Raw genomic sequence first — 144,179 nt, forward strand, 5'->3', positions numbered from 1 at the left:
CTTCCTAAAAACTGCATGATTAAATAGGATCCTTTCAATGAAAATGATCATTTCAGTCTCTAAACCATGTTCTATTTTAGAAACAAATATACATCTTCCTTATTTGTCAGATAACTTGAATGCTTTATGTACCCTTTATTAAAATCTTTTCTCTCCCAGATATTAGTTGTTTATAACAGGGTGAACCAGTCATTTTCTTCATGGTTCATTCCGTTTGTATAATTGAAATTATACATATAAATTATGAATTATACATAATAGTATAATCAAATTAATTTCCATTAAATCAGTAAATTTCCATTAACTCTCAGTACTTTTCACAATGGGCAGAGAAAAACAGCATTGGGAATAAAGGACTTGAAAAGATATATGCATGCATTTACAATTTGTTCCCAATAATTTGTTGCTTAGCTATGGGTAATAGGCACCATATTTGGAGAGAGAAAAAATAAAATCACAAACCATAAGGCAAACCATCAATATAATGACCAAGAATATACCTTTGCCACTGTTGAAATATAATATTGCAAGTACCCAATTTCTTTACATACCAAGTCAAACCAGAGTTCATGACACAATTGTGCATAACAGGGACTAAGGACAAACGTAATGATAGAGCCTATTAAGAGATAACTACTTTTTTAAAATAAATCAAATAATATTGGATCTTCATTGCACAAATATTCACTGAACTAACATAAATTTGTAGCCTGAAAAATTTGCAGCCAATATTACCAACCAGTTGTTTGCAAACTGTTGAATTATACCATTGTCATACAGCAAACATTAGAGTCAACTACTTTCAATTACTACGATGACATTTTTTCAGAGGGATGATATTAGGGAAAAAAATCTTTTATAACAATCTATGGTTGAGCTGCTGCTGGGCTAAGATTCATGGACATATAAATAATCTGATAGTTGTGATTACTTCACTTTTGTTTTAGGGCCCTTTGGTTTCTGGTAACAGGAATATATCTTAAACTTGCTTAGTCCAAAGAAGAATTTATAGGCTCATGTAACCAAATGGAGGAAGGGCAAAGAGAGGGTTTGTCTCAGAAGCACGTGGAACCAGGAAATCAAATATCATCAAGCCCACGTTCTTGAATGTCTTTTCTCTGTTTGTGCATCAACTTCATTCTCTTGGTTTAGTTTCTCCATGAGGATGGAAGCCTTGTTGCCTGTAAATCTGGGTACACATTTACATGGCTTGTTGATGAGATTTCAAGAAAACAGCTTTAACCTGTAGCTCAAATTTGAAAAATCTAGGGGAAGGCATTTCGGAGGCTCAGTCTGGGTCATGTGCCAATCCCAGACCCAGTCATTGTGGATACTGTGACAGGTCCGGATTGAGTCAAGTGCTCTTCCTTATTCAGTCACCAAAGTCAAGGAGACAGGATCAAGTAAGAGAATGACTACTCCCAACCAAATCACACGACTGTATTTTGGCTTTATGTGTGAGTGTGAGGGGAAGGTAGGGAAAAGGAAAATGATTACTCCAGAGGAAGGGGGTGAGTAATTATGGATATTATCAATGAGAAGATTTCTGGGAGCCAGCAAGCCACCCTATTTATGTCCAGCAAAACGACTGGTAAAATCAACATCTATATAATCCAATTCAAAACGTTTCTTTCCAAGCTGCTCATCCACCTGATTTCTGTTAAGAGATCCCCATATTCTCAGTATCTAAGGGCTGACTTTTCCCCCAGAAAGAAGTAATGCCACCTTTCTCTCCCTTTTAACACTATTCCCCTCCCTTGTTGGTGGGTCTAAACAGCCTGCTCACTGTCTCCTCACCTGCTGTGTTTCATGAAGTCTTAGTAGGGCATTTCAGGAAGAAAGCTCATCCTTACAAGTGAGAGAAGATCCTAGTTCCTTCTTATTCAACCAATCACATTGGAGTTGCAAAAAGGAAGGTCAATCCAAAGAGAAAAAGGGAAAAGATCAAGGGAAAGAGCCATTCTTTTAAGGTTTTGCACCTCCAATTGCTACCCATCCCCACTGACCCCTCCACCATCCCTCTACCCTGTTGTTTGTCTTTGACCACAGCGAGAGGCTCCCTCTGGAAGGGGTACCTTAGGGAGGGAGCGCTGCACTCTTTTCTCCAATTAGTTACATTGTGATATTAACACATTTACAATCCTGTAGAGTGGGTACAGTTCAATGGTGGGGAAAAGGGGGAAGGAAAACCTCAGAGAGAAACACAGCAAAATATCAGTGCTCTGGAAGAACTACAGTGGGAAAGAGAGGCTTGGGTAAGAGCAACAAGTAGGCAGCTAGACCTGTACCTCTCCCAATATTCTCTCTTCCTGTTCTCACCGTTCTTTTTAATCCAGGGTATAGAAAAATTTACATGTGGTTGATGCTGGGGTGAGGTAGGAGTGGTGCACAGGTATGACAACTCATCCCAGAGGTTTCTGAGCCTGAATCCAAAAACATCAGTAACTGGCTTAAATTTGCTTTGCAGAGCAGAGATCTAAAGAGATGAGGTCACACGAATGGGAGGGAAAACACACACATGGTGTGACTTCTTCACTAATTTAGGCAACCTGTCTGCTGGAAAATGACCTAGCAAGCCAAGATTTTCTCCAAGGACCAGGCTGACCAGAGATGCCTTTTAGTCCACAGGGAGTTATACTGTTATTCTTGCAGAGTTTGAGAAGGCTTATCAGGAGCTAGGCACACATAGCCTTATTCCTTGCCTGCTCCTCCCCAATTTTCTCAGGGGAACACTTCTGAGTATTAGAGATGAGGGAGAAATGACATATTCTCCTTTTCTCTCTCCACACGTAGATGTCACAATTTAGCTACAGGGGGTCTTCTGGGATTCTTTCTCTCTCAATGATCAACACGGGGCCAAAGTGAGCACTTTAACCTCAAACACTGGTCTCATTTGAATCTGCTAGAAAAAAATCTAAGAGTTAAACATTGCCCTATCAGAATATTTTGAATCTTCACTCAAAATTGATACTCCCATCCCGGTTCCACGGCAATCATTTTAAGTCGGTTGTCATCAATAAATAATATCCATTTCACTGAGATAACTACTAAAGTAACAGTTCCTTAAGATCATAAAATATATAGTTAGTATTCAAATTTCACCAACTGTCTCATAATTTTTTCCTTTTATTTTTAAGTTGGTTTGTTTGAATTGGGATCAAACAAGGAAGATAAACTGCCTTTGATTATTATGCATTTTCAGTCTCTTTAAAATTTATATATATATTTTCTTTGTCTTGCTATTAATGTGTGTGAAAAAATAGGTATTTTTATAGACTAGCTATAGTCTCGTTAGAATTTTCCACATTTAGATTAATGTGGATACATTTGCCTGTTCCTTATATTTCCTATAAAAGTCAGATCTAGAGGCCTGACTAGATAGAGGCTAGGTTTGATTTGGGGGAGCAAGAAGACTTGATAGGTGGTGGTGCATCCTTCAAAACTGAGTTATCTGAGGAAGCCCAGGATGTCTCCAGCTGTCTTTTTGCAATGTTAAGAATGATCAGTGGGTTCAGTGTTGTCAGTCTGATCCATCCACTATAAAATTCTGCATCAGATTTTCACCTACTCACTTTAGCAGCTATTAATGATTACTGCTAGATCCATTACCCAATTATCAAAATCAGTGATCTTTTTTAAATAACTGAGAATATTCCATAACAGAATATATGCTTTTTCATTTGATCTGAACTGTTTGTTTCTTTCATTAATGTACTTTATTAAATTAAATAACACTTAACATGAAACTTGACCTTTTTTTCCTTTTAGTAACTTGAGATAGTTTTGGAACCTTATGAAAGACATTCAAGGTGCTGTGCTCTTTCACAAGAAAAGCTAAAATGTTGTTTTTGGAGCTGTTTTTGTCATGTGTGAGTGTATTTTTGTCATTATTGTCAAGCATAATTTTAACCTTACACAAATGATCTGTTGATCTGAAATATCATGGGAAAACTTTGACCTAGAACATTTTCAAAGAGGTTAGTCACTGGACACACAAGAAAGCTAAGGACACTTGGCAAGGTGGTTGTATTACGTGGTTTAAATCTCTACACAAGTACATAGCTTTCTTCTTCCTCAGATCTTTCAATTTTAAATTTGGTTTCTCAATTTCCTGTAAACTAAATTTCAAGAACCTTAACTGACATTCAAGGCCTTCCTTTATCTGGCCTCCATTCTCCCACTTCATTGGTTTCATAGACCGCCATTTTGTTGCATTCTCTCCTCCAGCCAAACCAGAAGACTGACTATTCACCTTAGACCTCTTATCTGCCCACGGGTAAAGTGCTTGCCCTTTGACAACAAAGAGGCTCTATCTCTTAAGGCATTCATTTCTTTCTTATAGATTCACATATACGCATACTCTTTCATTAGGTTTGTAGTGGACAGCGACTCTTTCTTGGCTAACACCTTGTGTTCCTACTTTTTAAAAGAAATTAGCAGCCTAATTTCCTTTTGAGGAAATACCTCCCCCACATGGCATTGTTAATCCTGGTGTCCTACACCAAGCTATATATAGCTCCAGGTCCCAAGCTAGATGGATTAAAAGACACTTTCTCCCTAAAATTTTTATCGTAAAGCAAAGTAACTAAAAGATTGGCAATGGTCAGAAATGACTAATTGGCAGCCAGGGGAGTTTCTTGAGAATTAACAGCTAATATTTACTGAGTGCTTGATAAAGAACCCTATGTATTGTGTATAGAATCCTATTTGCAAATGCGGCAGGGCTAGGTCTTAGTATTTATTTTGTTGTTTTCAGGGTATTTCCCACGCTTTCTTCTTTCTCGCTTATACTCAATTAGTGGTTTCTCTACTCCCAGTTCATATTCACTCAGAAACAAAGATTCAAAAAACCCTTAGCCCTGAAGTGCCAGATGAGTACTTAGAGGCATCCTTGTAGGGCTGTTTTCTGTGCCCTCAAAAGGACAAATACAACTGGAACTGGAAAAAGAGAGAGAGGGAATGTAGAATAGGAAGTCAAACTGGAGAGGGAGATGGTCAGACAGGGGGAGGACAAGAACTTTCAGAGGTTCAGGGAGCACTGGGAAAGGTTTTCTGATATTTCACCTATTGATAACCTGCCATTCAACAGTCCAGGACACTTATGGGTCCTCCTGAAGAAAGGGGTAAGGGAACTTGGATGCCTTATATAAAGACAAGAGCATAAACAAGCAAACAAACAAACATTTACCTTACTGTAACCACAATCACATTGGAACTGAACAAAATCAATGGGGAATTCCTCTATAAATGAGGCAGTGGTAGAACCAAAGTTAATTTCATTTCTTCCTTTCCAGTTAGCTATACCTATCACATTTCTTTTAAACTGCACTGGCTTTGACTTTCGGAATGATGTTAAGTGAAAATGTAATAACAGTATAATAACAGCCAACTATGTCATGTTTCTAACTTCTAATATTTCTCCATTAAATGCAATATTGGCTATTAGTCTAAGATACCCATTTTCATGTTGAGAAATTATCCTTTTATTCATAGATTTTTAAGTGCTTTGCTCAGAAATAGATAGATTAATGAATGTCTTGGTTTTTTATTGGGATGAAAAATATATTTTATTGGTCTTACTGGAGAGATACATTTAATCAAATTCAGTTTCTAAAATTTAATTAACCACGGTAATGCTAGACAACTTTAAAAAATATAGAGAATTTAATTTGCAGTATTGACATTTTCACATCTACGTTTATAAATGATTTGGCCCCTCCCACTCCTCATAGTTATTGTTAGGTTTAGTATCAAGATAATCCAAGCTTCAGAAAAATATGGCAGCATGATATAGTCATTAACAACACAAGCCATCTAAGTTCACATCCCAGCTTCACTGCTTAATGGCTGTGTGACCTTCAACAAGTCACCTGACCGACAAAGATTCGGATGATAGAACAGAATGTAAATTCTATAAACCTTCTTAGGGTAGAAATGGCATCAGTGACAAACATTGAGAAGAGGAGGAAAAGAAAAGCTAAGTTTGCTCCTTCATATTTTTATAGCCTGGGTTAAAATATGCAATTTAAAGCAGATAAATATATCCATCTGCTTATTCTTAGATTTATTAATATAAAGATAAACTCTAAGACAGATAATACTACAAACTAATATTCAGCAGTAAGAGAAAGGATGCTAAGAGGAAAAAGAAATATGTTAATTTAATCATTACCCAGAATATACTGTCTAAAGCAGAGATTTACAAATATAGACCATTGGCTAAATAAAGCATACCACCTATTTATGTAGATAAAGTTTATAGAAATACACCTATTCCCACTTGTTTACGTATTGTCTATGGCTGCTTTTGTGCTACAACACCAGAGTCAAGTAGCTGCCAGAGAACCTATGGGCTGTAAAGCCTAGAATATTTACTGTCTTGTTTGTTACATAAAATGTTTGCTGATCTTGTTCTAAAGCAATACAGTATTAAGTATAGTGTATAAAATTACAATTATAAAGATAGACTCTATTAGAAAACACAAATATTTCATATAATAAAAGAATCACTGGCATACACAGAAGTTGTCTAAAAAGAATGACAATGTGACTGACACTTGCCTTCTTATTAGAAACGAAGTCAGAAAACAATGAGATATTTTCATTACTAGTAATGGAAGAAAATAATTATTAGCCAAGACCAGTTACCCTACTTGACTGTCATTTGAGAAGGAGACTAAAATAAAGACATTATTCTGAGAGACAAAAACTAAGAGGGCTTACCACTAACAGATCATCACTATGCAATGTTGAAAAATATGTACTTAAGAAAGTAGGAAAATGATACCAGAAAGAAGGTTGAAGACACAGAAACTGGTAAACATGTGAGTAAATCCATGTAAACATTGATTGTATAAAGCAATAATGATAATGCATAATTTGAAGGTAAAATTAAAAGACTGAAATAAAATATTTGGTACAAATGCATGTAAGTTAAAAAAGCGATCAAAAAATTACAAAGTCTGTGTATTGTTTGGTAGACTGGTAGAGTTACTGAGAGTAATTTAGATTTTTGTGGGGGGAGGTGAGGAAGATTGGTCCTGAGCTAACAAGTGTTGCCAATCTTCCTCTTTTTGCTTGAGGAAGACTGTCCCTGAGCTAACATCTGTGGTAATCTTCCTCTATTTTGTATACGGGATGCCACCACAGCATGGCTTGATGAGTGGTGTGTAGGTCTGTGCCCGGGATCCAAACCCACAAAACCCAGGCTGCCAAAGTGGACTCCATGAACTTAAACCACTATGCCACTGGGCCAGCCCCAAGATTAATTTAGATTTTAAGAGAATATTCACTTTAAAATTTAAAGGTTAATTACCAAAAGAAGTTCCAAAATAGCAGAAAAGGAAAATGGGGAAAACGTTTTAAACGCAATTGAAAAAAGGTGGAAAAGAAAACCAGTAGCCTAGAAGTCACAATGTATCAGAATGTATGGGATATGGCTAAAAGAGAGCAGAAAGAAAAAACTGTGTATCTTACTTGGGCAAACCATTAACTAACTAATCCAGAAAGAAAGTATGAAACACAAATACACAAAATAAGACAAAAAGTGAACTAACCTAAACTGGCAGAGATAATTTTAAAAATCAAGAGATTATATTATTTAGCTTTGTAAATAAAACATATCATGGATAAAATGGTTACTTTTTAAGAAAAATACAAATTGAGTTCAGGTGAAAACAGATAATTTAGTATAAAACATATAATTTAGTATAAAAAAATAGAGAAAGTTGTCAAAATGCATCAGGCAGAAATGTTTTTTCAGAGTTATTAGACTAAATCTTTAAAGAACAAAGGAGAAATATCACATAGTCATTTTCATAAATGCTTAAAAGGCATTTGATAAAACTTAGAATCCATTCTTGATTTTTAAAAAAAATATACCTCAGTAAGAGGAATAGATCTTAACATAAAACATATCTATCTAAATCTGAAAGTCACCTTCATACCTAAGGGGAATACTAGAAGCATTCCCACTAACGTCAGGAACAGACAAGGAGATCTACTTTCAGGGCTGTTATTTTACATTGTACTGGAGGTACCAGCCATTCCCATTAGGTAAGAGAAATAGAGTTACAAAAATTGGGAGCAAGCTAAATGATTATTATCTTAAGATGATATAATTTTGAACCTGGAAAAATGCAAGAAAAACAACAGAGTAAGTATTAAAAGCAGTGAGAATTTTGTGAAGTGGCTGAGAAAATCGTCAGTGGAAGTTCATGGCCTTCACATACGCCAACAATAAGCAGTTAGAGGGTTAAAGATCAGACATCACTTATAACATGAACAAAATCAACTATTCTGTTTGGGAAAAAAATCAAACAAAGTCAAAAGACAAATGATAAAATGGAAAACCTTTGCAAATTATGGTAGGCAAAGGGCTTATTTCTGTAACATATGAAGAACTCCTACAAACCAAAAACAAAAAGAGTAAGAGCCCCAAATAAACATGGTCAAAAAACAGGTCACAGAAATGAAAATACAAATGGTTGTGCTGATTGCTCTCACTTTAAATTAAAGACACTAAATTTCAAATGGGCTCCTAATGCTGCCCAGTAATCATACAGTTTCTTATTCCAATTAATCTCATACATTTCCTAGAGGATTAATTCATACCTTCTCCACTATAATCAAACATTGCCTTCTCTCCCATTCTCATTCTTCACTGGTACCACCCAAGTCTAAGCCATCCTATCTCTCACCTGGATTCTTCTATTAGCTTCCTAACTAGTAGCTGCAGTTATTCAACTATATGAGTCATTGATATGATTATTTATTAAAAAAATAACATTTATTCAATTATTTATAGAATATGTATTCAGAAAGCAAATATTTGAGCACCTCCTGTATACTAAGCACTGTTCAAATTTGGGACATGGTAGAGAAGAAGACAAAGTCTTTGCACTCACAAAGCTTATCTTCCAGATGGGGAAACTGACAACTATATAAACATATATGTCAGGTGATGGAATCATAGTAGAAAAGTCAAGCAAAGAGGGAGGAATAACCAGTTGATGTTTTCTAAGAAGATCAGAGAAACTCTCCTTAGTAAGATGACATGTGAGCAGAGATTTTCAAAACTGAGGGAGGGAGCCTTGCAGTTATTAAAGTGGAGAACACAAATTCGAGCAGTAAAGAAAATAAATTCTAGGCATTAATAATGCAAATTATAGAGCTTACAACTCTTTAAAGATTTGATAGGGCCTGAAACTCTCTCCTTTATCACAGGTGGTGCCCATGATAAAAAGATAAATCAGAGCTAGTTCACACCTATTTCAAACATGAGCTAAACTGGTGGTTGTTGGTATATGTGAAGACCATGAACTTCTGTCCATGACAGAGGAAGCTAAGCTAAACACTGAATATTCATACCATGTTTAGTTTGAAAACAAACACAAATAACCCTCTTCCCTTCATTGACCCTCTAAGTTTTGGCTGACTTTACTGAAAAACATCCTTTTAATTTTATCCTGAAAACAACATGGAGAATGATTTTCTTCCAAAACAAGTTTTCCCTTGAAGAGAAACACATGTTCAAAGTACAAACAACATTCCAGTATCCGACTTAAGGCTACTTAGTTTTTACATGATGATATCATACTTAGGCTACTGAATGTGTTCCTGTACATATAATTTCTTCTACAATTCTGTAATTTAGGTCAGTCATGGAAGCAGACCCATCATTTCATGCAACTAGAAAACAACAAAGAGAACATGTTTCAAATACAAATACCTGCCAGGTTACAAATAATATCTAAGAGTAATCAAAATTAATATCCCAAGATAATATTTAAAAATAAAATTTACATGCTGAATTAGAAAATTTGTTTGTAAAGAAAATACATAAGAATAGCCAAGTAAATTTTAAGAAAAAAAAGACATGAATAAACCAGCTTACTGGGTATCTAAATAAAATACAAAGCTATAATAATTTAAAATGTAATATTGCATCAGAGAAATTGATAAGCGGAAAAGAGACAGAGCCTAGGAACATTCCTGTGATTATATGGTGACATTTCAAATCATTAGAAAAAGGATGACCCAATGACTCAAAAATAGCAGTAGAGCAATATTCATTTTGGAAAAAATAGAATAATTAGATCCCAACCACATATCACAAATGTATTAGAATAGTCCTAGCTGCAGTAACAGATAAACACCCTAAATCTCAGTGACTTAACCAAATACTCATTTTTCGCTTATGTAAATTCAGTAAGTGGTTGGGTAGAGTTCGAGGTTCTGCTTCATGAAATCATGCAGATATCCTGGCTGATAGAAACTTCACCATCTTCGAAACCTATCTTGCAAGGTTGCCCAGGGTATTAATATCTAGCTGGAAAACAAGGGCAAAAATGTGGAAGACTGCCTGTAAGTTTTGTGGGGCAGGTGAAAATCAGACAATCATTTTTAGCCATATTCCATTGGCCATTATTTGCCAAATTCAAGGATGCTGGAAAATGTAATTTAGCCAGATACCTAAAGAAAAGAAGAAATAGATTTAGTGAACAGTTAGCCAGTTTTTAACACAATATGTCCTTCTGTTTACCAAGTATCCCACCACACCTAGAGCATACTCCCTCCTTGCCCAGGTGAGATAATCCAAATTCCATCCAGTTATTGCAACCAGCTCGAAGTCCAAGCTCTGAATGATGCATGGTTCTTTCCATCAGTTCTGAATGTGGTTTCTAGAGGTTCAGTGACACTTGCACTAATAACACAAGTTATGGAAATCTCTCTACTGTCACCAGGCCCAACAGACTATGGTGAAGCAAAGACAGGAGATTTGTAATAAAAATTGCCAACTGGTAAAGGGAAGATGGGAGACACACAGAGGTTTATAGTAGTTATGATGTCCTTCTGGCAGGCATTTGAGGTCCCTCTGATTTGGCAGTGGGGATATTTCCTTGACTTCAGTTTTGCTATCTGGAATGAACTGCTTATTCAGTGTTCTTCATAGCTGTGGATCTACCCTTTTGAAGGTTCTCTTTTGTCCATTATCACATTTGAAATAAATGATAGGGATTGTGTCCTTCTTGGGGTCCTTTACAGTTTTTGCAACCCATCTCTTCCCTGAGCAAGTTTCAGAACCCCAACTTTAATGACAGAACATTTCAAGAATGCTGAAGTCCAGCCTTGCAATTTCTTTGGCATTACAAATAAGCAGACTCTTGTTTTTGAAGGAAAGGTATTTACTCAGTTACATATGCTAGTAGCATCTCCAAAATTCTTTCCTAAATATAAGTCTGAAGCCTGCTTTATTTTGTCCCTCCTTTGCCCCTATGCCTTAAAGTTATCATATTTAGGAGGAAATGCCTCATCTTTACCCAAGTCTGTGCTGGAGCCAGAAGCTTAGTGGATCTTTGCACATAATCTCTCATCATTTGGAACTAGAAGATGTGGCTTTTCCATCCTTTTACTTTTTATTTTTTTTCTGCTTGCAAACTAACAAATTATTGCCACATCCCATCTCTTTTTTTCTATCACTTTTATAAATGGAGACAGTAACAATCAACACTCACTACCAACATTCCATTTTCCAACCTCTTTCCCTAGAGCTATATGATCAGTAAGGCTGTGGTCCACCCTCTAAGAACTGCAAATGGCCATTTAAAAAATTGTTTTGTCACTGCATAATATAAATTTCCAGTTTTCTAGCCCTGGATATTAGTTTTCATCTTGATTGTCTGCTGGACCAATGCCAAGTATTTTGGATTTTTGTTACAATAGCTCCTTCTTCTAGCACCAATTTCTGCATCAAAGTAATGAGACCTCTTCTATGAAAAAAATCTTAAATTCTCATTGGTTTAACACAATAGACGTTTGTTTGTTGATAAAACTTTAAGTCCAGTTAGCTTAAGTGGAGAAAAGGGTGGATGACTATGGTTCTCAAAGTTATTTAGGTTCCCAGGCTAATGGTTGTTCCTTCAGTTTAAAAAGGGGGTATTCTAATGTCTCCCTGGGAATTGACATCCAGCTGAGGGACAAAAGAAGAGTGGAGGATAGAACAGAATTTTATGGGCCAAACCTGGAAGTGGTTTACATAATTTTCGCCCATATTCCACTAAGCAATTTTTAACTCACATGACCCCAACCTGACTATGAGGTTGAGAAATGTAGATTAAGCTGTGTACTAATTGGTTTGATTAAGCAATTTGCCAATCTCTGCCAGAATACACAGGGGTAAGTTCCAGATAGATTAAAGGCTAAAGGTAAACCTAAACCTATAACGGTACTAGAGGAGACTATAGTAGAATTATTTAGAGATGTCAAGAAATCTACAGGGTATGGGAGTTCCATGGGTCTACATTGGGCACTCAGGAGAAAGACGTAGGACAGAGCAGAGATAAGAGAAAACTTTCCTTGATGGCGCAGGCCTGAAAGAGGAGAGACTACTGATGCAGGGAAGACACAAATACCCACCAGGATCTTTCTTCTTTACTGAGAAAAAAATGCCTTAAGCCAGCGCAAGGTCACTAAACACTGTCAACCAAAGCACAGGTGAAAACTCACTGTGACTTAAGGGAAGGTAAAAGGAAAAAAACACTTTGCATCCTTGGGAAGGGTCAGGAAGTTATCCTGTGCCCAGACTATTATACAGATCTCCTAACTTGGGGAGGGACAAGAAACTCTCCTAAACGAAATTCAGTAAGGGTACAAAAAAGTTTAGCTGCTACAAGCAAGAGCAGCAGGATCACCGAGAAAGCCACAATCCCAAGATACAGCCATAGTCCTGTAAGTATGAAAACCACAGAAAGCATGTTAAACATCAAGAGTTCAAAGAATTCTTTCCATGAGTTCTTTTTTGAGGAATCTACTAGAAAACGAACTTCATCAAAACAAAAGATGACTGGGATAACTTTAGCAATTTAGCTTTAATATACTTAATTGCAAATCTAAGATTAAAATTAAGGTGGATGGGCTGGCCCTGTGGCCGAGAGCTTAAGTTCATGTGCTCCACGTTGGCAGACCAGGTTTCATTGGTTCGGATCCTGGGTGTGGACATGGCTTCGCTCATCAGGCCATGCTGAAGCAATGTCCTACATAGCACAACCAGAGGCACTCACCACTAGAATCTACAACTATGTACTGGAGGGCTCTGGGGAGAAGAAGAAGAAGAAGAAGAAGAAGAAGAAGAAGAAGAAGAAAAGAAGATTGGCAATCTTCTTCTCCAATCTTCTCCACCTGCTCAGGTGCCAATCTTTAAAAAAAAAATTAAGGTGGAGACAAGGGTAGAAGAATAATACGTTGTATAACAATGCTCTATGTTATGTGTTGCGTTCCAATAAAGTAAAATAAAGCAACTAAAAATGGGAGGAGAAAGGAGGTGGAACGAGGAAAGTAGTATAAATTAATTAACTGTGATTTAGGCAACAAATAAAAGTTAAGGGATGCCATTAAAAATGGACAATATAGATGTGAATAAAAAAATAAGGGACTAAGGGCATTAAAATATGTACAAGCACAAAGATAGTCACTAGAACAGAAATATTAACCTTCCTAAATATCAAACTTAGGAATATCTTTTAAAAAAAGAAAGCACAGCAAACACATTATGAAGAGAAACAGAAAATATAAAAGATATAATAATTACAGCACAAGGTAATCTGACAGAATTGAAAGAAAAACGATTCATCTTATCAAGAAATCTTGAAGGACTTAATTTGCCTATTAAATGGAAGATTTTCATCTTGGCTCATAAAGACCCAACAATATGCTATATTCAAGAGAAACACCTAAAACAGAATGGTTCATAAAGGCTAAAAATTAATGAGATAGTCAAAGGTATTCCAGGCAAATGGAGACACTAAGAAAGCAGACACAGCAACACTGATATCAGATAAAATAGAAAGCAAACAATAGTAGGGAAATATTTTCTAACTGACTCCAAAGCCATACGCAAAAAGAAAATAAAAGGAAATAAAAAGAACAACTGATACATCAGATTACATACAATAAGCGGCAAACAACATGATAAAAAAGTAAACAACATAAATAAAATCAAAAGACAATGACAAATTGGGAAAAAATATTTGCAATACATATAAAAGATAGAGGGCTAGTATCCTTAATACATAAGTAAATCTTAAAAATTAGGGGAAAAAGACAAAAACAAAAAACAACTTATCAATGGAAAAGTGGACAAGATGAAAAAAATTCACAAAATTTGACATAAAAATAGTCCTTAAAAATCAAAAAAAGTACTCAACTATATCCACAAGAGAAATGCATAATAAAACTACATTGAGGTAACATTTCTCACCTATCATTTTGGCAAAACTCAAAATGTAAAACACCATATTCTATTGGAGAGGTTGTGGGGAAATAGGCCTCTCTCATACACTGCAGGTGAAAATACAAATTATTACAACCTTCATGAAGGAAAATTTGGCAGTTTTTAACAAAACTACACATGCATTTACCTTCTGACGTAACATTGCTACCTCTAGGAATTGACCCCAAAGACATTCCTCCAACAATATAAACATACATACTGTTGGTTCCTATTTTCTTTGCAACATTGTTTGTAGCTGGAAAATAACCTATATGCCCATACACAGATAAATGGTTGAATAAATTGATAGATTTACCCAATGGGGTACTATAAAGGTTTTTTGTTTGTTTTGTTTTAAATGAGGAAGATCTTTACGGACAAATTTTCAGTGACTTCCAGGATAGGTATATATATTTTTTTCTCTAATTTATTTTTATTGTAGTCATAATAGCTTATAACATAGTGAGCTTTCAGTTGTACATTATTGTTTGTCATACACCGTATATATTTTTAAATGAAAAAAACAATGTTCATAAAAGCATCTAGGGAATGCTAATTTTTATGGAAGAAAGAAAATGAGATAAGAAAATATACATATATTTGTTCTGTGCAAATATAAGTACAGGAAGGAGAAACCAGGGACTAGTGAGATTATCTGTTGCAGATGGATGGGAATGAGGTGAAAAAAAAGAAACATTGGAAGGGAGGAGTAGCCATTTCTCAGAGTGTACCATTTTGTGCAGCTCTGACTTATGGAACAATGTTAATGTTTCACATGCATAAAGAAAAAGAAAGAAATAAAATTAGCAAGGATGGAGGAAAAAATCCTTAAAATAAAATACCATCAGAAACATATGAACTAAACTGCATTTCAAATGAAGTACTACATGGACAAGAGAGAAAAAAGCACTAACTTGGGTAACCTTTTTTTTTGTGAGGAAGATTGGCCCTTAGCTAACATCCATTACCAATCTTCCTCTTTTTGCTTGAGGAAGATTGTCCCTGAGCTAACATCTGTGCTAACCTTTTTTCTATTTTGTATATGGGATGCCACCACAGCATGGTTTGATGAGTGGTGTGTAGGCCCATGCCCGGGATTCAAACCCGCATATCCCAGGCTGCCAAAGTGGAGTATGCAAACCTAACCACCAAAGCATTGGGCTGGCCTCTAACTCAGGTAAATTTTTATTATTATTTTTAAAATTGAGATAGAATTCACACACAATAATACTCTTTTAAAGTACATAAGTGGATTTTTGTATATTCACAGTTGTGGAACCAACACCGTCATCCAATTCTAGAATACATTCATGAATCCAAAAAGAAATGCCATACTCATTAGCAGTCATTCACTAATACTACCTCTCCCAGTCCCTAGCAATTACTAATGTACTTTTGGTCTCTACAGATTTATCTATTCTGGATATTTCATATGAGTGGGACGATATTTTGTGTTTGGCTTCTTTCTTAGCATGATGTTGTCAAAGTTTATCCATGTTATAGTGTGTTTCGATGCTTCATTCCTTTTTATGATTGAATAATATTCCATTGCATGTATATACCACTTCTGTTTATCTGGTCATTAGTTGATATTTGGGTTGTTTCCTCTTTTTAGCTATTACGTATAATGCTATTATGGGCATTCATGTTCAAGTTTTTGTTGAAACACGTTTGCAATTGTCTTGGGGTATACAGATATGATGGGACATGTGGGGTCATATGAGACTCCCATTATGCCTGTTGGTGCACTTGATGGTACCCACAAATCTTTGAGGATCTGTTAATTTTCCTTCATTCTTTTTTTCCTGTTCCTCAGAGTGGATAATCTCAATTGACGTATCTTTAGGTTCACCAAATCTTTCTTCTGCTTGCTTGAATCTGATGTTGAGCCCTTCTGTTGAAATTTTTGTTTCAGTTATTGTACTTTTCAACTCCTAAATTTCTTTTGGTTTCCTCTTTATAATTTCTATCTCATTATTGATATTCTCTATTTGGTGAGACAGTGTTCTCAGACTTTTAGTTCTTTAGGTGTGGTTTCCTTTGGTTCTTTGAACATATTTAAAATATCCTATTTAATGTCTTTGTCAAATAAATCCAAAACCTGGGCCTCCTTGGGAGAGTTTCTATTGATTGCTTTTTTCTTTCTGTCTATGGGTCATAATTTTTCTGTGTATGCTGTATGTTTTGTTGAAAAGTAGACATTTAAAATAATATAATGTTGCAACTCTGGAAATCAAATATTCAGTTTTTCCCAGGGCTTGTTCTTGCTATTTTTGTTGTTGTTGTTTAGTGACTTTTTCAAACTATTTTTGTGAAGCCTTTATTTTTTGTTGTGTATCGCCTTTAAAATCTTTGCTTCATTAGCTTAGTGGTGCACTAATAACTGGACAGGTATTTCATTAAATACCTGAAATAAATATTTCTCTGATTTCACTGATAGGCTATGTGTGTGTGTTGGAGTACACCTTCAACACTTAGTCAGGAAGTTGACAACTCCACCTTAGCCTTCACTTCCTGCTTGTGCAGTCTCAGGATCAGCCAGAGTTGAGTTTAGGGCCTTCTCAGCTCTTTCCTGAACATGTGCCCCTATGCATGTGTGTGACTTCCTCAATCCCCCAAAATACGCCAGAACTTATCAAAGTCCCTAAGGATATTGAATTCTCCAAATTTCCTTTCAAGTTTTTTGATTAACTTCTTGTTTGTCCCAACTGTTATTCATTGCCTCAGGCAGCCATGACGTTAAACAATTACCTCTAATTGTTCTCAAAAAGTGATCTCAGGAAAATGGCTTTTCACACCAGGCAAACTCTTAGTTAAGTCAAATAAAGACAGACCTGCAAGAGGGGTCCTTCCAGTGAACTACCAAACTGGTCAAATAATTACAATTCTCAAGGAAGGTGTCTTTGAAGAAGCTCCAATCCTGTTTGGCTTTCTCCAGTGGCTGTCAAGTTGCTGGTTTTCATAGTGATTGTGGGCTGGATCTGGAGAATGGCGGATCTGGAGAATGGCGGATAATAGGGCAAGTTAAAATGTCACAAAGGTAACTGTTCTTATCAAGATTCAGCCATTTTTCTTGGATAATACTCCCTAGATTGTTGTAAGCCTTTGGTTAATTCCATAGTTCTGAAAAAGGTGATTCTGACAATATGGACACTTTTCTCTTGGTCTTTTCTGGTGAGGATTTCTGGATGTCCTTACTCCATCATTTTTGCTGACATTATCCAAGGTAACTTTCAAACTTAGTTTTAAGACCATAATGTCCTCAAACTAAAAAAAAAAAAAAAAGACCTCCAAGGATATATTGAAGTTTGGTTCTGTTTTACAGAGGCAGCAGTAAGCAATTCTGAAACTAACTTCTGTGTATTCTAGGGTTGAGAAAATAAGTAAATATACCGTGAATAATGGGAACCATCTTTCTCACTGTTAGAGAAAGGACTTAGATGTCGGAAGGACAGAGAAGACAGCTTGAGGAGGCTCCCACTAGTCAAATTAAGGATAATTTGAATATCAAAATAAACAAGAGACTTGTATTTATGACCATTATAGAATAACAGGGACTAGCTTTGCTCTTCTACATTAAACAACTAGAAAACTGGATAAGATACATGAAGCAATGTTTTCAGACAATGAACAAAAAGCAGTACAGGACAGTAACATCTGAGAAAAAAACAAAGGAGTTGAGTGCTACAAGTGCACCAGTTCACTGCCTGAGGAATTTATGAACTATAATGCAGGGGGAAGGAACCCCAAAATAGCCCAGTGGCCTTATTGAAGAGACAGAGTTCAGAATGTAGATAGGTTAATGTGACTAGAATTTGTGAAGCAAAATACCGGAGGACAGAGGTAGACAGAATAGAATGTGCTCTGGAAATCTAGAGGAGGGTTCCCTCAAGTCTGTGGTAATAGACTGACCTGTGCAATGCATATAAAGAATCTCACAAGGCCAGGGGGAAAAAAGTCACTAGAAAGGAGTTAATGGAACAACCCCAAGAGCTTACACAGGCCCAGGTATAGTTTGTGTTCTCATCAGACACAACAGAAAAATTTCCTAGTAGACAAAGCATTAGGTAGAGTTCTTAGAAGGCTAATCCCTCAGTAGTGGGGCCAAATGGGCCCTAGACCAAGGTTCCTCAACCTTAGCACTGTTGACATTTTAGACTTGATAATTCTTTGTTGCATATACTATAGAAGGTTTAGCAGCATCCTTGATCTATATACACTAGATGTAGCATCCCTCTCCCCAGTTGTGACACCCAAAATACCTCCAGACTTTGCCAAATGTCTCCTAGGGGTAAAAACTGCCCCAAGCTGAGAACCACTGAAGACAAGATCATTACAACAACCATTAATGTTCCATATGTTCAAGGAATTAGAGAAAAATATGAATATGATGAAGAGACAAAGTATTACAACAAAAACAATAAAAATGTTTTGGAGGCTTATGTGTAGAAGCAAAATGTATACAAACAATAATAGAAAGGCTGGGAGGAAGGAAATTGAAGTGTACTGTAGTCAGGTACTTACACCATATGTAAAGTGGTATACTACTACTTGAGGTTAGACTTTGATAAATTAAAAATGTGTATTATAAAACTTATAAGCCAATAATAGACAAAATGAAGTAATAAAAAATACTCAATTAATAAAAAATACAAAATAAAAGAGCAATCCATGAGATCATCCCGAAACAAACTTAAAAACTAAATAAATAGGAAAGAAAGGGAAACTCTTCCTCATTATAAAAAGCCAGCTAATAAATGCAGAAACAAGAAGAAATTTTTTTAAAAAGTCACCAGTTACAACTATTATCACAGTAATTGTTTCAGAGAAGCATCATGAATGAATGTTAAAACTAGTGCATGGGGATGGGTTAAGTTTACGTGCTTCACTTCGGCGGCCCAGGATTTCACTGGTTCAGGTCCTGGGGGTGGACATGGCACCACTCATCAAGCCACGTTGAGGCAGCACCCCACATAGCACAACCAGAAGGACCTACAACTAGAATATACAACTTTGTACTGGGGGGCTTTAGGGAGAAGAAGAAGAAAGAAGATTGGCAACAGGTGTTAGTTCAGGTGCCAATCTTTAAAAAAAAAACAAACAAACCAGTACATGAAAGTTTCAGAACAAGATATTTACATAATCCCAAAGTATCTCTCCACAAGATAATGATTAATTACAAAGAGAAAAACAGTAACTTTCCAGTGGAGAAACTTCATAGCTACCACTTAAAACAAGTAAGCAAAGTTAACATTGCCAGTAATGGGCCATATCAACATCATTTGCCTCCTGATAGTATGCACTGGGATGAATACAACATCCCTTCTGTGACATTCCTACCAAAAGTGCGTAACTTGAATTTAGTAATGGGAACATTAGACAAACCCAGATAAAGGGACAATGCAAAATAAACTGGCCTGTACTTCTGAAAAATATCAGTGTCATAAAATACTCAGACAGACTCAGGAAATTTCCCAACTAAAGGAACATGACAATTGAATATAAGGTAACAACTGAATGCTGCTGAATATTCTGTTGCTGTAAAACGACATTAGGACAACTGAAAAAATCTGAATATTTGATAACTGGATTGTGGTAATACAAGAGAATAGCGAATTACTTTATTTTAAATGAGAGAATATAAACAGGGGAGAGGAGAAAGAAGAAAGAAATGGGGAGAGAAAAGGGTGAGAGGAAGAGAGCAAATGGAGAGGGGGAGGAGAAAGAGGGACAAAGAGAAGAAAAGGAAGAAGAGGAGGAGAAAGACAATGAGGAGGGGAAGGGAGGGAGGATTAAAGCAAAGGATAAAGTAAATGGAGTAAAATGTTAATATTTGGGGAATTTGGGTGAAGGGTATTGTGTACTAAAGATCTTGGCCTTGTCCAAAGCCCTTGGCTTTTTAGAGGCAATCTATGTCATACCTGAAAAAAGTGTCTTTGTTTAGGGTAGGAGCTGGCTACACTAACAAAGACCAACCATGTGATTTAAAATGGGAGGTTTGAGTCATGTGGTACCATCCATCTGGTGCAATCATGCAGGCAATCCAACAATCATGCTTACATATTGAAGTCACAATAAAAATTCTGGACACTAAAGTTTGAGTGAGCTTGTTAGATTGGCAATACTCTGTGCATACTCATGCCAGGATAGTAACGTGTCCTGAGGACAACAGAAGCTTTGCGTTTAGAACCCTCATAGACTTTGCCCCATGCATCTCTTCCTTTGGCTGGTCGTAATTTGTACCCTTTCCCCAGAATAAACTATAACTGTGAATATAATAGGTTTCAGTGAGTTCTGGGAGTTTTTCTAGCATATTTTTGAACCTGACGGTATCTGGGGAACCCTCCTCCCTTTCCCTCCCCCCTTTCCCTTCCTCCAAACCTGCAGTTACTGTCAGACGTCTTCACTTTTCTTGTAATAATTTTTCATAATTAAAATTAATATAAGTTAATTTCAATTTGACATAACTGAAATTATATCAATAAAAATTTAAAAGAAAAAAGAGGTAGAAAAAACAAATTTGTACTCAACACAGAAAAAATAATTTTCTTTCTGCATAATCTCTTGAATTTCATTGCTCTAGTTATCTAAATTCTTAAGCTCTTGTAAAAGAAATGATTCTCCAGAGCTTGTGAGTTCCTTCTAACCAGAGGTGTTCCCTGCCATTAACAGCACCAATGCATAGAAAACACGGAATTTAGTTAGAATGATTTAGTTAACTAACAACCTTTAATTTCTCACGGAATAGCGAAAAGTGAAACACGTGAAAGGGTTTTAAAATCTTGTTTTCCTTTTGAATAACAGTACTAAGTATAAGGTAGTCCTTTCCTCAGCGAGTCATCTCATAACCTCTCTGCTCAGCTCTCAGTGGAATTGCTCTTTCAATCATACCTCCTTCAGAATTGGTTCTTATAAATTCCAAACTATCATTCCTCAAAAAACCTTTCCATAAGAACATGTGGCCAAATAAAGAGATGTTACACATTCTTGATTTAACAGAAATATTTACACGCAGTGAAATACAGAACGAATTTTTGGTTGTGTTGCTATATTTAAAACAGCATGTTGTCTAAATAACTGAAGTATATTTCAGAAATCCAAAACTGTCCTGGGAAACTAAAACAGTCAAAAAGTACAAGATCACAAATAATTAAAACTATAATAAAAATTAATATTTATTTGTATAATTTACTACTTGTATACCCATAATAAAAGTTAGAATTTTTGTTTTGCTAACAAGAATGACAGCAAATGTGATCTATTTTAAACAGCTATAATTTCCTCATATTTTTCCATTATTATTTTAAATATACCTTGGCATTTATTTTCAAGGCAAAGAAATATAGACATAAACCAGTGAAACACACTTCATGATAAGCACAAATAAGAAAATCTGAGATAGCTGTAATTCCAAAATTCTTTTAGAGATAAAGAGAATAGCCTGGCCATATTATTAAAAATCAATTTAAGAATGTACTTGATTTATGGAAGGCTTATACAAGCATAACTTGAACACACTTAAAAAGCAAAATAAAGACGAAAACAAACTTGTTTCTATGACCCTTCCAAAGAGACTTATTCAAATACAAGTTTAAATAATGAGCTGGTTAAAAAAAAATAAAGAAAATAATTTTTAGATGGAAAAGTTCACAAAAATGGTACTAATCAATCATCAAATGTAATTTTTTTCCCCTGAAACACAGCAATTTTAGATTGCTGTTCTTTCCGCCTCCTGCTTGCTTCCCATGAAGGATGAAGAGGCAGCTGTGACTGTTGTTTTGTATTTTGAAGTCCTCTTTGTGTACTCTTATTAAACTGATTCTTGATCTGAGGCTCATGTTGCTGAAAACCTGGGAGGAGAAAGAAAAAAAACAAACTATATACCTAAATAGCATACAAGGGAAATACACTTCATCTTCTGAAATCAGTATTTAAGAAAGAAATTTAGTCTTACTTAAATAGAATACCTCACAATTTAAAATTTACGTCCAACAGGGAACAGTGTGAAGTTGAAATGTACGTGAGACGGCAATTATGGGACACATGCTTTCTAATCCTTGTAAACAGATGTTTTATTGTGTGCCTCCTAATATATGCTACGCTGTCTTACTTACATTGACATTAAGAAAGGCAAAACAACCCAGACAACATGGAAGGGCAAAAAAAAAAAACGCATCTTGTATTTTCAAAGGAATATCATTAGCTGATGACATCTATGAGTGGAGCAGACGTAGCCAGAAAATTCACGTTTTACCAAGACATTGGATCTGACAATGTGGATGGGACAGATTTATTTTTAAAGAGCTATTAACTGATTCCATTCCTTTTTGTTATTGATTGCAAGGTAAATTACTTGTAATGTGTAAGTTGTGATTACAAGGTAAATTACTAAATCTATTCAAATATAAGACAAAGTGCTTTTTAATCATACAGTTACCCACCAGATAGGAGGGTGGCAACTTGCATTTTAGTCCCTACCAGCCTCTTACAGCACGAGGAACCTCAATTGCCTTATTGTGAACAAACTACTATTTGGGGGTGGCATACTAGTCTGAAAAGACATGAATCAATGCATATTTACAGAATTAGAAAGAACAAGGGAGGCAAAAAATTTAATATAGATTTATTAATCAGTCCTAGGGGTGGATAATTTCTCTACTGCAAGTTAGACATCATAGTCAAAAGCCTTTTAAAGATCTCCTTAAAAACCAAATATCATAATGTTAAACAAACAAGTGCACGCAGTTTGGGATAACATTTCCAAAACATCACTGTACACAGATTCAAAATGTCCTGTATTTTGTACAAATCACATGTGCCCTACAAAGCTGTTATAATACTCAGCATGGCTCTAGTAATGAAGGATGAGGAGTTTAAACGGTAAGTGAAACTGTTTCATGAAAATTGAGATTTAAATAAGGCTGTATTTCTAAATGAACATGTTTTATATAATTAAGCAAAGTAAACTTGTATCATCAATAAATTGATAAATGAAATATTATAAATATATAAGCTGAGCAAAACCAAACAAAAACCTTTTTACTTGGGTCTCCTCACTGGGTAAATGTGGGAATGTCTTAAGTTTACAGTTATCCTATGTTTATGAATATATGGTAAATGAGGCAGATGGTCACGTGTTTGCCAAATCTAGTTTTCTTTTACTGCTAGGTGCAGAATCAGAATGTATTTCTCATCTTGCTACTGTTAGATGAGGCCATGTAACTGAGTTACAGAAAATGGAATGTGAAAAAAAGGTGTGACCATACAAACCTCACATTCAGTCCTCTAGTCTCTCTCTTTCCTAACGAGCAAAGAGAAACAGACCTCCTAGAGGCATAAGATGGAAGGGGACTGCAAGGAGCAGACATACTGTGATGAATGAGAAATACATCACCGAATTTTGGCAGTTATTTGTTACAGCAGATAGTCTACTATGAATAATACTGAAATGGTACTCTGAAGGCCATTAAATTTGGCATTGGCGGGGCCGGCCGAGTGGTTAAGTTCGCACATTTCGCTTCAGTGGCCCAGGGTTTCGCCAGTTCAGATCCTGGGCGCAGACTTGGCACTGCTCATCAGGCCACGCTGAGGTGGTGTCCCACATGCCACAAACAGAAGGATCCGCAACTAAAAACATACGACTATGTACCAGGGGGCTTTGGGGAGAAAAAGGAAAAATAAAAAATCTTTAAAAAAAAAAAATTTTGGCATTGGCTTAGCAGTTTAGCGGCAGGTGGTAAGGAAATGAATATCTGAGGCTGAAAAGTGAGCAATCCTATGTGCTACAGAAACAGGTCAAACTGCTTCCAGTGAAAACTTGGGAAGCAGGCTGCACACCTCTGGAGTGTGCAGCATCAGGTTAAGTGATTGGAAAGAATAAAAAGATTAGTGTACTGATAGGTCTTTGGCAATGTACTACAAAAAAGAGAAGAGTTCAGGGAAAAATCGGCCAGCGCATGGGCAGAAGCTAAAGGGAAGAGAGAGTCCAGATATTTGGGAACCTAAGACTTAGAAAGCCTTTGGATTCCAAACAGTAAGAGATAAGACTGAGACAGATTTTAAGCAGTAAAGGCCCACAGAATTCAGCCCTGGAGCAGAGGGAAGAGTAAAGGTATGGCGTTCTCAACCAAACCCGAGAGTTTCAATGCAGCAGACACTGAATGACAGTGGGGGTGGGAAAAAAACCCATGTAAGGGCTTCTTACATAAAATAAACATAAATAAGACAATTGTGAGAACCAGCTCTAGGAAAGACGTTTTGGTGTGGTAACAAGCTCATGGATGAACTGAGTGAAAACAAAGAGGTCAGAAATCCACTAAGCTTTGGAGGGAATTATATTGTGAAGGGAATCACAAGACTGGGCTGGAAAAAAACCTCTGACTGTTAAGACTTTAAACCATCCTCAGGACCATATAGGTTTATCAGTCACTTGGGGCAATCCCCAAGGAGATCGTACTAAATGTATGCTTCAGATGTGGCCAAGGAACAAAGACCCCCCCCCAGAGGACAGTCAGGGACCACGGAGAAGAACAATGGGTAAGGAAGTTCCTTTCAGATCCTTCACAATTTTCGCTCAGACATGTTGTGTGCCTCCTATTTTCCCCTTAACTGACTGAGAGTTTTTACTGTGGGTACCTCGTCCCCGCTCTGCCACTAAATACTCGGTATGAGTTGGAGGCAGGCAGTTTGTCTTTTTAGTGCATAAGCCCAAACTCTTGAGTAATCACATTCATCAGATCTGATGGAAAGCACTGCATCGCCACTCTGTGATCCTGGGCTTTCAGCTGGATGCAGTGACTGGATGCGACTTTGGGTTGGCTTCCTTGGGAAGGAGGTAAGTGTGTTCTATGTGTGGGAGGAAAAGTGAAATAGGCATCTGGTGACCGACAGGATGGTCAGTGGCAGACGGTTATGTGTTCAAGAAATTCCACTTTCTTTTTCCTTCTAGCCACAGTTAGGCTGCATTTCTTAGCTCTTCTGTGGCTAGATAACATCATGTAATTGAATTCTGGCTAATGAAATGTGAGAAGAACTGATTCCTGCTACTTTCAGGCCTGGCTCACGAAAACCTCTTGCAAAATTCTCCATGTACTCTATTTCCTTCTGTTGGTCAAATGGAGAATACTTGGGAACTGGAGGAAGGAGCCAAAAGATGGTAGGAGCCCGATCCTTGAAGGACTGTGAAACATAGGCCCTCGGCCGATTCACAGTGAACTGTGATATGAGTCAGAAATACATTTTTATTATTTTAAGTCAGTGAGAGTATGGGATTATATAAAGAGGTGAGCCTACCCAAATATATTAAACTTAATTTGTTACAAATTAATCTGAAAATACTTTTACTACTAACCCAGAAAGTAACATACTTGTTTTGTTACTTAATGTTTAACGGCATGGCATTGACTAAGATAAAACTTACATAATTTACTTAAAGAATGTGTTGATTTAGTTCAAGATAAATTAAATAGACCCAGTATTTCCTGATAAGTTTTGTCTATATCTTTCCCACTGGCAGGACATACGGGAAAAAAAAATTATACTGATAAAAGCTGCTCTGTTTCCATTTCCTCAGTACATAATTCATTCATGCTATTAAGCAACCAGAATTTTTCATCCTTCCACTTTGGCAAAGCATTACTCAACTGCATATGGAGATCAAGCAGTCAGTAATACGTACCTGGGGTTTTGATTTTCGGAGCCTGTTCTCTATAATTCCTAAAATAAAAACACCATTAGGACTTTTAAAAGATAAATCATCTAACCTTAAGAACGTAGTATAATAAAACTCACTCAAAAGATTATCATACTCCCTCATCCCACCAGCAATCAATAAAAAAATTATGAAAATCCCAGGTTTTAGCTAAATCAAAGGTTTGTTAGACTCCAATACAGAAGCATGTAGGAATTTTCCTCTCACCATCCTTATAGGACTTCTGGTCATAAAATATCCTATCTTGATTCCCTTGTACCTACTCTTGAGAACTATCTAGACAAAGAATTTCAAAAGTCTTCTCACAGCTGTAATGAGTCACATACAACTAAAGTTAAGATTTATATTTTGTGGGAGAAGGAAGGGATAGTGGTGTTATTTTCAAGAGACAAAAATTGTAGCCTTTTGAGGCAGGTTTAGGAGATATAAGTAATAATTTAATTATTTTCGAGGTTGAAAGATGGTTGTGTGTCTTTTCTATGCTCTGACTTCTTTGAAAAATTTCAACATCACATTTCTCAAATCTATTAAAAATTATCCCCGACCTATACATTACAGAAAAGTAATTTACTGAAGAAAATAGCTGTTAATGAAATTAGCTAACCACGATCTTTACCCTAAAATGTGAAGATATCCCCTTCCAGATTAGAATTACAAATGAAATTAAATTTATCGATTTATAGCAGAACAGCTGTGAAAAGTGGTGGTCCACAGCAGGGAATGAGACAGCAGCATCATCAAATATAAAGCAGTGTGGAGAAACTCAGTATTAGGGCAAGCAGCCTTATAGACTGCAACAAAAAGAATACAATGTTTACAATAACGGCCCTGGGTCATCAAGGAAAAAAACCACTATATTCTTTTCAGAAAGTTCTCTTTAAAGAGTGAGGTGTGTGAGACATTTCTAAAAGCTTTTCATCAAAAGCTAACTCAAAGTTTCAAAACTTTGATAACTGAAGGGATAAAGTTAAATTAGCTAGACAAATTATTTGGCTATAACATCTCATTTTCTGACACTGGATAAATGTGGCACTACTATACGAGTATTTGTATATATTATCTCAATGTAAATTTGAAGAGGGCCAAGTCTAAACACAGGATGTATTATATAAACTAGAGTTATGTATAGGAGATAGTATGCCATTGTTAGGATGTGTAGATATTTTGAATCTCTAAAAAAAGTAAGAACTAATAACTACTTCAGAATAGAAAAATACTCTTACCTTCTAGAGCTTTTAGATCCAGATAAAGAATGGAAAAACACTGATTCAAACTTTCTGGCTTCTGTACTTGGCTTGTTTTTGTCATTTCTTATATCTTGATGAGTTTCAAGTCTATCTTCTTCAGGTAACAATTTTGGGGGGTTTTTTTGTTCCTTAACCGAAGAATGACAACCACTTTCCTTCTTTCTTGTCCGTCTGACTTTCCCAATGAAGAAGTCATCACCACTATCACTATCCTCAGACATGGAAGATTGTTTGTAAAACCTTTCTTCTGTGCTATCATCAAAATACTCTTTCTCTTCTTCATGTAAATCTTCTCCATCACTGTCACTACCAAGTGAGCTATCAAACTCTTTCTTTTTTTCGGTTTGACTTAACGTGTTCATTTTGGGGTCAGCAGATGTCTTCTGGGGTTCAGAGGGAACGACAGAATCCTTTTCAGAAGGTTTTGATGGGGAACTTGGAATATCCACTACTTTGGGTCCATGTTTCATCTTGACTATTTTTTCTTTTGAATTATTTATTGGTTTCTTTGCCAATATTTTGGCTTCTTTCTCTTTTTGCTCACTGATAATAGTTCCTTTATGCTGTAACTTACTGGCATCATCACTTGAACACAAAGTGTCCTTGGAATGATTTTCTTCTGAAACATTCTTTGATGACTTAACTTCAGCAATATTTTGTCTTGCATCTTTAAAGGCTTTGACAGCAGCTGCAAGAGAAATAGCATATGACTTATTTTAGTATTAAAACAAATACTATAAAATACCACTGTTTCATTACAGTATTTCTAAAATTACTTGAAAATACTTAAGAGGAAAATTGGAATTTATACTAAATATGTATAATGAGTATGAAGGTACAAAGAAATCTATTGACTTTTTACAAACTAAACTTATAAGAAATGCTCAGAGGTATCCATTTTAAATCTCTAAAATTAAAAGAAAATCTTCCTTTCACATCTTGGCATTATGAAGAATATTAAAAACTTCACTGAATACAAATAAATGAAATGGCAACTTTAATTTCTATAGGAATAATGCATTGATATGATTGTAGGATATTATAAATTGTGTTTTCAGACACAAAAATAAATATCTTCTAATCTGTTACAAAATCATATAATTCTTTCAATACATTTTATAATACACTCATAAAAAGTATGTGATTAAGTGGCAACATCAAAAGTAATAATATGAATTATATCAATATTTAGAAAATCAATTGTACTCAATATCACCATAAATATAATATATATGAATATATAACATATATATTCATATATTAAAATTAAGGAAAAAGTACAGATTTAGTTTTTCTTCAGACATCAGATACTTTCCATATTTTCAGGCACCTTCCTACATTTGGAAATACATGAAAGAGGCATTTATAATATACAAGGAAAACAAACCATTATATATTTCCTTTTTCAAAAGGAAAAAGAACCATAAAAATAAATAAATGAATAGCCATTTATTTAAAATCATACACACAAATGCATTTAAGTACATGGTTTAAAAGTCATTTAATGGGGTTGGCCCGGTGACGGAGTTGTTAAGTTCACATGTTCCACTTTGGCAGCACAGGGTTTGCTGGTTCAGATCCTGGGTGCAGACATACGCACCGCTTGGCACACCATGATGTCGTAGGTGTCCCACATATAAAGTATAGGAAGATGGGCATGGATGTTAGCTCAGGGCCAGTCTTCCTTAGCAAAAAAAGGGAGGATTGGCAGCAGACGTTAACTCAGGGCTAATCTTCCTCAAAAAAAAAAAAAAAAACATTTATTTCATACCTTTTAGCACATCTATTTTTTTCTTCAGAAGAGGGTGCATTGCTAGTCTGGCAATTGCTCTTTCAGTCGCAGTAGAATCAGGCTGCAAATTGAAACAATAAACACATAGGAATAAAACCTACATGGCACCATTAAGAAGTAAATACAATAAAATCCATAATAATTTTTAAATATTAGAATCAGGGAAGAGGAATTTGTTAACATTCTTATTAGATAAGTCACTTATTAGATAAGTCCACACTAGAGATAAATCAAAATCATGCTGACAAAAATAGTACTGCCCTTGAACAATTAAATTTATTATGTAGTCAGTTTATAAATATTCTTTGGGTACTTAATATCTTTCCAGATTGTCGTAGGCATCAGGTGTGATATTAAAACACGTGTAATATAGCTCCTGCTTTCAAAGAGCTTAAAAGATCTATTTATGAAGACTAAATTAATATGAAAGAATCAAGTAACACATCAGTACCAAGCTAGGTGATATAACTTATGACTACTGTAATGTTTGAAGTTCCATTTAATAGACACCTAGAAATTATCTAATGCTATATATTTTTATGCTGAATGTCTAATATCACTACTGTATTCTCAGAACGTTCCAGCACAGTGCATGGCTTACAGCCAACACTTTACAAACATTTGTTGATGACTGAATGGGAACAGATTATATATAATATTTAATGTATTCATGAATTTAGAAAATTAATAATTCAGGCTAAGTGCTTTAAATATCATCTGCAGGCTGACAATGTACAAATTTTTACCTCCAGTTTAACTTGAGCTCCAGACTCATATATTCAACCACCTACTTGACATGTTAAGAGAGAATTCATTGATTTTTCTTTTTAAACCTTCTACTTTGGCCTTTCCTATCTTATTATATGTAATTTTAATTTTTCTGACTCTTCAGGCCTAAAGCTCTAAGGATTCTTCCATCACATTTCACCTTCCTTCACATCTTACAATAAATTCTTCAGCAAATCTTGTGGTTCTATCTGCAAAATACATCCAGAACCAGTCACTTCTCACCATTTCTACTCTTAGTATCTTTGACCACATCACCGACACCTCTCACCTAGACCAATGAGATAAGCTCTCACCTATAATAAGCTCATCACTCTCCTCTGCATCATGCTCCCCCACAACCAATTTTCCTTAGAGCAGTCACAGAGAATTTTTGAACTGTAACCAGACCATGCTATTCCCCTATCTGTTCCTCTTTAAGCTTTACTGCCTTCTGAGGCTTAGGCTATTTCACTGCAAGCTCTTCTCGACTCCCAAATATATACATGGCTCTTCATCTCGTTGTATTCAGGTGTCTGCTCAAATGTTATCTGAACTAACACAATACTTTCCATCACTCTTCATTTACTTCACCTCACTTAAAATTGCATGCCAGTGTAAATATTTTCATATCTGTGAGGCAGGGACTTTGTCTTCCACACTGCTGAAGATGCCTAGAACAGTAACTGGTAATAGCTGGCATTCAATAAACATTCCATAAAATAAGTGAATAAATTTCACTAGTGTGTGGAAGTAGACCTACCAGCTTCAGATGTCTTTATTTTAAATTTACCCTTCATTGTCAATAGCCCAATATAAGGCTTTCCCCTCTCCCCCAGTAATACAAACATATGAATACCTTAGTAAGAGCAAGATGACAGCAGTTTGCAAACTATTCTGTTTGGAGGATTTATTTAGGTAAGGCCACTCATAGAATAACTCCTTTAAATTCTATCTGGTGCAAATCATGTGCCAGGACCACTTGCTGTCTAAGTACCGTGTCTACCGGGTTGAGGACTATCTCTCCTAAATTCATGTCCAACTAGAAACTCAGACTGTGACTTTATTTGGAAACAGTCTTTGCAGATGTAATTAACTAAAAGGAGATCACACTGGATTAGGGTGGGCCCTAAATCTATAAGGAGGACATTTAGATACAGAGGCAGAGAGACAAAGAGGGAAGAAACCTGAGGCAGAAATGTGGACTGATTCTGCCACAAGCCAAGGAAGGCCTAGGGTCACCAGAAGATGGAAGTAAGAAAGGGTTCTTTCCTAGAACCTTCTGAGGAAACATAGCCCTATTGGCACCTTGATTTCAGATTTCCAGCCTCCTGAAACATGGGGGAATAAATTCTGTTATTTTATACCACCCAATTTATGGTACTTTGTTACAGCAGCCTTACAGAAACTAAGCCTTGATTCTGACTCTTAGATGTTGTCTTTGTTCAATTTTCTCCAAGAAATGCAGTCCATTCATTAAGTACAGTGTTAGGTCAATTCTCTGCTTCTTCATTCCCTTGCAGGGTTTACTGATGCAACACAGAACTTCATACTCATTTTATTTACTTCAGAGAGATATGAGAGAATCTGGGAAGGAAGTCTGTTGCTAGTATCCTGAGTCACTCAGTGACAAGCTGGGCTGCTGAAAGTATGAGTCAAAATTGCCCATTTGAGTTTTATAGGAAGCAAATTAAAAAGCTGTAACACAGAACTTCCAATGAAGGACACGCTTTTTCAGACTGAAAAGGCTCAATACAATATATGAAAACAGAGTCACATCAGAATATTAGGGTATACAAGCTTTCAGAGAGAAAAAAACCAAACCACACACACACACACACAAATTCGGGAATCAGAATTAGAGGTCAAAAGACAAGAGAGTAATGCTTCTAAAATTCTGAAGGAAAATGATTTCCAAACTAGAGAAGAATAAAAGTACTTTTAGACATGCAAGGTATATAAAAGTTTACATCCCTTGAACCTCCCTTGAATCTACTAGCTCCACTAAAATGAGGCAGGATACAACAATACAACGAATGAGGAAGGCATGGGATATAAGAAACCCCAGGCAAAAGGAACCCCCAGGATGGTGACAGGAGATTTAGATTTAGATTTAGAATACCTGGTGTATTAAATATCTTGAGAGGAGAATTCAATGACTGATGAGGAGTTTGGTGTTACACTAGAGAGAAGACAGAAAACTAACAAAATTAACAATTATAAACTACAGAAAATAGAAATATTACGCAGAAAAGAAAAAGTAATAACTCACTGCATGACTCTATCAAAATAACATAACAACTAAATGTTCATCTCATCTAAATTTGACCCAAGTATATTAGGAGGATGGAAGGGATAAGGAGAGTAGATCTATGACACAGGGGCTGGAGAAGGAAAGATATCTAAATCCTTATAGACCAGCAGGAAGTCAAAAGCTAATGCTTAAAATGTACTAATATAAACATAGTGATGTGGGAGTAAATTCCACAAGAATCAACGGAAGCTGAAAGTGGGGAAGGACTAATAGACAGCTGTCATTTTCACAAGAAGAATCTTGTAGAAGTACTTGATTCTCAAAACCAGTGGTTGGCAAACTGGCCCAGGACCAGTTCTCACTTGCTGTCTGTTTTAAAATAAAGTTTTATGAGAACATAGCCAAATTTACTTATTTACATACTATCTATGGATGCACTATGTCACAATGGCAAGCAGTTGTGACAGAGACTGTATGGCCTGCAAAGCCTACAATACTTATTACCTCGGCTTTTACAGAAAATGTGCAATTCCTGTTCTAAACTACATGCAAGTAGAATCCTTGGTGGGGTAAACTAAAAAATTAGGAAAAAAGAAAAAAATTTTTTTAGCAGGCTCATGATGTTTAAAAGTTTAATTTAAAACAAAAACACTGCCACAGCAGACTTTTATTGCGAAATCAAGGCAACAGGTTATAGCATTAAATGCACTAAATGTGCTTCTTGAATGGTGACTAATAAGAGATTGTAGCTTAGTAGAAACAATTTGGTATTCAGTGCAGAGACAATATCTTTGATCCTCAGGACTAATTCCAGAACATTTATATGTAAAAACAACCACAATGACAACAAAAACAACTAGTCCTGACAAATGTGATACCCATCCCAGGAACCTGCCCTTCCTTCAGGATACAGGGACAAGATGATGCTCCAGCAGCAGCCGCTTATCTTTAACTACTTCTTTCAGTATATTTCCTCCCTTGTAGCTACTAAAAATTCACTTCAAAGATAATCCCCAATATATGAAGATCTGCATTTGTAAAACAGATGAATTAGAAAGTAACTGTTCACAAGTTAATTTCACATGTTTTAGATAAGAAGTTCTGGGAATCCTAAATAGATTTTGACTAAATGTATCCATGTATAACTGTTCAAAAACATACCTACTACTGTTCCCAAACCCCAGCTTTGACAACTTGCTAAAAGCTTTAATAAACTGGGTATTTGCCTTTCCAGAGCTAGCTACATCTTTCCATCTTAATTACAAAAAGGTTTTAGAAGAGCCAGTGGTAATACTTGTATACTAGTGTTGACTCTAGGTAAATATTGTTTTGTTAAGAATCATTTTATCATTGAGTTTATTTAGCAATGCTAGTTCTCTGCCCTGGAAGATATCTCAGAGTAACCTGACTTAGTGATTCGACTTAGTAAATTCTCTTAAAAAAAAAGGGCTCTAGAATAAGATTGAAGGTGTTATTCTTATTCTGTTATGTCTTCCTTTATAACTGGGTTTTTACATTGCAACCTTTGAGGAGGACTTATCTGGGGAGAATACCAGGTTAATAAGAAGTGAGACTGATTCAAAAAAGTCTACTGGATTGCATAATCCCAGGGGTGCCACTCATATTGCAGCTGTCCATATGTAACAGCAGTAAGTTCAAAGAAGGCTTGAGTCTACAAGGTATACAGATATATAAAATTAAGCAGTTGCTAATCAGGTATGATTACTTAACAAGTTAATATGTAGAATTATGTATACCACAGCTTTAGCTTCTATAATGATATGCAATTTGTGTTTTTAAAGAAAAACAACCATTAATGCTATCAGCAAATAAAAATTATAGTATTCTGTTGAAAGAACTTTGTTGACAGGAGTAATTACTTTTATGTAAGATATAAAATATATTCTCATCCTTAATGCCTCTTAGTTTGGCAGCTAGTATGTGATGACAATGTGGCTGATTCTGGAAATGTAACAGATGTAGACATTTAACTTCCTGTAATCACGCCACATGAGAGAACACATTATATGCCTCAGCGCAAGTTGTGAATAGCTATAAATACAAAATCTAGTTTCAACTATGAGGAAGTATCCACGTCCTCAACAGTGGCTAAGATAAATACTACTCCATAGACAGGAATACAATTCTATTTAAGAGACTATAAGAAGAAGAATGGGTTGAAAATAAATGGCTTCTTGAATTAATGTCAATCCTTTTCAAACTCTTCCAAAACAGTGAAGAGGAAGAAACATTCGTAAACCATTTTATAAGGTTAGCATTACTCTGATACCAAAGCTAGATAAGGACGCTATAAGAAAAGAACACTATAGGCCAATATCCCTGATGAAGATAGATGCAAAAATTCTAGACAAAATTCTAGCAAATTGAATTCAATAGCACATTGAAAAGATCATACACCATGATTAAGTGGGATTTATCCCTGGGATACAAGGATGGTTCAACCACAAGCAAAATCAATAAACACAAGGCAGCATATTAATAGCATGAGGGATGAAAATCATATGATCCTCTGAATAGATGTGGAAAAAGACAAAATTCAACACCATTTCATGATAAGAGCTCTCAACAAATTGGGCATAAAAGGAACATACTCAACATAACAAAGGCCATATATGACAAACTCATAGCTAACATCATACTTAAAAGTCAGAAACAAGACAAGGGTACATTGCCCACTCTTACCGCTTTTATTCAACACGGTACTAGAAGTTCCAGCCAGAGCAATAAGGCAAGAAAAACAAATAAAAGACATCAAATTGGAAAGGAAGAAGTAAAATGGTCTCTATTTACAGAAGACAGGATCTTATATATAGAAAACCCTAAAAACTCCACCAAAAAACTGTTAGAATGCATAAAAATTCAGTAAAGTTACCGGACATTAAACCAACATACAAAAATCAGCTGTACATCTATGCAATGACAATAATTTACCCGAAAGAGAAATAAAGAAAACAATCCTATTTACAATACCATCAAGACCAATAAAATACTTAGGAATAAACTGAACCAAGGAGGTGAAAGATCTGTACACTGAAAACTATAAGACTTTGATGAAAGAAATTGAGGGAGACACAAATAAATGGAAAGATGCGTGTTCATGGATCAGCAGAACCACTACTGTTAAAATGGCTATGGCATCCAAAGCCATCTATGGATTCAATGCAATCCCTATCAAAATTCCAATGGCATTTTTCACAGAAATAAGAAAAAAAATCCTAAAATTCAAACAGAACCACAAAGACCCTGAATAGCCAAAGCAATCTTGAGAAAGAAGAATAAAGCTGGAGGCATCATGTTCCCTGATTTCAAACTATACTACAAAGCTATAGTAATCAAAATAGTATGGTACTTGCATAAAAGCAGACACACAGGCCAACGAAATAGAATCGAGAGCCCAGAAATAAGCAAATGCACATACTGTCAACAATGTGACAAGGGAATCAAGAATACTCAATGGGGAAAAGAGAGTCTTTTCAATAAATGGTATTGGGAAAAGTGAATATTCACATGCAACAGAATAAAATTGGATCCTTATCTTACACCACGTACAAAAATTAATTTGAAATGGATGAAGAAGACTTAAATATGAGACCTGAAATTGTAAAACTACTAGAAGAAAACAGGAGAAAAAAACTACTTGACACTGGACTTGGCAATAATGTTTTGGATATGACTTTTGGGTATGACACCAACAGTAAACGCAACAAAAGCAAAAGTAAACATAGGGGACTACATAAAACTAAAAAGCTTCTGCAAAGCAAAAGAAAAATAGCAACAAAATAAAAAGGCAACCTATGGAATGGGAGAAAATATTTGCAAACCACGTATCAGATAAGGGGTTAATATCCAAAATATTTAAAGAACTTATACAACTCAATTGCAAAAAACCCCAAATAACTCAACTAAAAAATAGGCAGGGGGCCAGCTCTGTGGCCGAGTGGGTAAGTTTGCATGCTCCACTTCGGCAGCCCAGGGTTTCGCTGGTTTGGATCCTGAGCAGGGACATGGCACCACTCTTCAGGCCATGATGAGACACCGTCCCACATGCCACAACTAGAAGGACCCACAACTAAAATATACAACTGTGTACTGGGGGAATTTGGGGAGAGAAAGCAGAAAGGAAAAAAAAAAAGATTGGCAACAGTCGTTAGCTCAGGTGCCAATCTTTAAAAAAAAAAAAATAGGCAGAGGACTTGAACAGATATTTTTCCAAAAAAGACATACAAATGGCAACTGGTACATGAAAAGAAGCTCAACATCACTAATCATCAGGGAAACGCAAAACAAAACCACAATGAGATATCACCTCACACTTGTTAGAATGGCTATCATCAAAAAGACAAGAGCTAACAAGTCCTGGTGAAGATATGGAGAAAAGGGAACCCTGGTGCACTGTTGGTGAGAATGTAAATTGGTACAGCCACTGTGGAAATCAGCATGGAAGTTTTTCAAAAAAGTAAAAACAGAGCTACCATATGACCCAGAAATCCTACTTCTGGATATATATCTGAAGGAAATGAAATTATTGTCTTGAAGAGGCAACATATTGATTGTAGTATTATTCACAATAGCCAAGACATGGAAACATTCTTGTCTGTTGAGGAATGAATGGATAAAGAAAATGTGGTGTATAAATAGACAGTGGAATATTACAGCCATGAGAAAGAAGGAAATCCTTCCATTTGTGACAACATGGATGATCTGGAAGGCATTATGATAACTAAAATCAGTCAGACAGACAAAGATAACTACTGCCTGGCATCACTTATATGTGGAAGCTAAAAAAAAGCCAAACTCATAGAAGTAGAGAGCAGAATGCTGGTTGCCAGGGACTGAGGGGTGGAGGAAATGGGGAGATGTTGGTCAAAGGGCACAAACTTCCAGTTATAAGATGAATAAGTTCCGGGAACCTAATATTCACCATGGTGACTACAGGTGATACTTTATTATATACTTGAAAGTTTCTAAGAGAGTAAATCTTAAATATTCTTACCACACACACAGAAATTATAACTATGTAAGATGATGGATGTCTTAACTAACCTTATTATGGTAATCATTTCACAATAAATACATATATCAAACTACATTGTACACCTTAAATTTATACAATGTTATATGTCAAGTATATCTCAATAAATCTAGAAACAAAAAACACACAAAAATTTTTACCAAAGCATTTATAGTTAATCTATCAGCATCCTTAAGCAAAAAAAAAAAGAAAAAAGAAAAAAAAACAGAAATGGCTTCTCAAGCTCTCACTTATTTTTATTTAGCTGGAAATCTATCTACCAAAAATGTTGTCCTGTTAGTATGTGCCATACCTACTTTGTAGCACAATGGTATTTGTGTACGAACATTTGAACATGTCCTTACTAGTAGCTTCTAATTTTTATAAACTAGAGATTTTGATAAAGTTGGCTACTCAACAATATTGCCAAACATCTTAGGGAACAAACTATTCCTGTCATACTGAAATACGAAAAATGTCAGAGTTGTTTAAGAATCCTTAACAAAATGTCAAAAAATAATACAGTGCTGAAATATCATAAAAATCCTGTTGAGTGTGTGAGGGTACATAAAACAGTTATCTTTTGTTGGCAAAACAAAACTAAACATGGAGAGGATAAGCCCTGTCATTTTTACATCTAATACAATGACTTCTAAGGGGGACTAAAATGCATTACTGGAATGTTTGACCTGGAAGAGTTCCTTATTAGAGAAATGAGAAAAATAAAAGCCAGAGACGGTAAGTGACCTGCCCGAAGCCATGCAGCTAGTGGCAAGACAACACTAGTGAGAATGCAGAAACGCCTAGAAATTTAAGCCTTTTCCCTTTGCTAAACAGGAATCTTTGCAAATAGAATGCATTGTAGAGAAATTATATATATCTCCTTAGGGTACATTTGATCCTTCAAAATTCCTTATATTTAGTTGCCAGGTGTTATTAATTAATTCATATCTGTTCTTGATCATCTGTTACTGATTTGCAAATCTGAGTAGCTTATAATTTGGGGAGTAGAAAAAATATTCTAATGGGGAAAAACTGTGCAAATGGAAAAACTGTTAATGGCATACACATTAATTAAATGCTTTATAAATACTAAGGATTTAATTTTTCATTCTAAAAGACCAATAAAAAATGTTATACATGTAGTTCTTAAAATGTTTGATTTAAAGAAAGTCTTAGTTAAAAATACCAAATTTATAAACTATAGCAATGATTTAAATAAACTTTTTTATTTCTCTTAAGTAAAAAAATACTAAATTTAACATTTAAACCTTTCTGTAATTTCATTCTTAAGAAGGCGATTAGAAATCTTTCACTTAAGTTTTTAAATTCAAATCTTAACAAGAAGTAAAGGGAACACAGACTAAAGATTTTATCTAACAATTAGATTAACAGTCTTGACTTCAAGATTACCTAGCCAGTTAGGAACAAGGTAGAACTCAAAGTCAGGTTTCTGAATTCTGTCTAGTATTCTCAACAAGTTTTCTTCTAAAGTATTTGAGATAACTTTCTCTCATTTTGTGACCCAACTCCAAATCCCCTTCAAATCTTTTTGGAAAGAAATTAAATATAAATGTAAAAAAAGAGGTTTGTGAAGCTAGTGGGCTCAGGTTCACCCCTTGGGCAGTGTTTTGGGTCTGTGCTGCCATTTGAGATGTCTACATTTGGCTTAAGGCACTGGGCGGGGTGTAAGAACTCAGGAGTATTTAATACGTAGGGCAGCCCCTGCTTTGACACTTTAAATCCTTTACCTCTCCTTATTTGTTTCCTGTCCTTCTTCCTTTCTCACTTTCTCTCACTCTCCTTATATTTACTGATATCTATATTTATTTTTACAGAAACAGGCCTTGTTTACGAAGGCATGGTCTTAAACATGAGGACATGAACACCATCTTTTTGAGGCTCACAACTTTGTTCTAATTTAAAAGGTTAAGACAAATGCACACATAACTAATTTAAGACAGAATCTGATAAACTTCACAGGAGAGAGAGAAAATGTTATGGAGGATAACAGGATTTCAAATACAGTCATACAGCTGAAATTTAAAGAAATTTATTTTGAAGCTTAAAAGGCTAAGTAGTCTCTGTAAACAAAGAGTTTGTACACCTGCGTGAAAAAGTCTTCACAATATTGGGGGGAATGAAGAAAACCATAGCTTTCCTTATTTAAAGGTGACATAGTGTTTGCCATGGAGAATTCTCAGGAAACTGTGGTTTTCACACACCTCCAGTTTCTTCCATTTCAAATAAATTAAATAAAAAAAGAAAAACACCTCATCTTTTAATGGAAAAATTTTATTTTGGCATATGGGTGTTTATTGTGAACAGAAAGTATTTGGTGTTCAATTTTGAAAAGAATTTTAAGAATGTACATGTGAATATAAACAACTGTCTAAAAATGAAAAAGCTCTTTTACATGCAATGTTCCTTCCTTTGAAATGTTGCTTAAAACAAACGGACTAATTCTAAATGCCAGAACTAGTAGAGGTGGAATGCTAGTAGCAATACTTTTAATTTTAAATTGGACTTAATTTCAATTCTAGCTTCTACCTAAAGATATAAACACATTAACATTTGTATTTATTAAAAACATTTAGGGAGATGATAAGAAACAGTCCATTGAGCTGCATCAGAAGAATTGTGGCAAACTAAGGCCTAGAGTCCACATTAAGGGAACAGGAGAAATTTCTGCATTCATCGAACTCACAATCCCTATGATGGCATGATTCTAAAACACAGACTGACATATATGGGACTTATTCCATTCTCTTGTCCTAAACTTTCGTTTTGTAGCAGAGACCTGGGTTAGACCTTGGACCTGCCATTTCCTACTGACTGAATAGAGGTATATTTTTGACCTTTCTGGGCTGGTTGTCTCATCTGTTAAATGGGGTTATCATTATCTTCCCTGAGAAAGCTACATATAAAGCACCTAATGAGTCAGGCAACTGGTAGATGTTAACAAATATTAATTTGCTTCCTCTCATCCTGTAGTTTAAAATAACTCTCTTCTGGGGGCCGGCCCGGTGGCGCAGCGGTTAAGTGCACATGTTCTGCTTCTCGGCCCAGGGTTCGCTGGTTGGGATCCCTGGTGCAGATATGGCACCGCTTGGCAAAAGCCATGCTGTGGTAGGCATCCCACGTATAAAGTAGAAGAAGATGGGCATGGATGTTAGCTCAGGGCCAGTCTTCCTCAGCAAAAAGAGGGTTGGCATTAGTTAGCTCAGGGTTAATCTTCCTCAAAAAAAATAAAAATAAAATAAAATAACTCTCTTTTGCACATATGAATGCTTTCTACATGAGATCATTATTGTAAGATCAATCAAGATGGAATGTATACGGAAGAACTGTGCAAGCTGTAAGATGTTACACAAATTAATTTGTTCTTCTATTCTGATGGTCAGACAGCCTCAAATGTGCCGAGCTTTACGTAACAGACTTATTTCCTATTTGGTGATTATCCACTGACCTCCCTTCTTAGGACAAACTAAAGAATAATCAGACCTCCTTCTAGGACACTCTGCTGCCTGCCTCATTTTGTTTTTAGATGTTTAATTTATTAACAGATTTTGATATTTTGATACAGAAGAACCTAAACGCAATTGAAGAATATCACAAATCAAATAAAATAGTAACAAAATAGCTTAAATCAAATAGCCTGGGAGGAATCTGAAAGGATTCTTAAGCAGAGCAATTTCCCTGGGCTTTATACCCCTCAAGGGTTCCATCAAGAACTCTGATGAAACAAAATTGTTTTCCCTTCCTCCCTCTCTACCTTCTTTTCCTTCATTGTTTGGAGGAAGGTACAAAAAGGGCAGAAATGTAATCAGATTTCACTTGACAATATTTCGGTCAGATCCTAAACTTCCTTTTTCTTTTTCTTTCTTTTTTTTTTTTAAAGATTGGCCCTGAGCTAACATCTGTAGCCCATCTTTTTTCCTCTCCTTCTCCCCCAAACCCCCCACTATATAGCTGTATATTCTTGTTGTAGGTCCTTCTAGTTCTGCTATGTGGGACGCCACCTCTCCATGGCTTGATGAGTGGTGCTAGGTCCACACCCAGGATCCAAACCAGCAAAACCCCGGCCGCCAAGGCAGGTACACAAACTTAACCACTCTACCACAGGGCCGGTCCCTAAACTTTCTATATGAATTACTATTATACATCCCATGACTACAAATCTAGTCATATGCAAAATGAATTTACTATTACAAAATAACCATAAGCTAATATATACACTTGTTTCCCCATTTTTAGGATAAATGACATTTCACACCCTGGAAGGCTGAACAGAGGGTTGTAAATGGAAGAAGATACTCTACAAAACTTATTTTACATACCCTAAAAAACTGATTTGATATACATTACACATACAGTAACTAATATTAACCCTCTAAAGTGAAAACAAACTAGCTGAGAAGATAAAAAAAAAACCAGACACGGGATATTTTATTTTGGAGAATTTCAAGTTAAAATTAAGGAATAAATATTGCCAAGTTTTAAACTCTTAGAGTTTAAATGGAAACATAGTATTATTAGGGAACTAAAAATAAACTGCTTTTTACTTTTACCACAAATTAAACATTAATGAATTAATTCTAGAATTTAGCTGCAACATAGTTCAAAATATTTATTCTGGTAAAAATCTTAAATTATCATTTTTCTAAACTCTCAAGAGAAAACAAGAATACATTCTGCATATTTTTATACAATTACCAATATTCCATTTAACATGTCATTATTTTGTCTGAGATACTGACCACACCACAAGTTTAAAACTATAATAGGGCTAAACTTTTTCCCTCTCTTTATGAGTGAATTCTATGAAACATGAATATTTACTGTAGAACTATGCTAGTATAAAACAGGCTGCTGTAAAGTCATGCTTATGACTTTGGTGTTGTTTTTCTGACAAGGATGATGACGACGACAACAAATCTTCCCTCCCCTCAAACAAACAAAAACCTTTCATATTCTGGCCTTCTTAGGATAAAATGCTTTAAAATTTAACATGTCTAAAATCCATCAATTGTAGAGAAGTGTTAGTCTACGTAAATGTAGAATCAGAATATTTTTCCCTTAAGGCTGGAATAGGTAAACTGGCATTGATAGTTGGAGATTTCAACACACCTCTCTTAGTGATCGATAAAACAGGTAGGCAGAAAATCAGTAAAGATATAAATCATCTGAACAACACTATCAATCAATTTGCCTTAATTGATATTTGTATGACACTGATCCCGAGAGAATATATACTGTTTTCAAGTGCACATGAAATATTCACCAAGATAAGTCATACTCTGGACCAGAACCCAAACAACAAAGTTAAAAGAATAAAAATCATAAAAAGTATGCTCATGAGTCATAAAGGAAACAGTAACAAAAAGACACCTGGAAAACTCTCTGTCCAGAAATTAAACAACATAGTTCTAATTAAACTATGGGTCAAATGAAGTTTCAAGGGAAATTTAAAACATTTTGAACTCAAAGAAAATGGAAATACAACATATCAAATTTATGAGATGGAGCTAAATTAGTGCTTAGACGGAAATTATAGCATTAAATGCTTACATTAGAAAAGAAAGGTCTAAAAGTAGTTAATTTAAGCTTCCAGATTAAGAAACTAGAAAAAGAGCAAAGTAAACACAAATGCAAGAAGAAATAATATAGATTATTAGAGCAAATGTTGATGAAAGTGAAAACAGAAAATCAAGAGAGAAAAATCAATCAATGCAAAATCTGTTTTCATGTGGAACTGTCTTATGCAGCCATCAGCCAAGTGGGTGGAAATGAGAAGGGGAAAGAGCAAGGAAGAAGCAGGAGTGGCAAATCCAAAGAGCAGAAGGTCTAGGTAAAAGTCCTAACCGCGCCAGGTAACAGTGGTACAGCCTTAATCAGCTCATTTCATTCTTCCTGAACTTTGGTTTCCTCATTTGTAAAAATAATCTTTCACAGGGTGAATGCAGGGATTAAATAAAATATTCATGAAAATTATTTGAAAAGAATAAAAATAAAGATTCTTTGCTCTAACTAGTAAGATTAACAGATTAATTGCTATCTAATACATAAATGCCACATTAAGTTCAACACATCTTTTAAGGACCTTGAAGGCATGCTATCACAGCAATGTAAAATTCATAAATTACCATAAAAATTCTATTTGGTGCCAATATTGGAACACAAGTGCAGAAAAATCATTATATATTAATAGTAACCGACTTCTTGATTAGTTTGCTCTTCAAGGGAAAAAGTGACAAGACAAAAGTAAGTCAACAATGTATATAAGAAGCTTTTCCCAAAAGAAATACAAACCATTGTAGATATACCTTTTTGCAGATTTTTTCAAAGCTGATATCATCACTAAGAGCAGATTTAGTTACTATATCAGGTTTTAATTCCTATAGAAGAATAAAAGAAAATAATTTTAGTTATGAGTGTAATTTTAAACTGTCATTATTATTCTGAGTTAAATTTCTTCCCGTGTTTGGCTTTTAAGAAATGAGATATTAAATAAATTCTTAATTTTTAGAAGAGAATAACTCCTATCACAGTTAAGAAATTATCATGCTATGAAAAAAGCCACAGCAAAATTAATTTAAATGCTAATCTTCTTAAGACAATTATATTCAGATTCTATGGAAGCCACAAAATCTCCAGAATAATGAAAACATTAATTGAAATAAGATTAAAATAATTTAAAATGTTAACTTAAGACTTAAGTTTAAAGAAATTATTACTTATTTTAATTTCAGGACTGGCAATTTCATCAATTTATGGATAAATGTAGAGATTTACAGAAAAATATTTAATTTTGATTCTTGATTATAAAACCTAAGCCACAAAATACTTTTCCATTATGCACAAAATTATTGCCGATTTATTTTAGAAAATTAAAAAACAGAGAAAAGCAGAAAGAATAAGAAGTAAAATTACTGGCAATGTCTACATGACTATAATTTTATCGTATACTCTTCTACATTTTTCTTTCGGAGAATTTAACTTTGATATGCACTCCACTAAGGGAATGAAGAACAACTTTAGATCACACAAAAATGAAATTTTTCTATATTAACACTTAACAAGTTATTCTAATATACATGAAAAGATACAATTAACATTTGTGCCTTTTTTCACAATATTGTTTAGAAGAAAGCTAAATAAAAAAATCATACAGTTGATTTTAAAACAACATTGACTGACAGTAAAGTAGAAATGTGATATGACAAAAATTGTGCACAACTTAGGTGAAAATGACATTTAAATTATGTTTTAAACAAAAACGGAGCAACAGCAATTTTATAAACTAGCTCTATCATTTAATGACAGGGCAAACGTATTTCCATTTTTTTATTCTTTTACATTGCTGCCCTTATCTAACCAACCTCTTAGTAGCAGACGTTAATATATTTTCGGACTTTCGATCTTTTTAAAAATAAGAATGTGAAGACTATCCTTGTACATACTAGTTTGTGTAATTCCTTTTGAAAAATTACCACATATTCTGTATTAAAGAGCTATAGTGTGCTTTTGAAAAGAGAGCAGAATGGAAAAAATAAAACACTGATAATGATGATCCAAAGTCAAAAAGATTAGAAAGCACTGTTTCTGAAAGTAAAGACTCAATTTCATTTTGTATACACTAATACAATTGCAAAAAATGTGTACGTAAAACAAATCTATAAAACAGTACATAAATAATAGACTCTTATTTTTAAATTTTGTGTGTGTATATATTATATATGCATCATATGTGTATATTATATATACACACAAATAAATAAAAATATAAAAAATATAAAAATAAATAAATATATATACATTAAAAAAAAATTTGTTTCATGACATATTTTGCCTGAAAATGTCTTTGGTGCTTGATGAGCTAATTTGGGAGATGGCCTCCCTGAGGCAGTTTAAAGTTAATAAAACTATTTAAATTATAGTTAACAAACCCAAAGATTTGTCCTGCCTTTTTTAAGACTTGCCGTGCCTTTTTTAAGATTTGCCCTGCCTTTGTCAACGGCTGGCTACAAGCACCCTTTTCTACCCTGTAAGAAAAAAAAATCATTCTAAAGAGTGAACTGGTTAAATTTTATTGTTAAAATGAACTTAAGCACAGAAGATAATGATGTCTTCTAAATCTCAACTCATCCACATATTTTCTCCAAAACAATAAATTCAACAAGAAATACAAATAAAACCAAACATGAATCATGTCTTCAGCATTATCACGAGATAAGAGGATGCCATCAACCTCAAAATATCTCTAAATAGAGAAACTAACAACATATTCAACAGAGCTCTCACTGCTGCTATAGGCTTGTGAATATGGAGAGCCAGAGAATGGAAGATTAAGATACTGGTAGAAAAAGAGGAGAGTGGAGTGAAAGACACATGTGACAGACAAAAAGCACTACCAGAAAGCAAAAACTACTACAAAAAGTCAAAATGCTGAACACAAGTCTGAGACTTGGTAACTCACAGCACTGGCTACAGAGAAGGGCTTGAAAGTGAGTGGTTCTGAAGGCAGTGGCCTCAAGAAGCACTGCTCTGAGAAGAATCAGATAAATAGGGAGTGTGTTCCTACTTTCAGATATAAAGATGAAGATAAGGAAAGAAAGAGAGAGAAATTATGGACCCTACAGAGACAGAAGAAAAGACATGTAACCAATTCCTCCTTATCATCATCCATTAAAAAATTTCACTTCACCATACTGACATATGATGTACCTTGTCTACAAAATGGCTGGGATTAAGGGAAAAAAATCTAATTTATATAAAATTAATGGAAGAAGAAAACAGAAAATGTAAATCAAAACATTTTATCTGATAGATTCTCCACTAAAAAACTAACCATGAAACAAAAGACAATTGTAACATAACCCTCCAAACTGCACTTAGGGAGCCTCAAACAAGCATTTGGGGTTACACTAAAAATATGCAAAGTCAGAAATTAAAACACTAACGGCAGAAATAGGTAAAACACAAAAATGCCCCACAGTTGATAAAGCTTAGGAAATACACTCAAGGAAAAGAAACATCATCTCACAAAGGGAGAACAGATTCAAAGAAAAATTCAATAAGAGACACTAAAGAAAGTCAAGAAAATGAAACTGAAATAAAGAAAAAAAAGGATGGAAAGGATGATCCCACATATGTATAACTGGGGTCTCTGACGAAGAAAAACTAAACAATAGAAGAAAACCAACACTTAGAACTATAATTTCAAAAAACTTTCTGGGAAAAAACCACCAAACAAAAAACTTAACAAAAGGGCTTGTTATGTACCTCACTAAAGTGACCTGGAATGATCAATAATGAAATGATTTTAAGATGTGGATATTATCCTGGATTATCGAGGTAATTCCTGCCTATGTGGCAGGCTCCCAATAAAAACCCTGGGCACCAAGGCTCAAGTGAGCTGCTTGGTTTTGCAAGTGTTGTCACATATCATTGCTGGGAGTGTGTCCATGTGACTATCGTGGGAGAAGTAAACTTACGCCTAGTTTCTTCTAGACTTCCCCCATTTGTCTTCTCTTTTTGCTGATTTTAATCTTTAATAAACCATGACTTGAGTATAAAAGCTTTGTTGAGTCCTGTGAATGCTTCTAGTGGATCACTGAGCCTCAGGGTAGTCTTGGGGATCCTTGACCCATTCAATTTTATAGAAGAGGAAAATGATAATCCAAGAAAATTTAAGAGATCCATTCAAGGTATTACAATATGGCTAGGACTAGAATGCCCACATCTTGCTTTGTGCCATATCCTGTTGTTGGTGGTGATAAATTAGACATTGTTTTAATTCCTTCCTAATCACATTAAGTTATCATTGCTCAAGTTTCCTACATTAAAGACAGTCATCCACTAATAACTGGATCCATCAGAATATTCCAGTTCCCTGTTTCACAGTGCCAGATGCTACTGCTTTGCTTATATTCAGAACAGCAAATTTAATTGGAATTAGGTAATCCCAATTTTGTTTATATGGTTATCTCCTTGTCTTTCTTCTCTCCAGAGAATTTTGTTTGAACAATCGAATATACTGACTCAAAACTAGATAACCTGTGTAGTGCTGTCTCTGCTTAAGTGGGGAAAGTATGTTTGCAACCAAATTATTCTGTATCAGGCTGTCTTGTCTGGGTCAAGACAAAAAGTAACTTAGAGGCTGTAACCATGCTGACATTTTTACCTTAATAAAATATAAAACATGTTCGTATTTTCCGAAATGTGAATAAAATTGGAGACGGTGCTTAGATTATGAGGGGTTAATCACCAACACAAGAAATTACAAAATGCCAAGAAAAGTACAGATTCTTGGAGATTCTTTTTGTTCTATTTGGAAATGAGGCAAGAAATGCATTTCTCTGAAATAAAGAATCTGAAATAACTCGTGAGAGAGCTACTGATATCCAAATCTGTATGCTTTTCCACAGATGGGAATCTCATTATGGTTACCTTTCAGTGACAACAAAAACCTTATTTCCTAAATATTGTTCTACTGTTTCCTAAATACAGTTCTACCAGATGGAACTTTAATAAGGTTATACTCTGTCATCATATTGCCAAGGATTTTTCCAAATAAAATCTCTCTGTCTTCCTCCTTCACCTATTCCTCTGTTCTCTATGGCAATTAATGGCATCTCCAGCCTCTGCTGCTTAGGTTAGACAGCTCAGAGTCATCTGACACTGTGTGCTTCTTAGTCATGCTTCTGTTACGCTCCCCTCCCCTTTTTTGCTTTCTCTGCTGCAGTGTCTGTTGAATTTGGTTCCTTCCTCTGGATTACCATGATCTTACCCATAGATTCAGCACTTCATTATAGATTGTGTGGACTACAATAGCCTTACTGAGTTTCCTGTTTCCAGGACCAGTAACTCCAAGACCCATAAGTCACCATCCTAAATATAGAAGGAAGTCAAAGATCCTCATTCGGATACTTAAATTCTTTCATTATCTGGTCTCAATGTATCTTCCTGCTCTAATATCATAATACACTTCTTTTCGGAACCTCATATGTCATCCATTCAGTTTTACCTCTAGAGAATTTCCTGAATAAATTTCCTATTCTCCCATCTCAGAAGCTTTGGTACACTGTCTGCTTTTTAAATTTTTTTTTTTTTTTTGTGGCATGCCTTTCTCTAACTGGTCACCTATCTTTCTCAATCCCTTTCTCCCCAATCAAAATCTATGTTTCAACTCTTGGTTTCTAAATACCACTAAAATGAAGCAGGGCTTCTTAGAGAAATGGCTGATTACAGATCTGGGTAGGAAAAGCATAATCCCTGCCACACTTTGTTATGCCAGAAAAAGAAGAACTAATTGGGTTCTCTCAAAAAGTCATATAAGCTAGCCTGGAAGGGTCACTAGTGGTCAAATTTGGGTGTCAAAAAGAATAATAACAGCAATGAATCATCATCACGTTGACCATGTAATTTGTTGTTCAAGCCAGGACCCATGTGAGAGTGAAATGAGGCTCCATTAAAAATTATGCTGGGACAAGTGGTGATTACCAGGAGAACCCCAGGGAAATCTGGTCATACGGCCACCCTAATTATAACACTTGCCTATTCTTGCTGTCTCCAAATGCTCTATATTTTCTCCTAAATCCACGTCAAGCAAGCTTTTGTCCCAATTACTCCACCAATCCCATCCTTATAAGAGTCACTAACGATCTCCATGTCGCTAAATCTAATAAACGGGTCTCAGTATTCCTCTTATTTGACATATCAGTACCATCTGACTCTTCCCTTCCTTGGCCTATCATCAACTTTTAACAAGTTAATTCCTCCTTTCTCCTTAATATACTTTCTTCATTTGACTTACAGGACCCATACTCTTGGTTGCTCTTTCTTAGCCTGCTTTTCTAGTTCTTCCTCTTCTCTTTAGCTTAAGAGCGGTCTAGGATTCTATTCTTGGTGCTCTTCTCTTCACTATTCCCTAATACTTTGTGATTTCAACCAGCCTCATGACTTTAAATATCATGCACATGTCAATAACTTCCAAAAGTCTCTATCTCTAGCCCAAATCTCTCTTCTCCACTCCAGACCTACATCAAGCTATTTCACATCATCTCTCTTAATTCTTTCTAGTCTGCTCTGTTTTTTCCACAGCATAAAATCTACTAATATAATAAATAATTAACTTATTTATTATGCTGTCTTGCCCAATCTTCCTAAAAAATAAATTATAAAAGATCAGGAAACATTTTTTCTCAGACATATCATAAGTGCTTAGTAAAGTACACGGCATTCGGTAAATGCTCAAAAATACTTGTGGAAAGAATGAAAACTGAAGTTATTTTTACTTGTTAGGTATTATAAATTGTTAAACTGAGTATCTCAGTCATCTCAATATTGGGTATAACATAACCCAGACCTGCTAGTAAACAATGTCCCTGTTCAGGAACGATGGCAGACAGTACATTTAATAACTACGTCTTTTATTCAAGTTTCTTATTTTTTAATTTTCTAAATTAAAAACAAAAAAACATGGGGCCAGCCTGGTGGAGTAGTGGTAAAGTTCACATGCTCCACTTCGTCAGACCGAGGTTCATAGGTTTGGATCCCAGGTGCAGACCTACACATCGCTTATCAAGCCATGCTGTGGCAGGTGTCCCACATATAAAATAGAGGAAGATGGGAACAGATGTTAGCTCAAGGCCAATCTTCCCCAGCCAAGAAAAGAGGAGGATCGGCAGTGGATGTTAGCTCAGGGCTAATCTTCCTCACCAAAAACAAAAAAACAAAAAACCCCCAAACCCCCAAAACCCCAGTTAATCTTTACTCTTGTCCATATTGAGATGTGAGTCTAAATCGCTATCACACCTAACACAGAACTTCATGTAGGGAAACAAGTAAAATAAATACTTTGGATTTCTTGATTCTACAAGTATTTCCTTTACAAATTTTTCAAAACGAAAACAATAAAGCAATATAAATTTAAGTCTCCATTCTACAACTTCTTAAGTTACAGTCAGTCACCTTTTAAGACTCAGCTTCTTGCCACAGGAAGCCTTCCTCGAATCCTCGAAGCAGTACTGAGTAGCCCTTCTCCAAAACACCTGTCAGTGTTGTATATATTGTAGTGAAACTCTGTTCACATGTCCATCTTTCTCATTAGACTATAAGCTTCTCAAGGGCAAACATCATATTAATTTCCATATTTCTATAAACTAGCAGAGTATTTGGCATATAACGTACAGGTCTAATATATTTTTATTGAGCTGAAATAAAGAGTTTTGGTCATGAGGATGGCTCTGAGATGACATTATAAAAGTGTGTGAACTTTTCTAGCAAAGTACAGGACTACATATTATCAGGTAAAACTTGTTTTTTGAATCCTACAATACTAACTAAAATAACAAGAATGATTTCGGCTTCTGGCCTAAAGTCACAATGCAACATGGACAATGATGGTGGACTGTGTGGTATAGTAGATCTCCAAACGGTCTCTGTTCAGGATCTCTCTGTCATTGAATAGTTTTGGCATAACTTTTCAAAACTGTATGGAAGGCAATGGCTATCTTAAATACCTCATCTGTGCCATTTATATGGAGTAAAAGATTACAGAGATTCAAAATCTTAAAAAATACATTGAAAGAGTACTATGCTAGCAACACAGATATTGCATAATTTACTTAATCCCCACAGCAAAGAAGTTAAACAGGAATTATTTCCACTTTTAACATGAATAAACAGACTCAAAGACACACAATTAGTTAATGATACACAAACAGTATCAACCCAACTTGTTAAAAATTTCAGGAAATGACACAAGTGGCTTTATTCTTCTTTGCTTTTGTAATTATACTCTGCTACATCTTAAAAGTTATCAACACATTGCTGATTTTACTTCACAAAACTTACTATTTGAAATTCACATTTTTAAACCTGAAATGAAAAATGAACTAATAACAAAGTCTTAAACATTATTATTAGATGGAGGACAAGGGGAAAAAACTAAAAATTCACAAACAACTTTGATAGAGATTTATCAGTTTTTTTCCCTAAGATTCACCTTAAGCTAATATCTGTTGTCAATCTTCCTCTCTCTCTCTTCAATCTTCCTCTATTTCACATGTGGGTTGCCATCACAGCATGGCTGACGAGTGGTGTAGGTCCACACCTGGGATCTGAACCCGTGAACCTAGGCCACTGAAGCAGAGTGAGTCGAACTTAACCACTATGCCACGGGGCCCATCCAAGATTTATTTTAATTTTGATTAGAAAAACTTAATGGTACTTTCCTATAACCTCTTTAAAAATCTATTTATTATAGATGTGTATGTTAATATTTGAAATATGTTACTGAGAACTTTCCATTTTGCAGAAGACAAGGCATTGTGTAAAAAGACAACCAAAAAAATGCAGTTTAATTTTTGAAATAATATGCAAATGATCTGAGATAATAAATAACACAAAGGTAGATGCAATGCAGTCAACTGTTTGGTGGTGTAGCTTTCAATGGTAGGAATAATAAAAAGATACCCAAATTACTGGGGGACATTTCTCAAATTGCACAAACCTCCCATCCACTATGATAAATGTCCCCACGAATGAATCTTCATGCATCTATCCCCTGCCTCCCCCAACAAAACTACTGTTTTAGATGTTGGTAAAGATTGTGACAATGATTCACCCTGGTTTTATAAGAGTATGTATGAGGTGGTTGTGAATGCTGCCTTGCTATCAGTTAAAGCCAGAGAAACTTAAAAACAGGAATGCACAAAGTATGCGAAGGGGATTATAATGTTGATGGTAGCATGTAGACAGAAATGTGGATGAGAGATAAAGTTGGTTGGATGAGAGGGGCCAATTGATAAAACTTTTAATACTCATGAGGAATTAGACCCGTTCTGGCAGACAATAGGAAGTTAATTTAGATTCTTGAACAGGAGAATGATATAATAAAACAAAGTAGGTTTACTACTAGGAAATTTTACTAGTGTCAGGTCTTTGCTCGCAGCCAGTTTAAGAATTACTAAATGTCTACAAATAGTACTTTAGTTCCAAGATGACTTTCACGTTTAAAGTTGAATTTTCATACTTTAAAAACTAACCTGAATGCACATTTCAACTATAAATTATTTCCATCGAGATATAATAATTACTGATACGAAAATAATTATAATTTCAGTGAGCAAAAGCTAAAAACATCTTGTATAACTCAATAGTCCAAAGATTTGCATTTCACTTAAAAAGCAGAAGTTAACTAATCAAAAACATTATCAAATTTAGTCAAATAGAGCTCCAAAACCTCCTTATCATTATATAGTTCTGTCTCTCACAGTAGAAATACCTTTTAGAAAATACAACAAAATAGCTTGTTTAACCACATGATTAACCATGATCACAACTTTTATGCCAAAAAAAATTAAATCACCCACTTCTGTCATGTTCAAAGAGGCAAGCAGACGATATGAGGTCCAGCAATTACATCAACCTGAAGATTCCCCATAGAATACTTATGCATTTTAAAGAATAAGTCAGAGCAGAAAGTCTTTTAATCATTCTAGAGATTCTCTCCTAGCAAAATAGCTGGGCTTGGGGAGAAAAAGTTTACTATTTTTGAACTGGAATCCAAACATTTGTTTAAAAGGGCATAATTTTGCAGCAAATTTATAAAGATTAAATGAAATACTTAAAACTACTATATTTTTATGTCTTCTGAGGATAACATGTTAAGAATAAAAATAATTAGTGGAAGTGAGGTATACAGGTCTTATTATTATTCACTATATCAAATAAAAAGAGGACAAAATATAGCTTGATATGACTGTATTATATTCACTTTTATACTCCTAAAATATTTTATCTACATACACTTGGTCGTTTTCCTTGCCCAACCCCAAAGAGTTAAAAAAAAAAAGAAAGAAAGAAAACCTCAAACTTAATAAACAATTACATAAGACCATGTCACATTTTCCCCAAACAGTAAATCACCTAGGAAATTCATCAAAAGGCCTTAGGGAAATTATATTAGGTGACTGAGACAGTCTTTCTCTATAATTTTGGAATTATGACTAAGACATAGGGATGTGCTAAAAGGGATATAAGAATGTGTTAAAAGAGAGTGGTCTTAAACTGAAAGAAAAAGTGACAATCTTTTGAAGTCTCAAGGCTGTCAAATTACTTGTCATTACAAGTTCTAATTCCTTCAAAATATTTTCTCTAGAACCTTCACATTTCCAGTAATCTTTTTCAAGGGCACAAATGACAATAAAATCCATATTCATTCCTTAATTCTATTTCCATGTGTTAACACTTTAAAGAGCTTACATTAATTAATACTGTAATCATGTTACATTCAAATTTGTTTAAAATATATGCCAAATTTGGGAAGGAAATAAAAATTTTTTGAAACCTAATCATTGCTGTTAATCCATGGTCCCAAGGAAATCAACTATCTTGGTATTTAGCTTCCAGATATTATTTCTAAATGTTAAATGCACACACAAAATCATTTATGGATAATGAGGCATTTTCTATCTTTACCAAGGCCCAACTATTCTAATTATGTCACATTACAAACAAGTTCTATTTTTCCTTCCAAGAGGCAATGATGATATATTACTTCACTATTATTTTCACACTTCAATTAATAGTGATCATTAAAATTATAATGCAAAAGCACATTTCTCTATAATGGCTAATTATTCTTGATAAAATTATGCACTCAATACTTAAATTGATCATGTTAGTAGAGTATTAAAAACATGGACTATTGATTCAGACAGATACGGATTGAATCCTGGCTTTGCAAAGCTCTAGTAATGTGACTTTGGGCATAGCAATTAACCTTAAAACCCTCAGTTTCTACATTAGTAAAATGGGGCTAAAAAGGAACATTTAACAGCTACTGTGAGGATTAGGGATAAGATATGTAGGCATTAGCATTAGCAAAGAGCCTGGCACAGAGTAGGCACTCAATAATTAATAACTAATATTATTATTAAGTTGTTTATGAGCAGCAATGTTCTTTTTTAAATTTTATTTTTTCAATTGAGATTCATAATAGTTTACATCATTGTGAAATTTCAATTGTACATTATTTCTTGTCTGTCACCACATAGGTGCTCTCTTTCACCTCTTGTGCCCACCCTCTACCCCCCTTCCCCTAGTAACCACTGAACTATTTTCTTTGTCTATGTGTTTGTTTATATTCCACATATAAGTGAGATCATATGGTGTTTGTCTTTCTCAGTCTGGCTTATTTCACTTAGCATAATACCCTCCAGGTCCATGCATGTTGTTGCAAATGGGATGATTTTGTCTGTTTTTATGGCTGAGTAGTATTCCATTGTGTGTGGGTGTATATATATACCACATCTTCTTTATCAAATCATTGGTCAATGGGCACTTAGATTGTTTCCATGTCTTGGCTATTGTGAATAGCTGAGCAGCAATGTTCTTACATCTGAAGTTGAGTTTTCTAGTGCTACAAGTGCAGTCACGAGCCACATAACGAGGATTTGGTTAACAACAGACTGCATATATGATGGTGGTCCCATAAGATTAGTACCATATAAGCTAGGTGTGTAGTACATTATCCCACCTAAGTTTGTGAAGTACAATCTGATGTTCGTGTAATGATGAAATCTCCTAATGACTATTTCTCAGATGTATCTCTATTGTTAAGCGATGCATGACTGTAATGTGTAAGTCTGGGATGTGAAGTTGTTGCATAAAACAGTATCCTTGCTGAGAGTGATGTCAGCATCATGGCAGAGTGAGTGGTTCCCTTTGTCTCTCCCCTGTGAATTACAATGAAACAGACTTCCATCAACCAACAGAGGATACCCTACACAGCACAACAGGACGCCTAAGAGATCCAGACAGCTATACATCTGAAGGTAGGAGAACTGGATCCCAAGGAAGCAGTGGAACTAGCGGAACAGGCCCTCTCCCTCCCCTGGCAGCAAAGATCCAGGGTGCAGATCCTCATGCAACAGCTCACACGTCTGTCAGTGGAGGTGAGTACAGGCCAACTCCATGTGTGCAAATGCTGTTGGGGTGACAGCTGGTGGCAGCCCCATAAGTGTGAGCAAAAGCCTGCAGAGTGGCAGCAGTGGCCCGCCTTGCGATGGTTGGTGGAGCAGTGGCAGTACCTCCAACACCAACTCCACCAGCAGGGGGGCTGCACATAGGTCCCTGGGTCCCTGCCAATGACAGCAACACTCATGAACCCAGCACCCCTGCCAACAGTGCAACCAGCAGCCCCAGACAACTGGGGAACAGCAGTGCAGGTGGTGCACAGGACAACAGCATCTAAGCCTGCGGAGAGCCCAAAGAGGAACACGAGACCCAGGTGAACCAAAGATCAGGGACCCAGATCAGAACCAAAGTAACCAAAGCCATACTCAAATAAGAAAAGGTGATTATTACCACAAATGTGCTGGTGGAGGGTCAATTCATCAAACACCATGAAAAACTACAGTAACATGGCAAAAAAGAAGGAAAATGACAACTCTCCAGAAAGCAAACATGAAATCACGGAAGACTACACTCTAACTGACAGAGACTTCAAAATAGCTGCCATAAAGAAACTTAACGAGTTACAAGAAAAATCAGAAAGACAGTTCAATGAACTTAGGAATAAAATTAATGAACAGAAGCAATACATCACTAAAGAGACTCAAGCTCTAAACAAAGAACCAAATGGAAATTCTGGATATGAATAACACAATTAATGAGATAGAAAATAATGTAAAAAGCATTAAAAATAGAGTAGACCTTATAGAAGAGAGAATGAGTGAGCTTGATGATAAAAACATAGAAATGATTACAGGGAGGAGGTGGGAGAACTAAGATTTAAAAAAATAAAGAAATTCTTTGAGAACTACTATCTGACTCAATTAGGAAAAGTGACATAAGAATTATGAGTATCACAGGGAGAAGGATGGGAGAAAGAAGCAGAAAGTCTATTCAAAGAAATAATAGCGAAGAACTTCCCAAACTGTGGAAGAAACTGGACATGTAAGTACCTGAAACTAATAGAACTCCTAGTTACATCAATCCAAAAAGACCTCTCCAAGGCATATATTAAAGCTGTCAAAAGTCAAAGACACAGAAAAACTATCAAGGGCAGCAAGAGAGAAGAAAATAACATGCAAAGGAACCCCCACCGGGCTTATAGCAGATTCCTCAGCAGAAACCTTACAGGCTAAGAGACAGTGGAATGATATATTCAAAATACAGAAAGACAAAAACTTTCAGCCAACAATACTCTATCCAGCAAAATTATTCTTCAGATATGATGGGGAAATAAGAGCTTTCCCAGACAAACAAAAGCTGAGGGAGTTCACTGCCACTAGACCTGCCCTACAAGAAATGTTGAAGGGAATGCTCTTACCTGAAACAAAAAGGCAAAGGTTTACAATGCTTTGAGCAAGGAGATAAACAGAAAAAATCAGCAAATTGTAGTTCTACATCAGAATAGGTTAGGAAACACTTAATTATAATGTAAAAGATACAGGGAAAGAAAGCATCAAAAATAACTATTAAACAATTCAATTTGGTCACAAATTCACAACACAAAAAAGAATAATTTGTGACAACATAAACATAGAAAGGGAAGAGGAAAGAGATGGAACCTGCATGGGCTAATGGAGATAACAGGCTATCAGAAAAAGGACTATCTCATCCATGAGATCTTTTCTACAAACCTCATGGTAAGAATAAAACAAAAAAATCACAGCAAATCATAAATAATAAATAAAGAGAAAAGTGAGAAAATCACCAAACTGAAATGGGAGACAGAAATACAAGGAAAAAGAAACAACAGAAATATAGAACAACTGGAAAACAAAAGATAAAATGGCAGTGTTAAGCCCTCATACATCAATAATCACTCTAAATGTAAATGGATGGAATTTACCAGTGAAAAGACACAGAGCAGCTGGATGGATTACAAAACAAGACCCAATAATATGCTGCCTTCAGGAAACACATCTCAGCTCTAAAGACAAACACAGGTTCAGAGTAAAAGGATGGAAGATGATACTCCAAGCAAAAGAAAGCAGGTACAGCCATACTTATATGAGACAAAGCAGACTTCAAGATAAAAAAGATAATGAGAGACAAAGAGAGGCAGTATATAATGATAAAAGGGACTTCCACCAAGAAGACATAATACTTATTAATATATATGAACCTAACACAGGAGCACCAAAGTATATAAAGCAACTACTAACAGAACTAAAGGGAGAAACTGACAACAACATAATAATAGTAGGGAACCTTAACACCCCACTTATGTCAATGGATAGATCATCCAGAGAGAAAGTCAATAAGGAAACAGTGAACTTAAATGAAATGCTAGACCAGATGAACTTAATAGATATAAACAGAACATTCCATCCAAAAACAGCAGATTACACATTCTTCTCAAGTGCACATGGAACATTCTCAAAGATAGAACATATGTTGGGAAGCAAGGCAAGCCTCAATAAATGTAAGAGCAGTGAAATCACATCAAGCATTTTTTCCAAACACAATAGTATGAAACTAGAAAACAACTACAAGATAAAGCTGGGAAAGTCACAAATACGTGGAGGCTAAACAACATGCTACTGAATAACTAATGGAACAATGAAGAAATTAAAAAAGAAATAAAAAATAACTGAAGACATCTGAAAATGAAAACACACAACATACAAACATCTATGGGATGCAGCAAAAGTGGTAATAAGAGGGAAATTTATAGCAATACAGGGGTACCTCAAGAAACAAGAAAAATCTCAAATAAACAAACTTGCCCTATACCTAAAAGAACAAGAAAAAGAACAAACAAAGCCCAAAGTCAGTAGAAGGAAGGAAATAATAAAAATTAGAGCAGAAATAAATGAAATAGAAACTAAGAAAACAATAGAAAGGATCAATGAAAGTAAGAGTTGTTTGAGAAGATAAATAAAATTGATAAACCCTTAGCCAGACTCACTAAAAAAAATAGAAAAGTCTCAAATAAATAAAATAAGAATGAAAGGGGAAAAATTTAAACAGACAGCACAGAAATACAAAGGATTATAACAGAATACTATCAAAAGCTATATGCCAACAGACTTGATAACCTAGAAGAAATGGATAAATTCTTAGAATCATACAACCTCCCAAAACTGAATCAAGAAGAAATAGAGAATCTGAATAGACCAATCACACGTAACGAGATTGAAACAGTAAGCAAAGACCTCCCGAAAAACAAAAGTCCAGGACAAGATGGCTTCTCTGGCGATTTCTACCAAACATTCAAAGAAGATTTAATACCTATCATTCTCAAATTATTCTGAAAAATTGAAGATGACAGGATGCTGCCTAACTCATTTTATGAGGCCAGTATTACCCTGATACCAAAATCAGACAAAGACAGCACAAAAAAGGAAAATTACAGGCCAATACTGCTGATGAATTTAGATGCAAAAACCCTCAACAAAATATTGGCAAACTCAATACAGCAATATATTAAAAGGGTCATACACCACAATTCAGTGGGATTTATACCAGGGATGCAGGGATGGTTTGACATCCGTAAATCAATCAATGTGATACATCATATTCACAAAATGAAGAATAAAAATCACATGATCATCTCAATAGACGCTGAGAAAGCATCTGACAAGATCCAACATCCATTTGTGATAAAAACTCAATAAAATGGGTATGGAAGGAGAGTATCTCAACACAATAAAAGCCATATATAAAAAACTCACAGTCAACATCATACTTAATGGTGAAAAACTGAAAGCCATCCCTCTGAGAACAGGAAGAAGACAAGCGTGCCCACTCTCACCACTGTTATTCAACATAGTACTGGAAATTTTGGCCAGAGCAATTAGGCAAGAACAAGAAATAAAAGGGATCCAAATTGGAAAGGAAGAAATAGCACTCTCACTGTTTGCAGATGACATGATTCTATATATAGAAGAATCCACTAGAAAACTATTAGAAATAATCAATAACTACAGCAAAGTTGCAGAGTACAAAATCAACATACGAAAAACAGTTGCATTTCTATACTCTAATAACAAACTATCAGAAAGAGAAATCGAGAATACAATCTCATTTATAATTATTAGGAAAAAATTAAATACCTAGGAATAAATATAACCAAGGAGATGAAAGACTTATACACTGAAAACTATAAGACATTATTGAAAGAAATCAAAGAAGATATAAAGAAATATAAAGACATTACATGCTCATGGATAGAAGACTAAGTAGTTAAAATGTCCATATTATCTAAAGCAATCTTACAGATTCAGTGCAATCCCAATCAGAATTCCAAGGATATTCTCCATGGAAATAGAAGAAAGAATCTTAAAATTTATATGGAACAACAAAAGACCCCAAATAGCCAAAGCAATCCTGAGAAAAAAAGAAGAAAGCTTCAAGTATCACATTCCCTGACTTAAAATATACTACAAAGGTATAGTAACCAAAAGCATGGTTCTGGCACAAAAACAGACACACAGATCAATGGAACAGAACTGAAAGCCCAGAAATAAAATCACATATCTGTGGACAGCTTATCTTCAACAAAGGAACCAAGAATATAGAGTGGAGAAAGGAAAGTGTTTGCAATAAATGGTGTTGGAAAAACTGAACAGCCATGAGCAAAAGAATGAAGGTAGACAATTATCTTACACCACACACAAAAATTAACTCAAAATGGATTAAAGACTTCAATGTAAGACCTGAAACCTAAAACTCCTAGAAGAAAATATAGGCAGTACAATCTCTGACATTGGTCTTAGCAACATCTTTTTGAATACCATGTCTACTCAGGAAAGGGAAACAGAAAAAATGAACAAATGGGACTACATCAGACCAAAAAGCTTCTGCAAGGCAAAGGAAAGCATGAACAAAATGAAAAGACAACCCATCAACTGGGAGAAAATATTTGCAAATCATGTATCTGACACAGGGTTAATTCACAAAATATATAAAGAACTCATACAACTCAACAAGAAAACAAACTACCTGATCAAAAAATGGGCAGAGGATATGAACAGATATTCTTCCAAAGAAGATATAGAGATAATCAAAAGGTACTTGAAAAGATGTTCAACATCACTAATCACTAGGGAAATCACTAGAGCAATTCACAATTATAGTGAGATATGTCAAACCCGTCAGAATGCCTACAATTAACAAGACAAGAAATAAGAAATGGTGGAGAGAATGTGGAGAGAAGGGAACCCTCATACGCTGCTGGTGGGAATGCAAACTGGTGTAGCCACTAGGGAAAATAGTATGGAGATTTCTCAAAAAATTAAAAATAGAAATACCATCTGATCCAGCTATCCCACTACTGGGTATTTATTCAAAGAACATGAAATCAATAACTCAAAGAAATTTATGCACTCCTATGTTCATTGTAGCATTATTCACAACAGCCAAGATGTGGAAGCAACCCAAGTGCTCATCGACTGATGAATGGATAAAGAAGATGTGGTATATATACATATATACATACACACATAATGGAATACTACTCAGCCATAAAAAAGATAAAACTGTGCCATTTGCAACAACATGGATGGACCTTGAGGGTATTATGCTAAGCAAAAATAAGCCAGATAGAGAAAGACAAATACCATATGATTTCATTCATATGTGGAAGAGAAACAAATATGTGGATAAGGAGAATAGATTAGTGGTTAAAGGGGCACATGTATATGGTGATGGATAAAAACTAGACTATTGGTAGTGAACAAGATGTAGTGTGCATAGCTGAAATATAATAATGTACACCTGAAATTTACACAAGTCAATATGACCTCAGTAAAAAAAACAAACAAACCTTGAAAGAATCCAAATGTGCAACAGCAGTAGAATGGATAAAGCACAGTATATTAGGGGCCAGCAGGTTGGCCTAATGGTTACGTTCACACAAATTGCTTTGGCGGCCTGGGATTCAGCAGTTCGAATCCCGGGTGTGGACCTAGCACCGCTTATCAAGCCATGCTGTGGCAGGTATCTCACATATAAAATAGAGGAAGATGGGCACAAATGTTAGCTCAGGGTCAGTCTTCCTCAGCAAAAAGAGGATTGGCAGTAGATGTTAGCTCAGGGCTAATCTTCCTCAAAAAAAAAAAAAAGAGTATATTAATAAAATACACTATATAACAATGAAAAAGAACAGACTACTGCTATGCACAAGAACATGGATGAATCTTACAAACACAATGTTGACGAAAAAAAGCCACAAAGAATACATAATATATTTAATATACTATTATAATATATAATAGTATATTTATTCCATTTAAATGGAATTCTAAAACAGGCAAAACTAATCAATGTTGTTAGAAGGTAGAATATTGGTTACCATATGAGGAGTGGTAACAGGGTGGGAACATGAGAGGATCGGATGTTGATAATATTTTGTTTCTTAAACTGGGTACTGATTAATCTAGAGTTTTCACTTGGCAAAAATATATCCAGCTGTACACTTCTGATTCACGTATTTTCCTATATATGGTATATGTGAATAAAGTGAATGACAGAAAGAAAAAAAAATAGTAAAAAAACCAGTATCCTTGCTATCTAATTGGGATTCAATTAAAGAACATCAAGAAAGTCATATCAATTTGTTAAATCAGTAACATTAATATTCTTTATTAAACTATTTTTCCAGGAAACTTTCGCTGAGTACTAGCTAGAACCAATCTCCTGCTCTTTTGAAATTTTCAAAGCACCTATCATAACTCACACTGTTTTTAAAATGTGGGCAGCAACAACAACTTTCTCTGATAGTGTAAGATTTGCGCAGAGCACAATGAATCATATGGCATATTACCTTCCATAAAGATAGGTTTAACAAATGTCTCCTTAATGCATGAAAAAATTACATCGGTCATTGCTTCCTATTCAGTTACTTGCCTCCAATCTCTTTTCCCTCTAATCACTCCTCAACTCTCCTTCAGATTTATCTTTCTAGAAAACACATGATTACTCAAAAACCTTTGTTCATCCACATTTCCTAAGAGGCTTTAAATTGTAATCTCACCTAACATTTTAGCCACTATCTTCAACCATTAGTTCTTCCATTCATGCCAAATTCCAGGCAGGACATTAATTCACTGAAGAAATAAATACTTGCCTAATGTCTGCACTATGCCAATTAGTGCACTAAGCATTAGAGACAGAAAGACAATATCCTATCCTCAAAAAAGGAGACATAAAAAGAAATAATTACAGTTCAATGTGCTAAATACTATAAGAGAAATAGAGTACTGAGCAGCCCTTCCAAATCACACCAGGTACTTTCAGACCTGTATGCTTTGGTCTCGCTGTGCTCTATTTACCTAGACTGCTTTTTCCAAAGCAGAATCAAATTTAGTCTTCATGTTCCAACTCAGTGTCCCCCATTTTGTAAGATCTACCCTAAGTCCTATAAGTAATTAAATTAATTGATCCCTTCTCTACGTTCCTATAACTCTTTGATTATAATATTGGTCTCATGTGTATCAAAGACAGAACAGTATGTTCCCTGACAGCAGAAATCTATTCATCTACATACATAGAAAGTTCTAAATTAAAAGGTACTTAACTAACTTGAGCATATAATCGGATTTATATAGCTCTTCTGGAAATTCCTTTTTTTATTTGTACTTTTCATTTTTCTTTTCTGGTTGTGAATTTTATGGGTCTTAAGAAACTATGTAATCATTAACAAAGTGGGATGCTATCTTAAATTATGACTAACAGAAGAATAATTGTTATTGATTAACTACAATCAAATCCCACAAGTTCTATTTCAATATAGTAAGTTTCAACAGAAATCTAGAACTAAAAGTGTCAGGATTTCCCTCCCAAACTTACCCATGTACAAAATCAATATACCTTGTGAAGGTTTTGGTTAGTTTTTATAGAAGAAAGGGGAAAATAAATGTGAACTATACATTTTCATTATAAATTTCTAAAGAAGCATTTGTTACTTGGAACAATCACTCCCCTTGGGATTATTTTTATTTCTTAGACGACTACACAACTTACATAATTTAGCGGCAGGTTGAGAAAACAGAATAAAATTCTTCATATTCAAGAAAAAACTCCAGAACACTACTGAGTTCTCTTGTTAACACAAAATATTAATTCTTTGAGTAGCCAAAATACTAATATTGGTTATTCTAACATATAGGAAAAAACAAAAAGCATACACGGTTTCCATCATAAAAGAAATCTAACAACATAAGATACACATTCAAGTTAATGAGTATAAATGTTTGAAGATAATTTGTCTACATTTAACTCAAAATTCAGGTGAGCATCCCAGTTGAATAAAAAAGAAAATCCAATTTTCAAGACCAGTTATTTACTCTTCTCATTGTTGCTTTTCTCTAGGGCCCTTTGTCTCCCATTGTGTGTTTCCAACACACACATTTTAATATTTGCCTCTTTTCTCAATCACCACATTATTTCATACTGGAATTATGATAGTAGTATTGGTTGTCCAAATTTTTTGAATTAATAGTTGAAAAGGGCTTTGGATACTTTCACAGTTAGTAAAGATGTTCTGCCAAGGTTGTAAGTTCAAATTTCCAGAATTACAAAACTTGAAAAATTAAATCAAAACAATACAAAGAGAAATAAAAAATATATTTTACAAAAAGGTCCTGTGATACTCCTTTCTTACTTCCTACCCCTAAACTCTGTTTACGTACTCAGCAGCCTTTGAACTAGGCTTATCTAGACTGAAGTTGGATCCAAAAGCAGTTTTTTATTTTAAAATTAGGTGTGTATAATGACTCAGTAAACGGGAATAGCAATTTCATAACTTTTCCTTTGTTTTCAAATAGAAGCAAGCAGATTCAAAAACAGAGGAGGGACACCACTTTTATTTGCCATAACTGGTCTTATTTAAAAGATAAAAATATTTTAAGGCTACCATAGACTTGATATATCTTTATATCAATGTAGCTTAAAATGAAAATCATGACCCCTATATATTAACAATGCAACACTGCTAAGGGTTTCAGGAATCTGACCTATTCAAAATACTGGCTTAAAGCTGTAGAAACTACATGCCAGAAAGCAAATTGGAATTCCAATGTGATGATCTGTTTCTAAATGCTGTTTCATAAGTGTGAAGAGAATAGTATACACTGATCTTTTAAAATACCATTATTACTTCCTGTTTATCATCTCAAATGTCATAAGTCCAGTACAACAGGATATTAAATCAGGGCATCTTGCTCTGCCTTTAGAAGCAATAAAAGTTCTGCCTTTTGGAAAATTAACTTAGAAGGTAAATGGCCTTAGATCACAGGCTAAGGTGACTGTGAAATGAAGAGCCTATTCACTCTTCTGTTTCTGATACCTAACACTAAAAACAAAAGCAACAAAAATTACTCTGTACTTACAGACTCTTCTTTGTAACAGTTCAGAAGTATTCTACTTATCTAGTGAGACTCCGAGCAACCTCAATATTCTAAATATGGCAATAAAGGTAAGAAATTTTGCAGTCAGCTAGCCAGGCAGCATCCACTATGTACCCCACACTTTACTAGGTTATGGGAACAAAGAGTTGAGTAAAGCAATCTATTTTCTTAAGAGGGTCTCTCTAAGTAGTAGGAATGGGATGAAAGCAGACTGCTATACAATATGAAACTAGAAATATACACAAGTTAAAGAAGCTATACAGAGAAGGTGGTGAATAAGTCTTCTGAGGTCAGAGTGGTAGTGTCAGGGAAAGATTCCTAAGCAAGTAACATAAGAATTATGTGTTAAAGTAAAGAGTAAAGATTTGTTCAGGTAAGAAAGATGTATAAAAAGCCTAATTAAAAGAAAGGTGGCATAAAATAGATGGATATGTTTGGGGTTCAGTATAGCTGGCACAAAAAGTGGGGGTGGCTGTAGAAGATAGAGGAGGAGTAGAAAGGTAGCGAAAATACAGATCACAAAGGGCCTTGTATGCCATGCAGGGGAGAATCTTGATCAGATAGATTTGCATTTTAGAAAGGTCACTGGTTACAGTGCAGAACATGATTTGAAGGGGGTAACACTAGAGGCAGGAAGTCCAAGTGAGAAATAGCAAGAACTTAAACTAAAAGTGGTTACATATTTAGGAGTTAGAAATACTAGATTTGGAAAAGGATAAGACTTGGGAGTAGGAGGTAGCTAAGGGAGAAGGGAATTCAAAACGATTCCTCGATTTCTGGCTTAGGAAACTAGATGAATAATAGTGTCAAAACAAAATCAGGAACCGAAGAGAAGAACATGTGATTAGAGAGTGGGTGGTGAGGTACAAAATCTTTTGGATCAATCTATTGAAATACCTGCTCATCCATCTTCTCCTTTCTATCTTATAATACATTTCCCTGTCCCTTACCCTAATGCCACAGATGACTAGACCAGTAATGGACATATAACCCAAGATGGGCCAAGAACTTGAGCCAATGTGGGTTCTTCCCTTGAACAGAGGGCATAAGGATTTTGGAGCTGAGGTTGCCATTGTAAGGTGGCCAGAGGCACACCTAAGGAATAAAAGCCCTCTGGAGAGTCAGAGAGAACGGGAGGGAGAAGGAGAGTGGGCAGGGTAGGGGGAAGATGAGGAAAAGCAGAGACAAGCACAAAATGGAGGGAAAAGGGGTAAGGAAGAAACCCACAAACAGAACTACCTGAGCTTCTGAGAGCTCTCTAGATCCTGATTCTAATACCTGGTGAGGTTAAACTGCAATTCTTGCCCTTAGGCTTCACAAGAAACCCCACAATCCTAACAAAAGCCCTTTCTAGCTTAGCTCAGTGACTCATGTAAAATGTTGAGTTTCGGGTGCATCTGAAAACACCTAAGTGGAGCGGAATATAAGAGTGCAGATGTTACAGGAAAGATTTACATCAGAGAGGGACTTTTATAAGATGTCCACAATAGTGATAGTAGTTAAACTTGTAGGTAGTCATGTTAGAGAATGTAGTGTTAAGAAGATAAAGAAAGGACTTAGGGGGAACACCAGCATATAAGTATCAGAGTCAACCCTCTTCAAGGAAACTAATGAACAGGCAGGCAGAAGCTAAACTGAGTGGCTTGCTGAGGGAACGAGAAGCGAGGAGGTCAAGATCACAGTGACTGTATACTATTAGGAGTAAAGACACTATTCTAATAGGGGAAAAGAAGAAACGGGGTGGGGGCTGGGCAGGGTCGTTAAAGGATGATGATGGGTGCTAAGGCACAAACTATAGAAGTTTACTGGCTGAGGAACATCCAGATAGGGGCGGAGTTTGAAGCTGTAAGTGAAATAAGGCATAAGAAATAAAGGAGGCAAAAGAAACAAATACAGCACATTAAGAGGGATTGGCCCTGAATAGAAGAAAAAAACGGCAACTTTTCCCGAGACCAATAAGAAGTAATAACTATGAGTCTGGGGTTATTTTGCAAAGAAACAAAGCCCTATAATAAATTTCAGAGAGGTTTACCATATGTCATTCTTTAAATACCAAAATGTATCTGTTTCTTTATTAACAGGAAGGAAGATTATCATATCCCAAAAAAATTTATCATCATCATAAAAGGTTAAATGTTTAAAGGGTAAACATCTAGAAAAGGCCTTAGTCTACGAAGGCTATAAAATAAACACGGAGTTGCTGATTTAGTAAATTAAGTATTTAAGTGGTATAAGTAGTATAATGACATGTAAAAACACGTCAACCACTGCTTTGTAATTAAAAGATAAATTCCAATTATTACACTATTTTAAAATTGAAATGCTATTTCAGTATGAAGCTAAAAAGTTTACTCTTTTGCTTCTAATTGAGTCAGGTAGTAAAGGTAAGAAATTCTAAACTAATTTAGATAAAAGAATAGGACATGGGAGCAAGAAATGACTTTTTAAAAGATAACCTATTCAATCAACCTTCATTTTATGGATGAAGGAACTGAAGCCTATAGAGGTCCAAGTTTATAACCTTAATTATACCTCAAACTCTAGGACTTAGAACCCAGTTTTTAGTTTTTAATTCACACTCATTCTGCTTTTTTGTTTGTTTTCTTCTAGCCTACAGGCAGAGATGTTTAGATGGAAATATTTTATATGTTCTAATGAAAAAGTAGGCAGAAGCATCTAAAGAAAAACACTACTCTGTTCCAACTGCTCTGAAGACTCTTGCAAACAATTAACCTCGTTCATAATTACAGCCACATAGCTGAATTTTTTAAACTGTCAAGAACTAAAACAGCTTTACTCAATTTTAAAATTATTAGCAGGTACTCTCTTATTACCTTTGTGGATTAACAATATCCTTCATTCCTTCCACAATATTCAGAAAGCACAAGTTTGTCTCTAATTTCTAAACAAAGATTTCTCTCATCTTCACCTTCAATTAAATTCTAATTCTTTAGAAGTATGGTACAAAGATTAATATGATTACAAATCATTGTAAAAAATTAAATAGCAACACACATTAAGATTTTCAAAACTCTTAGGATATAAAAACATACTACTGACACACACATGCACACACACTCCTATGATGCCAATATAACAATCTACGCTTTCTACAACACTTTTGCTGTATAATGAATATTATGTTAAGAAGAAAGTTTTCCAATCCACAGTGCTTTAAGATTTTTAAAAATCTCTTCCTGAATACAAATCTTGTTCATAAGAGTGATACATTTCCATTTATATGTAAAAACATTATATATATGTAAAATAAATGAGAATAACTCATTAAGGTAGATATCTATTCTCCTATCTTATTTTATTCTCTACATTTAATTTTATAATCTGTAATTTAGTGATTTCTAAAAAATTTTTAAAGGATTAAACCAAGCACAGTGTTTAATGTTTCAGTATTACAATGTGTCTATGAATATTCTCATCTATCCTTCTGCATTCAGAAGTATTTTTGTAAAATATATTCTTAAAAGTGGAAATACTTGGTCAATAATTTTAACACAATGCCAAATGTCTGTCTTGAAAGGGTATATCACTTTTTTATGCCCACTAACAGTGAAGAAGACTGCCTATTCATGTAGTGACATTCTTTCCAACAAAAGATATTTTTCTGATTCACCTTAGCACAGCAGCCATTAAATTTTACACTGCTCAGTCTATTGATGATTAACCTATTATATAAGTTACCTATTTAATAAAGCACCCACCAGAAGAGATATTACCAGTAACTACTGTAAAAGGAAAGCAAACAGAGAAAAGAGAAGTAAGCAAAATATGATGGGGCAAGTAGAAATAAATTAAAAACATTAAATAATCATGCAGATGGAACCGTTCTCATTGGTACCTATACTGTCTAAACTCTTCTGTAGTAGTGCATTATTTGTCTCCCTCTTGGTAAAAATACTATGCTAAACTGACAGTTTTTATTGGGGATCTTTAAAGTTATCTAAAAGTTTCAAGAAATTATTACTTGATTTCTTTAATGCATTAGAGAAAAATAAATAAAAAAATATAGAGTTATGAAAGGGAATTATAGGTCATAGTAGTGATTGTTGAAGATCTTGTGGCCATGAGAGACCATAATGTAGGTACGCTCAAAGCCCATGGGAAGTAACTGAGAAAGAGAAACATTATGCCTTTTCCATACCTGGACCACTCTGGAGCTTCTCGGTTTCATACCCAAAGGAAGAAAATGCAACTGTGGAAACAACTTCAGACTTTCAAGATTTAAACATCTTTTTACAGATAAGAAACAGGATGGGAAAGGAGAAGGCATGCTTAGGATGACATGAGCAAGAACAAAAACCATTTTGGTTCCATCAGCACAGTTCTGCAAGTAGGCTAAACCACAGAAGAACTATAACTTGAAAAATTCATCAATAATTATGATCTAATGAATGGGTTTACACTTTGAAAATAATATTGCTAATTTTGAAAACAAGAACATCAATAAAAACACCTTGTTTACCATTCCTTTCTTGAAACAGTCTTTCCACTCAGTTTCCTAGATACCCTCTTGGTTCTCTTTTTCCTTCACTGGCTACACTTTCTCAGTCTCTTTTACTTATTCCATCTCCCTAAGACCTAAATTTACAGTGTCTTGGGGTGCTGCTCAGGCCTGTTTTCTTAGCTATTTATGGTTACTTTCAACTTTGGCTACATCCCTTTCTGGGTATGACAGTCTAAGATACTAACAGATAACATAATTAGTCGTAGCCCCACCCCTCCCCCCAAAACCAAAAACATAAAACCTGGACATACTACAAAAGCCCTACCTGGAGGTAACGGAGAGTAAACAAAAGAAGACAGACTCTGATGGGGAGTTCTAAGCTTACTAGGAGTAAAGATGGGAAGCTAGCCAAATTAAGTTACCACCTCTTCAGACAGTAGCCTAAGCTAACTGCAGTCTGCAGGTTCAGGTGCAGGGGAAGAGGAACCTGTGGAAGACTGAAGCCAGGATACCTTTACCACTGAGAGAGCAGCTGTAACCCAGAAGGGAAAGAACCGTACGGGGGATCCCTAAACCTGAATCGCTCATGAAAGGAACAGATTCAAAGCAGCTCAAGAAACGACAAAAGATCTGACCTGAGGCTGGAGCTAGTGTGCAAGAAACATAGTTGAACTTAAAGCCGAACCTAACCTGCTATATCAACCCCTCACTGGAGAAAAATAACCAAACCCAGAATCTCTACTAATCTTCATAATGTCCAGGGTACAATCCAAAATTACTCAACATATGAAGCACCAAGAAATACAAACATTTTTCTCTCTACAGACAAAAATGGCTGTTCTCACATCCTCAATGATATAAGAAAAATAAATAAATTTCCTCCTGGTGAATTAAAATCTTATGAGAGAAATAAAAAAATCCGAGCAGAGAAATAGAAACAACAAAAAAGTGTTAACTGATTCAGCCATATTTCACCCATAGTTGCTGGGTGAAAGACCACAGGATGCACATAGTCTCAAAGTTATCATTTCACAGATCACTTAATAATTGCAAACAGAAAAAGGTGCTTTAAAACAGAGAAATTTGGTGGACAACATCTAAACCAAGTGATGTAACTCAGCATCACTAGTAAAGAGACAAATAAGGGTGTGATACAATGTATTATTATTATACTGTTTACAATTACAATTTTTTGTAACTATAGAAAAAATACAGTTTTTCTACAGGTTTGAAATATCTTCCAAAAATTGGAAGAAAACACAAAACAAAAGGGAAAAAAAGCCAAAAGGAAGACTATTATAAATCCGAGGGAAGAATTAAAGCAGCTGTCCTGGGATCCATTTCCTTCCTTTACCAGGTGGCAACTCAGGCAACTTGTTAATCTGCTGATAACTGGTCCTGCCAGTAAATAGGCTGATGATTTTCCTTAGGAGGAAAGTCCTTATCTGAAGAATACTCTTAGCAGGATGTCCCTTGTTAAGGATGCTTACAGTAAACAAAGCCAGGATCTATGGGTTTATGAGGCATGGCACACTGGAGAATATCATGGAAACTACACAACCTTGGGGTACAGAATGGGGGAGTTTCAAAATCTAAATGCTCTCTGCTATGATGTAGGAACTAGACGTCTTCATTTAGAGAACTCATCTACTCTGGGCCAGAAAGTGCATGTCTGATGCAGAAAGGAAGGACCCATGGAATCATGAAGCATCCCAGATGTCTCCTTGCTTTACCGGTACCTCTGACTCCATGTATCCTTGAAATTATTAGTAAAGCTGGATTCTAGGCAAAAGCTGTAATATGTGAGTCTGATTTGATAATATGAGTCTTTGTACTGGCTTAAAAATAAAAGGTGAGACTGTCAAAAATAATTAGAATCTTAGATTAACAATACTATTAATATTATTACTTTAGTAGATTGAGTTAAATGTTACTTTGACACAAATAATTAACAGTATTCTTACAAGATAAATGAGGCATCTTTTACTCTACGGAAAATTTCTTTTTAAGCATTCATAAGAAAAAACTTACCAAAATTCACAGTATGTGAAATTACAGAGAAATATCTCAATGAATTTTTAAAAAAGCATATACAACCAAAAATATCACAAAGTTCTAATTAATATATGAATATACATGATGATAAACCTGTAACCCAAGGGGTATGTGCACCCTAGAACACTTCTCCATTGAAATAAGATTCTGCCTACTTTACAGAGTTGTGGTGAAGCTCAAACGATATGATATAGTTATTATATTATTTTGATGATGTATTATTTTACTTGGTTTCACATAATATCTCTACAGATCATAATCTACAACATTTTTCCTACTTGTGATCCACTAAGGACAACAACTTAGAAACAGGCCATGAAGGAGCCTGAGATAAGGCAATCCTAACAGCTGATGCAAGCTCAAAGACTGCTTTTAATAACACAAACCTGAGCATGTAAAAATAGGAGAAGAATGAACAAAAGGAGAAAGAGTTTTAAAATAGAGAAGTAAAGGGTAGCAGGCAGAGCAAGTTCTCACAGAAGAATACGTAAGTTCTCATTTTATAGGAATATTCAGCATAGGGAAAAGTAACGGCTTAAGAAAAGAGAAATTAAAAAGAAAAAGGCAGATATAGGTAACTCGGTATGTTTAGCTATGAGGAATTAAAGAATCTGAAAACATGTTGCACATCTTTGGGCCTTTTTTTCCTAAAGGGCAAGTATCATGTTCATTATATTATCTCATCCAATCTCTAGGAGAATAGAGTACAGATATATTTCAGAAGTTCTCACCTTACTGAAGCAGTAAAGTGGCTAACACCATTAGCTGTATAACCAGTTATGAAGTCCACCATCTAACAACTATTTGACCTTAGGTAAATTGCTTAACTTCTCTAATCCTCAGTTTCCTATTCTGTAAAATAGGGAAACCAATGATAACTACCACATGAGACAGTGAATATAAAACACACATGATAGGTCCTGGTACAGAGTAAATACTCCATAAAAGCTAGTTATTACTTTTATTATTGAGGAAGGGATTTCTTGTATATTTTGATGAATTTCACTGTATTCCTTTATTTACCATCTCTTTCTCTAGCCAAAAAACTTAACGGATCTGTAAAAGTTGATAAGTTACTTTAATTTCCAAAGAAAAAGAAACTGTTTCAGAAGCCAGTATTTATTGTAATATCAAAGTTAAAAGTATGACAACTATCAAAAAAGGCAGCAAAAACTTAGTATTCATGCATTACAGTCTATAAAATTAGAACCTATGATTTTATAGTATCGTAAAGATCAGGTCATTTTTTTTCTTGGCCAGAAAAAACACACTCCCATTTCTAAAAATATCTCAGGTTTTCTTCTTGAGGAAGTCATCTTGCAACAAAATACCCTATTATCATAGAAAGCAAGTATAGGACAGTATGTCATGAACAAGACTATAAAAATGTAGTGGTATATGAGCCACGAAACAACTCATCTGGAAAAATGAGTAAGCAGAGGTTTTTCTCCAAATTTAAATTAATTTAATTTAAAGTGAGTTTTCTTTTTGTGATGATTTCTTTGATACTCCCATGTACATAATAAATACTTCCTTAAGAAATTACAAATGACCTTTCAATTAAAAACAATGCTCAGATATTTGCTTCTTTTAGAAAAGTAGGCCAGTTTTGTAAAAGAACCAGGAATGAGGAATACAGTTTGACATGTAAGAAAAGCAAACATACAGTCTTACTCTTTTGTCCTGGTTTTTATATTTAAATTTAATCCAGTTCTTAAAAAGCATTACAAAAGAAGCTGAAGTCAGAGCATCTGATGCAGAACACCCTAACCACTGCCACGAATTCAAGCAACATATATATTATTAATTTATGAAGTCAAGGAATACACAGACTATGAATTTTAGCTTTCTGTGAGGCAACAATTCCATAGCGGTCTTATATAATCACAAGAAAAAAATAGAAAAGAAAAAACTATAGTCGTAACACAGTAGTCTCGTAAACCTATGAACTTTATCACTGAGTCTAATTTCCTATTGCTAATGAGGTTTAAGAACAACAGAAATCAAGCTTCACATATAGTTCAAATAGGACAACTCTTCTTTCTAATTAACTAAACTAAATTCATTACTGAGAGTTAAAGAAGAAAAGTATTCTAAAGATTAGTGAATATCTTTGTTCTTAAACTCTTCATACATTGTACATAGGCTTACGATATATAATGTATCCTTCCCATGGTAAAATAAAATCAGCAACTATATAGTAGTTCAAAGCCTCTGAATAATTTAGGACTACAAAAATGACTATTCAAAAGAAATTACAGGGAGAAATTTAGGTAAGGAATGTAATTTAGTAAGGGCCTTGGTTAAGGGAAAGTGAAAGAGACAAAGAGATAAACTATAACTTCCTATCTTAGTGTTATCCTCAAAATCAAACCTCTTAAGATTTTATTTCTCATGGGAACTTAATGAAAAGAACAAAAAGTATTATGAAAAAGCTTAAATGATGTGTAACCAAAGTGACACAAATGACAATTAGGAGCCAAATATAGAGTATTTTGACTCAATGATTGGATAAAACTTTGAGAAAGAACAGATATATCAAATAGACCCCATGAATTTTGCAATCCTGGGGAAAAAATACCCCATAAAAAACAAACTTCACACCAAAGAAGAATCACGTCTTATATCTATTTCTATTCAGATTAATTGTTATATTTTTGTCTTATAAAACACTTCACTAACCCTTCAAAATGAAAAAGTAGTGAGAAGCTTTGATAATACAACTCAATTAAAATTTTTTAGAGAATTCTCTTGCTTTATCTATCTCAAAACTTGGAAGTTAGACCAAAATGTAATAGTCAAACATACATGCAAAATGACCCTGAAATTAAGATAATTGCTGGTACCAAATGTTGTTTTTAAGTTCTGCAATAAAACAGTCTCCCAGACATTTAATAGTATGTCATTTGGTAAATGAAAGTTTCCACAAAGTAAGAGCAGTGAGAAGACCTAAAAATTATGCTAGTGAAGAGTCTGGCTGAAAGAAACAAAAATACGGATCATTTTAGTCCAACACTAATTTTATTTCAAGTTACTACAGAGCTAAATAAAATGCTGACACCACCACACAAAAATTTATTGAGTTGGCAATAGGCAAAGCATGATGTCAGCCACCCAATATCACCATCCACGTTACCAAACAGCGTGAGCACTTCTATTCTCGAACTTAAATTAGACTTCATGCCTAAAGTTACAGTAAAAATAAAAACCATAGGCTTAAGGAATTATTAAACATAGATGAGTTTAGTTGGGCATAGTTTTGACTCAAATTAGTCTAGGACTTTAACAAATTCGGAAAAAACATGGAAAAATGCAACCTCAAATGTATTACAATTTTCTAAATGCGCTACATTCTTCACCAAATAGACTCATACAAATAAGTCTTAGTCACTTGCAATAATATTCAAACAAATAACACCACACACACACACACACAAAATGCAGGCTGACGGGAGACACAGAAACACACATATACACACAAGCACACAAGCCGTTACCTTCATGGCATGGATTTCTTCAAGCAATCTTTGTGCTCGTCTTTGGTTTTTTAACAGTGCATCTTCAGTCCCCCTGTGAAAAATACATTACAGTATGTAGCCAGGAAAAGCATTTATTTTAGACTCATATTATAATGAAAAGTCTCTTCATTTCTTTTGGAAAAGCATAATAAATCTCTAACAAACAATCCATTGCCCCCCACCCAACAAATACCCAGATTCCATCAACAAACCCAAGTTTTTGGCAAAGCAAGCATAATCCTGGCATTATATTAATGACTCTTACCACTGACAGACAGTTTGCCTTCTAAAGCCTTACTCAGAAAGCCAAATAGTACTTTTTAATCAATCGATTAATAGTACACTGTATTTAATGGAACGGAAGTTTTACAAGCTACAATTAAAAGTTGGATATAATTTTATTAAACAAAAATTTGTTCTCTGGAATTAAAGAAAATCATAGACATTAAATATCTGATTATACCAGAGAAGAGGGCTATCTTCTGAAACATTTACTAAGAAAAGAACAAGAAATTAATCAGGAACAAAACACATTTGAAGACTGTTAAGTATTCACGCTTAAAGCAAAAGAACTATAAATAACATACTTTTTCTGTAACACCAATAAAACTGAAAATACAAAATACTATTTTTTTAAAAAAATTGGGATGAACACAATGTGTTGATAGACACTTCCACAAGGTACTGGAGATTTCAAGTTAATTAGTAATTCAAGGAATAAAGTGATATAAAATCTTCTAATTAATTCAAGGTATTACTAGATTTGTTAAACTATACAGGCATACCACATAGATATTGTGGGTTCAGTTGCAGACCACCGGAACAAAGCGAGTCTCACAATAAAGCAAGGCACGAATTTTTTGGTTTCCCAGTGCATATAAAAGTTAATGTTTACACTATACTGTAGTCTATTAAGTGTATGACAGCATTATGTCTAAAAAAATAATGTGTATAACTTAATTAGAAATACTTTATTGTTAAAAAATGCTAATCATCATTGGAGCTAAAGTCACAATCTTTTTGCTGGTGGAGGGTCTTGTAAAAACATAGTATTTGCAAAGCGCAATAAAGCGAAACACAATATGATGAAGTATGCCTCTTTCAACATCCTAAAATAACTTCTAATAACATGAAACTCATACATAACCACAAAGAACTTTCATTCTGATAAGGCCAAAAGGAGATTTTTGAAAAAACAGCAAAATAATTCATCATGTATTGTAGAAAGTATAGTTCAAACCATGTAAGGACATGCTGACACAGCACATTTTATCTCACTTAGATTCTCCCAAAATATAAAACAAAGTGCTGTATGTATGAGTAAGATATTTAATTATTCCTCTAGGTCTTACCTTCAAACTTTGTAAATACTGAACAAAAACAACTTTTAACATTTTATTAGTCACAGGACCATTACTTTAAATGACTAACTTTTTGGACTTCAGTCTGCCAACACTCCTGACAAGTTTTCGGATCACCAAAACTCGGATTCTCTTCACTTCTTTTCTCATCTTCACAACCTTTGAGGAATAAAGCCAAAATTAGAAAGGCTCTTAATTCAAGAAGAAACATACTTTACTTTGAGTCTCAATATTATGGATACATCTACCACTTTAACCAAATTTTTGTTTATATTCACAGTTTGATGAAACCAAACTTCTTCGATAATCAGTGAAGGAATAAATCAATGATCTAAAAATGGATGAGGACTTAAGAGAAACAAGTTATGATTTTTAAAAGTCACAGCATTGCCAGTGATTAATATTTCAATATTACACTTATATCCTACTGGGCTTCAATCATAATAAACCGTGAGTTCTCTGAGATTAGAGACCATCATACTCATCTTTGTAACCTTGAGATTTAAAACAGTCTCACCCATCATGATAGGAATTTATTGAATGAGTGTTTGTATTAACAAAAGCAAATGTGTGAAAGTGATTATAGTTTACTTATTTATGGAGGACCCGTTACATTTATTTTCAGTCACAAATTATTTCAAGCATAACTTTAAAAGATATGCCAAAAACACAATGGCCCATTATGTGCATGTGAATGCCCACACGCGCACACATACACACATGTGCACACACAAAGACAAGCTTTAAATCATACCATTAAAGAGCAATACTGAACTCTCAGAACAAAAACATAGAAGTACTGGCCAAGAGATGGAAATATTCTAATGACAAAGAACTACATGTTATAATAGTACCTAGTATAATAGGACGCTGTCATTTCATTTTACTAATTTTTTTGTCGAGGTAACAGTGGTTTACAACATTATATAAATTTCAAGTGCATATCACTATATTTCAGCTTCTGTATAGACTACATCATGTTCACCACCAAGAGTCTAGGTTCCACCCATCACTGTACAAATGACCCCCTAGTAACCACCAATTCGTTCTCTATATCTATGTTTGTTTGTTATTGCTGTTTTTTATCTTCCACGTATGAGTAAAATCACATGCTATTTGTCTTTCTCTGTCTGACTCATTTTGTTTAGTGTAATACTCTCAAGGTCCATCCACATTGTCACAAATGGCAAGATTTCATCTGTTTTTCACGGCCGAGCAGTATTCCATTGTATATATATATATACATCTTCATCTACTCATCAATCAAGGGGCATTTAGGTTGTTTCCAAGTCTTGGCTATTGTGAATAATGCTGCAATGAACATAGGAGTGCATATGTCTTTTTGAATTAGTGTTTTTGTGTTCTTTGAATACCCAGAAGTGGAAGAGCTGGATCATATGGTAGTCCCACTGTTAACTTTTTAAGGAATCTCCATACTGTTTTCCATAGTGGCTGAACCAATGTACATTCCTACCAGCAGTGTACAAGGGTTCTCTTTTCTCCACATACTCCCCAACACTTATTTCTTGTCTTTTTAACAACAGCCATTCAGACAGGCATGAGGTGATGTTTCACTGTGGTTTTGGTTTGCGTTTCCTTAATAATTAGTGATCTAATTATCTTTTCATATGCCTGTTGGCCATTGGTATATCTTCTTTGGAAAAATGTTCAGATTCTCTATTTTTTTAATAGGGTTGTTTGATTTTTGGTGTTTAGCTGTATGAATTCTTTATATATTGTGGGTATTAACCCTTTATTGGATATATGATTTGCATATAACTTCTCCCAATCAATAGGTTGTTTTTTCGTTTTGTTGATGGTTTCCTTTGCTGTGCAGAAGCTTTTCAGCTTGAAGTAGTCCCATTTATTTTTTCGTTTCCCTTGCCTGAGAAGATATATCCAAAAAGATGTTGCTAAGACCAATGTTGAAGAGTGTACTGCCTATGTTTTCATTCAGGAGTTTTATGTGTTAAGTCTTACATTCAAGTCCTTAATCTATTTTGAGTTAATTTTGTGTATAGTGAAGACAGTGGTCTTCTTTCACTCTTTTGCATGTGACTCCAGTTTTCCCCAACACCATTCAGTGAAGAGACTTTCCTTTCTCCATTGTGTTTCTTGGTTCCTTTGTCAGAAATCAGCTGCCCATAAATGTGTGGGTGTATTTCTGGGCTCTCAATTCTGTTTCACTGACCTGTGCGTCTGTTTTTCTGCCAGTTCCACGCTGTTTTCATTACTATAGCTTTGCAGTATACTTTGATATCAAGGAGTGCGATACTTCCAGCTTTGTTCTTTTTCTGAGAATTGCTTTCACTATGCGAGGTCTTTTGTTCTTCCATATTAATTTTAGGAAGTTTGAAGATTAAAGGCCTTTCTTTTGTTTTTCAGTAGGTGGCGCCATAGGGTTAGTTTTAGGTTTCTCTTACCTGTGCAGCCTCTGGCTATATTTGAGGCTCTGCACATTCCACCCTCCACCACCTCTATTCAAGGTGTCCTCGGTACTCACATCTGTCACCCGTGCCTCTGGGGATCACTGATGCTTTGCTGCACCTTGTGGTCAAAGGCACTGCTGTGGCTAGAATGTTAGAGTTCTGTGCAGGCCTCTGCTGCTCCTACCAGGCTCTGAGCTGCGGCCGGGCCCAGGCTCATGGGGCTCCACCTCCATAGCGGCTCTGCTCCCTGTGACTGCAGAAGCTGCAGTGGCTGGCTGACTAGAGTTGCACAGGCATGTCTGCTGACGCGTACTGGGTTCTCCGAGGCTGAGGGCAGCTGGGTCAGCAGCTGCAACCAGGGGTTCAGGGACCTGGGAACTGCCTCTGCTGTTCCTGTTTAGCCTCTTCAATGTACTCCAATCCACCTACCTTCATAATGGATCTCTGCATTATGTGCAACTCTCTGGCATCCTGGTGTGTTGGGCGATGTCGTGTTCGTTGTGTTATGCATGTTTCACTTGCAACAGATTGAAGGGGAGAGACAAAGGGCCCTTCTTATGACACCATGATTATGATGTCTCTCACTCTAAGTTTATGTTTTGTCTATCATTATTAGGAGTCATACATCTTATAATTCCTCCTGTAATGTCATTCTTCTCCTTCTCCACTTTAGGAACTACATACAATTCAGTTCAGATATAATCTTTCCTATGAAACTTTCAATGACTTCTTCATTTAGAGATAACCACTCCATCCTTGGGTTCCCACTATATTTTGTAGATAGCATGTATCTCACTGTACTGTCTCTAATTGCTCATGTATCTGTCTTCTTCTATAGTCTGTGAGCTCCTAGAGAGCAGGGGCCTTGCAATACTTATGTAGTGTCTTCTGTGCCTTGCAAGAGTGCCTGGCACACACAATCCCTCAAATTCTTTTTGCCAAAATACCTTTCTTCAAGCCTTCTGCATTTGGCCATAACAGCTTCTCTTACCCTCCATCAATATCACCCACTCCCTTATTCACTAAAGATATGGTAACCAACTTACAATTTCTCTCCATCCTAAGTTTTGCCATCATTCTGGGTGATGTAGATGTCCACTTAAATAATCCATCTGATCTGATTGGATAAAGAAGATGTGGTATATATACACAATGGAATACTACTCAGCCCTAAAAAAAGACAAAATTGGCCCATTCACAGCAACGTGGATGGACCTCGAGGGTATTATGTTAAGCGAAATAAGCCAGTCAGAGAAAGATGAACTCTATATGACTCTACTCATAGGTGGAAGTTAGTATATTGATAAGGAGATCTGATCGGTGGTTACCAGGGAAAAGGGGGGGTGGGGGTAGGGCACAAAGGGGGAAGTGGTGTACCCACAACATGACTAACAAAAATGTACAACTGAAATCTCACAAGCTTGTAATCTATCATAACATTAATAAAAACAACAACAACAACAACAAAATAATCCATCTGATATCATATCCTCACTTTTTTTTCTTGTTCTTTAGGTGAGGAAGATTGGTCCTCAGCTAACATCTCTTGCCCATCTCCCTCTTTTTGCTTAAGGGAAGATTGTTGCTGAGCTAACATCTGTACCAATCTTCCTCTATTTTGTATGTGGGATGCTGCCATACTTTGGCTTGATGAGCGGTGTGTAGGTCCATGCCCAGGATTTGAACTGGTAAACCCTGGGCCACTGAAGCAGAGCGCACAAACTTAACCACTATGCCACTGGGCGGCCTCAATATCCTCACTTCCTGGCTTCTTTTTTTCTAATTACCTAATCTATTCCATCTCAGCTACCCACTTCCATGGTCACAGCACAGTCCTTGTCATTAATCATTAACTATTCCATTTCTAAAACCAATAATTCAAATACTTCACATTGAGCCCACAACTTCTATCAGCTTGCTTGTTCAACTCCACCCACTACAATCATCTTTGACTTCACTGGGACCACCAGTTCACTGACCCCTATATTTTCTCTCAATTAGTCCCTTCCTTTTAATCTTCCTCCTTTGATTCTGTTTTAGTACAGGATCAACACTTGCCAGTACCTTAAACTCCCCTATCCTTCTGGTTAGCAAGCCCTCTAGTTAACCCTGAATGAAAACAACATTCTGAGTTCTTTATTATAGCACCCCAACAGCCAGGAAAGTCTTGAGACATTCTATCTACTACAAATTTATCATAACTAATCTCAAGAGGGTCCCTACACTTCCTAGCAATCCTACCCATTATTTTTTTGGTCAATTCACCCTATAATGACTATTTTAAACCTTGGTCTGCTTTCCTCAAACATCTGACCTCTTCTTCTTCCTTTCTCTTTTTCAATTTCATGGAGAAAATAAACATCACATGGGAACCACCACCTTTCTACCAATAGGAATGCAAATGTACTTGAATTACCCATCCTCCTCTATTAATAAAGTTACAATATAAGAAATATCCTTACACATTTCTGAGGTTAATCTTTCAATTGTGTTTTGCATCCCATCCTTTTCTGCCTTCCTAGAACCCTTCCCATAGACTATTCCTTTACTCCAGCATTGTCAGTCTCTTAAACGGATGTTTCTCATTGGTTTTAAATCATGTTTGAGTCATTTTCACTGAAGATAAGATAAACAAAACATTCTTACTTCAAAGTTCACTCGGAGCACTCTCTCTCTTCAACCGCCTTAGAGCCATGCTTTTAGAGATGTTCATACCCACTATCTCCATTTATGCATGCCACACAATCCCAGTTTGATTTCTATTCCTATCACTCCACTAAAAGTGGTCCAAAAGAACACCAATTATTTCTAAATAATTGAATCCAACAGGAATTTTTCAGACATCATTTCACTTGAAATTCCAGCAGCATTTGACACTGTTGACTACTTCCTCCTTCTTGAAACACTTTTCCCTTGGCTTCCATGACAGAAAACTCTCTTGGTTTTCCTCCTTCCTAACTAGCCACACCACCCTGGTCTTCTTTAAAGGCTCAACCATCTCTAATCAGCCATGAAATGTTAGAGTTTAAGAGACAGTCCTAGGCCAGCTCTTCTTTTCACAATATACTGTTTAGTTCTAAGTGATGTGTGTATATTATTTTATACACACATTTTATAGTGCATGTGTGTATATTATCTTATGTGTGTGTATTATTTTAATTTTCCACCTAAATAAAGATGACTAAAAAATTTCTAGCTTCAGCTGAGATCTTTTAGCTCCAGATCAAAACGTGTAACTGACTACTTGACATTTCCTTTTGGTTTGCTTAAAATCACCTCCAACTCACACCTGAACTCATATTCTTCACACTTGAACTCATATTCTTCACCTCCAACTGGATTCCTTTTTTGGTGTTTCATATTTCAGGGAACGGAACAATCATTTCATATATAATCCTAGGCCTTGACATAGCTTTCTTTTCTAAATCCCTCACAATAATCTGTTGCCAAGTCCTCCTAATTATCTTTCGAATTGTACCACTCTTTTGCTATCTTGACCTCCTAGCTCTGTTGGCAGAGTTACTGGTAACTGGTTTCTCTACAACCATTCTTGCCCCTCTCCCATCAGTTATACACAACTCAGTCAGAATACACTTTTTAACACACAGATCTGACGTCACATCTTTACTTAACTCTCTTCAGTGGTTTCCAGTCGCTCTTAGGATGGCCACAGGGGCCATCTTTTAGTCCTTCATCTTCACCATGCTCACCTCTACCACCAAGTCTTTACATCTGCAGTTTCCCCTGGTAGGAATGCTCTTTCTCCACATATTAGCTTGGTAACATCTTCTCATCCTTCTGATTTTGGCTCAATTGTCATTTCTCAGTAAAGTCTTTTCTGGCTTCCCTGAGAGAGTCAAAATTCTCCTTTATAAGCACGTAGACTGCTTCTAGAACTTATCATGACTATTATTTTAAGCTTAATACTTAACTTTTAAGCTGATTATGTTTAATATGTCTATCTCTTAGGAGGTTATAAATTCCATGAACGTGAAGTATCTGGTTTTACTCAACATTGCATCTTAAAACCTAACATAGTGGGGGCTAGCCCAGTGGCATAGTGGTTAAGTTCATGTGCTCCACTCTGCTGGCCTGAGGTTCACCTGTTCAGATTCTAGGCATAGACCTAGACACCACTCATCAAGCCATGCTGTCGTGGCATCTCACATAGAAGAACTAGAAGGACCTATAACTAGTACATACAACTATGTACTGGGGCTTTGGGGAGAAAACCAAAAAAAGAGAGAAAGACTGGCAACAGAGGGCCAATCTTCCTCAACAACAATGAAAAAAGATGTTTGCCTTAAAAAAACCCCAAAAACCTAACATAGTGGATGGCATACAGTAAGTATTCAATAAATACCTGTTAAATAAATGACCAGAAAGGTAGCAATACTCACTTGTTCATTCAGTTTCAAATACATAATATATTAACAGAATGCAGAGTAATCAGGTTTCTTTTCCACTAATTATTTTAACCTCTTTGGAATTTATTTCAAAGTTAGATCCATTTAGGAAAAAACCATACTTGCATAAATGAAAAGCTATTTCATAAGCAGAATAGGGGTTTATGATATATTTTTTAAAAGTTGTCATTCATAAAATAAATTAATAGCAAAAGATAAATTATGCATTAAAACATATTAACAAATGTTTCTAAATGCTATATCCTGCTAGTGCGTGAGATGATTATATACTGTTTGCTAACTCCTGTTAACCAAACTTAACTAATAAACTGCAGTGGGCAGAGTTGGTCCTCAGTTACATTCCAATCATGGGAAAGCTAGACTCCAATTTTAAAATTCCCATTTAAGAAGTACTATGTTTGTCATTACTGCATAAGGGAATTTTAAAAGCAAAGGGAATGCTTTGCATATTTAGTTTCATGCCAATGCCAAAAAATGCTTTTCCAGCTTATTAACTTTTTCAGTATTTATGTACATGTAGTAGGAAAATTTGATAAGTTTAGTACATTAAAAAAATAAGTATATTCACTTCATGTAAAAATGAAATTATAATTTTATTTTTCTCACAGGTGCCCGCCCCAAGCACTTAACTTACTCCAAGCATTTGTTTTTGGAAAACTGATGAACAGCTACCAACAATATTCTTTTAGTTAGGATTTAAAAGGTTGCCAATTCATTTGTCACCCAGGAATTATGAAGTTGGTTGAAAGATTAAACCAGATGTCAACAAATAGGCCCAAAACACCCAATACTGTCAAAAGGCCAATGTACTACTTAAGGGCAATAGACTTCAGTAAATTCTCCAACCAAAAGCAAACAGAACTATTATTGTTAGAAATGTGAAAAGAGTAAGAGATTGTTTGGGAGGAAAAGAAGGACAAAAAAAATAAAGTGAGCAAGGAGAAAATACAGGCATAATAATGAAAACAATATGTGCTGACAAAAAAAAACAAAATGAAAGAGAAGTGGAAGGAAAGAGTTTGAAGACAGAAATTGAAGGACAAGTAAGTAGGTCACCACCATCAAGATTGACAAGCACAAGCTAGGTGTTTCCAAGCAGCAAAAGAATGCATTTAATAAACCTATGAGAGCAAAAGAAAAAGAGTTGAGATTTACACAAACTCACACACACAAACAATACATGTGCTGAAATTGAGGTGTCACCTAGAATTTAGGCATACAGATGCCCTCAGCCAGCCCGCTAAAACCTGAATAAAGTAATATAACCTGGATCATCTCTTGGGTAGACAACACAAAAATATGACTGTAAATAAACTAAGTGGAAAGCTAATATATAGTACTTGCTTGGAAAAAGACCATGTGAACAAATGGGGAAGAGTCAACATAAACACAGGAAAGGGAACTCCAAGGAGCAAAAGCTGGCAGTGTCCAACTCAAAGAGATTCCAAAGAAGTGTTCCCCAGATAAGAGAATTGAGAAATTCAACTTGCACTGGAATAACTCAATTATGGGGATAGATGTATCATAGCCCAACCCTGAATCTTGCAAGTAAAATCCTTTTCTGTGGTTCTACATTCCCAGCAGTCAATGTAGATTAGTAGACAGGAAAAGAATGTTTTACTATGTGAACATTACTATCTATGTCAGATATATTTCTTAATAAATGAGCTTTCTCATTTATAGAGTCACTTATATAAGCTATGGTTAATGTGAATTTGCTTTTGAGAGAATAAGCTATATTTTTATGGTGACAAGGATAACAAGTTTCTGATCTACAAAGCTGAGAGCAAACTGTGGTCCGCAGACAAAAGTAAATGCAACTTTGAACTGACTCTTAGTTGGCTATCTACTAGCCAGTTAACTAGCCATTCTCTTTTGGTAATGCACTGACTTTGCCACGCATTTGAAATAATCTGTAAGAAAACCCCATGGTTATTAGAAAACAATTATTCCAAGAGCTAGTATCGTTCTAGGAGAGCTTGCAGTATTAAGAAAAATCTGAGTATATCTGTGTTTCTTAGAATACATTAAAACTTTTGGTTATTCATTACTCATCTATCATATTGGCAAACACAAAAGAATATGACAACACATTCTGTTCATGAGTCTGTGAGGAAACAGGCACTCTCATACATTACTGGAAGGAATGCAAATGGTATACTCCTTCTGGAGGAAACTTGGCAATACTGAAGAAAAATCCTACTTCTAGAAATCTATCCAGAAGACATACCTCCAACAATAGGAGAAGGCTACGCACAAGACTATTTATTGCAGCATTCTCACAAAATGTTGCATAAGAGATAAAATATGGTATACAAATAAAGCATAAGCAATGTAGTACTTTAAATCAATGCAGGAGATCTGCATGTATTATCATGGATAAACCTTGAAAGTAATGCTTGGTGAAAAAAGTAACTTTTAGAATGATGTGTGTGGTTTGATACTGCATTTATACAGTATGATACCACACATCCAAAGGTTAAAAATATACAATACAATACTATACACTGGGTATAAACATGGGTATATATGTTATTAAAATTATGAAAAATAGGGATGAGAAAATAACACACTGAAAGAGTAACAATTATTTATGAGGTGGAAAAGAAGGTGGGTTAAGCATTACAATATGGCAAAATATTGACATTTGCTAAATACAGGAAGTAAGTTATAAGGACATTTGTTATATCATTTTCCATATATTTGAACTAATTTATAGTTAAGAAAATTAAACGTAGTTTTATATGAAGGACTTCTAATTTGGCCATTTGGATGATAACTTATTGTTAAATTATACTTCGATGATTTCTGATGAGTAACAATTTAAAAATTCTAGAGTGCTTGGTGATTATCTACAACTTAACCATTATTGAGCATATGCTGCCACCTAGCAAAACTTTACCGAACAGTTTAACAACCAATCAGAAAATGATTCTCTTCTTATGGATGGACCCTGATTTTACTAATTTCAGTAAAAATTATTAAAAAGTACTACACACTCAATTATGAAAAAGGAGCCTTGCAACTTCAAAAGCATATTCAAACATAGTTCTGGACATTTTTATCTTTTACAATATGTGGAGGCAAATCATTTCGTTCTCTGGTACTTCAGTTTCTACCTTTGCTATCTTATAAGAAATGGAAAGCAATTTTCTAATGGGCTTCTAGGTAATTTGCTATCAAGAATAATGCTGGTATTACATGAAAGCACTTCGTCCTTCTATGAAATTAAAGAACCCAATCAGATTGTTCCACCTCCTAATTCTGATTTTACATATCACTGCTGCCCAAACAAAGAGGTGACTGGAGCAAACTCAGCTCTAGTTTTGCAAATTCTTTACTCACTAAATGCTATGGCACTTATTTTCAATTGTGCATCCTTTCTTTGGTTTTAATGGAAAAGGAGGAAAAAAGTCTACATTTAGGAGCTTTCCCCCTCTCATTTGAACATTAGGTGACTCAAGCTGAGCTACGCATACTTTCATCTGCCCAACAAATATTTACTTATTATTACCTATAGACAAGGTACTATGCTAGTGGTTAGGGAAGTTGTTATAAGTGAGTTAAATCTTCTCACTTCAAAGTCCACATAAAGTACTGGTGATGATAAAACATGCTACAAATAATCATAAAATGAAGTAAAAAGTAATGGTTTATTAAAGAAAAAGGTAAAATTTTATATTACTTCAGAAGAATAAACAGATTTTAAGAACCTAGAATCAGGAAGTGTTCTATAAATGTCAGCTTTTATCCTTGGGAAATTTTTGAAAAGAACAGAATTACTAAGGGTAGAAGACAGTGAGGTTAGCATAACAGATGCCTCTGCAGGCAGGCTTTTATATTCACAAAAGACATTTTGGGAAATGAAATATACTGTAAATTAGATAGCCACATAACTTTTTAAAAGAAAAAGCTATTGGGGCCAGCCAGTGGCGCAGCAGTTAAGTGCGCACATTCCACTTCTCGGCTGCCCGGGGTTCACTGGTTCGGATCCCGGGTGCGGACATAGCACCGCTTGGCAAAAGCCATGCTATGGTAGGTGTTCTATGTATAAAATAGAGGAAGATGGGCACGGTTGTTAGCTCAGGGCCAGTCTTCCTCAGCAAAAAGAGGAAGATTGGCAGTAGTTAGCTCAGGGCTAATCTTCCTCAAAAAAAAAAAGAAAAAGCTATAATTAAAAATTACACACAGATATGAGTACCAATATCCCAAAGATAATACCAGAAATTTATAAACGTTGTTGAATCTGATGAAACCTATGGACTCTTTTCCCCCCAGAGACAGACATACAATCACCAATTTATACATAATTTCAGGAAGTTATAGGACCTCTGAAATACGTTTCTGAATCTCAGTTAAGGAGAGCTAATTTAAGTTATTAAGGATGCTATTAATGTTATTAAGTTATTAATGATGCCTCAAGTTATTCACTCAACAGATAGGTACTGAGCATATGATAGTGAGCAAAAACGTACAGTTACGTGGATGGAATAAGAAATCTCTCACTCTCACATTCACATACACGCACACTAAGCAACTGTTACAAGTGCTAAAAAGGAGAAGTAAATGGTGCTACAAGAGCATGTGCAAAGGATCTGTAGTGTGCTATGCTAGCTAGTGGAGGAAGGCCAGTGCAGCTGAAGTACAAAGACTGTGGGGGGAGTGGTACAACAGAAGGTGGAGACATTGGCCTTGTTTAGACTGGTCTTTACCAAAAGCAACAGAAAGCCACCAAAAAGGTTTTAAGCAACGGAGTCACACGATTAGATTCATGTTTTGAAGACAGCATGCTCACTGCACTATGGAGATTAGAGGGAGAGAAGAGTCAAGGTGAGTACTTGGGAGGCCAGTACAGTAGTTTCAGTAGGAGAGAGAACTTGGACTAGGAAAGGGGTAGTAATGGAAAGATCTGAAAGATAATAGTGAATTTGAACTCTTTTTCAGATAGATTTCTTCCTTGGAGAAGTCATTAATTAATTTTTTTTACCAATTTTCTGAGATTGTTTCTCTTAATTTCCATGAGCTATTTTATAGTAATGACAGCCATTTATCTGTCATATCTGCTGTATTTTTTTCTGATTGGTTGTCCTTTCTTTCCTTTGGGTTGTTTTTTAATTTCTATGTAGACAAATCTATATTTGTTTTTCTCTTTGTAGTTTTTCTCCCCTTAATTTTAAATTAAAACATCTTCCATCATCTCCACCTTTTCCCCCCACCTTCATATTAAAACATCTAAGATTTACTTTAGTGTGGGATATGAATACTTCCTAATTTGATAAATTCATTCAGTCAGCCAACAAACATTTATGCAGCAAATATGTTGTAGGTGACAGACATTTACACAGAGAGAAACAGGTAAACAAGTGTTTCTAGAGCAGAAAGCATTCTGGTTGGACAAATAGACACCTAGCCCAGACTGAGGTGAATCAATGAAGACTTCCTAAAGCTCAACTTCTAAGTGTTTTGAGGAGGCCTGGAAATTAGCTAAGTGGAAAAAGAAAGAGCCTTGAATGAAGATGCCCTAATGTCATTTACTAGTCTCAAAGTAATTTCAAAATTGAACAGGTAGCTCACTAATATTTCCAGTGAATTCCCCAATGCGTCACCAGCACAAGCTTAACCTACGTTTATGAATATAACCTAAATGCCTTCAGAGTTCCCCTTTTTATCTTGTACTCCACTGACAAGTGAAATCCAGACGTATTAACCTGGCAGTACAGCAGTAATAAATTTCAGTTTTATTTTCTACTTCATCCCATAAGTTCTCATCAATGGAGAGGTATCTATCCCCACGGATCCAAGGGGTTTCCTACTACCATCTCTTCTCTGCTTATACCGGTCCCTTTATTTAGAATGCCTTCTTCCCCTTCACTGAACCCCTGACTGCAATTCCTGTGTAAGATCCTTGAAGACCAAGAACAAATATCACTCACTTCATTTTGCCTTCTATGGAAACTTCTCTGCGCTAGTTGCTTCCTGGGCATTATTCTGTATCCTAGATGGGTGTTGCTTACCGTTCCCTACCTGAGTACATGTTGCTTGAAAATACAAAGTCTCTCTTACACACCTGTGTAACATTAACAGTGACTTGCTCATAGCAGATACATATCCACTGAATAAAGAGGATAAAGAACTTCCTTTGCTGTAGCTGTGAGGTCCTCATTTGATCCTTGCTTTTCCAGATTACTTTAAGTTTTCAGATGATTTATGACCCTTGAATAGAAGCAGAAACTGGACATGGGATATTGGCAGAAATGGTAGCCTGGCGACACTGACATGCTATGGTGGAGGTGATGAAGGCAAAGACCTGATTTACGACCGGAATCAGAGAGAACGAGAGATGGGAACTGGGAACAAGTATAAACAGCTCTTTCTTAAAGTTCTGCTGTAAATGGAAGGGGAGAAATGGGACAGAAGCTGAAGGAATAAGGTACATCCTTATAAACGATACGGTCTCATTCAAGATGAACAATCTCTTAGGAGAAGCTACAGCTCTCAAGCCCTCCCCTTCACTTTCAGCACTCAACAAAAGGCAAACAGGGAGTAAGGAGAGTTTATTAATTGTCGGGCACTGTGCAAACAGTTGATAAATGCCAGTTAATTTAATTTTCATAACAACCTTGTGAGGAAGGTACTACCATGAGCTTCGTTTTACATACGACGACAGTAAACAAAGAGATTAAATGATCTCTGCGAAGTCCCACTGACAAAAATTCACGAGGCCTGAGGCCAGAGACGGGTCTCTTGCTCGCCGCGCTCCGAGTCCCGGGAAGACAGTCCGGGCCCATGAAAAAGCTCCTTCCGCCACACTCCCCGTCCTCGCCCCCGGCAGGACCACGCGCCCAGCAGAGACGCAGAAAAGCCGTTCCGACGGCCCTAAAAGGCACCCCACAGTTTCCCAGACCTCGCCGCTCACCTCGTTATTGAGGTTCAGGGTCCCAGCCTGAGCCATGGCAGGTCTAGGAAGAGGATCCGCAACTGCCGGCACGTGAGCTGCGTCCTCCAGATCGCGGCTGCGTCGCCACTCCCTTCTACGGCAGCCTCTTCGACCCAAAACCCTCCCGCCGTGCGCGCCACACCGGCTCTCCGAGGGGAAGAACGGAACTGAGGGGAAAACTTCCGGAGCAGAGTGCGATGCGCCGGAATTGCGCGTTCCTATGGAAACCAGACACCGGCGGGTGCTTCACGGGGCGCTCTGCAAGCTGTTGCCACGTTTAAAAGTTTTTCAGGATGCTGACGTTATTATATTCTTCTGCAGACGAGGCCTGGCTTTGTAAGGACCTTGGTTTTTGTGTCCCGGGTGGATGGGAGGCGTGTGAAAGAGCTTTTAAGTAGGATCACTTGGGTGACCAATTTTTGACTCGAATTTTTATGTAGTGTTTGTAAAGATTCCGCCGCTTCTAACAAGCACGCCTTATTAGATACAGTTTTTTGTTCCAGCTCACCTTATAGCTGGACGTGGACATATTTTTATGACCCCGTAAAAAGGTTTAAATTTAGCTAATGAACGTTGAAAGCAAAACGAGGATGCTCATTTGCTGCTGCCTGTGTGAAGGGCTGTTTTGAAGTATTAACCTGCAGGTGAAGGAGACTTGAGGGAATGAGTCTGAATTAGATAATATATTAATTAATCATTAACACCTGGTAGTACTGAGCGTTGAAATGGGTCAAGTCCTGGGGCAAACGCTTTGCATGAATTATCTCCCAAATATTCACAGAAATCCAATGAGATAGAAATTATTATACTTATTTTATAGAGGTGGAAGCTGACTTTCTAGGAGCCAAGTGTCTTACCCAGAGTTTCCCAGCAGAGGGCGACCCTTGCTACAGGACTCCAGGGCTGGTTACATAATCCCGGGATAGGGGGCAGTGCGAAATGAAAATGCAGGACCCCTCATTCAAAAAGTAGGAAGAAGTTTCGTCTTTTCCATGGTGTCTCTTTACCTGTCATGTGTTTTTAATTTGGCATTTAGTGTGATGCTCCCTCAAGCACATGGGTGCTGGTGGGACTATGCAGACCCTGACAGGTGCTTGGGACTCAGGGAGGGGTGCATGTGCTGGAACAATACGGCAGCAGTTGCTGGGCAGTGGCAGGAAAGTGGGGAACCAGGGGAACCTGTCTGAGAGGATGTGGGAGGCAGGACCACACATGACCTGAGACTTAGCTCTTGGCATATGTTTCATTGTCCCACTGGGCTTCACTTACAAAACTCAAGTTCATAGATAAAATTATTAAGAATTTCAAGACTGTGATAAAAGACCATTTAAGCCAGGCCCACTTCTGAGCCTCTGTGCAAGAAGATGGCTCTGTCCAGAGCCCATGCTATTAACTTGCAATTCTGTACTCCACTTACAGTAACTCAGACTTGTATTTGGATTGGTATTCTTTTAGTTTAATGTGTGATTTGGGCACAAATAGATTAACGGCTGACTTCCTATTTGACTAGTGTTGCATAAAGGTAGTTTTGCCGTTAATAAATCACATGCTGTAATCTTCTCCTCATTTAAGCTGAGCTCTTGGAATATGGGAGCTTTTTCAACCCAGGTGGGTAGTAGGCACTCCACACATAAATACATAGGAAAAGACATCTTAAAGATAAATGTAGAGCTTTATGGAAAATGTGTCTTCTAATTTTAGAGAAAAGTGTTGTTATGGTTCATAATGCTTCAGAAGATATATTCTTAATATGAAGTTTGTCTGTAGCTCTTTAAAGACTTTAGTGTTTTCTCTTCACCACCCCTCTTGTCCTCCAATATTTCATTTATCTAGCCACCACAGTTTCCTTAGGCTGAGCATTTGTTTTCTACCTTTTCTTGGCCCAAGCCCTCTCCTTTGCCTATGATGCTTCCCCTGCCAGATCTGCTTTCTTCAGTGCTACTCTTCAAGACCAGGTCAAATTCCATCCATTCTTTTTAAGAATCCTTTCCATAGTCCCCAACAGAAGTTAATTATTCTCAGCAGCAGTTCATTCTTATATTATTTACAGTAGTCTACTTTAATTTGGAATTTATTGTGTACCCTCTGTTCTTTTACACTATAAGCTCTCAGCAACCTTAGATGTTTATTTTTAAATCAACTGGCAGTTTTTCATTGTCCTTGATATATCATGAACATGTCAATTCATCTCCCCTTTTTGATGCTAAAATCTCAAAAATTATTTTGATTCTTTACAGAGACGATTGTACTAACCTGCTCTCATTAAGTAACACACAGTTCTCCTGGTAATAATACTGTATGTGTGTTAATCAGCTACCACTTTCTCTAGGAAGCAACACTTTCTCCTTTTATTCCTGAAGGGCTGATCTTCATCATTTAAATGCTGTCAGATATGTGAAACAACAAAACTATTATCATTAAAAGCAACTAGTTTGAGACCTTTTTCTTCTTTATTATAGTGTTCCAATTAGTGGAAGTAAGGATCCACAAGTGTGTACAATGGGACTCAAGTTTTCCAATTTCAGGTTTCTCAAATCCCACTGGTTATTCATCTGCTCAGGCTGCCATAACAAAATACCACAGATTTGGTGGATTAAACATCAGAAATTTATTTTCTTACAGTTCTAGAAGCTAGAAATCCAAGATCAAGGTGCCCTCAGGGTTGTTTCTGGTGAGGGTTCTCTTTCTGGCTTGGAGACGCAGCCTTCTTGTTGTGTCCTCACATGACCTTTCCAATATGCACACCTAGAGAGAGACTTCTCTGGTCTCTCTTCCTGTTCTTATAAGGATACCAATTGTATTGGGTTAGAGCTCAACTCTTGTGACCTTATTATATCTTAATTACCTCCCTAAAGACTTTATCTCCAAATACTATCATGTTGAGGGTGAGAGCTTCAATATACGGATTTTGGAGGAACAGAATTCAGTCTATAATACCTCTTTTCTTTAAGAAAAGAAAATTACCTCAAAAGTAATCTTTTCCTATATAACATGCCTGATGATTGTCATTTCTATCATTTTGCACTTTCAAAAATTGTAGTCATACGTTTCTAGATTACAACTAAACTCATGGATGTTTAGCAGTCAGAATAGAATTGAGAAATAGACCTATACATATGGACAACTAATTTTCAACAAAGTTTCAAAGCCAATTCACTGAGGGAAGAGCAGTCTTTTCAAAAATTGTGTTGAGGGGCCAGCCCAGTAGTGTAGTGGTTAAGTTTGCACACTCCACTTTGGTGGCCTCAAGTTCGAGGGTTTGGATCGCAGGCACTGATGTAGCACTGCTCATCAAACCATGCTGTGGTGGCATCTGACATAAAATAGAGGAAGATTGGCACAGATGTTAGCTCAGGGCCAATCTTCATGACACACACACACACACACACACACAAAACTGTGCTGAAATAATTGGATATCCATATGAAAAAAAATTGACCCATATCTCACACCAAATACAAAAACAACTTGAAATGGATCATACACCTAAATGTAAAACTTGAAACTTCCAGGGGGCTGGCCTGGTTGTGTAGTGGTTAAGTTCACGTGCTCTGCTTCGGTGGCCCAGGGTTAGCCAGTTCAGATCCTGGGCACGGACCTATGCACCCCTTATCAAGCTATCTTGATTTTAGTGATGGTATCACATTGTATACATATGTCAAAACATATCAAACTGTACACTTTAATTATGTGAAGTTTATTGTGTGTCAATTATACCTTAATAAAGCTGTTAAATAAATACACTTGCCATTGAAGTAACAATTCTACTTCTAGAAAAATATGCTACAGTTATATTGGTACAAATTAATGTTGCACATACAAGGATATTCATTATTAACTGCTTGTAATAACAAAAGATTTGAGGCAACCTGCCAATCAGCACATAACTAATTAAGTTAATAGGTCCATTAAGAAGAATAATCAGCTCTTTATTTATGGAATGGAAGGTTCTTTATAATATATTGTTTAATGAGTAAAGCAAGTGGCATTACACTATGGGATGCTATTATTTGTGTGTGTTTGGAGGAATGATATGTAGATACACACATTACATTTATTTGATTGTATAACGTCTTTGTTCCCCGGAGGGGAAGTCAGTGGCTAAGGAACATAGGTAAAGTCTTTCTACCATGTACTTTTTTGTATCTGTTAAATTTTGTACTATGTGGTAGTATAAACTTTTAAAACAAGTAAAATTTAAAATATATTCTAATGGTTCTGTTGTAATTTTGAATGGTATATGTTCTCTCATTTTGCCTATATTGGCTGGTAGTGCCAGTATAGAGATGAGCTATGAATTTTTTTTTTTTTTGGTATATTTGTTATGCCATCCTTATCTAAGTGTTTTTTTCTTTTTGAGGGAGGAGAATTTTCTAGGTATACAATCATATTATCAGAAAGAATTACATCTATTTTCAGTGTACTAATTATTTTATTTTATTATTAAATTTTCTAGAATTCTGAAATAATGATAAGTAGTAACAGTCATAGTGAGTATCCTTGGCCAGTTCCTGATTTTAATGGGAATGGCTTTAACATTCACCCATTTGAAATGATATTTGGTGTTTGTTATGGTGAATAGTTTAATAAAATTCAAGTAGTTTTATTCTATTTTTCTAGCCATTACTTTATGAGTAGAAATGGTTGTTGAATTTTATCATTTGCCCTTTCAATTTCTGTTGCTTTGATATATTGTTTTCCACTTTAAACATTTTCCCCACATAGGTTCTAGTTTTATTGTAGCTGTTAGAAAGTTATGGACTCTAGCCTTAGGCCCACCTGTCTGAGGACCCCAACAGTAGGCCCAGTTGTCTATGGACTCCACCAGCTGTTCTACCCACAGACCCCACCAGCCATCCTGCCTGTGGATGCTGCAAATTGGCCTACCCAGAATCTATGGCTAGGCTGACTGGTGAATGACTTTCCATGCTGAAGCGAGTCTATAAAGTCTACCGGAGGTGACTGCCTCTTCAAATGTGCAGATGAAAAGGCATGGCTACTAGTATCATGAAAAATCAGGGGGACATGACACTATCAAAGGAATAAAATAAAGCTTGAGTAACTGACCCTAAAGAATTGGAAATCTATGACCTGCCTGACAAAGAATTCAAAATAATCATCTTGAAGAAGCTCAGTGAGCTAAGAGAGAATAGAGCTACAAAAGCAAATGAAATCAGGAAAACAATACATGAACAAAATGAGAAATTCAACATCTTTTCATGATAAAAACTCTCAACAAATTGGGTATAGAAGGAATGTACGTCAACATAACAAAGGCCATATATGACAAGCTCACAGCTCACATCATACTCAATGGTGAAATGTTGAAAGCTTTTCCTCTAATGTCAGAAACAAGACAAAGATGCTTACTCTCACCACTCTTATTAAACATAGTACTGGAAGTCCTAGCCAGAGTAATTTGGCAAGAAAAAGAAATAAAAGGCATCCAGATTGGAAAAGAAAAAATATAATTATCTCTTTTCAAATGACATGACGTTATATGTGGAAAACTCTAAAGACTCCACACACACAAAAACCCTGTTTGAACTAATATACACATTTAGTAAAGTTGCAGGATAAAAAAATCAACAAACAAAAATCAATTGTGTTTCTATACACTTACAATGAACTATCTAAAAATGAAATTAAAAAAACAATCCCAATTACAATAGCATCAGAAAGAATAAAATACTTAAAAATAGATGTAACCAAGTAGATGAAAAACTTATACCCTGAAAACTATAAAACACTGATGAAAGAAATTAAAGCAGACACAAATAAATGGAAGCACATCCCATATTCATGGATTGGAAAAATTAATATTGTTAAAATGTTTATACTACTCAAAAGCGATGTATAGGATCAATGCATTCCCTATCAAAATCTCAAAGACATTTTAAACAGAAATAGAAAAAAAAATCCTAAAATGCAAATAAAACCTTAAAAGATCCCAAATAACTAAAACAATTTTGAACAAGGAAATTAAAGCTGGAAGAGTCACACTGCTGATTTCAAAATATATTACAAAGCTACAGTCATCACAACAGTATGGTAATGGCATGAAAGCAGACATATATACAAACGGAAGAGAATAAATAGTTCAGAAATAACCCATACATATAAGGACAACTGATATTCCACAAGGATGCCAGGAATACACATCAGGGAAAAGATAGTCTCTTCAATAATGGTGGTGTACAAACTGGTTATCTACATGCAAAAGAATTAAATTGGATCCTTATCTTACACCATATACAAAAATCAACTCAAAATGCATTAAATGTTTAAATGTAAGATTTAAATTAATGTAATATAATAATGTAATAAAGGTAAAATATATAAGGAACACATACAACTCAATAGCAAAAAGACAACCCAAGTAAAAAATGGGCAAAGGACCATAATAGACATTTCTCCAAAGAAGACAGCAAATAGCCAACAAGTATATGAAAGTGTTCAACATCAGTAATTATCTAGGAAACACAAATTCAAACCAAAATGAGATATCACCTCACATCTGTTAGGATGCCTATAATCAGAAAACAAAAGATAGCAATATTAGTGATGATGTGGAGGAAAGGAAACCCTTGTACACTGTTTGTGGGAATGTAAATTGAAGCAGCCACTATGGACAAAAGTGTGGAAGTTCTTTAAAAAATTAAAAATAGGATACCATATGATTCAGCAATCTCACTTCTGGGTATATATCTAAAGGAATCAAAATCAGGATCTTGAAGAGATATCTGCATTTCCTATGTTCATTTCAGTGTTATTCACGATGTCCAAGACATGGAAGCAACCTAAATGTCCATTGAGGGAAGATTGGATAAAGAAAATGTGATATACACAAACAATGGAATATTATTCAGCCTTAAAAAAGAAGGAAATCCTGCCATTTGTGACAGTATGGATGAAACTGGAGGACATTGTGCTGAGTGAAATAAGCCAAGCACAGGAGGACTAACGCTACATGATACCACTTATATTAGGATTCTAAAGCAGTCAAACTCATAGAAACAAAGAGGAGAATGATGGTTGCCAGAGGCTGGAAGGAGAGGAAAATAGGGAGGTATTAGTTAAAGGGTACAAAGTTTCAGTTATACAAGATGAATAAGTCCTAGATATCTATTGTACAGCATCGTGTCTATAGTTAAGAATACTGTATACTTCAAAATTTGCCAAGAGGATAGATTAAGTGTTTTTATCATTAAAATAATAAAGAGGCAGGAGGAAACGTTTGGAGATGATAGATATGCTAGCGGCACAGATTGTGGTGATGGTTTCACAGTGTATACTTATCTGCAAAGTCATCAAGTTGTATATATTAATTATGTACAGCTTTCTATATCATATTCAGTAAAATGGTTTTAAAAAAGAGAAAGTTATGGGCTAGTACTAACAAGGTGATTTTAATGCTATACCTTTCTCTTACTTGAATGAGTAGGTAAAAAAGAAGTTATTATTGGGGATCCTGTCATTTTTTTAAGCATGTCATTTACAATCGTTAGTACGTGAAGTGTTATTACTGATTCACCTCTCAACAGATTGCAACACAAGTGAGTGTTTCATTTTCGGCTAAGAACCGCTGCAGTGTTTTTCAGTTATTCTGGCTCTGCATTTTCAATCCTTTATCCCCTGGGTGGCAGTGTTGTTCTCCAAAAATTTCACATTACCATTGAAACTTGGGATGTTAAAGAAAACAATCTAAATGAATGGCTCTTGATGGCATTTTCTGAGTTAGAAGGAAAATAGATGGATCTATCAGGTTTTGTATTTCTTTAATGCTTAAGATTAACCCCTCAGATTTCAATTTTTGATTTGAAGTGAACTACTAAGCAGTAATAAACCCTCTAAGTGAAGCACTAATGGATTTATTTAAGATTCAATGCTTTACATATATAACATACTAAAGAGTGTAACTAATTACTATATAGGAGACAGGTGATTGGCAAGTCACTGGGCTAACGTGTTTACTAAATCAATGCTCTAACAGATTATTTTGCCTGTTTCATTTGAATTTTTATGTAGTGTTTTGATTAGATTTGTTACTTTATATCTCTAGAAAATCTTAAAACAAGTTTCCATTCTAGGAATTTTAGATCTTAAAAATTTGAAATAGCTAGTTAATGTTATATAGCCAAGTTATACAAACTCTGAAGGGATGGGGCTGACAGTCATTTAGCAATTTAGTGTTGGCTAAGAATTTTGGCTCTGGAATCAGACTATGACATCAAATTCTAATTCTCTCTCTTAATAGCTTCATGCCCTTGGGAAAATTATGTAAGCTCTCTGTGACAAGTTTCCTTTACTTATAAAATGGCAATGATAGTCACCCTCATAGGATTGTTGTGATGATTAAATGAAAACACAGTGTGGAGTTCTTGATGAATATTTACCTCTCGATAATTTAAACTGCTGTTATTTTCCATTATCTCATTGGATCTTGACAGTAACTGTGAGATAGACATGGTACGTATGAGGGGTTCGTGTCTTCTGAATAGCAAATATGCCTAAGGTCATAGAGGTAATAAGAGGGCAACCCAAGTCTCTTGAATAAAATCACTAGTGGCAGTTTTATAACAACTCTATGATATGAATGTATAAATTACATTAATGATTTATAACCACTGTGCCATTCTTTCCCATTCACCTAATTATTTATTGATTTTTCAGTAACTAGTGAACTGATGCACTTTATAAACTATAATTCCCTTCATATATATGATTTATTTCATTCCATTATTTACCAGTTATCCCAAGATAGGTTCAAGATTATGCAATAAAGCCTATACTAATTTAAAGCTAAGTTCAGAAAACATTATTAAAGCCCAAGTCAGACTCAACTTCAATACAGTGATTGGCTTTGATAAATTTTAATCAACATTTTTGAGCATCGATTTTGCAAAGTGTTGTGCTAGTTTCAGTAGCAGATAAAAAAAAAATGGTTAAAACATTGTCTTTGTCCACATTCATCATGGACTTACAGAGTACTAACTTCAATAATTCTAACATCAAGACGAACTGTATTAAGTGCTGCAGAAAGAGTATTGTAGGGAAGCGAGAGAGCACTTTGATTAGAAGTCTTCCTAGAAGAGGAGGGTTTTGAGTTCTATTTTGAAAGAAGGGTGGCACTTCAATAGGTAGCTGTAGAATAGGAAGCGAATTCCCAGCAGAGGAAATTATGTAAATAAAAGCAACGTAGTAAAAGACACTCTATTTCATAAATAAAGTGCCTAAAGAATTTTTTATAAACTCTTCAACTTTCCAAAAACATTGTTAGACATGGAAATTAAAAACTTTTAAATTTCTTAAATATATTTCCCACACACACCTTTTAAAAATTGTAGTTCTCTTGGGCCTGCCTCGTGGTGTACTGGTTAAGTTCCACACTCTGCTTTAGTGGCCAGGGGTTCGTCAGTTCAGATCCTGGGCATGGACATACACAGTGCTCATCAAGCCACTCTGTGGTGGCCTCCCACATAAAGTAGAAGGAGATTGGCACAGCTGTTAGCTCAGGGACAATTTTTCTTACACAAACAAAAAAGATAGTTCACTTAAATTATTGCAATTTTTAAAAAATGAAGCAAAATCTTCTGATACAAAAATCAAACTTCATGAATCTAATAGACTGGGAGAAGCAAGTTTCAAAATACCTGGGAATTTATGGATTCGTAAATGAGTAATATTTAAAGGAAATTTTGCTGAAGTTATATTTAAATATAAAGATGGAAATTTGGGATAGAATGAAGTGAATGATGTAAAAGCCTGTTCAGAGAAACATTTTTAATTTGAACATGACCATCAATGAGCAAAAAATTCGTAGCAGACTTCTGGGTCACTTGTCCACGGAGACCAGGAAAGAGATAAGATGTATAGCCTGGGGTGTTAAATTTAGCAGGTCATTTAGCCTCTCCTTGAAGGAATTCAATGCCTTTTCTCTGGTAAGAATTAGGGTTAGAGAAAGAAGCCCCATTATTTTTTCAACTCAAATAATGTCCATGTTTCTTATCATTCAGCCATTTTCTCTGATATGTGCATAAGAAAAACTTCTGTAGTTGTTACTAGTATTATAGAAATCTATGAATAATTTTATGGTGAAAATATTGTAGTGGAAATATTCTTGACTGAAGAGCCATTCCATGCTACTAGCATATATCCTGAAGAAACAGAGACATGAGTAGTATAAAAATTTTTGGAATTTATTGTGAATAGGATTATAATGAATCTCTGCCAAATTTATTCTAATGTTTAAGAGTTTTTTCACTGGTTGCATATGTGTTGCTTCATGTGAAAGAAATATCAACATTAGAATTAATTAAAGGTGTTCAACTATAAGTGAAGAGAAATTGACAAATCTGATTATACTATCTAATAAACATGAATATGTGAATAAGATCAATTGTTGATGAAGTTTGTGACAAATAAACAGATGTTCAAGCTTAAACACAAAAAGAATAATGTTATTATTGAATGCTGTGACAGAGCAAAATGTAGGAATAAATTTCCGCCTTTTAATGAACATATTAATATAACTAAAAAGTATTGTTCCATTACTTTTAAAATATTTTTATATTCTAGAATTTAATTCTTTTAGCTTTAAAATTTTTTTACTGCATGATTTTATATACAAAGTTCAATAAAATATTATTTCACTGGCCTGCCAGGTGGCACAGGGGTTAAGTTTGTATGTTCCGATTCAGTGGCCCAGGGTTTGCCAGTTTGGATCCTGGGCGCAGACCTATGCACCACTTGTCAAGCCATGCTGTGGCAGATGTCCCACATTTAAAGTAGAGGAAGATGGCCACGGATGTTAGCTCAGGGCCAGTCTTCCTCAGGAAAAAAAAAAAAATAAGAGGAGACTTGGCAGCAGATGTTAGCTCAGGGTTAATCTTCCTCAAAAAAAAAAATTTCATTGTATGCCTTCTTTTCTGGCCATTATTCTTCTTTCTTTTTATAGCTATGTCTGAAAACTTTTTTGTGTAGAGGATGGTAGTATTAAAAATGATTTGTTCTGGATGTACAATAGGTTCTGTCACTGGTATACTAATATCGCAGAGGTCCTTAAAGTTGATATGTCTGCAACTGAACTCACTATTTGCTCTTGAGGCAGTGATATTAAACAAACAAACAAGAACTCCTAATCTCAGTAAAGGGAATTATCAACCACACCATCATCTTTGACTTCTTCCTTCATTCAACTCCTGCTCCCACAGAACTAGCCAATAAAAAAATTATTTAGACTTTCCTTCTTTCAACTCTCTCGTGAATCTCCTTATTTCTATCCCCACAGCTGGTGCTTTCAATTAGGCCCTTCTCATTTCTCTCCTGGATTCTGTAGTAGCCTTCCAAGTTGTCTTCCTGCCTTCACTTAGCACTGTGCATCTATTCTTCACATTGCCGGGGAATTTTTTAGATACGTCTAATCATCTCATTCCCTCCATAAAATCTTTCACTGGTTTTTCATTGCTTTCAGGATAAAAACTAAACTTCTTATGGTGTATCAGACTCTTCATGATCTGGTCCTTGCTGTCATCTCCAGGTGTACTACTTGCTAAAACTTTACAGTTATAAAACATACTAAAAACTTTGTATTTCCTTTGACATTTCCTGTTGAATTGTAGAGGTGGATTCTTGACCTGAAATACTTCTTTAACATCCCACTCCTCACACTTGCCCAGGGGCCCATTTATCAACTTCCGTTTTTAGCCTTAGTCTGTATTATTCAATGTGAGGTCATTTTCCCCCTCAGAAGTTGGGGTGATCTCAGGTTTGAGTTAGTCAGACGCCTCAGTTCATAGCACACTTTTCATCATTGGTTAGTGCAAGTTTCCTTTCTTATTTTACTTACGTATTCCTTTACCCACTCCTGTTTCCCACCCTCCACCCTGATAAGGAACAGTTCTATTGTATTTGATATGTATTTTTTTGAGGGGGCAGGTGTTTTTACAAAATATGTATTACCTAATTATGTTTAAAATTTTACGCTGTTATGTTTTAAGGGTTATTTTACTACGTAACTGTAATCTCATGCTTCTAATTGTTGCCTGGTGTACAGTTTTCATTTTACCTACCTACTGTCCTAATGGTTGATGGCTATCCTTGACATCATAAATAACATTGAACATCCTCATACATGGTCACTTATGGATCTTTGTGAGAACATTTTTGTGGCACATATATCAGTATATGCTGGTATATGTTTATCAACTTGCTTTCTGTAAAAAAAGTATTCATATGTGTGTATACATATGTAAATATATATATGTTTATTAATATGTGTATGTTTATTATAAATTTTCTTGGTATAGAAGACATATAGCACACAATTTACAAATAATACTAAAATATACAATTTAGTCAAGTTGTATTGTAATAGAGCCAGTTGATTCTCACAGAATGCTTTCATTGATTTTTGCTGAACTCTCGTATCCCTGGCCAAACTATGGTTTCAAGTGATGAATGAGTATAGTTCTGACATGAATATTGGTTGGTATTTTTCATTTATGTTAATGAGTAGATGAAGGTGAAAATCATGAAGACATATGTTGAAACTTCATTTGTTCATAAATGACAAGAGAAACTTCTTTGCTGAATTGTATAATGGTTTTTGAATACTGGAAGAACATTGTACTATTTACAAAGAATGAATATAGACATAGTAAACATTTAAATTTAATCTGCATTATTAACATTTTCTCTTCCTTCACTATCCTAAGTCTAGAGTCAATCAATAAAACAATAAATCAAGACCTGATATATGGCATTTGATGTTATCCATGGTATAAATACTCCCACCATTACCTATTTCAAGCTGCCAAAGAGCTATCACTAAGCAGACAGATCAAAAGAGATGTGCAATAGCACTCTATTTTATAGAATCTACTGTACAAGTCAAACAGTCATAACCTCGAGACCATAGATAATATGATGTAGTAAAAAGTTAGAAAGGGATGAGTTTTGAGTATCAATTACTTTGTTTCTAATATAATTTATTTAATTATAAGTTTATATAAGTTAACTTTTAATAATGGCTGTGTTTTGCAACAGATTATCTTCTTGGTTTTTCTTCTTTTGGTGTATATTTACTCTTTGAGGGAATCTCATATACTCTTAATGTTTCAACTTCTTAAATTATGCTCTGTGCAATACTTCACAGTGACAGGTCTAGCTAGAAAAATCTATAATCAAATACATTTAAAATTTTTTGTATGATTCATAGTGTAAAGTAACATTCATGAAGTAAAGTAAATCTTATGATAGTTCTGAAGTAGAGAACCCTCTCAACCATGTTTAAACTAGTCCTTTCCAATCTTATTGGAGCACAGATCACATCATGGTGCATTTATTTAATCTACTGAAACTGTGTATACTAGTTTGGGAAATATTGGCATAAAAGTCGATAACTTCCAATATATATATCCAGTCCTTCCTTTTATCTGCACTCCCAAACTGAATTTCCAGCTGTCTCTTATATGCCCAGAGGCACTTCAAGATTGTAATTGTCTAATATTTGGCCCAGTCTACATCAATGACTTCAAGCTAAAGATCACTGAAGCACACTTATAGTTAAACAAATTTAGCTTATTACTGGTTGCAGTGAGAGAGAATGCACAGCATACTGAAATGTAGGGTGTCTCACTAAGAGGGTGTTAGAAAGATCTTATTATAGAATTTGGGTTTAGTTTGAGTAATTTTGGAAAGGATCTAAGGAAGCAGAGGTGAGCTCTAGGTTGGGTGCTATCAGAGAGCAGAGGGCAAATCTATGATTGGGTATCTCAATAAATTGCATGTATAGGAGGGCCAATTAGTGTGAGGATGAAGCTGTAATTGGTAAAGAAGCAGCAGTCACTCATTTTAGCTGAGGAAGGGGAATGTTTGGTATTTTCTGGGTTTTACAATGATCATCTTTTTGTCTTATTTAGTCACGGTCTCAGAGTTACCTTGTTTGACGTTGATGTTTAGTGAAATTGTTTATGTTCAAGAGCAGAACAACATGGCTTAGCTGTGAGCATCAAACTGACTTGTAATAAACATTGAGGCCTAACTGTGTGTAACAGAGCAGGTCCAATATTAGGAACTGCTTTTTTAATTCCTTAGATCTTTTTACAATACTTGGTCTTTGTTCTGTCTTATTTACTGGCGTGACCTTAGTCATCCAAACAAGAAACATTTGGTTAACTTCAATCATTCATCTCTCTTATTTCTGACATTTTAGTATTAGTTACCAATTCCCATCGTAAGTATCCATGAAATGTCTTTCAAATTCATTCCTGCTTCTCTTGTCTCACTACCTAGATTCAGGCCCTCATTATCTCTTACCTAAACCATTGCAATTGCCAGCAAACCGATCTTCCTGATTTCCTAGTTTTACAGCCAACCATGTTATCTTCTCACTGTTATCAAAACTTTCTTCCCAAAACATAAATGGGATCAGATCATTCTTCCATTTTACAACCTTTAATGGCTTACTTTATCTATACATTTTGTTATGCAATGTATAAGCACCTACTCTGCCATTTAAGGTCCTTGACAATTTCGTGCATCTTAACTTCACCGTCTCACTTGATACCAGTCCTAACAGTCACCATACATGGTCTATGCCCCCAAATTCATTCAATAAATATTCATTGAAAGTCTTTATTATGTGCTTCCACTGGGTCATGTTATTTTCCTTAAATAAATTTTAAAATTATATAGCCATTAGTGTGCTTATTTAATATCTGCCTCCTTATTAAACTCTAAACTCAGTGTTACCAGTTACCACATCTAGTTTTGCTCATTATTTTATTCTCCAGCATCTAGCAAAATATCCAGGCTGTTAAGCAGTCTATGTGAAATTTGCGCCCTCATGTTAAGTAACAGATGTGGAGTGGGATTGAGTACCTGGTTAAATTCAGAATGTATTGAATAGGAAACAGCAAAGTTAGACTTTCTTAATATTCAAGACTATTACTAATAGTAGAAGATGAATAAAAAGCTGCTTTTGTGTGACCATGAAGTCAGATTGAGCAATGGAGTAAATGAATCCTCATAAAAATGCAGAATTTAGCTAATATAAAATGATTCTTGGTTAAATTCGCTTTTTGACTCAACATTACATAGATCTAAGAATAAGAATTCTAAATTGATGTGCTGAGACCTTTCCAAGAATGAGGAAGCTAAAATTTGATGAATAACTAGATGCTGCCAAGAGAATATTTAAGTAGATTTAAAATCCATGGAATAGGAATCAGAATGCTTCCATATCTAGTACAAATATTAAAACCTATTAGCTCTGTACAGGCCCTGGGTAAGTCACTTCATCTTCATGAACCTCAGGATCCTCACCTGTGAAACTAGGGTAGTGGATGGATGGTCTACATAGACTATCTTATTCCACAAGATAAAAAGTATAGCAGGTCCCCACCCCTGCCCCCAAATGCCTTAGAAGTCTATTTCAGATTTCTTGCATGAAGAAGTGGTGAGTATCCACTTACCATCATTATTTTCTATTTAATCTAAAAGAAATATTTTTCAAGGATAGTTTAAGATGTTCTCTACTTTCCATTTCTGCATCTCCTGTTTAAAATACCAAATCTGGTCCAATGAAATGTCAAAGTAGGTCTTTGAGGGGTTCAGCATGCATTTAGTTAGCTCCTGGGTCACTAACCTCTTTTTGCTCATTATTGCCTGCCTCCATAACTTATCTCTAATTGGTTCACATTTTTTTATCCTTTGAAAAATTGATTGCTGAGCTTTTTAGTTCCAGACTCTCTCCTTTAGTGTACAATATCCTACGTTGACAATTCTATAATAACTGTGACAGAGACTGAGAGTTTCTTCCATTACCTGTTTTCTTCATCTGATATTGTACAAGAATCACGATTTTTTAAGCTGGGACAGCTAAAACTATGACTTACCAAGAATACAGATTATTTTAGCCTCCTTTATAGATAGGTTGGTCACCTTACTAATTTTTTACAAAGAGATATAAATGAAAGTGGTCGGTGCAAGTTATGTTGAAGTGAATGTGCCTCCTTACCCTTCCTCCTTCCTACTTGCTGGAATGTTGACATAATGGCAGAAGCTCCAGTAATATTTAAAAACATACAGATGAAGGTCACAGAAAGTAATGTAAAGTAAAAATTTTGAAGGAGTTTTGGTCCTTGATTACTTCATTGAATTGTCATACCAAGTCTAGGCTTTTCCTTGAGTGAAAAGGAATAAAAAACAAAACTTGTGTATTTGGGCTACTGTAAATATGGGTTCTCTGTATTATTAGAGTGAACTTAATTTTCTCTAATATAATGATAATGGTAATAATGTTAAAAAAAATTTCAGTTGATTTACCTACTCATTTTTCACTTTCCTTCTCATACAATTATCTATCTATCCCAAAGAACGCAATGCAGTGTGGCAGGATAATATTATAGAACATGAAACTTACATAATATAAAATAAGAATATCTTTCTCCTTTCCTTATCCCTTCCAATACTTTCACCTGAATCCTGAGAGCTTCTTTTCTTCCCCAGATAAAAGGACAAGAATCAGTCAGAGCAGAGCATAAAGGCTACAGAAAGTATTAAGAAAATAAACAAAGAAAAAAAGGAGGAGAAGAAAAATAGCCACTGGCTAATGCAGAATTCAGAAATCTTAGAATACACACATGCAATGTTAATTTTCTTGCTTGGATGAACTGGTTAGAGTGTGTGGGCCAAAGAGAAGGAATTGAAAGAACCATGAGGCAAAAGAGAATGTGCTGGAGAAACTAAGAGCCTTTGCCAAAGTTTCAGAAAACTGTGAGTTTCTTGTTTAGCAAAAACCAGTTTTTGCCCATATAGTGTTAGGTCCCAATTAAAACTTGTCTATGTCAGTCTCACAACTCCATCCAATACATCTTCTTAAAGGCGATCCTCTCTCTGATGACCAACGACAGTTGTAAGCCTCTACAAATGGATAGTGAGAGACTTGGACACTGAGGTTTGATTTTTATGTGAAACGGAACCTTGCATCTATTCAAGGTAGGACAAATGAAAACATTTCAAAATCACACATGGAGTAGTGGAACTATTTTGAAGTTTAAAAATATACAAACAATATGTTGTAGGATAAAATTAGAAAATAAATGAGGCAAAGGGAAAAGAAAGGCAGGAAAATAAGATCGAAGCAGGACGAAGTTTAGTATACAAAATGGATGCCACAAGGTCCTATGCTTTTTTAAGGGATAAGCCACGGTTTAAACTCCAAAATTATAGTGCTAATTTATAGGGACAAATAGGGTAATTTTGATGCTGAAATTGTCCATAACTTAAAATATGTCTGGTTTATAAGTATAATTAATGCTGATACTAAGATGACAGAGAAACACCTCAACTAGGTCCTTCTCCCTGAAACTATCATGTCATGAAAGATTTTCTCAACATCTTTATAGCAAACACAGTCATTTTTCTTGTTATTTACTGTGGATCTGTCCTTAAAAGGGTGCTTATATTTTTGTGTTCTGTAGCTGGAGGGCATTCTGGGTTTTGATTCACCAAAGTGTTGTTTCAAGATATTAAAGATCAAGTTAATAAAAAGAGGAGGGGGGAGTTCATCTCCCAGCCTTGAGAGACTAACAGGGTCTGGGCTTACTTCCTGCTATAAACAACTAGAAAACTGAATAAAATGTATGGAGTTTCATATGTAATTCATATATAATTTTCATACATTGGACAACAGGCAGCACAGTGTTGTAATCCCTGAAAGAAAGCAAATAAATGAATATAGACCTATTTAAGGTGGTTTTCTATGCTTTCAGTGTCAATATTGATTATACTTCTTCTAAACAATGAGCCATATTTTATGTTATGAATATTTTGTTTTAAAATTTATTTTATTATTGTATTATTTTAAGCACTAAAATCACACTTAAATACCATGGTGTCATTTAATTTGTCCTCTAGCTTCTATATTTCTTATGAATTGCTACTTTGATCTGGAGGCTAAGTAGCATTCTGATTTTTAAAAAATAAAAACGCTTCATTGGTAATATTGTGTGCATCCATGAGAAGGCATGAACATTTGCCTCCTTCTGTGACATCAGTACCTATTACGATCATTGTCTAACTCCATGAATTTCTTGATGGTTCCAAAATGGTGATATTTTAATTTCATCATTTGTTCATTTAAGAGTTGTCCTACTTATATAAAGAGGAACTTTTCCTTTTCAACGATTTGCTTATCTTGGGAGTACAGTCACATTAGGAGACAGGATAAACACTTGATAGCCTTTATCAGTTTTAAAACTGAATTAGTTTCCTAACATGCTTGAAACATTGACTAAGGAGTTTTTTTCTTTTTAATGCTTGTTTTAGAAAATAAGTACTAACTTTGGAAAAAAAACCTACCTCATTGGGGTCTTAATTCAACTCAGTCAACCAGTTGGTCAGGGAATAAGAAAAGCTAGATTATAGTATTTCCTGTAGCTACCAGAAGTTACATATCGGCTACTCAACTACTTTCTTCCTCTCTTTTCCTAGATTCATTTCAAACAAATTGAAATGTTACCACTCCTTAATAGCTTTCTTTTTTCTAGGAGAAAAATAAACTGACAGGAACAAGAATCCTAAAGAAAAAACAGGGTAGGCAGAGGGGTATGGATCATCTAGAGGTGAGTATGGATTCACAGACCAATCAGGTTGTGGGGGAGGCTGTAGCTGGGCTGCAGTTTCATCAGGCAGGTTGATTTCCCAGAGTGAACCAGATAGAAAGATCCAGAGAGGGAGAAGCAACCGTGTTTTAGGACACAGCAAAGGTAAAAAAGAAGAAAATAAAACTCTGTTACTAAGTTCAAGAAGTGATTGCTAGGCTGAAACTAGAGGTAAGGGAAAGAATATTAGAGGCTGTGTAGACCCTAAGCTGAAGAGAAGATCAAGTCAACGGTGAAGTCAAAGGGTCTAAGATCATTGCTTTAAATAAGTTTGAGAATCCAGGGGTCATTTTTGTTGAGCCATTTACACAAGACTTGAACAGAAACATGTGGAAGGAAGAAATTCTTAAAATGCTGAAGTGCTCAGTCCTTAATTTATTCTGGGGTGACCTAATATGTTTCAGATTTTGGGAAGGTGGTTGATTATGTGTGTTTGATTATCTGCTGATTTAAATGCTATGTATATCTTTATCTCTTTATCAGAATAGAACTCAGTTTTAAATGGAGTTGCTCCAGTTTTTATTATTTGGATGATTAAAAAACTGTTAATTCTAATAGTGCTTAAATTAAACAATCATGAATAGTAACCTCTTGTCAGAGATCCTAGATGGAAGGTTAACAATTGCATGACAACATCATCATCCTGCCTTGTTAAAACCTACCTTCTTTATTTTCAATGTTGAGATTTAGCAGCGCTAAAGCAGGGCTACGACCAACCTATAAATAAGATACTAGAATTCTTACAGTTGCCTCAGTTTTATTATATTGGTTGTTGCTAAAAGAGGATTATATCTTACTTGGTGTATGACCAGTCATCCAAATAAGAAACATTAACAATTAAATAAATAAATAAACCCCAACCCCCACAAATGAAAATTCAACAGAGGTGAAAGGAGCAATGGTATAGTGTTCCACCAATGGAGACAGATCAGCAAGGTTGAACAGGTAGAACAAAACTAAATAATTAGAAATCATGAAAAAATTTTAAAAGAAATTGTATTTCATGTGAGAATGCTGCATGGGTCTTTACTGCTGATAGTATGTTGAATCTAAGTAATGACAGAAGTAGTTTAAGAAATGCCAATTTTATTAGAATTTTGACAATGTTCTAGCATTAAATGATTTTATTTTATGTTCATCCATGTAGAATACTCTATCTAAACAGAAGTGAGAAAAATGAACTCATGAACTTGGCAGAATGACGAATCACCCATACACAACAATTTCATCTCAAAAAACGAAAAGCCCGAAGCTAGTTTTAGATTTAGATTTTACCTTATAATTAAGATTTTTGCAAGATAGCTTCCACAACAATGTAAAGAAATGGTCTTTTTCTGTGGGATTTGTGACTTTTTTTTCAATTTTCAGAAAGTGAACTTTAAATTTTTGTATTGTCATATTTAACACAAGAAAACCTGATAATATTAATATTTTTAAATGTAGGAGTTGATTATAATGTATGGTTGTATATTCTTAATGGAAAGTGATCTCTACATTGATCGACTGATCAGAGAAATTTTATGCCCTAAGTGTACTGGAACATGATACCAAAAATAAAGGTGCATTTATGAAATGATTCTGAATTTTATTTAAGAAACAGGGTTTCCTATGGTCATGCATATTTAATTTATTTAGTAGAGTTGGTCTTTTATTCATTGGCTTTACACTGAAGTTTTCAGAATAGTACCACTCTGGTGCTGTAGTTAAAAAAATTAGTCATTCACTAAAAAATTAGTCACATTACTGCTGTGGAACAAAGGAGCCATGGGAGTTCCTAGGTTAATGCAAGCAAAGGTATTGGAGTAACATTAAGCTTTGTTTGACCCAACTCTTTAGCTATTTTAAGAAAGAAAAGCTTTAGCTTCTAGTTTTGATGACTCCATCTTGTATCAATGTACTTTAGAGTAATAGGCTTATAATTACAATGTTATGGCTTTTAAAAGTATTAATAAATCAAAAATCTTGAGATGATATATCAGAACTGGAGTAGTTCCTCTTATCCATGGGGGAAATGTTCCAGAACTTCCAGTGGATGCCAGAAACCACAGATATTACCTAAGTCTAAATATACTGTTTTTTCCTATACATACATACTCGTGATAAAGTTTAATGTATAAATTAGGCACAGGAAGAAATTAATAACAATAACTAATAATAAAGTTGGCTTTGGGGCCATTATTAAGTAAAATAAGTGTTACTTGAACACAAGTACTGTGATACTATGACAGTTGATCTGATAACAGAGACGGCTACTAATTGACTAAGGAGTGGGTAGCATATACAGTGTGGATACGCTTGGCAAGTGGATGATTCACATCCTGGGCAAGTTGGAGTGGGATGATGCAAGATTTCATCATACTACTCATAATGGTGTACAATTTAAAACTTATGAATTGTTTATTTCTGGAAATTTCCATTGAATATTTTCAGACCAACTTGACCGAGGGTAACTGAAATCATAGAAAGTGAAACCATGGATAAGGGGGGGCTACACACTCTTTTCTAGTTATTTGCGTATTTTAATTTATTATTGAATACTACATTTTTTTCAAGTGAGAATGTCTTATATTGTATTAATCCTGTAAATCTCTCTTGATTTCCATGCTTCCCTTCTGCTAATTTGCATTCTTTGATTGTAATGTTTGGGCTAGCAGTAGACAGGCAGAGAATAATTAGATTTTAGTTCAATATTTAAAACTGCTAAAAGCTATTTAGCAATCCACACTCATTCCCTGATTCTATAACCCAAATAGTTACCATACTAGTTCACATTTGGATTCAACCTCATGTTACAAAAGCAACTCGTTATATTTCTCCTAACCCAAGCCCTCTCAACTTCCACTAAATTCTTTCAACTTCCATTACTTCTTGTGTAGTGATTGGCTCCATGATCATCCCAGAAACCTGAGATTGTCATGAATTTTTTCCTGTCTCTTGCTTTTTGCATCAATTGCTGTAGCCTGTTGGTCCTTTTTTTTCCTAAATACTTCTCATATCTCTCCTTGCTTCCCCATCCCTACTGCCACATTTCTAGCTCAGGCATTAAACATCTGTCACCTGCCCTGGAACAATCATCTTAGCTGGCCTTTCTGCTTCTAGAATGACACCATCCTGTTGAAGCTCCATACTGCATCCAGAGTAATCTTTGTAACAAGGACGTGTGATCATATCGCTTACTTCCATACACTTCTTCACTGGTTCCCCATTGCTTACAGGGTAGATTTTAAATCTTGTCACATGGCGTATAATACCCTGCCTCTCTCTGCAGCTTCAACCATTACGACTCCCATGCTTTCATTTTATACACCACAAATGCTCAACTACTTGTAATCCCTGGCACACCCCACTGTCACAAGACTCTGAGCCTTTGCTCAGCCTTTTCACACTGCTTGGAAATCGCTTCCCCACCAGTCTATCTGATAAATATCTGCTCTTTCTGCATGCTTTTGTAAGATACCCACAAATCCTTCTTCTCTTCCATCATTCAGAACTTCATCACTCTAGTTGATCTCTGAGGCCATCAGGACTATTCCCAACACGCCTTTGATTTCTGTGTATTTTATTCCCCACTTGAAGCCCTGGACTCTCAAGCCCGTAAGACTTGTGTTTGACCTCATCTGACTCCATTTTTTAGCCGTATTCCCAATTTCATTCCCTAAACTCTGCTAGTGCACTCTTTGGAACTTGTGACTTGTTCTTATTAAAATATCTTATATCTTCAACCTCTTCGTTAAACATTTCTTTTACCTTCATGTTCTAATAAGACTTGGTTGTACATTGATCACACTGTTTTTCATGTAACTTTCTCAGGTAGTGGCTTTGTTTTTTCTCCTATGACCCTTGTGCCTCTGAGCCTGAAATTGGAATAAATGCTCTTTTTCTTTCTCTCTGTTATGTCCAGAACATAGTCCCTCCCTCCTTCCAAAAAGCCTCCAGTGTTAAAGCTTCTGTCGTTAGATTATGTCATTCGCTATTATTGTTTCTGTTAACTACACACAGGCCAATCTCTGTATTCCTTGAATATTTACGTACTGGTTCACTATCACTTTCTCTAGCACAGCAAATAGAAAATTTTGATGGTTTCGATATTCATATAGATTCAAGTAGATGAGTCTTGCAGTTCCCTGCTCTGGTTTCCCAACTCCTTGACTTCCCTTTATTTACCCTATTTTTTCACACTAAAATGGCCAACCACTCTCATTTTCTTACTCTAAACTAGCCATAATCAACAGCTGCACTCCTCCCTCCATAATTTCAATTGTAAGTATCCTGCTTTCCTTTCCTTTCCAGCATTTTATTACATAAAAAGTTTTCAAACATATGGGGAAAAGTTGAAAGAATTTTACAGTAAACACCTGTATATTGACCACCAAGATTCTGTCATTAACATTTTACTGTATTTGCTTTACGACGTTATCTATCTATCTACCCCTCTCTCCATCATTAATCCATCTTATTTTAGGTGCCTTTGAAAGTAAATTGCAGACATCAGTAAACTTCTCCTTTATTACCTCAGATTGAATATCATTATCTACAGTTTAATATTTGTTTACAATAATAGTAATTCTGTCTCTCACACATGCACGTAATTATTTGTGTCCTGCTTTATCACCGGATTGTGATCTCCTTGAGAACATCTCCATGATCCACTTATGTTTTTATCCCTAGTGGCTAGCACAGGAGCATTTAGTAGGTAATAAATAAATGCTAGTTGAATGCATGTAGGTCTCTTCTCACAGTAATATTAATCTAGTTAGTTAAGATAATAAGATAAATCCCGCTGGATCACTCAAATCCAGAATTAAGTTACTTTGACAAATCTGGCAGGAAACATTCCCAGGATGTGGGGACACTTAGCCTGCGTTCATAGACAAGTCACACTTTTTCTTGAAATGCTTTTCTCACATTTCATTGCATCCTACAGAAGTGATAAAATTGAAAGTTATTGCATGAGCAAAAGGCATAATGCTTAACTGGTTTCTTCAGAAAGGCATGCTTATTGCTGTCGTCACATTTATTTTCTATTATGGCTAAGTAGAGGCTAATATTTTTATTATTAGTTTAGTATGCCTAGAATAATTATGGTTATAGTCTCTTAATATAGAATTACTTCTAGAGTACATTTTACCTTTGAGCTTAGTTAAGCAAAATTGTATCTTATATAGCAGAAAAATACCATTAAGGAATAAAATGTTCATGTCAAATCTTATTAGGTTACATGGATCAGACATTTAATAAACTGGATACAACCTGACTTGGCATTTAGACATCTGTATTGATTTTCCATGGTTGCCTACAGTATAAGTTATACTAATGCCATCATCTTAATAAGAAAATTAGGACTGTGTAATATACTATACTCCCAACAATGTAATTGGATAATTTATCCCTCTTCCTAAGAGAATCAGTGAGCATACTTACTGAACAGATGCAAAGAAAGAGAAATGTGTGAGATGCTCTGACAGGATGACGCCATCCACAATACTAAACAAGAAGCATGTGTCATAAATGTGAACCTTATATAATAGAATAACACCTTTTAAAACACGAGTGTGATAATAAAACCATCTGCTTCATAATGAGCTTGCAAAGTACATCTGGTGTTGCTATATTGTCTTACCAAATTGTTCCTAAATGCATTTTAAAAACATAAAGTGAATACAGATAGTTTATAGGTTGAGAGACTAAATGTCCAGATGGCTTCCTTTAGTACTTTTACTAATTTCATCGTTGTATTTCTTAATTAAGCTCTCTCAGTAAGCATGTAACTGTTAAAAACACATTGATTAAATGAGTGTTTGAAGGACTCAGATAAGTAGTGTTTTCAATTTGGTTGTGTAAGTTGAGTACAGTTTTACTTCTACTTAGTTATTCCTTTCCAATAAAATAAATGAAAAGACAACATCACTAGAGTCCTTATTTCAATCATAATAACATGTACAATATGATTATACTGTTAGAGGAAATAGCAAAGCTCAAAATGGTAAATTAATGTAGAGCAGACAGTGGGTTATGACTAAAAGGCACTTAAAAACTTAGTCTAAATTCAGAAGACACCCTTAATGTTAATTGTTTTTGACATCAGATAATTTACTATGTCTTTAGTAAGTAACATTTGAGTTGGGAATAATTATTTTCTGGTTCATCAATATTTCACAGGCAAAGTTATTCTCTATACTAGTTGGGGAAAAACTGCAAAGAATTTACGTGTGCTAGAAGGTTATTTTAATCATCATATGGACGACTCTTTTCGTTATAACCTTTCTCTTGTGAGAGTTGAACTGTTTCCTTAGTTAGGATTTACTTTTGCATGTGTGTGTCTCTCCTGTCAATATATTTGTTTTCAGTAAACTCTCATTCCTTTCGCCATCCTGGCAGGAGAGGAAGGAGTCTTTCTGTTAGAATAGTTTACCAACTCTTAAAATCAACATTTAAAAATATTTAATTTCTTATCTGGCGTTGATGACAATGTGAGCAAAAGGCCAGTGCTCTTGGTAGGTGTGTAATACTCTAATATTTTAGTCATTATTAGAGAAATTTAATGATATGTGTTAAAATGTAAAATATTTATGTACTCTGATTTAGCAATCTTATTTTGAGAACTATAGGTACACTTTGCAAATGTACACAGACATATTTACAATATACTCTTATTCATTGATAGTATTCCTTGTACTCTAATTTGCAAATTCTGAAAACTTGGAAACGAAAAATTGTTGGTAATAAGGGACAAGTTAAATAAATTATGTTCTGTATGCTCATCTTTTTGTTAAAAGGAACCCAAAGCTATTAAATGCTTTAAATGCTTAAAAACAAAGAAAAATATAAAACAAACACAAAACGCAGTTAAAATGATTCTGTACGCTTTTTGAAATCTAATTTGTTTTCTTACTTTGGATTTGGATCATAGGAGACTTCTTTCTATGTTACATAGTTCAATTATACTTAAATATTGTATGACCAGCATGCGTTACTATTATAAACTGACAAATAATAAAGATAATGAACTATTTCAATGGTTGCAATGAATACTTGGAGTGACTTCAATTCCTTTATCTCCCTTACTCCTACATGCAACAATTGTTAACCCTTTCATTTCATCTACTTTTGAAATCTTTCTCATCCTTTGCTATTTTAAAATCCAACCCTTCTCATAACACACCTGTTACCCTTTCAATGCTAATGTAAGAGTCGACATAATTGCACTATTTTTTTTTAGGGTAACTATTTTTACTCCGATTTCCGTTGAACATTTCTTTCTGAAAATTTATTTTGCATTCAGAATAATTTGCTTCCTGTATAGAATAAACAGACATGGTGTTGGTGGTCTTATTTTTAATCACTTCCGCAATGTAGTTAATACAGCACATCCTAGGCTTTTACCCCCCTTGCCCTAGAAGTGTCTGCTGTGAAAACTGTAGAATTAATTTGTCGTACAATTAAATGCCATTAGATTGATAACACAGACACTCTCTCACACTCTCACAGACACAATTAAAAAATAAAAGCTAAGAGACTGTGAAAAACATTGAAATAAAAAACAGTGCAGGATTTAAGCAGTATATATACTTCTTATCTCTAAGAAAATTCCAGTTGAATTCACCATCACTAGCTATAGACAGTAGAGGCCTTGACATCTATAGCTTCACAAATGAGTATCCTAAGTTCTTTAAGGAAAAGTATGGAGCAAATGCAATTAGAATTAGAGCTTTTAAGAGTCAGAATGGATTTTGGTAATATAAGAATACTAACTTCCACTTTCTATTTTAGGTAAGGTCTAAACTAATAGGTAAAGTAATAAATATATAGTATTATTTCAAAAACTTTGAAGATAAGCACTTGGATAAGTAAGAATAATTATATAACCAGCCCAAATAAGATGATAGAAAAGAAAATGAGGAGGGAGAAATTGAAAGTATTAAAATTTCCTATTTCTTGATAGTGAGTGGCAGTGGTAGTAAATGGCCACTTTCTAAAGACATGTGGAATTAAATATATATTATAAAGTTGTATTTATAATGGAAAGTATATGGCTAAAAACAGGATGATAAACTTCTAAGTTATTAAGACAAAAACATATTCACTTTCTATATATTCTAAATTATTATGACAAAACACTTAAAGTCACTTGATTTCAATGATAAAGCATCCTCAGAAAGAATTACTCCAGCAAAAGAAAAATGGATGAGGTAATAGTGTAATTCAGAAATCGGTAGGGAGAAAATAAATTAGGAAACTTATTGCTAACTCTAAGTATAGAATGTTTAAAATGCTTAAAAACAATTTGAAATGAAAATCCCAATCTATATCAACATGGGAGATTGAGGGACCAGAGCAAGTAGAGAGAAAGAATAAGAGAGAAATACCATATTAATGTTCTTGTCCTGTTGGAATGAAGTCCATATTAATGAACTCTAGATATAATAAAAAAAATGAAGTGATAAAAATTTACTAATGACCAGAAGAAAACAGTAGAGTGTATGATTTAAAACCAATAGAGGAAAAAAGAACAAAAAAACACAAGCCCCCCCCCACCAAAATAAAAAGATACAGAAGAAGAGAAAGCAAGAAGTAGAGTGAAAACAAAACAACAAAATGAAATAGTGGAGAGAAATACAAACATATTGGTAACTGCAGTAAAAGTGAATATGGTAAATGCACCTATTAAAAGAAACAGGTGCTCAAATTAATTGTTTTTTTTTCCTGAGGAAGATTATCCCTGACCTAACATCTGTGCCAGTCTTTCTCCACTTTGTATGTGAGTCACTGTCACAGCATGGTTGATGAGTGGTATAGGTCCATACCCAGTATCCGAACCCTTGAACCCAGGCTGCTGAAGCGCAGTGTGCCGAACTTAAGCACTACACCACAGGGCTGGCCCCTCAAATTAATTTAAACACGTTTAAATCTAGGTAAATGCTTATAATAAGAGATGTTATATGTATGTTCATTATAACATTGAATAAGCAGAGGAAAATGGAAGCATGTTTCCCAGTAATAAGAACAATTCGTCGTGAAGAACAAGAAGATGTAATAATTGGAACTTTTATGTGCCTAACAAATTTGCTTGAAATTTATTAGACAATCTGAGAAATATAAAATCTACAATCATAGTGGGAGGTTTTAATATCCATCACTCAGAAAGGACAGATTAAGGGGCCCAGTGGCATAGTGGTTAAATTCGTGTGCTCCACTCTGGTGTCGCGGGCTTTGCCGGTTCAGATACTGGGTGAAGACCCACACACTGCTTATCAAGACTAATGAAAGTTACAACCTCAAATACTAAGGTTGATCTAATAGAATTATATGAATTTTCTATTGCTGAAATATAGAATACAGATTTCTTTCCAACAAAGTCTTTTTCAAAATTTTTTATGTTTAGGCCTTGGAGTGAATCTTAACAAAGAGCAAAAATTGTTTTCCTTCAGGTCACATTTCCTGATCTCAGTACACTATAATTAAATGTCACGAGATAAAAAAGTTGCACAACTAGAAAATAAAAACCCACTTCTAAATAACGTTTGTGTTCAAGAGGAAATACAAATGGTAATTATTAGCTGTTCATAATTTAATAAGAATATGTGCATCACATATCAAAACTTGTGGTTGTGGCTAAAACAGTACACTCAAAAAATTTAGGACTTAAATACTTATAAAACTAATGAAAACATTGTAAACAAATGAACTTTAAGAGATGAAAAATAAAAAAAAAAAATAAAAAATAAAAACAACATACCTCCATCCAATTTAGAAGAAATTAATTACTGAAATTAATGAAAAAGAAATATTAGAAATAAAGTACAGATAAACAAAAATATCAGAAGATTTTATCAATGAATCTAATATTATTTCTTTGAAAATAACAATAAAAAGGACCTTTGGTAAAAATCATCAAGAAGAAAGCAGAAAGCATAAATAACTTTAGGTAATTATTGCCTGTATTGCTACCAGGTAGTAATACAGAGGTGATGGCAAGCTTTATGGAAATAAATTAGAACACTTAGAGAAAATGGCAAATTTATAAGGCCATATATATAATCAAGATTCCTGAAGAAAAAATTAAAATAAGTAGACAAATGAACTGTTAGTATGTATCGGAGAATTTGTCAAATTGGAAAAACATGAGGCCAACATGCAAAAATTAATCGCTTTTCCTTACCTCAACCATAACCATTTAGAAACTGTTGAGTAGAAAAAGGAAGTTGAAGTATCAGTTCAACAGTGTTTCTTTTTATGTAAACACTTTCCCCCAATTAAAAGATAATACTCTTTTTCTACTGCTACCTCTATATGTAGGTAAACATATTACATAAAAAAATTATCTGAATGATTTCATGCTAAACTAATATTAGTGGTTATTCTGGAATAAGAAAGGGGGCTAGGATTGTGGGTGGTGTTCAAATTTTAAACATTACAAATAAGACTGTAAGTAGTCTAATCTATAAGATAAAAGCAAAGGTCTTATCTGTAATTTTAAAAATTTTTAAATTTTTTAGTAGAAAAAATAGACAAAGTAGATTGTTTTCCTTTTTTTTGCTTTCACAATTAAACATCAAGTGAAAAGGTAAAGACACAAAAAGCAAAAAAATTAGTAAAAATTAGTAATACTCTGCTGGGAGATTGTTTTATTAGGAGAATGTAATGAAATGCTGAGTCCTCCATTGCAGTTTGCCTGTAACAAAGTGAGCTGCCTGCTCACATTGTACATCAACATTGACTGAGGCAAACTGGGATGTATGACCACCATAATTATGTTAATATGGAGCTCTAAATGCTAGCAGATCATTCTAGTGGAGGTCAGTAGGTCTCAATGATATTTCCCAGTCTAAATAAATAGCTTCAAGCTGCAGAACAATAGAAAGGTTTTAGAGAAAAAGCAGAGTCACAGTATAGGGGCTACGTGCTTTTCATTTTTAAGACCAATTACTTGTACTGGTTTTGCTCTCAAAGGTTGCAGTTTCAAATTGAGAACCCTCAGCAAGTAGTCAGAAGGTTGTGCTTTTATTATGTGCTTGTCCCCTCTGATGTTAGAACCTTGGTTTGCTTTTATACAGTCTATTTGAATTGTACCCAGCACAAGTTGGATCTTTATGAATGAATCAGGGTTCTTTATCCCTGAGCTCATGATCAAACTCACCATTTCAGTTTGAAATTGTTCATTCAAAACACTTTTGAGTTTTCCCTGTGTTTAAGTCACTCACTCTCTTAGAAATTTTGACAGGAGATATAGTCACTACTTTCAAAGAACTAAAGAACTAAAATTCTTTAAGAATAGTGATTTTGGGAGACTTCATTATGAAGGTGACTTGTCAGTTGGCTGAAATTTTTGACACGTGGGGTTTTGAGGATATCCAAAATGTAGACCACAAAGAAAGGCACAAAAGCAGGATTTCAAGAAAGAGGAGATAGGAAAAGAAATGAATATAAATTGAGTACTTTTTACCAAGCACTATGCTAGGCACTGTCCATACGTGTTTTACTTAACCCCCACAGCATGTATGTGAGGTAAGTCAGCTCAGTTCATATGTTTCACAACTACATACTCTTTTCTTTTTCTTGTAATTCTAAATTCGAGTTCCTGGTTGGGACTTGGTGGTAGGACAATTAACCTATAATAGAGAGTCCTTAGAACAAAGAAATGGGAGAAAAGACTGAATATCTTTAAGATCAACTTTTGGCATTTTTATCATCAAGCTAAAGAACTTGAATTTTAGTCTAGAGATTTTGTAATCACATCGGTAACATCTTCTATTCTTGCCAAAGTACTAAGCAATTAGGGTCCATAAGGGAAAGGTAATAGAGCGGGAGAAGGGAGAGTAAAAGGATCTCATTAAGGTTCTCAAATGTCCACTGAGATATTTCTTTGACATTTCATATGTATCCCCAGGTATCAAATATGTTCTCTGAAGCTATCTGGATCAAGGATCTCTCTTTACTTTTACAGAGAATAAAGGACAGTGATAAATTGTAGGGGAGGAAGACAATTTGACAGTCTTCTTCTGCTAAAGGTTAGGTGTGAAAGATTAACTACATGCTTTATTTATTCATTATGTATATCTTTCTCACTTGCAAAAATGAAAGCACGTAAACTTGATATAGGCTTAAGGGGTAGAAGAGTTAGAAAGAATAAATTATTTGAGAATCAGCAGGTTGTGTGGTTAAACCACAGCAATGACAACCTCATATTGGTAATATTTCCGTCTTCCATGAAGACTGGTTGCTGCTAGGGATATTGGATACCATAAATGTGCCATATGCATATTTTCCAATACTATGTAGAGGACAGAAGGAGGAAACTTAGATTGTGTAGCAACATAGATATCAAGAAATATAATTTGAATAGAAAGAGTAAGAAATAGAAGACTTATTGAACACCATCATTTTAAATTATAAGTTATGGTCACATATAACACTATTACATATGCAACTAACACCTGGATGTTTGGCGAAGGGGAAATATTAATGGGTCTTGGAATAACTGATGGAGCAGATATAACAAGAAATACAATACCAAAGAGGCTTGAAAGGACTGGTGATCATGATAGTTATGATCAGTATACTATAAACAATCAAATTTAGCCAGGAAGAAACAAACAAAAAAAGAAACAGAAAGAGAGAGAGGAAAGGAAGACTGGAATGAAGGAAAGAAAGAAAGAAGGAAGGAAGAAAGGAAGGGAGGAAGGAAATGAGGAAGGGAGGAAGGAATGAAAGCATGGAAAGGGCAGACTGAAAGAACCATGTAGAAGGAGGAATAAATATTTATCAATAAAATATCGGAATGGTAAGAATGAGTATCAGTCCAAACTCTACTTTCATAAATTGAAGACAGATAGAATTTTTGTCTTTAGTTCCTCCCACTGCTCCTCTTCTGGTGGATAGTGGAGAGGGAGATCCAGGTGGTGGATTTCTGATGATGACTGTTGTTTCGTGTACATGTTGTGTATCTATAGCAATTAGCCTTAGTGACTTTGCCAATCCCATTGCTGTATTAAAGCTGTATACATTTTAGTCTCACCGGGGGCATAAATCTGATTAATCTGACAAGCCAACTAGAGTACCTGAGGCTCAGCTTTCTAATTTGCCTCTCAACTACTGTCTGTCACAATTTTTATGACAAAGCCTTTTAAAGTATAATATGTTGTTTTTGGATTATTTCCATGAAATAATTTTCAGTCAACATTGACCATTAACAAGAGTTGGCCAATTCTGTAATTCTCCTATCGATTTTACTGCATATCTTCCTATAATTTTTCTCACCAAAGTATCATTTACATACAGTAAATTATACAAATTTTATGTGTAGAATTATATATGTGTTACTTGCTTCGGAATTATGATACTGTTGACCTTTGGAATTGAAATACTTGTGTTTAGAATACTCTAATGTAGTCTATGTTTACTTTACATTTCCAGCATTTATAATTTTGCATTTTTTCTAAAAATAGTAGCTCAAGGTGGAAGTTTATGCCAAATAAAAACAAAAGAAATAATTCATGTTTTATTTAAAGAATTTTATTTTTAAGAATTAATTTTATTTAATTTCCTTTACTGAATAAAAAAGCCACAAATTCACACAACTTGAGGGAGCTCAGAGTGTACAAAATTTAAAACTTTACATAATCTGATTTACAGAAATTCTGCCACATTCTCCTTTGCACCTATTAAGTGGAACCTGCTAGTCCTCACATTCTTATTACCATGTAGCCTCAGGAATGGAATCTTCTTTACTCTCAGCTTTGTTTCGCTTTACATGGTTCCTAATATTTCTGGCTCAAATAAATTGCTGGAAAGCCTTTTAAGAAGCACTTACAAATCTTTTCAGGCATTTTGTATTTATTGTCCTTACAAAGTAAAGCACATATTTGAGTGGAAGAAAAAAATCTATAAATATTATACATTATTTAAAATGCAGCACATTTTATTTCTTGGCTCAGTTTGTAACAGTTAATGCTTATAATGTCACATTGAATAAAACATTATCTTTGAGATGTCTGAAGATACTATCCTCTAAAATGGAACCAAATTATTCTTTTTTTAACTTCAACAATAACTATGAATTAGTTATAGTAACTTAGGTTGGCTTAATTTTGATGCTGCTTTTGAGACTATAGTCAACTTTCAGTTTTTTAAAAATTATATTACTGTTTTTCAAACTGAAGTAATTCTTGTAGAATTTTTGTAACTTTTGCCTTGTCCTTGTACCACCCCTCCTGTTATTTAGTTAATATTTTTTGTTAAAACAAGACTCACTTAAAAAGAAAACAAAACCTAAATACTGTTTTAGCCTTGCCCGTATAATAGTATCACAGTTTTGATGTATATGTAATATGTTTTGATATATATTCAATAAACATATTACCATTAAAATTAAAAATGTTTGTTTACTAACTAAACTATACCAAGTACTCAATGTGAGGTGTGCCACATTGTGGAAATGACTCTATTATATTGTGCATTGTTATGTTATGAGGGAATGAGGTTGTTTGGACATATCTCCAGCCTCTGAGTACAGTGCTGTACAGTCTTGGTGTCTGGCAATCCTGGGGTTACTAAAACTGGGTAAAAGGATCAACCGGTTGGAATCAAAAGTTTCAGGGTATGAAAGCCTTAGACAAATATAAATAATCTTCTTTAAATTTCTGTTTTAAAAAATGGTGTCTTACATTAAAATATAAATTAAGATACTGTGGTCTGGACAAATGGGGGATGGTCTCACAAAAATGTATATTATCTCTGTGGAAATCCTGAATGCAAAATCTTGCCTGTTTACAGTAGTGGCATATTTAACTATTTGTGGGCAGAAATAAGAATCAAAAAGAAAGCAGATAAAACTTCTCAAAATGGGAAAAACAGCCATCTATGATATTAAGTGAACCATAGACCATCATGGGGTGTTCATGAAAGCCAGATGTTTCATGGTGTTTCTTAATTTTTCATCTCTGTGGATGTGGAAAGAGTTGGGTAAGTGTAGCTATTGTACAAATAACTGATGTTGTATTCTCTGATATGTTCTAAATACGTAGCTAGGTAGAATTTGAAAGTCCTCAGGAGGATAATTGAAAATACTTTTGTTGTAAAGCAGTCTTTAAAAAAATATCTGTAAATTATAGAGTTGAGGGAAGCCCATAGGAAAGGTATATGATTTAAGAGATTTATGATGTATTGGACATCATCAAACTTAGACAATATTATGCTGAACCATGTAATGTTTCAAACTTGTTAAAGTTTTCACTGAGACTTGATCTTATGAGTATGAGATTTTCCTTTCTGGTCTAAATAATATATTAGTGTCTATATTTAGAAAGTAATATTTAGTAATTATTAGGCACATATGTTTTAACAAAACATCTATTTCTGTAGAATGAGCTGAATAGAAAGACTTGCTCTGATCTTTAGTACAGGATGATAATGAATCTGATATAAATTGATAATGGTAATACTGTGATAAGATCAAGATTTAACAACCGTTTTGCTCAATAAAGTAACCTTCTTCTTTCTGCATTTCAGGAATTTTATTTTCCTCTTTATAGTCTAATTTACAATAAAATAAAATGAATATTTTATGAACAACAGTAGTCATTCAAGTGAGATTTTGAATGGCATGGTCACGTTCTTTATTCAAGCAGTGTAAGTTTGTGGCTGAGAGGGTGAGTTCAGGAATCAGACATTTGGTTGTATATCTTCTCTCTTGTTTCCTCCCTGTTCCTTTTGGGAATTTATAAGATCCACCTAACTTTTACAACCATGGTCATCATAAAGCTTGCTGCTTTGATAAAGAAGAAAAAAAATTTAGAGTCTCAAATTTTCAGCTTTTCTTTTTCTTCCATTTATAACCATTGTCAAAAACACAATAGCATCTTGTCAACATGCTCTTGGTTTCCAGATAAATGTAGTTTTGAGATATTGGAAACAGTGCAATTTAGGCTTAGAACGTGAAGCATATTATCTTCCAATTGCAAAATATAGAGAAATGATAAAAACAAACAAACATCAATGTGAATGGTATGCCTTATTTGTTGTGGTAAAGTTCCAACAAATAGCAAATATCTGAAATCTTCTTAGTAAGAGGTTTCTTTTTAGGCTTCAAATAAGATATACTTGATTTTACTACATTGATGGTAAAGAAAACTTGAAATGGTATTATACTAAAATGTTTTAAAACTAAAAATTTAGTGATGTTGTTAGCATTGGCATTTTTCTGTTATATAATATTAAACATTTTTATCAATAAAACAATGAAAATTTATTTATATGAAACAATGTACCTCCTAAACTCCTCTTAAATTATGCTCTTGTACATTGTTCATATATTATTCACAACTCAATTATAAAAACACTGTGATGGTGATGATGTTCATTCTTTAACTTCTTTTTTTTTTTTTTTTTAAAGATTTTATTTTTTCCTTTTTCTCCCCAAAGCCCCCCGGTACATAGTTGTGTATTCTTCGTTGTGGGTTCTTCTAGTTGTGGCATGTGGGACGCTGCCTCAGCGTGGTCTGATGAGCAGTGCCATGTCCGCGCCCAGGATTCGAACCAACGAAACACTGGGCCGCCTGCAGCAGAGCGCGCGAACTTAACCACTCAGCCACTGGGCCAGCCCCTCTTTAACTTCTTTAATCATTCAAAAGAAAGAATTTAAGTGAATTGACTACAAATAGCATGATCATGTTTATATAAATATGTGCATTTTGATTAAGCTGATCTAAGGACCACACAAATGACAGACTTTGCATGTAGTCCTCTTTTCGTTGGAAGGGATGAAGCTGGAATTCTTTCCTTCACTTACATTTTGTATTTTAACAAGACCAAACACTATTCCAGAAGTTTTTATATCTGTAGAATAATATTTAGCAAATATGCCATTTACTTGTGAAAAAACACCAATATCAGAACAGAACCTGTTTTTTTAATTCATTCTTCCATCCATCTATTCATCCATGCATCTGTTAATTAATTTATTGAGCTCCTAATGTGCACAAGCATTGTGTTAAGTAATAAGAATAGCATTAGGAGTAAGACACAGTCCATTCATTCAAAGAGCTCTTAGTCCAAGAGAAGAGATGTATAGATCAGCAAGAGCAGTAATGATGTACTTTGATAAGAGTTATGCAAGAAACATGTCCAGGATGCTATGGGAGCACAGGGAGGGGCCACTAGAGCAGTCTGAGAGGCTTTTAGGAGGAGGTGATGAGTGAGTGTGGGCTACATAAAAATTTAACCAGGCAATCAACAGGAGGCAAGAACATTTTCAACACATACAAAAGTGTGAAGGCAAGAGAAAATGTGATATGACCAAAGAAAAAAAAGGTTCCCTCTCAAAGCGTAGAGATGGATAGATGAATAGGCATGGCAGCTGAAGTTCAGAGAGGTTAAATATTTTGATCAAGCTTGTAAAGCTAGTTAATGGCAGAGAAAGAACTAGAATAAAGGTTTTGTTTGTTTATTTTGACAACTACCTTAGGACAAGGAGTCTTTAATTCAGTTTCTGCTTGTGGATTTCAAATCCCACAGCTCCAAGGAGTATAGCAACTTCACTGAGTTCACATGTGCAGTATGCTTGCCACATCTTTGTTCAGTTTTTGGTATTGCTTCCTTTAAACTCTTCTCACCAACATCCATTTTTATTTATTTATTTTTATTTTATTTATTTACTTTTTTCCGAGGAAGATCAGTCTTGAGCTAACATCTGCCACCAATCCTCCTCTTTTTGCTGAGGAAGATTGTCCCTGAGCTAATATCCTTGCCCATCTTCCTCTATTTTATATGCAAGACACCTGCCACGGCGTGGCTTTATAAGCAGTGCATAGGTCTGTGTCCAGGGTCTAAACCAGTGAACCCCGGCCGCTGAAGTGGAGCACAAGAAATTAACGACTGTGCCATCAGGTGGGCCCCACCAACATCCATTTTTCAGTGAAACATAATCTAAATAAGACTAAGCCTCAACTCCGCTGAGGGTCTAACGTGACCCATTTATATTGGGATGGTGAGATAGAGATGGAGTAGAGATAAGAGTAAGGCTAGCTGGTGCTTGGAGCTCTGTGAAGGAACAAGCTAGGTCACAGAGGTTTTGCATATGTTAAAGTGATTTCTGTATCAGGTGTTTCAGCAGTACTCCTGGTAGAGTCAGTGCTACCAATTAAATTAATATTCAATGTTCCGTGGTTCTCACCTTAGACTTCAACAGACCTGGTATGTTGTTAGAAAATTGAAAGAACTGGTGATGCTGTATGACTGACTTGATGTCCTTAAGAAGGAAATTTGATAAGTAATACTGATAGTTTTGACAGAAAATCAGAAGTGAACTAGAGTAGGATATAAAAAGTGTCTTCAAATTCAAGTCACATTAATTTATATTATGAAAGTTCTACAGTGATATATCTAATTTCAATATACATTAATGTACTAAACAGTTATTGAGTGACAGCTATATACCAGGGCTCTGGAGGTACAAAGGTAAAAACCATTTTCTGACTTACAGGAGCTTTTTGTAGAGTGAAGGATGTTCATGATAGTAATGATTACCTTTCTAAAGATCATTCTCCAATAACTAGAAAGCTCAGTTGTGCCTCTCTTTATAATAAACTCCATGGATTTAAAAAACTCTTTGTTTATTGACATACTGTTATACCTGTGAACTTTTTATCAATTCAGAACATATTTATTGAGTACCTATTATATGTGCCAAGTGTTTTGTGAGATGTTAGAGATACTACATGAATAAGATTTAGTTCTTGCTTTCAAGAACCATTCAGTCATGTTTGATACATTATGAAGCCAAATACATGTCAATTTTACAATGTGTTAATAAGTGACTCCAAAGCCTGTCAGAGAAAGGAAGAAAATGTTATGCACAGCCTTACTTTCCTCTTCTCTATCCTTTTCTAAACTCTTGAGTGCTTTTTTGGTCTTCTCCTTTAATGTTTGTGTGAGTTCGAATTAGTTTTGTTTAAATTAGTGCATCGGTTAGGATTCTTGGTATTTATCAATAGAAACTGACTTTGGTTAACATAAGCAAAGAAAAAGAAATTTATAGGAAGGATAATGTATTCCTCATAATATAAAATGATAGGTCAACAACCTGGATTCAAGAAAGAACAGAAACCCTCTGTAGCTCCACGGATCTCAGTAGCGAGGACTCATAGTTATGTTCTTTGGAAATAACTCAATGCTGTCTGTCTTCTACCTTTATGTGTCTCCACCCAATTCAAATTCCTGGGAGGGAGAATCTGATTGCTCTAACGTGAGTCATGTGCCCATACCTTGGATAAGGGAAGAAGCAGCATGACTTATGGCTCTGCTAGAACCACATGGGATAGAGGAGTGCTTTTCTAAGGGAAGAGTGGGATGCTATTAGTAAAGGCAGGGCAAAAGATTCTGGACAGGTAAGAACAATGTTTCTCAAAGTTCAGAAATGCATGGCCTCTTTTAATGAAAAAGAAATGATCACACCCCTCCTCAATGTAGTTTAAAATATTTTTATTAATCATTTTCAATATTTTAAAATATTTAAACATTTTATGCTTATTAATAAATAGACTACCCCCTTTTATAAGGTTGTTGAGTGGGGAAGAATAGAAAAATGATGAGTTGTCTTTGTTTCTTGGTTTAAAACAACATGAATAATTATATGTACATGTAATAGTACAGAAAGATTGTGTTTCTCTCGTCCTGCCCAGTGGTACTATCAACCAGTAGCTGGAGGTGGAGAGTAGTTCCCCATAATAGCCATACAACCCTCCCCCTGATAATCTCCAGAAAATCTCACCATTCAAATGCAAACAAAACTAAAAGAGAACAAAATTTTATTTTAAAACATTGCCTTACTGTGACAGATGATGTTGTTTGCTGAAACTGAATCATTGCTCAAAATATAAATATGAAACCAGCTGCTACAAGACACATTCTTTTAAGGTTGGCATTCCTATACTACCATATGCTCAGGGATAACTCAAAATTTCCTTCACTTTTCTTCATTGAAACAGTTTCATAACCATTATTTTGAGAGTGTTCAGTGATATCCATCTAACCTTCATTTGGCATGAAAACATTGTTTGTGTATTAAGTCCACATCTGTACTTTTGTCATTAGCTTCAACAAAGTGAACTGTTTGGTTTCAATGTGATAGTAAAGGCAAATGCAACAGGTGCTCAAATGATGAAGCTGCACTCAAGTATACAGCAGGTATCCAGAATGTGTTTATGTATAAAATTTTAGATTATTATCAAAATAAACACATCAAATTCTAAAAAAACTATCTTGAATAGAACTCATAGATCCTAATTGGGAAACACTGCTTTGGGCAATCTTGTTGTAGAGACACATGAAATATGGAAGGAGCAGAAAGATAATCACCATGGGCAGGACAGGCGCTATGTCTCTGATCAACTAGCTCCCCTCTCTCTCCCTGACTTAAATTTGGTTCAGCAGTAGTTAGTGAATGCACACAGCACCAGTTAAGTTTCCTTTTCTCTTACGAAAGTTTTTATTATGTAGGTAGGAATGAGAGAAACCAGGCATTTTATAAGATGATCTACTATATAATATTTATTAATGCAGATTGAGAAAGCACTGCTTCTCCAAATAAAAGAAGCAGACTTTCATTCACTCTTAAGAGAAGATAGTCATCATGAGCTTTTACCTGTAGTAGATGCTGTTTCACACTTGGATAATACTCAAACAATTGTTAATAAAACTTATTTTAAATTTGAACTTTGTCTAAATTAGCATTTTGACCCAAGGTAATAGATCACCCAGTTCCTTATTAGTAAATATTCTATCCGCTTTACAAGTTTGTTGGATTGAGGGAGTATGAAAAATGGTGGCCTCCAAAGGAAATGAAATCAATATTTTGAAGAAATATCTGGACACTCATGTTCATTGCAGCATTATTCACAACACTCAAGATATGGATACAACCTAAATGTCCTTCAAAAGATGAATGGATAAAGAAAACGTGGTATTTATACACAATGGAATATTATTAAGCCATAAACAAGAAGGAAATCCTGTCATCGCTTGTGACAGCCAGATAAACCAGGACGGTATTATGATAAGTGAAATAAGCCAGATAGAGAAAGACAAACACTGTATGATATCACTTATATGTATAATTTTAAAAAAAAGCAGGTTTCATAGAAACAGAATAGAATGGTGGTTGTGAGAGGTTGGGGGGGAAGGGGAAATGAGGAAATGTAGGTCAAACAATACAAACTTCCAGTTATAATAATAAGAAGTTCTGATGATCTAATGTACATTATGGTGACTAATAGTTATACTTGCAAGTTGATGAGAGTAGATCTTAAGTATTCTCACCACAAAAAAAAAGAGTTAACTATGTGCGATGATGGATGTGTTAATTATCCTGATCTTAGTAATCATTCCACAATGTATATCAAATCACCACATTGTCCACTTTAAATATATACAATTATTTTTGTCAATTATTCTTCAATAAGGCTGGAGAAAAAATAAAAATGATTGCCTATTTTTTTTCTTCTAAAGCAACATGAAAAATTGTCCCTAACTACAGTAATACAAGGATTTTCTTGACCTGACCAGTGGTGCCATCAGTTGTTGTTGGTGCAGTAGGTAGTATGTTCCCATAATCTACATCAATTTCCATCCAACCTACTCCAAATGGACTTAGAGCTTATATAAAAATAGCAAAGTTATTATGAAATTGTACCTGCAGGACGAGTCCCCTGGCTACACTCAATCATATTGCCTTATTTCCATGCAGAAATTTGGGAGCTGCTTGGAAATTCTAGAGCTGCTGACATTCTGTCAACTCTCAAGAAAAGCCGGTTGAATGGATTTGACATGGGGAGACCCACAGATCTAGCAAATATTTCATGTTGCTGAAAAAATTTGGCCTTTTAACATTCTGATATGTTTCTATGTGAAGAAGTCTAATACATGTACATGGAGAAAAGAGAATTTAATAGACTTTGAAAGGAATTTGAACTGCACAAATGTGAAATAAACTGTATTTGTAGGGTAAACACAATAAACATAAAAATGAATTTATTTAGAGGTGATAGGTTCAGAGTTTAAGACCTTCACCTTAATGAAATGGCAGAAAATGTAAACTTCATTTATTTTTACTTAGACGAGAATTTATACTGATTATCCGAAGTCAGAACTAATAATCCCAATCTGCCAAAGGTCAGTTTTTACATGTGGATTTTACGGTGTGAAAAAAAGCATTCGTGTAATGATTTTTCTACTCACCTAGATTAAACAAACACTTACTGAACGCTAACTGCACAGTTCTGTGTAAGGTGCTGTCAGGGAGACAAAGGTGAATAAAGCAAAAAGGCCGCATATAAGACTCATACACACATCACCATGACACGTTACCACAGGGAACATTCCGTTGGAGAACTGCTCTAGCATAGGAACAGAAAAGTGGCACATAGGTGGGAAGAAGAGGGAAGGACTACTGTGTTCCCAGGTGCTAGAAATACAGAGAAAAATATAGATACCAGTACTCGCTTTCATGGCACTTGCTTTCTTGTGGTAGAAACAGAATTATACAAGAAGTTATGCAAATATTTAATTAGAAACAGAATTATACAAGAAGTTATACAAATATTTAATTACTCATACATTCTATGAGCCCTAAGAAGGAGAAACATGGAGGTTAGAAGAGTATGAAATAGAGGGCCTAACCTGTTCTTGGTTTTCAACTGAGACTTTTCTGGGGAGATGGAATCTGATCAGAGACCTGAAGGAGGCTTGGTGGAACTGGCAAGGAATTCATTTATGCCATTGAGGAGAAGGCTGACCACATGAAGAGAAGCATCTTGGGTGGTGGATACAGTGGATTCGGCAAGAGAAGAAGGAGTTTGCAGAACAGTTCCTGGAGAACTATCTAATTGTTTGAGTCATAGCATGTTTGGAAGGAGAGCAATGGGAAAAAGTATGGAGAAGCAGGGGTCAGATCAGAGAATAGACTTGAATGCCTTTCTTGAATAATTACCTAAGCGCTTGTACTTTATTTGGTAGGCTTTCAGGAATTGTTGAAGCGATTTGAGCAGGGAGTATAACCAGAAGGAGGACATGGAAAGATTACTCTCTCAGGAATGTACACAGTGCGTTTGCGCAGAGAGGAATCAGAGTCAGAGAAGTCGCAGTGGAGCGTGTTGCTGGCCCTGAGAGCAGTCTGAATGAGAGTAACTCCAGTGGCAGTGGAAGGAGGGCTAGGATTAGATGTAAGGGTGAATGAAGTGGCATAGGTGACTTCAAGCCTTTGAATTTGGATGGTTGTTTGGTGCCGGTGTCAGGATCAGGGGACACAGACACAAAAAGAGTAAATTTTTGCCTAGACGTGTATGAGGTCTACAAACTTCAGCTACTAAATGCTTATTTTTAAAGGAAACAGTAACATCTAATAGGTAGATATGATAGGGAAATTTGTGTGACAAATTTCATTTATTATAAATGTAGAAAAAACTCTAGTTTTTTTCTGCAAATGTGTTTATTTGAATGTGGAATATAAATTATCTTTGTCTAGAAATCGTGTTAATTTTTTAAGCTTTTTCCTTTTCCTTTTTATTTTTTTGTTTCTTAATACTGTTGAAACTCTAGGGTTGTTAAAGAGGTAGGGAAGAAACATGTTGAAAAGGCAGTTTATATCGTAATTCGTGCCACTTAGCCAGCAGCCTAATGGCTATCCTCTGGGGAGAGGCTTGGCAACTGGTCAATAGTGTGAGTCAAAGGGCCAGGCTGGAGCCAGGTAACTTGACTGTCTCTTTAAGGAGGCATCTGCATGCGCATTTACAGTGGCTTATTTATTCTCTTTCCAGAAGCTTGATTTGTAATTCCAATCAATTTCTGAGTGTTTATCTAATTCGTTTAAAAAGAAAAAAGGATCAACTAATCCCACTTTTGCCTAGAATAATCAGCCAAATTGAACCAATTCCAGCCCTCCTTAAGAAATTATTTTGCACTTATACAATTTAAGAAGAATGTCTTGCTAGTCCACAATTGCTTTTTATTTGCTCATTCTTGGAAGTCTTATTCTGCTTACCCTGAAGTATGGAGAGAGTCAATATGTTCATTCAATCTGCGTTCACATTTTATCTTCAATTGTGGAAGTTGCATAGTGAATTGACTCTTAGGATATTGGATGGGAGAATGTATTGCTGGGCAGTTCTAGGCATAGTCCTAAAGCTAGTCCAGAAAATACACTTGATTCTGATCTTTTGGGAAAGAGAAGAGTGAATGGTTTAAAGTAGAGGAAAGGTGGGTATTTTCTCATTTCCAGCATGCTTATGTGTCTCTCCCCTAGAAGAATAAATGACCCTAGCTTTAGCTTAGAGCAACTTCCGGAGCTCACTTGGGGTGGTTATGGGGGGCTATGTAATCAGAGATGCCCTCTCAGATACTTAGGAGTACATCTTCTGAATCTTTCAAAAAAAAAAAAGTATAACTGCTATAGTTAATTGAAATTTTGGAGTCAGTTTTATACTGACAATAAACCTGCTTTCTAATTGAGATTTCCATACTGTCATGTGTTGACAATGGTAGAAAGACAACCAGCTTAATAAGACAGACCATGTGTGTTTTTGTCTTTGCTATTTTTCCATTTTGAAGATGACACAGATGAAGTTGTGTATAATTTGAATAGAATAGGACAAGTTAAAAAGAAAAGTTGTTCAATCCTTGTTATGCATGAAATTGAACCTATGTCTCTCCTCTTGCCTCTGACGCACTTATTTACCCTTTCTGTGAACTGAGTGTCATGATCACTCTTCACTTGACTGAGGACACACATTTGTGAAAATTTATTTTAAAGGCAATGTTTGGCAGAAAGAGTTTTCCTTCCATAAAAATACTTCAAACACTCCTGATGAAAAATATTTAAAAGGAGAGGCTCAAAATATGAAACCTCGAGAAGAATTTCCGCAGATTGAAAATCTGCTGAAAGATCATTTGGCAGAAAGCATAGTAACATTAAGCAATTTTCAGAGATTGGGAGTTGAAATGAGACTTGGATAAAACTAAAATGAGGTATTCATTCAACAGGGGACAAAGAAGATAGGTATAAACTCTACATATCTCCAAGCATTGGATTTTGGTTTATTTTGCTCTCTGTATTGTGGTGTGAGAAGGGATTTTATTTTGCTATTGGATATTCAATAAGAAAATGGGTTTCTCTAAAATGCAGGCAGATCTTGATGAAAGAATGTGCTCAATTTGGTTTAATATAGCGACTATGTGAAGCTCTGCAGCTTTGACAATATTTTATCATATCTGATCAAAATATACTTTCTCTCTGATGTCCTATAGTTGTAAACACTTTAAAGACATGTAATCTAGGGTGAAAGACTGAAAAAATTGTTAGGTTTTAACTTTTGTTTGCATTGTAAATATCCTGGGGAAACTGCGCAGAGAAATGTGTTTGTAGTGTCCCCTACGATGTTGTGTATTGTGCTGTTATGGCCCAGGAATTTCATAAATACTTTCTTGTATAATCAGAAAGATCAAAATAGAAAATCACCTGGAAAACTGGTTTAAAATTTCCTTATCTCCCTTGAAAAATGGATGCTTGAATTTAGCAGAATTCAAATAAAAAGATACTGGAATGTTTTTATTTTTATGTATTTCATTCCTTTCACTGGTGCATCTTAATCTTGAGACAATTTTTCTACTCTGCAATTCAGAAAATGGCATGGCAAGGGTTCTTTATGGAGACAAATCTCCACTAAGTCTTGCCAAGTAATAGATTAAAAATGACATTATGTTTGAAAGCTCATATACGGTATGTGGCCACAACCCAATAACAGTTAAGGTTATAAAATAATATATCCACACGTATATAAGGTGCTAATAAATGTACGAAATAATTCACTACTTTTAAAGTTTACAGTTCCTAATCTGTCTCTTGAAAAGCAAGCCTTATTCTAAAGAACGTGGTCTTCCTGCTGTGCGCTCATAATTAGCAGTAACGGGAATTAGACATGCACATATAGTGCAAGCTCATCCTTGCTTTAAGTTGGGCTTGTCAAGTGGGGATAGAAAACGAGATGTGCTGTTAATGCTTCAGTGCATTGTGGACATATGGCAGGCTTTTAGCAAAGGGGCACCCTGGGAGGATATTTTCTTATTCTTCCTACATGGCATTAAGACTCACAGCACCCTTTCTCTCCTAATGTCTAATAGAGGGTACTAAGAAAAACAAGTGGCTGAATTTATGACCTGAGAGAGGGTCCCCATTCAACATGAATTATGTTTAATATGAACCTTCATAATTGAAGGTTATTTAATGCATTTTCAATCTATGGTATTCTTGTACTCTGTCCTAAACTTTTCTAGAAAAGACTATAATCTCAAAAACAAAAACAAAAATCACCTGTTACAGAAAGATTGGGGACTGTAGGATGGAGGAGAGCATGGGTCTAACATTTTTTGAGAATCTACTATGAGTTCAGCCATGTTTTAATGTTATTTTTTTAAATCTTTACCATACACTTTTGAGGTAGGAATTATTCCAAGTTCATAAACGAGTAAACAAGATGGTTTTGTACCTAGCCAATAATCACAAAACTAGTGAATGACAAAGTTATGATTAAATCCCAAATCTGTGGGACCATGCTTTTGTCACTACCAGTATTGTTCAAAGGTCTTCATTCACCCTTGCCTTCTGCATATCCTGGACAGGAGGTATTCAGTTAAAAGCCTTCGAACTCTATGCAATGATTCTCTCATCCTGTTACAAAATACACTACCTGTGAAAAATCACACCCTCCAATTATACAGTTATTAATTGACTTTCAGTTTTCTCCAAAATTCTGAGAGGATTTTGGATCATGTTCAGTATCTATTCTTTGCAAATCCTACTATTATCCTGAATGATTTCAGTGTCCACATGCATAATCATCCAACTTCCTCACCTCAAGTATTTCCAAGCTTCTTAACATTGATATTTTTTATGTTCTCTGCACTTTGGTATACTAATACTCCTGGACATTATCATCACCCAGAACTGCTCTATCTCTAAAATAAATACTGACAGGACCATGACAGAGGAGGCTAGTTACCTATCTCCAACATTCTTTCTCCCTTCACCTTAAGGATATAACTCATGATTTAAAGAAAACATGACTATCTAGGAAAAAAATACATATTTTGCAGCTTCTCTTACAGTTAGTCTTAGCCAAATGTTTAAGTTCTGATCAATAAGTCATAAGCAAAAGTTTGTATAAAGCTGTCCTTAAAGGGAGTTGAGGGAAGAGATGCCCTGTTTCCTACTTCTTGTTGGCTTCACAGCAAATGTGATGCCTGGAGCTCCAGGAGCCATTTTGGACCATGAGAAGGAAAGCCTGAGCTGAAGATAAATGGATACTTGTTCCCTGATTCTGTGGACTGCTCTATCAGCTCTGGACTATCTATTTCTAGACTTATTTTAAATGAGACAAAGAAAGATGGTATTATTTTATTTCTTCAAATTCAGCCAAACCTAAACCTGATATCTTACCTCTCAGATTCAGTATCAAGTTGTCCATTACCTCACACTTCAACAGCTCTCTTCTGATATCCATTCTTTTTCTAGTTAGGCTGGCACCCACAGTTAACCATAGGAACAACTCTTTCCCCAACACTGTACCCACTACTTCCTAGAAAAATGGAAGAATACCATCCTAGACTTAATCCAGCAATCTAGGACTGCATAAATTTTCTAGAATATACCATATATTTGCACATATTTTTCCTTTGTCTAAGATGCCAGCCTTTCCTTGACTTTTTGGAAAATCCTGGGCTCTTAAATATCGTATCTCTGATTATATCTTTATCAGATAATGACATGTCAACCCAGACTCAGATCCAGGAAGGTTCCACAATTGGACACCACATCCTCCTGGCCCAGGACACTTAGATGTTCATTTTGTCTGGCTTACTGATTTTCAAATTTATTTTTCCTGGGTCTTCTATTTTCAACCAGTCTGACATTTCTAAGGTGTCAGCTAAATAACCTGGGAGTTTAGTTGATGCTAATGCAAGAGAGGTATATATATCTTCTAGGATTTTTGGAAGAAGGGTTGTGGTGGTAGGAGAACATCGAGGGATCTTTCAAATATAATGTTGAATATTTATATTTAAATCTGACAGACTTTTGTCTTCTTTGTCGCTAAGGAATTGAAATGTTTCAAATGGCCTATCGAAATATGGCTGCCAACTTCAAAAATGCCTATGTCCACTCTTTATCTCAATTTTGTTGTTCGTAATGTCAGGTTATTCCCACCTAGTTGGAAGGAAAAAAGTTTTAATTTTGCGTAATATTAAAATATATGCCACAGTATTAATGAAGACAGAATTCTCATCAAAAGTATTTATTATCCAATATTTATGAAACCTCTGGTTTAAAAAGCTGTAAAACAAGATTGGGGCAGAGTCTTTGCAAGCTATGCAAAATCTCTACAGTTTTGATATTTACGATACTATATCAGAATAAGTGGTGTATCAACGAATGGTATATACGTAAGGAAATTCTGCCTGGATTTTCATGTTATTTATAGAATCCTCAGAAAATTTGGCAACAGTTAAATTTCTGAGACTCAAATGAATCTCTTAAGCACCAGACTCATTTCTATAATAATTTTTATTTCATTTATTTCTCTTCCAGTTTCTCCACCATCAAGGATTATTAAAGGCTGGTTATGCTTACTACAGACTATAGAAGATTCCCCAGATAAGATATGATTTCATTAATCATTCCTAATGATTAAGATATAGTACTTTTATACCTAGAAATATTAGCATTTAACAAAATATAGTTTAGATCACATTTTTTACAGATGAGAGATATGAAGACATAAGGAGGTTACAGAATTGCCTAAGGTCACGTTTTTTGCTAGTGTCAAAGATGGCACTGAAATCCAGATCTTTTTGATTCCTTATAATCACGAGATGTAGGTTTTTTCCCTATTATTCATATGGATTAAAGGCATTTAAAAGAAAATGAAATAACTCTAAGGGCGAGTATTGTGGAGGATGACCACAAAGGAGCAGGCACTATTTAGAAGCACTGAGAATTGGTCAAAACCAATGAAGATATAAAAAAGATTTTGCTTACATGTTTAAGTTGCCATTTTTTTGCTTTAAAAATTTTAGGTAGTCAAACTGATTTTCTAGTCAAGTCACATTTGTTCTTTTTTCTCCATAAAAGTAATGTAGTCATATTTGAAGTTTTAGATATTTCATTGAAATTGTTGACTAAAAACTATAATACCGTTATCATGACAACTTTCAATGATCCACTCTAAAAAAGAAAGATGGTAAACGACAAAAGATGCTTAAGAAACATTTTCATGAAGATATTACTTGAATATTATTAAAAATGTTTTATAGAAAATACCTTTTCATGTGCATTAATTTTTACATTAAAATATTATCGAAAATCAGAAATAATATTTTTTCAGAAATAATATTTTTTCTGTTAAACTGTATATGAATTTATGATAAATTGCTGTTTTTAATACATGGTCTATTTTAACTACTGAACTATTGTTCAAAACCCCAGTGAAAAATAGTTATGTTGTAAACTATTTAGATATACTAAAATATCAAAGTGAGCATTATAAAATACTCTCACTACAGAAGAGTTTGAAATATTGTCTAAGGTATGCTTAAATTTGCCAATGCAGTGTGCAAAGAAAACAGTCAGATAGTTTAGCCTATAATTGAAATCAGTATTCAGTTTGATTTTGTTTAGTAGTTGCCCATTAAAAGAGTGTATTTTGATTTTATTTAAATAAATATTAGATATTGAATGATTAAATAAACGTATGAGATATTTTATAAATCATTTAAATAATTTAATAGAAGGGAACGAAAATTATTCCCCTCCTTTATTTTATCTGCCCATAAACTCATTATATACTAAGCATCTTTTCAAAATATGTGAAAGGAAAGAATCTCTCACAATATAATAAAAATTTAATCAGATTCCTTGCAGGGACACTTAGAGACAATTGCTATACACTGTAATCACTTTCTTCAGTCTCGATCCTTGAGGTGTGTATGAGGTAACATTATTAATGTTCTTTGTCTTTTGGGAGGTATGTGTAATTATTCTGTGCCTCATAAGTGTACAACTATATGCTCAACACTTGAATGAGAATTGCCCTTGCCTTGTCTGCACAATGTACTAAAAGAGAGTCAAATCCCCTTTCTGAACTTCAGGGACCCATTCCTTGCCATGTATTATTCATTTTAAGTAAGTTAATGTCATTGAGAGACAGAGTTCCTGCCTTGTATGATAAAAGATTTTAAGTGAGGTGCAGTTAATTACTTACTATTCATGCCCTGGTGTGCTTTTCCATACGGCCTTTTTCAGCATGTGAGTGACAAGAAGTCATCAGGGTAAAGTCATAAGCAGAACTTTCTATATTAAAACTTTAATGTATCAGTGCCTGCAGCACTAGTTAATTCCAGTTTTCTAGTTACAGAACCTGAGCAAATAATTTAGCATCTAGTGCTTCTCAATGTGCTTACTTTAGTTCAACTTCTGTCTTAAATCAAACACAGAATTATCTCCCAAGTGCTTCAGTTGCATGTGTCAGTGAGCTCGAAAGGAAAGTTTTATTAGCGGAATGCCTGTGCCTCATGGGAAACATACTAAAACTTTTAAACCTCAGCTGTGGGTCTAGTTCTGGAGTGATGAAAATCCAAAATATGCATAATGGAAAGAACATTATAACATTTATTTTAGTTTTCTTGGTTTATAGAAAAGAAAACAAAATGCTCCTTTTTTTTTTTTCCAGTTATGAAGGTGTGCTTTAAAAAGTTCCTTGATTGACAAACACTTGCTTTGATACAAGCCTTGTCAGTCAATACATGTAATGATTACTGGAACTAAAGAATAAAGACTATGAGCCATTCAGCTCTAGAATGTCTATATGAGAGAAGGTTGGGGCCAGCAATTTTGCTGGGTGGATGGGTTGTGACTTGGCATCAAACAGCTCTTGTATAGAAGCCCATTGTTTTTATTTCAGTGGTCTGTTCATTTGGGAGTGGTCTTGAGTGCTACTGGAAATAGGGTCTAAAGCTTCTCCTATACTAGGCCTTGGTACTGCCACTTCATATTAAAATATTAGACATAGAAAGGACTTCAAAATTGTTCCAGAGTAACTCTTTAATTTTATAGTTGAGAAAACTGAGGGCTAGAAGTTAGAGTGAGTCAGTCAAGGTTACAGTTTAATTCTTTATGCTTTAAAATATCTCTTAATTTTAAAATAAATTGTTTACATGCATGCATCACTCGCTATTCCTAAATAGGTATCAAAAAAGCACAATCATACCACTATTTTTATTTTTCCTTATCAGACTATTGGAAATGCTTTCTCTACACTGGGTGTAAGAATATTATTACCAAGGAAACTGGTAGCAACATAACGTGTTTGTAAAGCAGAAATTTGATATAGTTTAAACACAAATGTGAGATGTATTTTAGTTTCATAATCTTCATATTATGTATTAGTGAAGTTGATTTGCCATGCAAAAGGGAATTTGTGTTTGGAAAAAGATTTTCACCAGTACTACGTTTGTCATATATTTTTATGATGCTTAGTGATAGCATTTTTTTCTTAAATAAAAAAGGATACTTAGCTATAATTTTATTCACCTTACACTTTAGTCATAATTTTATTTAAAAAATTGATATTTGCATATTGTCATGTTTGAAAGAGATGTTTGACAGAAGGTAGGAAAAAAAGAGAAAGAAATTCAGCATTTTACTAATGAAGTAAAACTTGCCAAGAAATCAAGGCCAAGCCCAATTTAGTTGTGATTAAATAGCAATTATAATTTTAGAGCTATTAAGACAACAGTGTGAACTGATTTGGTTTCAACTCAATTCCAAGGAGGGACAGACGCACATTGTGTCAACAGATGCAGTCTCTACACTGAATAATGCTCTGGAGTGGGAATCCGGAGAGCTGAGTCCATGTTCACCTTTATGAGTAATTTTGCAGAGCTCCTATTTTGTACCATAAAATTCCAATCTATGGCTGTTATTACAATTCTTGCCTTTTTCTTGTAGAGAAATTTTGATGGTCAATGAACTCTATAAGAGCGTGCTCAGTAAATTGAAACAATGCTCTGCATGTTTTAATGCATTTGACTGCTGAGAATACAGTCAAGAACTGAAAAACGTCTGCCGTCAATGGATGTTGTAACACTTCAGTAGTTTGGCACAGCTGAGTAGCTGTTACATGGGTTAAAATTGCTAGTTTTTCAAAGACTAAAGACTTAATCCAGTATCTTTCACTAAAGCTCTTTCTTCTCTTTCTCTTACTCCTTTACGTGTTTTCTCTGTGCAAATCTCTCCTCATTCTCAGCTATCACCCAATGCTTGATATCTCATAAGTCTCTCAGCAGGCTAACTTCTTGGCTAAGCTTCAAGCTCTATTTCTACCCGCCAATTGGATCTTTCCAAATGGCTGTCCCAAAAGCACCTCAAACCAACAAAATCTTCAAACCAGCTTTGTTATCTTTCTCATTGAATACTACTTTTTTTTCACCCAGGAGCTCATTACTCATGCTAGGAAATTTAGAATTGCTTTTACCAAGTTCTCTTTGCACATAGCCCATGGTCAAGACATTTGTAAGTCCCAGATCTCAAGTGTGTTTGGAAGCAACCATCCACCCTTCGTCTGCATCACTGACACCCTTGTTTAGGTCCTTGTTGTTGACTGTGTTAGAGTAATGCTATAGAACAGACTGGGGAGGTTGTGGAGAGAACGAGGGCTTTGGTGCCTTACAGGCCTGCATGTCTGAAGACTCAGCTCTGCCTCTTACTAGTTATATTTGTTTGGGTAGATTACTTAAACGTGTTGATCTTTAGTTTATTCAATGTATAATGGCAAATAGTTATTTTACAAGCTTGCTTTAAAGATTAGAAAATATATATATTGAATATACATATATTTATAAAGTTCCTAGCACAGTGCCTGATACATCATAGGATTTAAATAACTACAGTGATAGCCTTACAGTACACTCACTGACTTTAAACGAATCTAGCTGTTACAGTTATCTGTTTGACCTTTAGCTTGAGTAGCCTTTATAATGCTGCCCAAGTTCTTTTTAAATCTTATGTCTAGTCAAGTCTCTCTCAAGCTTCAAAACATCAGAAGCTCTGATCGCCTGAAGTTTTGTGGAATTTGAGATCCTTACTAATCTACAACCTAACCTGCAAAGTTCTGGGTTCACTCTCCACTGCTCTCAGAAGACAGGTGCCCACCATTGGAGTACATCAGGCACCTCCATGTCCCTTGATCTTGTTTGTTCTGCTTTTTCCTGACTGACTTGCCTTTCTCCATTCTCCATTTTCCTTCATAACAAAACTTGAGGTGTTGAAGCCTTCCCTGACTCCCACTTCTTGTCGTATGTAGAAGGAATTACTTCCTTCTCTGGAAACCCTTTGTCATTTATTCACACAGCTAATTATAGTAGTTAACTTTTGTTCATTTTTATCATGTTATTGAGACTCTTACAAGAATTTTACATGTATGAATTTATGGACACTTTATGAGAAGGCGCTATTATTATCTACATTTTAAAGATGAGAAACTCAAGCATGGAGTGGTTAAGGAAATTTGCATAAGATCAACCAGTGGTGGAGTCAGGCATTGACCCAGGCAGTCTGGCTTCTGTGCCTATGCCACTATCCACTTAGTTTCTTGTTGCCTCTCAATGGTATTTAACACTGGATGGACTGTTATGTGCCCCAGTCATATCCGTGAGTTAAGGGAAGACCCTAGTCCCATGTTGTACACAGATTAGTTTGGCAGTAACATATGTTATTAGGGACAGAATGTGAGCCCTTTAGGACTATGCAAGTAATAGTTATTTGCAAATTATTTTCATTGTTAAAGTACTTTTGAAAGGGTAATTATCCATAATACTGTACAATCAACTTATATTGCTTAGGGAGTGATTATTCATTTTTGTGACTTGCTTTTTTGTCGTTTACTGACTTCACCTCTGGCCCATCATTCCTGCTTTTTGCTATTTCTCTGCTCATTAGCATGCCCAATAGAAGAAGAGAGAGGAGATGAATTCTAATCATTCAGTTTTTCCTCCTTGTTGGCTGCTAGAGTAAGGAAAGGTTAAACTATTGGACAGCGTAATGCTTGAGGCTATAGGGTGAAATTTTATGCACACATACTTATTTTCCATTATTACCAATAACCAAAAATCATCTAAAATTTAAAAGCCGTGTGTTAGTATTTACTATGTGCTAGGTTTTGTGAACTGCATTCATTTCTGTTTTAAGAGCCAGGAAGGGTAAGTTTTATCTTATATATTCAATTTTTTAATATAGACTCAATTTGAGAAATCTCGTGAAATAATTTTTGCCAGTGTGCATTAATTAACTTAGCAGTGTACATAAATACACCTGTATAAAAATTCTGGCTTTAGGAACCTTTGTTCATTTCTCATTGGCTGAATACGTCCAAATTCCTTGCTTTGACATTTACAGCCTTCCCCTGTCTTATTTCTACATTATGCTTTAATTGCAGGTTCCAATATCTTCCCCATGAGTATCCTCTGGCCACACTGAAGTGGTTCCCGAACATATCATATACATTTGCCCTAGGACTTCATCATGCCTGGTGTACTCTCCATCCTTCCTCTCTGTTGTGAACTTCCTTCTGCTTTTGAAGCCTAACCAAGCAGCAAGATCTCAAGGGAAGCGTGTCTGGGGAACTACCTTGTTCCTGGCTTATTCCCCTACTATGAACTCCTGCCTTGCTTGTTATTTTTATTGCTCACATGTAGTCTTGATATTTATCTCCTTTTATGCCTGTTCTATTTCACTTACTGGTTTTATATAATAATGATAATACAAACTGCCATTTATTGAGCATTTTCCCAAAGTTAGGCACTATACTAAAGTTTTAACAAACTTCATTTCATTGACGATTCACAACAACACTAGGAGGTAGGCAAGGAAGTACCAGAGGCTCAGAGAGGTTAGGACACTTGCCTAAATTTCATAGCTTGTGAGTGGTAGAGCTCTGCTTTTTATTATGATTCTCTTTGAGACCAGAGATCACGTCTCCAGTCTCATGTCTTTTTCTGAGTATTATTGTGAAGCATCAATGAGATAAAGCTTGTAGCAACTACGTGCACAAAGGGGATCCCAAGCATCCATGGATAATCATACCATTTCTTAAGGAACAAATAGAAAGTACATGAGGTAAGAGGAATAAAAACACTAAGTTGATACTTCTTTATTTGCATAAAGTATTCTTCTAATTACGTAGCACCCCAAATAACAATTTGTTGATGGAGAAATGATATGAGAATACCATACTTTTGTAACTTATTGGTAACTATATAATAGTAAGTAGGAAAGGCACATTTTCTAACATCATAATTAGGTGATCATCTAGATCAGCACCATATTACAGAAAAACTAGTTTTTGAAAATTTTAAATCACCGTATTGATTGTATTATTTCCCAATTACTTACATCATCAATGAATCATTTTGTAATGCGCTTTTTTTCCCTGTTGCCTTCCAGGTTTTGAGAATGTTCAGCTTGAAAGATATTATTTTCCAGTCTTCATTAATATCTTCAACAATCTGTACTGTCTCAATTAATGGGGAGTAACTTGTAAAAAGCTGGCCAATTACTTAAGAACTGTCTCTAAATTTAGCATACTTAGCTATGTTTAGACTTTCTTTACCTAATTGTTATGCTTCCTGACTTCAACTAATATTATTCACTTTTTAAGGTACAGACCAGCAACTGTAGAAGTAAAATCTGTGTAAGCTTTAATGCTGATTTTAAAGTTACAGCCATTTTTAAGATGTCTACTAAAATAACATTTTTCTCTCGTGTAACATAGTGATTTATGACACCT

General features: G+C 35.1%; 1 protein-coding gene across 2 annotated transcripts; it reads right to left on the reverse strand.

The window, feature by feature from the left end:
- Positions 1 to 21,419: 21,419 nt before the first annotated feature.
- Positions 21,420 to 89,792, reverse strand: SRFBP1 (serum response factor binding protein 1). Of its 2 annotated transcripts, XM_044780690.2 has the most exons (9): positions 89,612 to 89,715; positions 79,315 to 79,385; positions 75,910 to 75,998; positions 74,458 to 74,530; positions 43,396 to 43,467; positions 28,998 to 29,079; positions 27,203 to 27,914; positions 25,947 to 25,984; positions 21,420 to 22,119 (listed from the first exon to the last, which is right to left on the reverse strand). In XM_044780690.2, exons 3-9 carry the CDS (start codon positions 75,987 to 75,989, stop codon positions 21,935 to 21,937), a joined length of 1,242 nt encoding a protein of 413 aa, XP_044636625.1. In that variant the 5' UTR covers positions 75,990 to 75,998; positions 79,315 to 79,385; positions 89,612 to 89,715; the 3' UTR covers positions 21,420 to 21,934. The 2 variants fall into 2 exon arrangements, with proteins under 2 accessions (XP_044636625.1, XP_014715062.2); XM_014859576.3 differs by lacking the exon at positions 79,315 to 79,385 and having other exon boundaries at positions 89,612 to 89,792.
- Positions 89,793 to 144,179: the final 54,387 nt, after the last annotated feature.

The sequence above is a fragment of the Equus asinus genome, chromosome 9 (genome assembly GCF_041296235.1).
Source record: "Equus asinus isolate D_3611 breed Donkey chromosome 9, EquAss-T2T_v2, whole genome shotgun sequence".
Taxonomy (NCBI): Eukaryota; Metazoa; Chordata; class Mammalia; order Perissodactyla; family Equidae; genus Equus; species Equus asinus.

Coding starts and splice junctions, on each gene's coding strand:
- SRFBP1 (XM_014859576.3), bottom strand. CDS start 89,647: ATGGCTCAGGCTGGGACCCTGAACCTCAATAACGAG. Junction 43,468..74,457: donor AAGAAATCCATGCCATGAAG/GTAACGGCTTGT, acceptor ATTCTTCTATAG/GAATTAAAACCTGATATAGT. Junction 22,120..25,946: donor TCCGAAAATCAAAACCCCAG/GTACGTATTACT, acceptor TTCTCCTCCCAG/GTTTTCAGCAACATGAGCCT.